Consider the following 124,580-nt stretch of genomic DNA (forward strand, 5'->3'; position numbering starts at 1 on the left):
GTGTTATGTTCTGATTGACATGAAAAGGAACACCATGCAAGTGACTGTTGCGATTATTTATTCTGAAATCTTCAGCTCAAGGCAAGCGGGACGTCTACAGTCAGTAACATGTCGCAGCAAACATTTCTCTAATTTCAGAAGTTGCCCTTCCTCAGCGTGGTGTGACATCTGTCTCTGTAGTACAAAATGGCAACTTTTTTTAAAACAAAAATGTTTCTGTATGTATTTAGCCTCGGTATTGAGGTCAATAAACATGAATGTGAAAGCAGACGTCACTCCAAATTTGTATGTTTTCCTTGCTGTTTTTTTGGGGGGGTTTTCAAATCTCTTTAGCTATATTCCCTCTAAATCTTTTGAATCAGTGAGATTATGAGTTACTGGCTGTGACACAAACCATGTCTCACAATACGAGAAGATACTGCAGCTCTGGTTCAGAAGCACCAACTGTACAAACACTAGTGAACCATGTGATATCAACAGGAGAAGACTCCTAAGCACCTATGCACCTAACGCCACACCAAGCACAAAAGGGAGCACACACAAACACATCAGGATCTGGTGCAGCTTGGCCTTGTGCATAACCCAGGGTGCAGTACATGTTTTGTCTCCTTATTTAAGCCTGGCGCTCTCGCTATTCCTGGCTCAGCACTGGGAGATGGACACCCAGAAGCCCGCCTACCAGCAGGTCCAGGAGAGACCCGACGGCATAGGCTTCATCGCGGCGTCCTGACCGTCTGAGTCCGGGGCTGGGAGCGCCTGGCCTCGTTACCTTCGTTACAGCTCCTCCAGCCGTGTTATTGAGCACATCCACCTCAAGGGTCAAGGCCTGCTCCTACACTCCTCTGGTGCCTGAAATGCGGTTCGAGCTGCCCCTCCCTCCACTCTGCACTGCCATCTTTGTGAAGAACTGGCCCTTTAAACTAAAACAATAGACGGGGTTGATTCTTTTAGGAATGAAACAGACTTAAACTAAAAAAAATGAACTAAAGAGACGTTTCAGTGTGGCTTGACTCTGATTTAATCATCTTTTTATCTCACTCTGCAACTCACAGCTGGCAGCCCACTCAAGCTCAGCAGGTGTGAGCCTGGTCAGTACCTGGATGGGAGACCTCCTGGGAAAAGCTAAGGTTGCTGCTGGAAGAGGTGTTAGTGGGGCCAGCAGGGGGCGCTCACCCTGCAGTCTGTGTGGGTCCTAATGCCCCAGTATAGTGATGGGGTCACTATACTAGGAAAAAGGTGCCGTCCTTCAGATGAGATGTTAAACCGAGGTCCTGACTCTCTGTGGTCATTAAAAACCCAAGGGCATTACTCGAAAAGAGTAGGGGTGTTACCCCAGTGTCCTGGCTAAATTTCCCCTTGGACTTTACCAATCATGGCCTCCTAATAATCCCCATTTCTGAACTGGCGTCATCACTCTGTTCTCCTCCCCACTGAGAGCTGGTGTGTGGGGAGAGTACTGGCGCACTATAGCTGCCGTCACATCATCCAGGTGGGGCTGCACACTGGTGGTGGTGGAGGGGATCCCCATTACCTGTAAAGCGCTTTGAGTGGAGTGTCCAGAAAAGCGCTATTTAAGTGTAAGCAATTTTTTTTCTAAAGAAGAGCTGAAAGCCATGTTTCAGAAACGTTAGTAACCTTTGCACGGTGTTCCCACACGTTCTCCAAATAAAAAATGCAGTAATCATTTACACAAAAGTCATATTCCTAATTAAAACCTATAGGCGGATAATTCATAAAGTTTGATTATAAATCTACAAACATCAATTAATTTGTTATTATGGTTTGCTAAAAAGGTCTATGTTCCTTGTTTTTGTATTACTTCAAAGTTGATTTGCTCAGTAACTGGATTTTTATAGACGGCTGGAAACTGTTCAGTCCGTGCCAACAGGGAAAGCTAGACTTCTCTGGCCTCGACTATTCAGGTCTAATATCAGCAACAAGACATAATTTTTTTTATTGGTATTGATTAATCAGGTCTAGATTTCGGGGCGCACTAACCAGGGGGCGGGGAAGAAGTGTGATTGACATCGAGATCACCCATTTAGCAACTCCTATTGTGTCTCCCCCGAAGACTAAGTGACCAATCGTGGGCGCGCTAGGAGGGATCACGTCCATTGAGGGGGATAGGTTGGGCAGTGACAGTGGAATCACACGTGAATAAACAGAAAAGCAAGAGCGGAGTTATATACGTGCTTTTAATTTCTTTAGTATTATCTTTTGTTTATCTCTAGTATAACGATAGGCTTGTCGAGCCTACAACAGCAAGAAGAGAATCACCCGTCGCCGGACGCTAGCCGTAACAATGAAGTGAGTAGTTCTGAAGTCTCTCGCCGCAGCTGAAGGGTCGGGTAACTTGAGAGTCGGGGGCGCTAAGTTTTCATCTTCTTGTTTTTGCAGGCTGAATATTGATGGCTTGCTGGTCTACTTCCCCTATGACTATATCTACCCGGAGCAGTACTCCTACATGCTGGAGCTGAAGAGAACCCTCGACGCCAAGGTACGCTCTCCTCCTGTACCTGCAGCGCGGACGCAGCTGTGCTCCCCGGCCGAGTCGCCGCGCACAACCGCGAAGCGTCGCCCCCGGTCTTCCTCGTCTCTCCGCTGTCTTTGGTCGCGTCCGGCTGCTTCAGCTTTTGCGTGTTGGGTTGTAGGAGGCGGTGAGGGTGTTGGGAGATCGGCGCTCTGTAATGCCCCCCCCCCCCGCGTCCGTCAATCTGGTTCACTCGAGCGGTATTTAATAGTTATTTTCATAAACCGAAACGGACCCGATGGAGTCACTGTCTTGAAAGAAAAAGCACCAACCGGAATACCTCGCGTCTGTACGTGGAATGCACGGCTTGTGTCGGCTTTAGTTAGGATCCGCTGCTCTCTGGCGTGTGAGTGTGGAGACTGCCCTTGCAGTGCAGCTGGGATCGGTTTGCCTTGGCGGCCAGGACGGGTGACAGCAGTGTCCATGTTCGTGTTTGCCCTCGTGTCTCTGTAGGGCCACGGGGTGCTGGAGATGCCCTCGGGCACTGGCAAGACCATCTCCCTGCTGTCGCTGATCGTCGCCTACCAGCAGGTGAGTGTCTCCCCTCTCCTGGGAGCGCGGCACCAGGGCTGTCCTGTTGGGCCCCGATCCCTGGCGGATGGGTTCTTGTGTGCCGCTTGTGTTAACTGTGTTGGTTTGTGGTCGACACGCCTGTGTGTGTGATCCCTCTTCCTGCTCCTCAGACCTATCCCCTGGAGGTCTCCAAGCTGATCTACTGCTCCCGCACTGTGCCCGAGATCGAGAAGGTGAGTCGGAGTGGATTCAGATTTTTTGGAAACGGCCGCCCGGTTTTAGGCTGCACTTTTCCCCACCCTGTGCTCTCCCCGTGTCTCAGGTGGTGGAGGAGCTGAGGAAGCTGATGGAGTTCTACGCGAAGGAGACGGGCAAACAGAGCAACTTCCTGGCCTTGGCCCTGTCTTCCCGCAAGAACCTCTGCGTGCACCCTGAGGTCAGGACGCCTGCCCCTGCCCCTCGCTGCCCCTGCCCCTGCCCCTCCTGGGCCCGTCCCGCTCGCCTGACTCTCCCCCTCCCTGTCCCGCGCAGGTGAGCTCGCTGCGGTTCGGGAAGGAGGTGGACGGGAAGTGCCACAGCCTGACGGCCTCGTACATCCGCGCCCAGCGCCACGGCAACCCCTCCCTGCCTTCCTGCCGCTTCTACGAGGTGAGTGGGCTGGGGGGGGGGCTCAGGCTCGGGTGGGTAGAAGCAGAGAACAGTACTGAGCTGGGGGGGGGGGGGGCTCTGGTTTATTTTCGACGGGTTTGTTAACAGGAAGTAGAAGATCTCTCCTGGTCTCAAGGGGACGCAGGGCTGAACTACGCGTCTGGGCTACGGCAGCTGGCCTTTCCCGTTCACCCTGCAGGAATCCAGGGAAGGCACTTGACGCAGGTGGTGGTTTGTTTAAATGCCTGAAGGCCGCACGCATCTTGTGATGGCAACAAATGCCCAAGGAGGGCGAAGCAGCCTCCACGGTTTCTCCACAGTTGGCCACAGAGCCGGTTTGTGCAGCAGTTGACAATATCGCAGCAAAGGAACAAGTCAGAGGTTTATTCCTGTGCTGAAAAAAAGAAGAAAAAAAAACGCAACGTTTCGGCCGTGGAGCCTTCTTCAGGTGTGAGCGTGTGAGCAGCTGACCGTGAAGGAAGAGAGAAAAGAAAAACTCCCAGTTCTCGGCGTCCCGGGCCCAGTGATCGTCCCCCTTCAGGATCTGGGTTTGTGGGACATCAATTGTTTAATGTTCCACAAGCCCAGGTGTCCTGGGTCCGCCATCTTGGCCTTAGCTCCCCAGTTTGATGTTGGGCAGGAAGTGCATGCTTGGTGTGGCACAGTTAATTCAACAATGAGAAAGACGAGAACTACGCACAGCTCCCAGCATATTGTTATATAGTGCTTTTTTTTTTGCATGTAGCGTCAGGATCTGGGCTCTCAGGTGAACGGGAGTGAAAATGATGTAAAATGAGTGCCCAAGCTAAACCTGAAAGTTCAGTACTAATTGCTGCCGTGGACTGCTCAAGAATTGCTCAGCCCAATTCTGTGCGCAGGTGGTGGTGTACTCTTTAGTTTGATGTTTCATGTCTCAGATTAGGAAACTAGGGTTGAAGGAGAAGACTGAAGGAGGAAATTGCACTTGGATGGTGGAGGGCAGGATCCCAGCCTCACAGGGCTGGCTTGGCACTCTCTGGAAGTTCATCCCTGCTGGTGCACGGGGAGATCCGGATCGAAATACGGACAGATATCTGTCCCACTGGGATAGGGATATAGAGGGTGTTGGAGGATTCTCCATGCTTGCATTCACCCACTGACCTTAGGAAGCAAAGAGTGCTAGCTGCAAAAGTTCTGAATACTGCTGCATATTGCTGTCGGACAATAACTGTGATTCTGGTAGGTTCAATTCCGGACCTGGGGTGCTATCTCCATGGAGTTTGTATGTGTGCGTTTGGGTTTCTTTCAGGCACTCCAGCTTTCTCCCACAGTCCAAAGGCATGCTGGCTTCCTCGGATTCTAGGAACTCTGGCGTTCACCCTTCACCCCCTGTTTCCATAAAGTAATGTCCCTGTTCCCAGATCACCCAAATGCCGCTGTCCCTGCACTCTGACGGCCCAGGAAGTCGGTGACTGAGACTGAAAAGGGGGACAGTCAGGTTGAGTTAGAATGCAAGAGGGTACTAACGTCCTGCCTCCCTTCTGTGCGTCCTCAGGAGTTTGATGCCCTTGGCCGACAGGTGCCCATTCCCGCCGGCATCTATAACCTGGATGACCTGAAGGCCTTTGGGCGCAGGAAGGGCTGGTGCCCCTACTACCTGGCCCGATACTCGGTGAGTGCCCCCTGCAGGGCTCTCGATTCCTGGCGCGTGCCGGCTCTCTGGTGATGATGACGTTGCTTTCCTTGAACTTCAAATGTAGGTTCAATTGAAATTTAAGTTCGAAGCATTTTAAAGACTTTTTTCCCCCCATTTCCCTGGCTGTGCCCTCTCCTTTTTTCCCCTTTAATGTTAAATTGTTACGTGAGTGGCGCATGAGTGGCGCTTTGAATCCTTGAGAACAATCAGGCTATTTCCCAGTTTCTACCTGTTAGTAGAATACGCTTATGCAAGATGAAGCGTTTATCTAGGGTAAAACTCACGGTGTCAGGTAGAAGGGACAATCCTGCTGCTTAGACTGAGACTATTCATTTTTTTTTTGCTTAGTCCTTGTTGACCTTTTACCGTGCCTCCTCTCACCCCCACCCACCGTCTGCCTCCCCGTCCTGCGCTGCAGATTCTCCATGCCAACATCGTGGTGTACAGTTATCACTACCTGCTGGACCCAAAGATTGCCGACCTGGTGTCCAAGGAGCTGGCCAAGAAGTCCGTTGTGGTCTTCGATGAGGCGCACAACATCGGTGAGGCACTGGGTTCGCCCTTCAACTGCTTCTGTACAGAAAGGGCTGGGAAAGGGTTTATCGTTAGTTATTCATGTGTTTGACTGCTGCTTTTAGCCATAGTGGCTCCCGGTTGCCTGTTCTTTGCAGACGTACTTTGGTAGTTATTTACACGGTGGGGTTTTGCTGGGGGGAAGCTGGGTCAAGAGCCTTACTCCTGGGTACAGCAATGGTGAACCTGCTTGGAATCTGAGCTCGCAATCCCTTTGGTCAGAAGCTCAGAGCCTAAAGGTCCAGGTTGAAGCTGAATGTGGGTTTTCTAATTGTGACATGCATCTTTTTAAAGGTTAACGCATGTCGGTCTAAAAATGCGTGATGTGAATAGCGCATACCTGGCGCTGCTGTGTGTACGGCAGCAAGAAACTCAGAAATACAGGGTAACCTCAAGGTGAGGGTGACATGGTGGCACAGCACTGGATTCAATCCCTGGGGTGCTCCCTCCATAGAGTCCAGGTAGTTAATTGGCTTCTGGGAAAACTGGCGCTGGTGTGAGTGTGTGTCTGCGTCTGTGTGTGCTTTGCAATAGACTGGTGTGCAGGGTGTACCCTGGCGTGCGCCCATTGCTTGCCGAAATACAGGCTCCAGTTCCCCCATGACGCTGTACTTGATAGAGCGGACAGAAAACGGGTGGTGGAGCTGCACCAGTAAGCTGCTGTCACACGCCCAGGCCAGTTCCCACCGTGGGCACCCGGGCGTGTGCTGGGATGGCAGCCCAGCGCGCCTCGTGCCCTGTGCCGAGGCGTTGTCACTGACCTTGCGCCCTGTGGCTCTCTCCCAGACAACGTGTGCATCGACTCCATGAGCGTGAACATCAACCGGAGAATCCTGGACCGCAGCCAGGCCAACGTGGAGACGCTGCAGAGCACCATTCACAAGTGAGAGCCTAGTGCGCGCAGCCCTGCTGCCCGGAAGGTTAATGGAGTAGCTTACGGCTGCTACATGAAAAAGTCATTCTTTGCTGTTGCTAAACTTTTGTTTATGTGAAGTTGCAGGCCATAAATATCTGCAACCCAAATCTCCAGCAATGATTTTTTAAAATTCCTTTTTTAACTAAAAGTAATACTTTACTTGTAAACTATACTTTTTTGATAATTTTATCAATATATTTTTTTGCAGTTTTGTAAGCTTTGCTATGAGTAAATAATCTGAAGACACGGGGTGTGAATGTTTCACACGTCCTTAGACATCTGCTAGAATGGAGCAACGCAGCAGGAGACTTATTTCTACAGAATTGTCAAAACTACAGATTCTTCTCGATGCCTGCACGCTTTTTCAGGATAAAGGAAACCGATGCTGCCAAGCTCAAGGAAGAGTATAGGCGATTGGTGGAGGGGCTGAAAGAGGCCAACGTTGCCCGGGAAACTGATGTCTACCTAGCCAATCCTGTGCTGCCTGATGAGATCCTCCAAGGTTAGGCCCCTCCTCTCCCGTAGCCCTCAAGACACGGAGTGTCTGATTCAACACAGCACCAACAGGAGGCGCTGTCCCTTTCTTGTCTGCCTTAATGTGTTCTTCCTTTTTTCAATAGGAGAGGATCATTGAAAGCTCATCTGTGCACATCTTTAACGAGGCACAGTGTAGATGCGGGAGAGAGGAAAAGTATAGTTACTGTGCTCGTTACAGCTTCTGTTCAGAAAATTACATTTGAGTTTATCTGGTTTTGCAAAAGGCACTGAAGGAAGAGACAATCATTTCTGTACTGTGTGCTGTGCAAAAAAAAAATTGTTTAGCTTTTGTTAGAAACAAAGTTGTAATTAGAAAAAGCTGAATTATTTTTAATGCAGTTTTCAGCCTGCTTCTTATTTGTCCAGGCCAGTATGAGATCACGGTGTGCTATTGAGAGATCCATTGTGCTGCTCGAGGTCCCGCGATGACATCGCAGTTCAGTAGTGAGGTAACGGGTGGCTTCTTGCTCCTGTCCTTGTTCCTGCCCCCCTCCCCCCTTGGCAGAGGCCATCCCTGGTAGTATCCGGACGGCCGAGCACTTCGTGGGCTTTCTGAAGCGGTTCCTGGAATACCTCAAGTCCCGCCTGCGCATCCAGCACATGGTGCAGGAGAGCCCCCCGCAGTTCCTGAAGGACATCTTCGACAAGGTCTGCATCGACCGCAAGCCCCTCAGGTGAGACCCAGGCGGCGGGCGCAGGAAGCCGTTGGCTCCAGCTGCTGCTGCCCGAGGAGCTCCAGCGACTCGCTCAGGGTAGTACATAGAAAAAGTCAGTGACGGGAGGTGTGCACTCGAAGGGAAGCAAGTATAACTCTAAAGCTTTGCTATGACTGAGCCCTCTCGTCACAAGGCCAGCACTCTTAACCCTTCACGCTTCCAGCCCAGTTCTATGGACACGGTCTGTGGTCCACCTTGCATATGTAATTGGGTCCCTCGGTGTAGGAACTTCAGAAATGGACTAATCCTGACCTCTTTCATCAGTGAGGCTGTGCTTGACTCCTTGAGTCTGACTGTGATGTAATACCCCAACAAACATGGAGGCCATAGCTTTGCAAACAGTCAAGACCTTGGGGAGAGTGTGTAAAAGAGGGAAAAAAAGTGCTGGATTTCATGTGGTTTTGCCTGAAAATATAGAAAGCCTGATTTTCCAGACAATACATGACTAGTCGATTTCCGACTAAACTAGACACAAATATTCACCATAGGAGCACCCAATGTCCTGGAGAGCACAGAGCTGTGTTGAATAACCTCACTGAGGTCACCAGTTAGTGGCTTCTTGGCCCACTGGCGTACTGATGCACCTCCTTCCCCTGGTTCTCTCTTCCCCCCTGTGGCTCCTCTCCCCTGCAGGTTCTGTGCAGAGCGGCTGCGCTCTCTGCTGCGGACGCTGGAGATCGCCGACATCGCCGACTTCTCTGCCATCACTCTCATCTCCCACTTCGCCACTCTGGTCAGCACGTACAGCAAAGGTACCTCTCCTTCCGGTCGTGTCCTGTGGAGGTTTGCAGAAGCAGTGTTTTCCTAACCCGGCACGATGCACGTGTCTTGATATTGTGATATTGTGTGCTCCGCAAATTTCCACCTGAAGTGTTTTTTTGCCATGGAGAAGACTTCGCTCCCCAGTCTCTCAAAGCCCAGAGGAGCAGACTGGGTTAGTTGAAGTGCTGCGCAGCTCAGGCACTTGGAGATCATCCAGAAGCTGGAATCGGGAGTCTGACTGCAGTTGTATCTGAGGCATGGGTTGAGAGTATTCATGTGATCTGTTAATGCTCACTGTGTCCATTGTGTCAGGATGGTTTTTTATGAGATGGTTAATGTCCAGAGTGAGTCCATCCAGATGTGCAGAGTGCACAGTTATGTTTGCCAATTGGTTTGGACCAAAACGTGCAGTTTTGTCCTTTACAAGTTTTTTAAGTACAGAACATAAGTGGTAAATTGAAGTCCTTTGACAACCCATCTGTAATAAAGAGCCGTCTGTGTGTTGTCGCACCTTCCAGGCTTCACCATCATCATTGAGCCCTTTGAAGACAGAACTCCCACGATTGCCAACCCTGTGCTGCACTTCAGGTAAGAAGGATTTTCCTTCCAAATTAGTTGCATTACTTATCAGATCATGGAACTCTCTTCTAAACAACATCCAGGCCTCTGCACCTTTGTCCATTTTTATTTTGACAGGTTTTTTGTTTGATAAATAATACATATAAAAGCCGAAAAGGAGGTGCAGGGCTCTAATTAATAGTGTCCAACTCTCTCCTTCAGCTGTATGGACTCCTCCATCGCCATCAAGCCTGTGTTTGAGCGCTTCCAGTCCGTCGTTATCACATCTGGGGTAATCTCTCCCCCCTTCCTTCGTTTTTTGGGGGTCTGCTACCTGTGCTTTAGTCCAGCATTTACTACAACAGCAGCTTGGTTCAAATTCCAGAAGGTCAGAAGAGCCTGACTTGGTAAAGGTCACATTGAGGCCTATATAAGTGTGGTAAAGACGGGGAGTCCTTCTCCTTTCCCAGACACACCTGACTACATAGTTGACATTGCTAAAGCTCTTGCAGTCCTTTGCTTTGCAATTCATTGGCAACAGCAGGCCTGCTTCCTCAGTCTAGTTCTGTTCTCCTCACCATGTCCAGTGACCTGTGTTGGAGAAAAAGACAGGTGTTGTGGGGAGGGGGGTAACTGCAGAGCAGAAAAGAGCTTTGAAAATTGCCCTCACTGACGTCCACCCTCCTGTTGCCCAGACTCTCTCTCCTCTGGACATCTACCCCCGAATCTTGGATTTTCGGCCAGTCACCATGGCATCCTTCACTATGACACTGGCTCGTACATGCCTGTGCCCTTTGGTGAGTCAAGAATAATTATTCCAAGAATGAGCATCGCGCTTCTCAAATCAGCCTGAAACTGTGTTACATATGTAGGAAATTACATAAACATTTCTTGGCCTAGACAACACATATTTGTGTAAAATCTGCATAGACAGACAATAAGATGCATTCAGGAACATAAGCAAAACTGAGAAGAAACCATTTGGACAGTCTGGTTTAGGAGTTAGTAGTTATTTGACCCAAGGTTGCCTTCTTGCAGTTTTGTTAAAGAAACCAGGATATCGCCCTGTTCCGTACTCCTTTGGGTAAACAAGTGTCTCCTGTACTTGGTTTTTAACGCACTTTCCTGTATTTTGCTGTGCCCTCTGGTTCATGAAGAAATATGAGAGTAACGCACTGAGTGGAATAATACCAGGCGTGTATCTTTCCCAGATTGTGGGCCGAGGGAATGACCAGGTGGCTATCAGCTCCAAATTTGAGACACGTGAGGATTTTGGTGAGTCGTGGCTTCTGTTTCGCCAAGTCATTGTTACCCACATAGAAGACAAATCTCACACAAAAAATACACCTTTAAAACTGTTTTATCTGCTGGGTGCACTACAAAGAAAATACCCTTAAAAGGGTGAAATGCAAGTAAATATTTTACAACATATTTTTAGTTACATTTATTTTAGGCCCTCCAACAAAGTAGTGTACATGTTCAGTAAATTTTAAAAGAGAAACTATTGACAAATCAAGAAAAATTGAAATCGTGATGAATGGTGCCAAGTGCATGAGTGGAGAATCAGATTTTTTTTCCCCCAATGAATTCAGTTTTTATACGTCTATATAGTCAGTTTTCTTTGTTATGGGAAATGAAAAGGCGGGCACACTGTGGTTGCATGCTTGTTGAGAAATGCACCTGTCCGGTTGTGTGAAATCGGCCTCTCCCCTCAGCCGTCATCCGGAACTACGGCAACCTGCTGCTGGAGATGTCGGCCATCGTGCCCGACGGCATCGTGGCGTTCTTCACCAGCTACCAGTACATGGAGAACATCGTTGCGTCCTGGTACGAGCAGGTGGGTACCAGGGTCCTGCTGGCGGGACACAGACTCATTTTTATATGTAATAATGTAATAAGAAACACTGGTTATTTAGCTTCTGGCATTATAGCCTGATCCATGATCCATTATTGCCTGATGATGTGTAATTGTAATTCCAATCTTTGTAGGCAATGCAGTCTTAGGGGGAGGGTTATTTGAGGGTAGATGCAACTCTCTTACTTGTATACTGAAACCCAAGAGCCACAATGCCAATAAGGAAACATGTCCCAACCTAAGGAATAGGCTCTTGTTATTTGCATTGTGAAATCAGCTCAGTAGTGGAAGTATATCTGTGCTTTGGTGCTACCCTGCACCTCTGTTGCAACTCCTGTCATGTGTTCGTCATGTCTCCTTCTCGTCCTCCGCCCGGCCACCGCAGGGGATCCTGGAGAACGTCCAGAGGAACAAGCTGATCTTCATCGAGACTCAGGACGCGGCCGAGACGAGCATGGCGCTGGAGAAGTACCAGGAGGTCAGGAGAGGGGGAGTGGGATTATTTAAACAGCACTCGGGTACAGAGCCACCCCCTGGTCAGGAGGGAACAGCTGTTCATGAAGCAACTGGAGCAAGTCGACAGCAGACATTGGGGTGTCAGAGTTATAGAAAATTCATAGAGTATGTCCAAACTAAAAGACGCATGTTCTAGGCTATGGTCCAGTGATGGTATAGGAGATGCAGTTTTCCCGTTTTTGCTTCCTACCAGTTCTGGGTTAAAGAGAAAAACCTGTTCAGTCTTAGTCTCAGAGACTGTGGCCACAAATGGCCTGTCTGTCCACTGACATTTGATTTATTTGTTGAACGTTTCCTGAGAAGGAATATGTAAATATTGTAAAGTGCAAATGCAGTCGACTGAAGGACTGTGGTGTGAAAATGAGCACCCATCCGAGCTAAAGGCCATCATCTGATTTTCAGCAGGACTTCTGCAGACGCAAAGCATGGGCTTCCTGCTTGAGCACACTTTTAGGCCCTGCATCATGCACAAGGCCAATCTAGACTAGACAGATCAGATCACTTTATTAGCCCTATACAATTTCTTGCAATAGGAATTTCTTTTCGCAGACCCCAGCTTGCTCTCCATGAGACACACAGACAGGGAGAGAAGCTGGGGGTCAGAGTGCAGGGTCAGCCATTTACACAGCGCCCCTGGAGCAGCTGGGGTGAAGGAGTAGGATTTCTCTGCTGGCTGCGGGATTTGAACCAGCAACCTTCCAGCCACAGGTGCAGATCCTTGGCCACAGTGCCACCACTCCGCCCAGACGCTGGTGTGTTTTTTGGCTTTGATGGAGCAGGGGTCTCTGGATGCTCTGTTGCTCTCCTGCTCTCTCAATTGCGGGTCTCCTCACGGGTCTCTCTCTTTGTAGGCGTGTGAAAATGGGCGGGGAGCCATCCTGCTGTCCGTGGCCAGGGGGAAGGTGTCGGAAGGCATTGACTTTGGTGAGCAGAGGGGGCATTAGGGAGTCACTGATGCAGTTCTGCTACCAGTGTTAAAACAGACCACAGGGGAGGAGGAGGAGGAGGCTGTTTTCAAAGAGGGGGGGGGCTCAATAAGCAACAATTACTCCAGGTACTGGGGTGCTTCCTCCTTGCAGGGGTGATGGAAGTCCACATTGGCCTATGACCTGGAAAAACTTAATCTAAGTCAATAGTGCATTTGGGTCCAGACAGCCCTGCACTGCGGCACCTGTTATATGTGTAGTGTTGATGTATTCCTTGTGGATGAAAAAGGCGCAGGGCACCCTGGTTCGGCAAAGCACTGGAGGCACAGCTCACAGCTCTCGTCTTCTCCTCTCTTTCCCCCAGTGCATCACTACGGCCGCGCCGTGATCATGTTCGGCGTTCCCTACGTCTACACACAGAGCCGCATCCTCAAGGTACGGGGGGGCCCCTCACCTCGTCACTCCTTGTCCCCGCTCTCCCTTTACCACCGCTGCCCCACTTTCTAGAACACCTCCTCTCCTTCGGTAGCCTCTTTCTCTCTCCCCCTAGCCATTGTTTCTTCAGTCTTTTTCCCCCCCCCGTCCTATTGCTTGAGGATTCAGATCACGCGTCAAAGCTCTGATTATACTGGAAACCCTGCCAAGTCGCCCCGGTTGCAAGATGTAAGCGTCACAGCGTACAAGCCCTGCCCTGTTCTAAAGGAGCAACCCTGATGGTTGCTCTGGCAAGCCTCCATGTGCAAATGAGAGCAGATGCACAGCACACATGAGGGTCAGGCAGGGTTGGCTTGTCCACCGAGCAGGGCCTGATGCAGATGCTCGTGCATTTGTACCACAGGTGTGGCAGTGCCCTGGGAGAGCTTGCTGGCTTAGGGAGTGCTCCACCGTAAAACCTCCCTTTGCCTTCTTCCTCCTCTCTCTCTTCTGTCTCTCCGCTGTCTTCTCCTCTCTCCCTCTCTCCCAGGCGCGGTTGGAGTACCTGCGCGACCAGTTCCAGATCCGAGAGAACGACTTCCTGACGTTTGACGCCATGCGGCACGCGGCGCAGTGCGTGGGCAGGGCCATCCGGGGCAAGACGGACTACGGGCTCATGATCTTCGCGGACAAGGTGAGGGCGGCGCTTCTGGGGGAAGCGGCCGGCCGGCGGCCGTGAAGGCTGCAGCTGACCGTTCCCAGCTCCGGCCGAGCCCACGAGCCATGTGCAGGGTCTCACCGCGGCAGGTCGCGCATACGTAGGAACGTAGAGGTAGCAGAGTGATGAAGATGGAAAACCCCCCCAGAGATTCAGTTCTGGTAACCCGTCGCTGCGAGGCCTGGGAACATGGCAGTGGCTCTCCAGCTCTTTCCTTATCCCCCTCTCCGGCAGCGCTACGCTCGCGCGGACAAGCGAGGGAAGCTCCCGCGCTGGATCCAGGAGCACATCCTGGACAGCAGCCTCAACCTGACCATCGACGAGACCGTGCAGCTGTCCAAGCACTTCCTGCGGGACATGGCGCAGCCCTTCCGGAAGGTGAGGCTGCCGGTCCGCTGCGGTTCCCGCTGGCCGGACGAGCTAGGCGAAACCCGTGGAGCCGACGGCGTCAATGTGCTTCACGTTGTCCTTCTCTTCTCTTTCTCTCCTTCTCCAACCCCCCCTCCCCTCCTCATCGATCTCCGTTTCCACCCCGCCATCACTCTGACCCTCTCTCTCTCCCCCTCCCTCGCTCGTCTTCAGGAGGACCAGCTGGGCCTGTCGCTGCTCACGCTGGACCAGCTGCAGTCGGAGGAGATGCTGAAGAAGATCGCTCAGATCGCGCACCAGGTGTGACGCCCCAGGGGCCCGGGGAGCAGGAGAGAAGAGGCCCCAGCAGGACTGAGAGCAGAGGCTTGTTTTGGCAGGCCTGGACACTGACGGCACAGCCTGTAGATCACAGAATGTGCTTGTGGAAAAGGGCAAGCATGCTGGACTGGCGGCTTTCATTCCTGCTGCTACCGTTACAGCTGCTCTCAGACGCTAAGCAGCCTCTGGCCAGGGCGACGGTGTTCATCCTGCTTGGCCCTGGGTCAGGGCAACAGTGTCTCCAAAGCAGCAGGGATCTGTGTGCCATTTTGATGACCTTTTTCCACAAAGACTTCCGGGGTCACCCGACAGTACTAAAAACCGAAAAAACAGAACTTAAACCTCTATGGGAGACGCCATAGAGATGTTCCCTCACGCTTCGTTTTCAGCATTCCCGATTTCTCTAAACAGTCTTCCAGAGAGCTGGAGCCAGGTGCTTTGACCCCAAAGAAAGAGCCGGGCGTCGGCAGGAGAGGTGTGAGGGTGCGTTCTTCAGGACCGAACCTAAATTTGTGTTGACGGGCTGGCGAAGACGAGGGTCCCAGGAACGCCGTCACTGCTGGAAAAGTTTTTTTTTTTACTGTGATTTTCTTCTACCCTTAGGCTGGTGAAATCACCTGGCCCGCCTTGTGGGCCGTAATGTCAAACATCAGAAAAGCACAATAAAAGCACCTTTGCTGCCTGTCACTGGTGCAGGAGCTCAAGACTGCTGATCTTTCAGCTTGGATAAATAGTTCAGGTCAGGTTAAGGCCTAGGGTGTCTCTACTGGTCATCTTTGTATTGTAAATTTAGTTTTACGTTCAGTACACTCCAGTTCCTGCCTGGTATGATGTCCCCTTTACCATTCTGTAATACTTTTGCGAGTATAGACGGTAGAGGCCTGGTTCAGGGCTTAAACTGAAGCCTGTTAACGCTTAATGCTCTTGCTTTGCATGAGTAAATCGCAAATTAAAAGCAGAAAATACCAAGGGTCGTAGCGGACTTGAATTAATCCCAGTGTTTAGAGTTTATAACGTTTTGTGTGTTAGCCGGGCAGTTTCACAGTATTACTCGGTGGGGCGTCTGTAAAGACCGGGCTGAAGCGACTTAAATCGCGTCGGACTTCTCTCCGTAAGGTCCCGGTGCTTCATCAACGTGTCTCACCGGCGATAACGAGTCCCGTTCGTACAACAAAATACAACGGGATCTCGTCGAAATAGCATTTGGTGATCGTTATTATAGTCGGTGTAAAGAAAGTGCTGCCTCATGGTTTGGGTTTATCATGGTTAACGGGTGGAGCACGGCGGGACATTTATGCAGGGCAACGTTTCTGAATGGAAATGAATAAGACGAATTAAAAAAAAACGTCCAAATGCAATATCGTTACAGCAGCCTACTGCTCCCTCTAGCGTAGAAGCAGCGACAACACAGCTTCCACACTTTCCTCCGACTTATACATGGTCATGACGATATAGGAAAAAGAAAAGACTGCCCTTAAAAAACGACAACGGAAAACATTCATTCAGACACATTTGTGATGTATGGGTCGACTTCGCTCAATTTGTAATTACTTGGTACGAAGCGGTATTAAAGATTTTAAAACGTAAATCATGTTTCTATGTTCGGATGAGAGTCGCAACGCTTACGGTTACAAAATAAGGCTTAATTTCACACAAATGTAAAGAAAACACTAAAAGGTTATTTTCTTAAGGGAAAACGTTTTTTTCCCCCCCCAAAGAGGAACCAATAACGTCACAGGACTTACCGCGTATTACTTCATACTTTTACTTTTAATAATAATTGCTTACACTTATATAGTGCTTTTCTGGACACTCCACTCAAAGCGCTTTACAGGTAATGGGGATCCCCTCCACCACCACCACCACCAGTGTGCAGCCCAGCCTGGGTGATGCGACAGCAGCCATAGTGCACCAGTCCTCTCCCCACACACCAGCTGTCAGTGGGGAGGAGAGCAGAGTGATGAAGCCAATTCAGAGATGGGGATTATTAGGAGGCCATGATTGGTGAGGGCCAATGGGAAATTTACTCTTTTCGAGAAACGTCCTGGGATTTTTTTTTAATGACCACAGAGAGTCAGGACCTTAGTTTTACATCTCATCCGAAGGACGGCACCTGTTTACAGTCTAGTGTCCTCGTCACTACACTGGGGCATTAGGACCCACATGGACCGCAGGGTGAGCACCCCCTGCTGGCCCCACTAACACCTCTTCCAGCACCAACCTTAGTTTTTCCCAGGAGGTCGCCCATCCAGGTACTGACCAGGCTCATACCTGCTCAGTATTTCTCTTTTACGTGTAAATCACAGGAAAACGTAGACAGTTAGCAGACTTTGTCATCCGGCACCTGAGGAATGAGGAATGGAGGGGGACACCTGGAGGGCGGAGTCGCTCTCTGGAATCAACCAATCACTAGCGATATAAATTAAATAACATATAGCAATATAAAATTAATTATTTATTATAATAATAAACTACTTGGTGAGTTTCAACACTTCTCAAATTAGCCACACGGGGGAGCGCTCCTCCACTTTTTAACATACTGTACTTGCTCTCCTCTTTTTACAAAATGTCATTGTTTTCAAAGACCTTACCACTACCATTGTATTACATCACCATGATCAAGACCATTGTCTAAGAAAGATGTCGTGCAGACCAGTGGAAATACTTTGTGTGTCGCTTGAGCTCAAATGAATACTCATTTGGTCTTGCTGGTTTGCAAGTATGTTGCTCGACAGGTTTGTTCGCAAGTCAGAAGTGACATAATTGAAATATAATATCTAAGCAGTTATATTATGACTAAAAGGAGAAACTGGTAATCCTCAGAGGTTCCATGTTCTATTGGGACACACAGAGTCCACCGAGTTAAACACAGAGGGGGTGGCTCAGACACAAAAGAGCTCTGCTTTAGAAAAATACCTCTGTGAGTGACATGACACGAGAGCGCGCCACTCCTCCAGTTGGCATGAACTCTCCTGTCAGGTGTTATGGAGTTTGCAGTGTGACCTTGCAGAAGGCGAATGGCTCTAAGGGTTGGGTATGTCAACAGAGTTTAACATTATCAGGAGCTGTTGCATGAGCGTTGAGCCCAATTCTATATCAGGAGACAGATTTATCAATTTTTTAGTTGAAGGGATGGCGATGCTGGCTCCGACAGACCAGATGTGGCTGATGTATGTTTTTTTTCCAATCTGGCTCTCACAGCTAAACTAAGACCGAACTGGCCTTATTCAGTTCGGATGAGACGGCTGTTTTGCAGCCTGTGGCTCCGGTCTGAACCCTCTCATGCAGACCCAGCGCAGGAGGAGGAGGAGGAGGACACAGGAGGCCCTGGAATCTTCCTCTTCCTGCTCCACATTGACTCTTCGCCGTCCAGCTGCTGTGCTCCTAAGACTGGGGCTCTGGGTCCAGTCCGGTCGCCCCAGACTTGAGGACCACGACGAGAGGGCGAAGTGCCGGTCAGGACCGCAGAGCCGCAGGCAGGCCGGCGGACACGGGAGGGATGTGTGTGTGTGTGTGTTAGGCTCACAGGAAGCCCCCGGATGTTGTCCTGTAGGACTGGGGCAGCGACCGGCAGTTCTGCAGTCTGTCAGGGCTGCCCTAAGAATCACAGCCTTGTAGAGCTGCATTCAGTCGCACAACAAGCTGAGCACATCGCGTTACCCTTCGTCCACGCACAGGATTGAGACAAATTACCATCAGCTTCACAGCATAGCCAGGAAACGGTTAAAATAAAATCCATGTTGGCTTTATGGGGCAAATATACATACCTCCACCATCTCCCACTTTATCAGGTGGATAAACCCGGGCTTGGGCACGCTCAGCCATGACCTGGCTCCCTGTGTCCTGTCCTCTACTGAAATCAATCCCTCCGTGTTCAGGCGCAGACTAGCTGCTATTTTTAGATTATTTTTTATTTCCCTCCCCCGCCAAATCCGAGACCGAGGAACATTTATCACAGACACTTCCCCCTCCCCCCCCCCCACTCAGACTAACAGCCCTGTTGTCATGGCAACCCCCTCCAGCCTAGTTATGCAGGGCTCAGTTCTGATGAGGTAATTGACTGGGAGCCTCATCTCTCCTCCCCTCCTCTGACTCCTGTCGGGGGGGGGGCATCTGGGGCCAGCTGTAATGAAACCTGGCGCTCACAAAGTGGGAGCCAGGATAGTATTGGGGGAGGGTGGTCTTTGAATTTATTCATGCCTTGTATGACTGGAATAAAGGTGGTGCATCTCCCATTGTGCAGAAGGTATGCTGGAATGTTTCTAAATTCAGCCTGAGACTGAATCACTGCACAGAACACATCGCATTCAGCTCTGATGGGCTGAATGGCTCATTTTAGTCATAAAAGTCTCATTCTCATTTCTACAGTAACGTTTTTAAAGCATCTGGCTACATCATTTCATTTACTATCGACACCTGCTGAACGTGGGGAGAGGGAGTTGTTTTACTGCCGTGACCCTTGCCACCTGCACACACACACACACTCACACACACATTCACAGTCATTCACACACACACTCACTCACACACACCGCTCACACTCACTCACACTCATTCACACACACATTCACAGTCATTCACACACACACTCACTCACACACACCGCTCACACTCATTCACACACACACTCACACACTCATTCACACACACACTCACTCACACACACCGCTCACATTCACTCACACACACACTCACACATTCACAGTCATTCACACACACACACACTCACTCACACTCACACACACCGCTCACACTCACTCAGACACACATGCTCGAAATCACACTCACACTCACACTCACACCCACACCCACACCCACACCCACACTCACACTCACACTCACACTCACACCCACACCCACACTCACACTCACACTCACACCCACACCCACACCCACACCCACACCCACACCCACACTCACACCCACACTCACACTCACACCCACACTCACACCCACACCCGGCCACTCTGGACCCCCCCCGTCAACTCTTTTTCCCTCCTCAGCTGAAAAGGGAGCTGCAAGTAAAAGTGGGATCATTTCACCACCTTACTGGAAATTATTTTTCTTTTTTTCCTCGACAGTCCCATCAAAAATGAGTAAGGCGACGCCGTCCCAGAAGCAAAGTTAGCCAGCCTGCCTGCCCCTCTCCGAAACAGCGGGTTGTCTGGTAATCCAGCACTCGATTGCCTGCAGCTGGGAAATTTCTTAGCAATGTCACCTGCAGCGCATGATTTCCTTCTCATCTAAGAGACACTTCTTCTGGAGAACACGGCCTCTAATTGGAGGTACAAAATGAAGATCATCACAATGGAAGCAGAATGTTAAGTACACCCGTTTCTGGTACTCGTGCACGACAACATTAAAGCCTCACGCTAAGATTTCCCCGTTAAGGTTTCTGCTCCTGAATTCACTGTTGCTATTTGTGTCTCCTAGAGATGCACTCCAAAGCAAACGACTGTGCACCCTACGTAGATGTGGCATGATCTGAAATTAAATGGAGACAGGTTATAATCATGAAAAGTCAAGGAGAAGTATGAGCAAAGAAAAAATGACCCTGCCCTCACCCCCCACCCCCCCCCCCCACACACACAAGAGTCCAGGTACAGGAGTAACAACTTTTATTTCTTTTTAAAATGGAAAGAACCCCCTCCCCCCCAAAAAAAACAAAAAAAAGTTGAAAGCCCCCCCCCCTAAAAATGAATTCATGAATTTACATTTGATGAAGAGAATTATTTTAAAGCATTCCCAAATTCAGGACCAAGAAGAAGAAAAAAAAACAACCAAAGAAGAGATCTGATCTCTTGGAAAAACCGATAAAAAAAAATCTTCACTTCATTTTCCAACGCACAGAGTTACTGAAAAAGGGAAAAAGAAACACGCACACGCACGGGTCATAAAAATTTAAAGGTGCAAGCAAAGAATCACAGCACAGTAATATACAAGACCAGCCCTGGCTCACTGGAGCTCCTTGCTGGAGCTAAGGTGCTTGATGGGACACTCCCTGTTGTTCCTGTCCAGCTCTGCGCTCCAGCTGCCCAGGCAGACCTGGCGGCAGAGGGAGAGCTGGGAATGAGGGCCTGTCCCAGTCCCAGCACAGGAGGAACTGAATGGGATGAGGGAGCGATTGAGGAACGGCAGTCTCTGCTTCAAGATCTGTCTAGAACAGCTGCTATCAGTAGGCGTGACAGCTGCGCGTCCACACTCAGAACGCCCAACTGCACAACGTCATCCCCAGCGGAACCCCAGCTACGAGCCCCTCAGATCTCTCCTGGAGAAAGAAATACTAATAAACACATGCTTTTTTGCATGTTTGTTTGCACAGTTATGTGCACAGAAGATTATTAAATAAGGGCTTTATATTCCCTCTCGTTTGCATTTGTTCTCTAGCCTACTAGAGTGCGAATGCAAAAGAAAAAACAAAACTCTAGCAAGTTATTTAGAGAGTCCAAGCTGAATCAGTAGAAATACAAAGGGAAGACAATCAGCATCGCACATAACACTATAGTTCAGTAACCTCCTTCCAGGGGGTAACCTTTGAGGAATTTTACAGGAGGGGTTCATTTGATTTGAGAGGGGGTGTAGGCGCAGAAAGACGTTGCTCTGTTTCCTTCATCATCAGTGGGAGAATGATACAACAGAAAGACAATACTGTAATATTGTAAGGTACGAGGACGGTCCTTTTATTAAAAATGCGCCAAGCAATGCTGAACAAGGCAGTGCAGAAGGAAGGGATCTATTGCCATCTGCTGGTGAGAAACAGAGACACGCCAAGCTCGTACAGTAGGACTAGGCTCCCCAACCCTGGTCCAAAAGAACCACTTCTGGATTTCCTTTCCATGCGGAATGCTGTCAGGGCACCAGTGGGGATGTGCTCTCTACCTGGCATACCCAGGGCAGTGAATATACATCTGGGGTCCTCTATCCCAGTCCTGGAAGGACAGTGAGCCTAGCGGTTTATAGGCCGGCTGGGTTCTTAAGACTGAAATCAACTCATTGTGGGCTGAGCTTCACCAGTTTAACAGTTTCTCCCAGCTTTCCAGATCCTGCTGATTTAAAGACACTTAGAAATCCTGCAGACACATTGGATCTCTGGGACCAGGATCGGAGACCCCAGGACAAATCACTCCAGCCCAGCTCCCAGTAATTTAATTGAACAGACTGTTTGTACAATCAGCAGTGCATTCTCGGACTGACAACGTGCACAAACCCGCAGGAATGGGACTCCCAGTGACCGCTGCCTCACAGGCGGGCTTGGCCATTTTGAAACGGCCCTGACGTGATGACTTGAATCCCAATTACTTGGCTATCCTCAGAGGAAATTCATTACATTATGGTCTAAACCTCCAACCCTGTTCCAGTAATACTGAATGCATATAACTGTTTTTTTTTTATTTACTTGAGCTGAATATTTTCACACAGAAAACCATTCAGCAGACCTGTCTGTTACAAGAAGACGAGGTTTAAAACTAATAACCCCTGGCTAAAAAAACATATCTGTGGTACGACTCGATAATATACAAAGAAAAAAGCAGATCCCCCGCTTGATTTTTGAATTATTACTGTTCACGGGCTATTTGAGACAGATCGACAGTGGAAGATCGATTTTTAAAGGAACAGATTATGTCACGTATTTTCCACCCATTCGTCTTTCATTGCTGTTGCCTCTCCCCTACTATGTGTTTGAGCAGTATTCTCTGCTGCCACTTCTGCCTTAACAGCGGCTCTCGCTGAGCCCAGGCAACAAACCACAGCTTCTGAAATCAATATTCTGGGAGCTGCATGGAAAGAAATGAAAAGGGGATATATATGACATATGTCAGTGATGCACAGGCCAGAGTGCAGAGCACACCCACACTGTCTTCTTGCTTCTGATCAGTACAATTTCCGCCACTGCATTCAAGAGATCATTTCAGAAGCCTTTTTTTAGAAGCTTTTTTTTTTAACCAAGAAGTCAAATTTGGATTTTAATAGTTTCTTTCCACAGATGGAAGATGACTAGAGCTGGGATAGGGATAAAAATACTTAAGTTTCGAAGTTTGTTGAAGTGAATTGAGCAAAGGCTGGAGACCTTATCTCTACAGCAGACTGGTTTTGTGGTGACCCCTTGAAACCAGCAGATAGCCTCCCGTACACATACACACACATAGCGACTGCAGTGCACTCCAGAAATACTGGGACATCTCTGTGTAGAGAAGGAACAAAGAGGCAAAGAAGAATGTCAAAGTTGCTGTAAAACACAATTTATACGGGAAGGTACGACCATGAAAAACTGGAAGGGTTGTGCAGTGAGGCATCCTTAGAGCAGACATACCGTATACATTAAAACACTAACAATTCCCTTGCAGGTTTAAAGTGCCAGCATGACTGAAACTGTCTCTCCACCTCCGTGGGGTAAACTAAACATTCAAATGCTGCTTCACCTACTTTCGTGCAGGAAAGGACAGCCCAGTTTAGATTTCAGGCCCTGCGGGTGTCTGGCCAGACACAGGGAGGCACTGCTGAGTGATCAGGCAAGGGGTCTGTTCACAAGCTCCGGGCAGAAGCTGGCTACTCCGCTTGGCACTGTACTACTCCACAGCGTGTGATTCACAGCTCTATGGCTGGACCAGGGTTAAAGGCTTATACTGTTCTGGTGGTGGGGATAATAAAGTAAAGTCCATACTCCATCACACAGGGGATCATCCTGCTAGTTCTGTCGCATCTGGAAGTGCTGTAGCATCTCCATGACCTCCAGGCAAAAGTTCTCACCCTGCCCCACATACACACACACATGCATACTGTATACATTCTGTCTTTATCAGGAATTCTACAGTTGTATGGCACAAGCAATGGAAACAAAGCATATATGCAACAAGCACAAAGAACCTAGCAACAAGTTCATAAAGGAGATTCATCTGGCAATGCAAAGCACAACATTTTTTTCCCCCCAAATGCTCTCCATTTACATTTTTACAATGTACACTGAAAAGGTCCTAGATTGACATCTGATATTGTGGACACTGAAAGCTTTATGGCACAACAGTGAGGTGTCGTAGCTAACCTCAGCCTTCACAGCCGATAGAAGCTGATATCTGGCCCCTGTGGTTCTTTAAGAAAAGTCTGGACAGGACAGGTGGATCGATTAGATGCACATGAGAAACTGCTCACCTACAGGAGCAAGGTGGGTGAATGGCCTCCCCTAGGTATTAACCCTTCTTATGTCTCCAGTCTTGAAGTTTCTGGTTTGATCTGCTCTGACTCTACAGCACCAGTGCTCAGGCTGTGCTGCAGTTGCGTTTTGTTTCCCAGGTTTTGTATTTTGTTTTAAACAGTCGTGTCAAACAGCCAACATCTGCAAGGCCGCAAACAAGAGGAGATCATTCACCCCATCAAGCTCAATTTGTTCCATTTCTCTGTTGAGAAGTAATGGCTGTACTAGAAAAGTACAGCACTTTAAACCCCACAGAAATACTCAGAGTAGCCTAAGGAGCTTAACCTTCTGGGGGGTTGGGAGGAAACCAGAGTACCCAGAGAAAAGGCCACACAGACCCGCTGGTCAAGCTGGGAGTGAACTCAGGAGTATGAAGCTGTAACACAGGAGTGTTGACCCCCCATTTAGCCACGTTAGTGGCTCAGCTCACTCGGGAATCGGCAGAGCTCAGCAGGAAGAAGCCGTTTCAGCAGGGGACAACGCCGTGGAGCATCTTTTGAATAAGGAGCTCTAATAATCGATACGCTTATCAGCAGCAGTGGCGTCCATTCAGTTTCCATGTGGTAAACTCTGAACTGTCATTCACAGTGAACCCAGAGAAAATGTCCTAGGAATTCTGGAATGCACTTTTTAAAGTCCGCTTTTTCCAGGTTTCTACTACCATGGAGTTCCTCTGCAAAGCCTTCAAAGTACAAACGACTCTTAATAAGATGATGAAGCAGTAGGGGGAGCATCAAGTCGTATAATGCAAACAACAGGTACACTTATACACATTTTGGGAAGAATAATACTTCAGAAACCAAAGAACACACCCCTGGCATGGTAGAAAGCAATCCGAAATAAAAAAATAAACCTGAAAACCCGCACATCTGTGTAACACTGGATCCAATGGTGAACGCCCTAAATGGGAGAGGTGTGACTCTGAGTTTCCACGTGGCTCAGAAGACTTTCAGAATCTGAGGGCACTCAGGACAGAGGCTGAGAAACACAGGTTAGCAACAAGGATTTCAAATATACGCCATAAAAAACCTCTTATCTAAATGGCTTTGGATTATAAAACAGATTCAGAGAGCGTTTTAACGCAAGCTTGCAAAACACACAGCCATACTTGTTCTAAATTAGTATTTTTCTAGCACACAAAGCGCAGTCAAGCATACGGTAAAGAGCCCATTCTAAGTATTTAAAATGTGTTCACAGGCCTGCAAGGTTAAATGCATAAGCTGGCTTAAATTTCGACACCACTGGGAATTTTAAAAAATAAGATTTTAGAAATTAATAAATAAATATTTGTCTTTTGCCTTTTTAAAAAACGTATTTCAATATAATTCTCACAGATTTGATGATAACGCATCGAATTCAATCAGAAAAAATAAATTATTTAAACCTCTGGGAGGGGGGAGTGTTACAACCAAGTTATTGCGAATTAAGTGTGCTTTTTCTGCTCTTTTCTTCCAAATGTTTTTTTAAATTAACAACATGCAAAAAACGATAAAAAGTACAGCCACCATTTTTAAAATGGCAGCTGAGTATACCCACATACACACACACATCAACAGCACAACAAATTCCATCCACTTCTCAGCAATTCAATATTGGCTATATAAACAAGCTGGCTTGGAACACTGTCTAGCGTGGAGTTCTGTAATACTGCTCAGAGATACTGCACAAGGCCCTCTTGACAATACAAAAATCCTTCTCCCCTTCTAGCTGTTACTGATTGCCTATGAAGCTATACAATTCTGCACTCTGTGGGTTCCTGACACATTCCGATATATACTGTATATATTTTTAGCATTCAAAGAAGCAATTTTTAAAAATGACTATTTTATGCGATTAAAATCCTCAGTCCCTCGTACAAGAGGGATACCAAGAAGAGGGATGATGATGACAAATGCCATTATCATTGGCCGCAAACTCCAGACCCGATGACGCATTTCCATCAGATTTGACAAAGTCAGTGCTGCATGAGCTATCACTCTGGAACATCACCAAACAGAGGGACACCCACAGCCCTGGCGACTGCGAAACGCTTTCCCTACTTTTCTCAGCAAACGCATGGCCTTGTGGGCAGTCATATCCAGCAGGCTTCTTCTCCTTTCCTACAGAGTCACAACCACAAGCCGGGTTCCCTCCTGCCCCCCGCTCTCCTGTGACTCCATTCGAACTATTACTCATTTATTTGGCTTATGTTTTTATTCAAAGTGACTTACATTCTGTACCCATAGCTTTGCTGTGTATCTTGCTGAAAGAAGCCAGGTGAAGTATCTCGCTCAACAGTATAAGAGCACTGTCTCACCAGGGATACAGACCCACAACCTTCCAGTCACAAGTCCTGAACCCAGACCACTGCTGCACAGATGACTGCTGAGCACTATATCCTGTAACATTAACTGCTCTATTTCCTTGTTAGCAATCATATACCAGCTGTCTGCTGTGCCACCTTTTGCAGCTCAATTTTTAAAGATTAGGGAATATTAAAGGATAAAACTTGATAGGTTGCAATACATTTTGAATGCCATCACTCCCTTATAAGCCACCTAAGATAACAGTTTACTAACAGGCAACCAATCAGTACAGTGCTACTGTAAAAAAAATATATAAATTGACACTAGCCATTATTAAAAAAGAATTTTAAAAAATAGAGGTGTGCACAAAATTAATAAATTACTTGCAAAATATGAAAGATAATCCAAGTGATATTATTATAGGCGGGTAGAGACGCACAATAATGTTCACATGAGAGCTACACACTGTTCTATCTAGATCTACAAATTCATCGACTGATACTGCAGCCCAGAATAAGCATAATAAGTGCTTACTGCAGCCATACTAATTTCAGGTTTCCTGGATGGGAATTTAAACAGGAATCACAACAGAGAATAACTCAGAGCAAATGTCATGGATTTGCAATGAATGATAAACAAAGGCAGAAATCCCTCCTATTGATTAATCATTTGTTCTGTGTTACCAGCAGGGGCAGGAAGGCAATTCAGACTTATGTTTTAATGGAAAAATAAAACATTGAGCTAAAAACTAGATTGAAAGAGACACTCTGATGTAGGTCATCTGGAATCTTGCAGGAACGATTAAAAACTCAGATTTATCCTGCAAGACTCAATACATAAGATGCAATTATCGAGAAGACAGGAAGCACTATTTAGAAAAACAAGAAAAGTTTGGAACATCCATAATTTCCATAACCCTGCAAAAGCCACAGACCAGTTTTGCTGAGAAAAATAGCCTATGTTGACCATATGTACATACTGTAGCATTTTGTTACAGTGAATGTTTGTCAGCATTTCAATTCTTTTCCTCTTCAATGTGGAATGATTTTTCCTCTCCTGCTTTTCTTCAAGCTGGAACTGTGTAACAGATGGCCATGTGGTTAAATAATTTTAAGGTGATGCTAAAACATGAGAGGAATTAATCAAAAACTCAGTGGAAATAAGGACGGCTTTCACACAACTCTGGGTCCTATAAGGTCTGGATCACTACTCCTTTTGAACCGTTCAGGAGTTAGTGAACAGGATACACTACAGAAAGGAGACTTGTGAAACAATCTCGCACACATACTGCACAATTCCAAAGTCTTTTAAAGGTAGGATTCAGAAAAAACACAGGGCAGTCCAGTACACACCTCAGTCAGTTCTCAGAAATGTAACATACGACAACCTGACAAAAACCTCAGCTGCGATCTTGTTCTTATTAAGGCTGATTCTGTCGAAGTTGCTAGTGTGCAAGACGCCTGTCTGTCTTTCGGGGTTTTCATGACAGTGTCTGAGGAGGAAGCAAGGGAAATTAAGCCAAATCGGTACCAGCTATACTGATCTGGATTACAGGAGAGGCATCTATATGGGACACAAAATAATTGGAATTTTTGACACCGATAACGGCAACTAATCAGCATGCCTGCCACCACAAAGGCACATAAGAATGAGGGACTCTCTGGGGAGTCTGGCATCCTGAATGTCACCTTTGTTCATTTCACATTATCGTGCTTTCTGGAGACAAGACGCACCCTTTAAACTGAGAGCCTTTCCATGTCGCTCTTCCTCGCAGAAAGCTCTACGTGTTGCTCCTGTCCTGTGTTTTGCAGAAACCATACCATGCAGTCACCAGTCAGCCTCTGCTTTTACAAATAGGGCCCTTTTTATCCCACAACAGAACTACAAAGCTTCTGCCCCAGTGCTAAAATTAGTGCAACACAAAAACAGCCAAGCTCAGCGTATAGCATACTCAGTGGCAGGTCTGGCCATCAGCACAGGACTTGAGGACACTTTGGTTTAGGCGAATCAACTAGCTGAGTGACTTTATGTCATTCCTTTAGAAGGAAAATATTTTCTCTTCCACTTGCGACATTGCTGCAAGTGTGTTTCCAAGTCCAAATGACTTTGGGAGTTGTACTACTGAACTCCAAGTATTTTATCTTTACTGTACCTGCTCTGCAGGAAGAGATGCACACCTATAGCCTGTGATGAAAATGCTCTTTGGATAGAAAGATAATGCGTGCTTCTTTTGTTTTGCTGTACCTTTCCTGTGCAACCACAGCTCACAACAAAAGACTTTTCTTAAGACTTTTTTCTTAAGCAAAAAAAAAGTTCTGTTCATAGGCAGACTTGCTTATTCCTGTGCGCCCGCTCAGAGAAAAACCATCACAGTGCAATTTCAGTTGTGGATCAGAACCCAGAATTTTGGTTTCAGTCTACAGAACCTGCCAGAGGCTCATCTATATCTTGGTTTAGATCAAAACAAAAACACTAAAAAGCTAAAATCTCTGGATTTTTCCCTTGGGCAGAGAAGATGTAAAAGGAAAGTGGGTCAGATAAGGAACATTATGAAAACACCTGGCCGCTGTGTGTCATACTTCATAGTTGTGGGTTGTTAACACTGGGGCACAAGCTGAATTAAGATAGTGTGTCTGTTTGCTCTGTTGGAATGTGTAGAACCTGCAGGAGATTTGGAGTTTCTTCATTGGCTGAGAGACGGAGAAGGGGGTGTGGCCTTGGGCTTCGGAGTAGGTGTGGCCTGGGGATTTCAGGGCACAGGGCGGGGCTTAGGTGAGGGTGATGTAAGCTGATGCCTTCTCCTTCAGTTGTCTCAGACACAGGTGGCAACTCCAGCTCCCTGTAAAGACAGCCGAGGCATTTATTTTATTTTGTTCTTCAGCAATGCTCAAGAAGAAGCACTCAACAGAACCTTCAGAATTTCGGAATTCAGATTTGTTTTTAACGTCAACCCTAGATCTCCTTGTGTCACAATACAGCAAAAGAAGGGTTGACCACATTACTACACAGGATAAAGAGACTTATTCATGTTTAGATAACACAATCTCGTGGATGAGGTTCTGGACTCAACTGTTGTCCCTTGAGTGAAGTACTTTGTCCAGATTGCTTCAGGCTAAACAGGTGTGTAAGGAACACCAGCATCACTAGGGTTAACCCTGTAATAAACTCAAACAGATGGTAGGGAAGCATCACTCTTCCAGTACACTCCATTATATAACTTTGATCCAACCGGTGCTTCAATTGCACAATTGACATTTAATTTAGTGATTGAACCCTTCTGCCAGTAATTGCTTTAACACTTAAGGATCAGCAGGAGCGAAGATCTGCAATGATAGAGCTATGGTTGATGAACTCTGGAGCTCTCAGGGGAGAGTCATAAACTGCAAGTCCCCCTGACATGACAGAAAGCGAGATGCACTCCAGCCACCAGGCTCTTCACTATGCTTGTGTTACTTACCCTCTGGGGGTTCTGCCATGGGGGGGCTCAGACAGTACATGTGGTATCCTCTGTCACAGTCATCGCAGAACAGCAGCTGATCCTGCCCAGAGTGGAAGGTAGAGACAGGGAGATTCTGAGAGCTGCAGGTCGTGTCCTACCACTACCGGAGCGAGCTTCTCCAACATCAAATCACAACATCTGCCATGTTTGGATTTATGCCAGCATTATGACATCTACCCTGTTTGGATGATGCTGGCATACTTAACACTGCCTCATACAAGTGACTGTATACCAGAGTTCAGATGGATCAAACCGATGCAGACAATTTCAAACACCAAACTCAGACATCTGGTAAAAACAGTGCAACTGAAACCTGAGACTACAACAGTGGAAGACTACAACTTTGGCCAAGACAACAGGTTCCTCAAAAGCAAGTTTACACAAGACAGCTACTGTTACCAGCTCTGAGCTGTAGCTATTGCGCTGTTCTAAATTGATAAACCACTTCCTTGATACACAGGTCCTAAGATGACCATGTGATCTAGTGAAAAATAGATTGGCTTTCAGGAGGTGAAAACTGTGCTTAACGTATTGTGTGCTTTTACTGAATCATCTTGTGCCCCACCTTGTGCTCCGGATGAGACATCAGAGTCCTGATACCACTGACTGGCCAAAATATTAGACTCTCCAAGTCAAAATAATTCACTTTCTTAGGGGGCAGACAGTTTGCAGCTGGGCTTGTGAAGCACGAAACTGATTTCCATCACCTTCTCTGGATGGAACAATAACCGGAGCTCAATCTCAGCTCAGCCTCATACCCCATTATCCATAATACAAGCTCAGACGAAGGCAATCCTACTGCAGGAATGCGATGGGATAGGGCTTCAGATATTTCAAAAATCAGGAAAAGAACGCATCCATTAGAAAACGTTTGTTTCAAACTTCTGTGGAACAAGTGCTCGCTCTTTTCAGAGACCGCAACATGTTATTCAATGTTGGTTCTTAATATTTTAGCCACTCAGAACGTAACAGCGCAGCAGCAGCTCATGATGTCTAGTTTAAAGTAATATGCTAAATGAAAAATATGATTATAACGGCGTGCAGCATTCAGAATCTTTTTTTCTACTATGATAAGCTCATATGCTAAATACCAATCTGATCAGAGCCTTCGGAGCAGAAAGATGCTTCTCATTATGGTTATTACTGCTACTCACGTCGTTCTCTGAGGTTCCACACAGGCTGCAGGACTTGCACTCAATGCACTGCCAGCGGTAGGTCCGCACAGCGGCAGTCATGTTCACTGTGAACTGCAGGCAGGAGGGGTGACCTGGCAGAGAGAGAGGCACGGTCACTACAGCTGGCAGGTCCCTGCTTGTTCAGACATGTGTTGCTCATGTTTCTGGGGGACATTCAGCCCTGTCGCTCCCGAACGGCGCAGTGCTTCCCTGAGCCGGAGACTCAGGATGTACCTGGCAGTTTTTTAAAACACGTTTCAGAAACAGACTACAGTTTTCTAATGGATGCTTTATTTCCTGATCCTTGCATTCCATTTCTTTTATGCTTAGGTTTATTCTGCATTCGTGGTCTTGATATACCCTTCCAATGTACAAACCATCGGGATACTTTGCATGAATACCATTGTAATTACTGTTATAATCTTGATTATTAATAACTGTGTTTTTTTAGTTTGCTAAAAATTTCACCATCACCCGTTTACACTTAGCTTGTTTCATATATATATATTTTCCATGATTTTCCTAGACACTGACTAGTAATTAGGTATCACCATGCTTTCCCTCTGCTTGACTCCACTATAACAGCACCATTATACATAATGAAGCTTTACAGGCCTGTTCTGCACGAGGAGCAATCCCCGAAATCTTTAGGGGCCAGGTTCACAGCCCTCTTCCTCAAAAGGCGACAACGTGTCAACCAGCACTAAAAGACGTCTTTCGTCTTCGGGATAATTTGAGTTCCAGCTTGCTGCAGGGGGTCGTTGCGATTTTGCTGCTGCTGTTTCTGCCTGATCTGGTACTTGTGGCTTGCGAAGCAGCTCAGAAGCAAATGGTGGAAGAGGGGTCCAGGGGCCCCTTGGCTGAAAGGCATTGATTCAGCACTGGGCCACGACACACATTCACACACTCCTCTTGGCCCCTTCAGGAACTGCTGCAGTTGAGCGTGGTCGATTATGCAAAGCATGCAATTAGAAACGTGGCGATTAAAAAATTCAATCACAGGCCGCAACACCCAAATGAAGTGTCGTCTCCTGGCTGTTTCCCCTGTACTGAACACCTACTGCCAGCAGAGTGTTTCAGTCACTGCACGGTTAATATTGCTTGTCAACAGGCATGATCTTGAAAGTGTACCTCTGTAATTAGCCACCTGTCTTCTACTCCTTTTATATAACGTGTTTAGAAAGACAGCTTGTCAGAAGAAGAGTTAAAAGAGCACAATTAACAACCTACACCAGAAAGATGCGAATGTTAACAGCAGCACAACCCATTTTAGGACAAAACTGTGGAGTTCTCACACAGCCATAAAGAGTTCCCTTAGGACTGCCACAGGATCTGCATCTTGATAATTTGTTACTATTCAGACTTAGCTGGTGCATTTATTTCAGACTTTACTGATGGAGCTTATTTTGTTCCTAACAGGAAGAGTCTTTGTTACTTCAATTTTTAAATATTTATCAGTGTTGACTCCACAGTCCCTGCTATACCCACATGGACGTTTGGAAGGATGTTATACATATCAGTCTAGAGTGAAACAGATATATAACCAACACACACCATTTTGTTATATTGGGTTCTGGGAAAGTCTCCACCTAAGAAGTACAGCACAGGCAGCTGAAGCTCCATCTGTCGATCCACCCGCAGAGCAGGGAGAGAACAAGTGGCCACACTGTGCTCTTCCCTGCACCTCCTGCCTGCCAGCCTGCCTGGGTCTGTGCCACACTCACCTGTAGGCCTTAAATCTGTCCTAAAACATGCTATACTGTATATTGAAACAAAATGTAAGTGGCTTTGATTCCTTGCCTCTCATCTCTAGCCTGGCCACAAATGTGGGAGGCGCGCAGGTGGGTGAGGGTGTGTGTGGCCGATGGGATGGGTTCAGGCTTACCTGATCGCCCACAGTCAGCACAGGAAATCAGATCCTCCGGGCAGCCTGTCTTCTTAGAGCCGCCCAAGCAGAAATCACAATAGCCGTTGGGAATGACTGATCCATCAGGGGCTTTCTTGGCTGGAAAAGAATTTCGGGCAACTCTGAACAATCAAGGAGAGCAACGAGATCTCGTGAAAGAGGGACTTTTCAAGGGACCAATTCATAGATTTAAGCCTCCTACTGACAATGACAAAAAGGGAAGAAATCACCTTCTGTACTTGTGATGCAATTGCAGATCTTTCATTTCCCATTTGAGCTCTATGAATTGTCAACAGATTGCTGCTGCAACCCAAGCTCCCCACCCAAGGAGAAAGGAAGCCGTGTTACATAAAGTCATTGCATTCTACCCCTTTGGACCTCTCGTTATAGTGCAGGGTGGATGTAATGCATTCCACTGAATATTCTCTATCAGTGTAGCTTACCTATGGGACATCACGACTAGCTTTTTACATACAGCAGATTATGTCAACCTGGTCCTGGAGACCCTGCAGGGTTTTCTGTTTCATATTCCAGCTGAGTTCATAATTACTTAATTGGACCACTTGTTATCTTAATTCGTACAAGTTAACAGGTATTGGCTGCTTAGTTGGAAATTTAAAGAAAAAAAAACGTGCAGTTCTGTTACACCTGCTACACAGGAATACGACTGGACTACCTGATTCACTTCAGAGACAGCTGGTATAAAAACAGAGTGCAAAACTGAACTCTTTGCCCTAGGATCTTCCAAACAGTGGGGAGAGAGATAATATCAGATTATCTCCAGCCAGATTCAAAACCAGATCACAGCACAAGTAAATCCCTTCCCGTGTTCGTGTTTTGGTAAAATTAAGAACATGTAATAAAAGAGAATCCTGCACTAAATAAAACAGCAGCAACAGAATCAATCAATCAATCCCTATACCAATACCAACTTCACCCAGTCATCTTGCTGCAGGATCCTGGCACTTCTGCCTAGTTAACTGGCCATTTACTGACAAATGACATTAATTATATAATTAAATGATTGGATATAATTAAGGGCTGTAAAAAAGGGTCTGAAAAGGCTGGTATTTGACTTGCCTTGTGCTTGGCTATATTAGTACAGATTGCAGAGTTGACAAGCAGGGTGATAATGACCGTGATGGTTTAGCTATTGTATTTATCAAGCAAAATGAATCTATCTCAGATCTTCTGGGATAAATGTCTCAATGTACACATGAAAGACTTGAACTACATACAGAACAGCATGGAGTTAGATTTTGGCATGTGCCCAGGAGTTGCATAGTTTTGAGCTGTTTGCCACATGTTGTGTAAATGTATTTAACTCTTCCCAGGGATGTAGCTGCTGCTCTTTTTATAATAATAATAGGCATTTCGCTGAGTATTTCTTAGTGGTCCTGCAACACAATTTCTGATTGCATATCTGTCATTTTTTCTTTTTAGACGTTTTTCATAAAATGAGTCAGCAGCCAAGCTGAATGCAGAGGTCTTTTCAAATCCTGGTGCCAGGTGGCGAGGAGGGAAAGAATTAAGCACTGCACCAATCATTCATATTGATCTATTAATGATTTTTTTTTTGTAAATGGTGCCACATAGTTTCTAAATTATTTATGACGTATTAGCTAAGGATGACCCTGTACTGTAAGTGCTTAGCAAGCTATTAACACTCAGGTAAAATTAACTGCTTATTTACATGCAATTAATCATTAGCATAGGTCAGCTTCTACCAGGCTATTAACACTCTATTAACGAGTGACGGGTCACAGAGAATTTGTAATTGGAACATGCCACCCCTAATCTGGAGTATTACCCTTCCAGTACACAGACTGGAAAGACAGGTGGTTACCACACAGTTGAGGGGCCCTGTCACCTGTACAAATGTAGTTGAATGCCCTGGTTGTCAGTACGAAACGCAAGCCACACCTACCTGGAGAAACATCAGGTGGCATGCTTTCATATTCTGTTTCTCTGTTTCTCACAGTTATACATCGCATTTGCCATGCAGCTGCCAACATTACTGACCGTCACTGATGTCTGTGGACTTGTTTACGCATAACAGCAATTATGTATCACACAGCACAGTGCAAAAGTGCCTGGAAACGCAGGGAACTATGGAAGACACAGCAAAACCAAACTTCAGCTACAACGCAGTCACTTTGTGGTTGATCACACACACACACACACACACACACACACACACACCTTACATGTGTCAAGACAGTAACCCATCAGAAAACGCCACACTAATCCGTGGATATCCTGCTGCTCAGTAATCTGGTCTATAATTTGTCATGGTGCGACGCTGCTCTAATGTCAGTTTCTAATCCCCAACTTGCTTTGTGGATTGCTGTGGGGTGCGTCTGTGGGTGAGAGTAGCAGTTCTCCAGATGCCCAGTTGATAATCCCTTGAAAAACCGAGCAGCCTGCTCCTTTTGTCCAGGGGTTTCAAAATCAGTTCCCGGAAGACATCAAGGTCCTTCCACTCTCTATGCCTCTTTAACCTTTGCCTGATTACAGGGTTTCACATTTTTTTCTATTTTCCAACTCAATCCCTCTCTTTTAACGGTAATTAACAGCTAGTGAGATCCAATATTATTAGAAACTATTTATCTCTGTGTTCATCTTTCTTTAATTATTAACCGTAATGACTTTGAACATATTGTATTTTTGTGCTGTTGAGAAGAGCAATTGCATTGTTAATCGACTGGCAAAAATAAATGCACGGCCATATACAGACATGAAAGAATTCGAGGCTGAACTGGAGAACTGCAGGTATGAAATGCAGGTGGCTTCTGGGATTAAACATCAGCATCACCTGTGAATTGAGGGACTGAAAAGATAGAACACTCAGCTGCTGAGATCTTCAGAATGAGGAAACTGTTGTTTTCGCTTATTCGGCTTGTTTAATTATTAGTGGGGCTTTAGGGCTTTTAAGTGGGAAAGAATTGCTTTTGGTATCTTTAAAAGGACACTGCATGGCCAAAAATAAATGAAAAACAGAGAATCCTGTTTACTTCGGACATTCCACTTTCGGAATAGACCTTGAACAGGTATAATATTCCAGTTACTATAGACTTATAGTAGAGAATCATTTAGACCCTTCTTATTTTTTCTTGTTCTTATTGAATAGTTTCACTATCACCATTATCACCACAGATACTGTACTTGACATGGTTAAAACGTTAGAAGAAAGCATCATAAAAACATATTTTTTATTAATGTTTTATAATGCACAACCTAGGCCAGAAACACTCCAAGGGTGTGAGCTACACAATCCAAAAGCTGTTTTGCTTTTCTCTTTGTCGTGTTTATCATGTTGAGTGTGAGACTTGCACTTGCGTGTTTTCTATAAGCATCTAGCCTGCCCCAGTGTGCCATACAAGAGAGCAAACTACCTTGAGAAATCCCTCCCTATTTCTTATTTTTTTAATTTAGTCTGATCCCAGTGAGTTGCTGTGCTTTCGTTTATCCCTCTGGGGATAAAGCGCACACACACACATTTTTAATCAGAAGCTCAAGGTGGAGAATTGTGTTTTGCGTTAATCTTTTTCTGTGCTGGCAGCACAACTGCTCAGAGCAGTTGATCACTTTTCATGCAAACACTTCAATAATAAAAATAATTGAAAAAGAGTTCTGGAGAAATGCCAAATTCAGACTACTTTTGTTGCTGTATGCAGGGGGAAACTTGCCATTGTGAGCTCTGAATTACTCCATTTAGCTGTTTGCTTAGCTGTTCATGAGGGGGAATAAGAAAGGGTTTCAAGGTAGTTAAATATGGCCACTGTCCATAGAAAGGGAGATCATGTACAGCCAGGTCAGGTAGAGGACCTTTGGCAATAACAGGTACAATGACACCCCCTGTTCAATGCTACCCTTTATCCTTGTCTCCCTCTCCCCCTCTTTCCACCCATCCAATTACTGGGAGAATCCAGAGCCGAAATTCCACACCTCACTGCTTCCTAAGCCATCGGTGTTTGCAAAAGAGGCACACTTCACTTATCTTTCCCCTGAACGAGACTCCTTCTCCCCACTTTTAAGTTAACAGCTTAAAATTAATCCAAAAAACGATACATTCCACCATGGGGGCAATGTCCTACGATGGTTAATTATTTTTTGCAATCATGAGATGTAGACGACACAACGTTAAAAACCAGGCTCCGCGGACGCCAACACCACAGAGGTGGCTGGCTATGGGAATGGCAAATTCCTGAAGCTATTGTTGGCTCGTCTTTCTCAGCACAATTAACTGCACATTGTTGGGGTAATGAGTGGTGTATCCCTGGAATCTGCACTAGGGCCACTGCTAGTTTTTATCAATGATCTTCATTCCCGTATAGTTAGTAAACTAATCAAACCGGCAGATTATCTCAAATTAGGACGATTTAGAAACACTAAAAAGCAGCAAATGAATTTCAACCACATTTAGACAAAATTGAAGACTGGGTGAACTGTCAGATGTTCAATGTAGACGTGTGCAGGGTTCTGCACGCAAGTTGTGAAAAAACTAAATATAACTGGGGCTGACAGAGCTAGAGGAGGCTACTTATGAAAAAGACAAAGGTGTTTATGCTGACACATTATTTACACCTTCTAGATGTGTATAATCAATAAAAACTGCTAAAAAATGTTAAGATCTACAGATAAAAATGTAGAATTCTAATCAAGACATGTTATGTTGAAATTCTACAATTCAGAAGTATAAGAGAAAGTAGTAATATTCATTTAGAATATTGTTTACCTTTTAAGAGCAGAAAACATTGCTGCTCTCAAATCGGTCTAGAGTTGAGCAACCAGATACATTCTGGGACTTAAAGGAATTTCCTACCCTGACAGGCAGAAAGAATCAAACCTTTTTAGCCTTGATCTTAGTCTTCATGAATCCTTGCATTTGCTGTTCAGAGAGTAACTGTGCCGCCTTCACTAAGCACTAAGCTAATCTTGAGAATTCAAGAGCTGACCCCAAAATTATACAAATCTGCTGCAATCCGGGTTTATGTTGTGACTGAAAAAGCAGTTCAAAGGCGACGTGACCTCAATATAAAAAACAGCAGCCATGGCACCGATTTCAAGCCTTGATATTACTGTTCTGTGAATCCAAATTTCAGACCTTCTTCAGATTTGCTTTTAATTTTCTGTTTGCAGCAATGTGTTATATTACAAAACGTTCATCAGCAAAATCAGATACCCCAAACCCTAGTCACAGTTCACACTAGGGGCTGAAATGTCTGTGGCAGGGGTTATTAGAGTCTTTGGTTGAGGATACAATGCAACAGCATAATTATATTTGTGCTCAATTGCTGGTTGTCATTGGACAAAAAAAAGCACTGAAAAAAGATGGCTTTTCTTCATGCACTGCCTTTGTCACTTGAATACAGGCAGAAACATGGAACTCTAGTAGTTTTCAGAGTTCCGGACAACATAGTGAAGGGTCTTGGGTTCAAAACCAGGGTGGGACACTAGCTTGTACTGTTCTGCAGGGTTCTTCATTCAAATGGCTCCAGGAAAATGCCCTGCTATATAAATTGGTCACCAGATACTCGTTGTAAATGAGAACTTGGTTTTAATTGACTTACCTCATTAAAAGAAAGGGATGTTCTAAAACAAGCCATTCGCAACGGGCTAATCTAAATGGTGTTGTTTTGCCTCCACTTACGTTTAGAGCATGTGTCTTTTGGACATAGGGTTCATTTTAAATAAGGTCTAAGATAAGATCATCTCCTTTTATGACAAACCCGAATTACAAAACTAATGATGATCACATGAAGATCAGCCCCAATTCCCCGAATTTATTAAGATGAGGTGCAATGAAAACCATGTGATCCTGCATCCTGGAAATAATATGCATTGTTCCATAGTACAACCATAACGAAAACTATTGTGTCACATAAAGATTCTAAACTTATGGGTGTCAGACCACAGCAGGGATTCTGCTACTCTTCAACTGAGCAGAACAGCAGACAGAAAAACCGCATGACTGCGAGGTGCGGCTTGTATACGACAGGTTAAGGTTACTGCCCACAGAACATCTGAACAGTTCCAGATGAGAGCCAGCTCATTAGGTTTATGATTTATTGACATTCCTACTGCCACAGCTCGTAAAAAAACACTGGAAGAAACAATATTTTATATAGGACCCCCTTCAAAACCCACCATCTCAGAGCACTGCCCTTTGATGGAAAGGTAAGACCTAGAGCAGCAAATCAGTCCTAACCCGCGTAGCTTTAGGGGGAAACCCAAGTGCTCGACGGAAACCCACACCACTGGGTAAATAATCCATCTGAACCCCGAAACTGACAGGCGCCTTAAGTTAGAATCGGACTCGGAGCCCAGTTCCTCGAAGTCAACATGCCCCATTCAAACTCGTTGTGCATTTCTGAAACAAACTGCAAGGGTGACACACTCACACCTACAATTTAGAGTTTCAAGAAACATAAAATGAATCCACACCGCAGGATTTCAAAAAATGTCTTTCTGTTATTCAATGAATGATATTTAAGATTTTTGTATATAAAGAATGCTAAGGATTGAATCTCATTTCAGCTGTAATGAATTTCAGTGTGGTAGTATTGATAAGATTGTTCTTATACTGGAAAATTAAAATATTCGATCTAATGCTTTAATAAAACCAATTCCCCAAAAGTATGATTCAAACTGAGGTGTTAATTGATAAAATTTTATAATTACTTGGCCACTGTGGTACCATTTTTCTTCCATCATATTCTTGCTGTCTTCAACTGTTTTCGATTGCATTTGGATATTTAAGTAGGACTGTCAAGTGCACACCCCCATTTGAATAAAAATCATCTGTTTTAGCGAGCAAACTGCCTGGTCATGTTTAATTCACTGATTCACCAGGATCTTTCAAATAACGCTCTGGGAAGGATGGAGTCCACATCTTAGTGGACATCTGGCCAGTGAGACGAGACAACTGACATCCTTCTCTTTTGCTATGCGGAGAGACAAGCTCATCAAAATGAGGTCCCCAGACTGTCCAAAGTCCTGTCTGACGTTGCTGTATACAGAACCTCTTTTGCCTCAAATGAGAGACGCAGATGTGCAGCAATGCTACAATGTCTGCCCTTTACAATACATAAATAGCTAAAAAAAATACATTACTAAATGAGAAAGTGTCTGGCAGTCTGTCAAAGCAGTAGAGTGTGAAAATATCCACTCGGCAATTCTGTCACCTTACTGTTTAATGAGCAGAGAAAGGCGCAAACAGGAAAGATTTATAGCCGAGAGAGCTTTGCATAATAACTTTTGCAGGCTGCCTAACACCACCCCCCCTCTACCAATTTCACCCTATCCCCTTACCTTGGCAAATGCACAGCACACAGCCCTGAGTCCTGCTATGGATATTGCAGCTTCAGTCCACTGGGACACACACACAGAAACACAGACGTACAGTACAAAGGGAAGCACATGATACACACACACTAACACAGACAGGAAAAAGCAGGCGAAAACTCCGTTAATCAGGCGAAAGCTGGCACAGGCAAAGAAAGACAAGAAACGCAGACATGCAGACAGAAATACATGGTCTTTCTCATCACACACACACACATAAATATAAATAATGTAGAAATAACTTGTTCTAAAAGCTTCTCATTTGATCATCTTCCACCAGAAGCAGCACGTGTTCTCTCATTTGGGTAATCACCTGCATCTGCACGGGGCCACACATTGTACCGAAACAAAGAACACGTATTTCTAGAACCAAGGTCATCTCATTCTCCACGCAGTATGTACTGTAAAACTGCATTCTGAACTGTCGCTTGTTTCATCTGATAAACACTGATGCAATAAAAATGACCCCAAGCACTGAGCCGTGTGTAATTAAATCTGGACATTACATTAAGCACGGCAAGCAGGTGAAGAGCATATACTTCTACACGAATACTCTTAGAGATATAACAACTACTGCTTTGCTGTAACTTAAGGTAGTTAATTCACAAAAAAGGTGCGTTTTCCTGCAAGTAGGATTCTTTGAGGCTTTACTTAAACGAGTTGGATTTAGCGATTAAGCAAGAGGAGAGGAGTTACCCACGCCCATGGTAGAGCATCTCACCTGCCTCTCGTTGGGATTAATGAGGGTCCAAATTGCTTAAGTGATGACCAAACCTGTAAGTGATGAGTGACTCTTCTAAAAATCAACACAAAACACTTCTAACATGAAATGGTATGGGACAGCAACACTTAAAATGGTTAAAAAAAATGGTATGGGGCACCAAAACTGAGTTCAATATATTTGATTTTGACTCATCTATGACTTCCCTTGCTTAGTATATAATGAATTTTGAAGATTTGCAGGACGCTAATCCCATATCAGAACAATTCTTTTGTTCACTGTCTAGTGAAAAGCATAAGAGAGAAAACACATTAACATAGAAAGAAGAGTCTATTAAATAGGCATTATATCTGTGTATTTGCACAGGATTTTTGGCAGACCCGTGCTTTATTATAATGCCTAGAGTGGGGGGATGGAAGTCTGCAATCTGTAGATGGCAAAACGACTTTCTGAAGCTGATCCTCGCTGGGCTGGCTGTTTTTAATACCAAATATCAAATGGTACAGACAGGGATATCACTCATCTGGTCCTCTCACTGACTGGGTAATTGAAATGGTAAATCAAACAGTGATTTTTTTTAACTCATTCTCTTTGCCTCTCTCTCCTGCCTTTAATGAACACTCCCCCACACACATACTTTTTTTTTTCCCCCAGCCCCACTCAATGTACACAACAACATATTCTTTAGGATAAAGATGGCTTGTTGTCATGGCAACGACATTGCTAGGCAACAGAGGTCCTGCTTTGTTGCCGAGCAGCAGCAGTGTACTTAGCAGTATCTTAGCATGCCTGGAAGAGGCCTAGTCTTGGTACATTGGAAATGAACCACCAGCAGGCACAGTCTGGGTATTTGTGAATTGGGGAGTGCCAGCAGAAAGGAATTCTTAAAAGGCTCAAAGGAGAATCTGATATCATCTGGGAATTTAATTTATCATGTGCCGTGTGTGCCATTATGAATCTTCTGTGATTCTCTCTGCTGCTGTTTATTAGACCAGGGATGGACAACTCCTGCCCTCATAGGACAGAATCCTGCAGAGTTTACTTTTCTACCAGAAAATGATTAAGATCTAAAATATAAACTGGAGATAATTCTTCCTATTAAAATCACTTGTGCAATTCATGGCTGGAATGAAAACGGAGAACAAAGACTGCATCTGCCCATCTGTGGTCCAGATCCTGGTCATGCAATCTGACCAGAAAAGCATTACTTTCTTGTTGAGATTCAAATTTCACAACCACAGTTTCTGGAGGTATCTGCCTCAGCTGTCTGAAGACACGTTAAGTGCCTGGTGTCTGAAAAGAAACTATTTCAATCAGTTCCTGGGCTCAGGGGACAGTAGGACAGCAAAACTCCCAGAATCCCCACTTTCTCACTCCAGGATTTGTGACTGTACCTAAGCTATGTCTGCTGAGAGGATCCATTAGTCCTAATTTAAGAACTGACAGGTGCAAATGAAGCCGAGAAACATGGCTGGACAAAAAAAGATCCTATTTTTTTGGTGTCTCAGGCAGATACCAGCACCGCCTAATGACGATGCAGGATGCCTCATTCCTCCCCTGGCTCTGCAGTTACAGGGTGCTTGACTGGGTCCCTTGAGGCTTTATGGGTTTTGCTTCAACCATCACCAGCATCAGAGAACGGGAGTCAAGGGGAAATCTTCCAAACTTAACAAATAATTTGTTTTAGCAGGCCGGCAGGAAGATCCCCTGCAGACCCCTAGCACTCTCAGTGTCTGATACACTGCTCCCCTAGCCTGGATCTGTCACTCATACACTCACTGAGCTCCTGCTCCGATCAGGCCATTTACCAAATTCCAAATTTCAGACATAGGTGGTGGTGCAGGGAGGTGGGATAACACTGACCTCGGCTCGGACCCCCGTCTCATTTTCAAAGGCGCTGCGCAAAGCCAGTTTTTGTGCATGCGTGTGTGCATGCATTTCACATCAGTGACCTCAAAAAAAGCAAATACCCCGGCCTCTGGCTCCTACCCATCCCCTCCCCCTCGACCTTAAAAAAAAAATGCAATGAATTTTAATAAGCTGCTCGTTTTAACCACCAGCTATTCCAGAAGAAAATAATAATAAAAAAAAAATACAATACAAAGCCATCCGCTAGAAAACTCATCTTCAGGCAAAATAATCTGTGTCATTTACCAAACAGATTGGAAAAAAAAATGAGAGAGAAAAGCACATTAGAATTCCATCAAGCTCTTCTGCAATCCGGTGCCCTGCAATCAGAGATGTCGAGCTGCAGAGAAAGTCTGTCTAGACACAAGGAAACAGGGAACACAGCTTTATACATTCAGCTGTCAGTCTTGCTTTTTTAATAACTTATGAATTATGTATAGCTGTGTGTGATTTTTTTTATTATTTGCAGCATGAAATATATTCAACTGCCTCCACTGTGTTTTCAAGCAGGCTGTCTGCGCTTTGGTGATCAGAACATTAACAGTGCAGGGATATTGCTTTTTTCTGAGGCTCTGTTCTCATTTCAGGAGGCAGGATGAGTTCTGTGACACCCTTTGCCTTCCAGAAAGTCTGAAGAGAGGAACAAGCAGATGCACCCAAGAGTGCCACCTGAATATTCCTTGCCCTTCTCCTTTGTTTATTTTCCAGGGCTGGTGAAAGGAGAGATTGCATGCCATATCACAGTCACAAGCCGTACCATATAATATATGCATGAAGCAGGGGTATCTAACACAGAGGTTATTTTATTTTTTAATTTCTCCTTAAACTACAGTTTTCAAGGTGTGAATATTACATATGTTACACAGCATGATGCCCCTCTGACTTTCGAGTCAGACGCTTCCCTTCCCCAGATTTTTAGATGCCTCTTCTGGATTGCTAATTTGCTCATTTGGCTGGGATAGCCAAGCAATGGTAAATCCCCACTCCAGCAAAAACAGCAGCAGGGAGTCGCACAGAACACACAGAATGGCATGAGCAATGGGCGCGCAGGACATAACAATAGATTCATACTCCTTTGATTCCAGCTTCTGATCTCAAACCAGAGCTTCTTTGTTAGGGGTCCTGATGCCCCCTGATATCCGTACAGATACTCTGAGGAGGGCATCCCCACACTGAATAAAGAAAAATTCCAGCTAGAATCCTGTAGGATTTAGCACAAAAATCCCAGCAACTACCTTACGGAACTCAGAGTGGGAATTCCAGGGAAAGAGTCCTGAAGGAAAATAAAAGATTTTATGTGATTTTTCTTCTGGACGGGGGGCAGAAGAAGGTCCTGGACACCATTCCCCCCTCGCATGGCGAGCACAGTATGAAAGCCTTAATGCGACTCACTAATCGGTACAAATGTCTACAACGAAGGCATACTGATGGAGGACCTGTTGGCTGTTGCTTTACTCCAGATCTAAAAACCGAAAGGAAGCACACAATCCTTTCTCTGAAGCTGACCGATTTGCGTTGGACACAGTTACTACGTTGAAGAAGGGCTTGAGGGCAATGGTGCCGTTCTCAACCTGGTCACTCTTCACTCTGTTACTAATGTTGGGGTCACTCTCACGAAAGATCAGGACACCCCAAATAAAGCTCTGCACTGCAGCGGCTAGGCGACCTCAATCTTCAAGGATCACCGTCCAGCTGAGACGCTCAATTACCAGCCGCTCAACGCCCAGGGAAAAGGGTTAAATAGGTCTAATTAAGAATGAAGACAATGACAAGCTCAGCTGGAACTCGCTCCCAGCTGACCCGCGTCGGGGAACGGCAATGTGGGAGCAGCAGGTGTGAGCAGGGACTGCACACGGCGGAGCTGGGGGACTCACGTTTGTGGTTGTTCTTGCGCTGGAAGGGCAGAGTGTGGCGCTCCGAGTCCTCCTCCCCCTCCTCGTCGGCCAGGTGCGTGTGGGTGTAGTGGTAGCTGAGCCCGGGGCGGTTCTTGTAGCGCTTGCCGCAGACTGCACGGGGGCGAGGGGGTGAGGGGAGAGAGCAGCGTCACTCAGGAGGCGGGCAGAGGGAGGCAGCAGAACGGCGCAGCACCTATCTGCCTAGACTGCTCCCCAGACTCATTTGGATCACAGAAAAGCCCCCCAGACTTATTTGGGTCACAGAAAAGGCGGCACGAGACTTTAGAGCTTGAATTTCCAGAGCGCATGTATAGTGGTGTCGGTGCACTACTCGTTCCTCTGTGCCAGGGGTTCCCAGGCCTGCTCCTAGAGGAGCACGTGTGTGCTGGCTTTCATTTCAGCCCAGGTTCAACTGAACTAAAGAGAGGCCTGATTGGAATACCTGCAACTGGGATTTCATCTTACTTCTGAAATACATTCTTTAAAAGGTAACATCAAACCATTTTAAGAGCTGAAGACAGTCAAACAGTTCCTATTATGCCTCTCCTTAAGTCAATTAATACTTCAGTTTTGGAACTGGACAAAAACACAGCAGCTGTGTGGGCCTCTGGAGCCAGAACTGGGACTCCATGCTCTGTGCCCTTCAATTAAAAGTTAAAATGTTCCACTAAGCCACTGAGTTTTTTTTGTATAGTCTGCAATACTGTAGGTTTCACTTAAATTATCTAGTTTTTAGGCTTATTTTGCAACAGCTACGATATAGGAGTAGAACCAAACAGTGGACTTTAGTAGGACATTAGTTTTGTGAAGTCTCAGATCTGAAAGCAATCCGAGACCATTTTTCTATAGATCAGTCTGGATGCGTATGCTAACATCACGTCTCAGGGCATCCCATGTTAATATGGATGTGCACCTTGCCTGCCATGTATTTAAATTATTTGCAGAGACAATTGGTAAACGTCTTGCCCCCCGATGAAGAGTTTTTAAAACATGCAGATATAAGAGTTGAAGCTCCTCTAAAGGCGCGATACCCAATCAGCACACAGACTTGCTGAGACTTACTGTCACACACGTAGGGCTTGTCCCTGTCCTCCAGCGAGGCAGGCTCTTGCCTTTTCCTCATTCCTCCAATGCCATAGGCCTGCAGAGGAGACACATGCAATTAGCTCAGGACAAGGAAACATGCACCAGGGAAGCACTAACACCAAACAGCAGCAACACCCACACCCCATCTTGGAGAGCGATGCTCTTGCAGGATTAATATGCAAACTGAAAAGCCTGCATCTGTACAACCTCAAAGCATCAAAGATCCACAGAGCATTAAAACGGGAGGGAATCTACCAACAGCACAGTTTCCCCTGGTCACCATGTTAGGTCGGGATCTCTGTTCCCGAAGGAAAAATGTTTAGTAGCCAGAAGCTGCCTGAATTCCTTCGAATTCCTCCTCTAGCCAGCTACCAGGCCCAAGATCATATAGCTCCTGAAATCTGACAAGATAAAGCTTCAAGATGGCAAAGCTGCTGGCAAACGCACTCCTAACAGAAACTTGTTCTTTACATTTTCTTCTTATGGTTGGAGACATGCCTTCTATCTGATCCTTGATGGCAGATTTTACTTGGATTGCGATGTGGGGCTGCTGTTGGGCGCTGCAAACAGAGGTACAGTAATCGGGGTGGGAGAGCGCACTGCGCTGGTGTTGGGTCAGTTTCACACACTCGGGGCTGCACTGGCAGACGGCAGGGAGCTGGCATGACAGCGACTCTTACCCGGCCCTTGGTGCGGTTCTTGCGTTTGGGCACATCGTCCTCCAGCTCCTCCACCTCCAGCTCATGAGGAAAGTCTCCCACCAGCAGCTTCTGCACAAGCCCAGAGAGCACGGAGTCAAGAGGGGCCGTGGGTCTGACGGGCGGCCGTCCACGTTACGCTTGACACGGCTAACCTGCCTCCCCCTCCACCCCTTCCATATGTTGCACGAATTGACAATCTGGCACAGCCATGTAGCCCATCTGAGCGCCGTTCTTCTGCTCTCGCTTGAGGGGCACCAAAAAAAATCAACCTGGAGCTTTCAATCTGTAAACAGGAAGCAGAATCAGCCCAGCTTTACTGCAAACTGGGGCTCTTGCTGGCACACGACACCAGGCTGCCGAACATCACCAGCGTACCTGGCAGCCCGGAGGATTACCCAGTGTCAGCTATCAGGAGGGAGGAGATCAGAGTAATGAAGCCAATTCATAGATGGGGATTATTAGGAGGCCATGATTGGTAAAAGCCAGGGAGAAATTTGGGCAGGACACCGGGGTAACACCCCTACTGTTTTAGAGAAACGCCCTGGGATTTTTAATGACCACAGAGAGTCAGGACCTCGGTTTTATGCCTCATCTGAAGGACGGCGCCTTTTTACAGTATAGTGTCCCCGTCACTATACTGGGGCATTAGGACCCAAACGGACCGCAGGATGAGCGCCCCCTGCTGGCCCCACTAACACCTCTTCCAGCAGCAGCCTTAGTTTTTCCCAGGAGTCTCCCATCCAGGTACTGGCCAGGCTCACACCTGCTGAGCTTCACTGGGGTGCCAGTTGTGAGTTGCAGGGTGACATGGTTGCTGGCTGTAAGTCTCACAGCCTGGATCGGAGAGATCCATAGACCGCAGACATGCACAGGTCTTCAGCCGTACAAGCCTCGTGTGTGACCCCAGGCCACCCCTTCAGAGTGCGTGTTAAAAGTAAAGCAGCAAAGCAATTTACATCTCATATACATCTCTCTATTATATTTTCCAGAGATGCTCCAGTTTAAAATTTAACTTCAAGATATGCATCTTTGTATTTCTTTGTTGGAGACGGTGAGCATGCATGCCTTGGTTCTCAAGGAAAAAGTCTCTGAGTGCAGTTAATTGCAAGTAGTGCCATCACATTGAGGCATTCAAAAAGGAAAACACATGAATCACCCTCTCAAAGCCTGTCATCTCGTGATTGCACTACTGTATATATGAAATGATTTAAGATTTCTTAAACTTACAACTTTTTTTGTATTTGATTCCTCTAAATCTTTTTTTTTTTTGACACGCCAAACAACTGTCCTCAAACAGCATTGCTTTGGAAGAAACATAACAAACACGATTATGAATTCTGGTTTGCTAAATAAAATCTGTTTAATTAATAAGCCCAAGCATCGCTCAATTAATTAAAATTGGGAGAAAAGGAACTTGCAGACCATTCAGTCCTGCAGTGCCGATGGGAGAAGAGAAGTGTGTGCTGGGGTGGGGGGGGGGAGAAAACTGGAGAAAAAAGGAGGGAGGGAGGGAGGTGATGACAAGCCTGTTTTACAGCACAGCTGTGCACAGGATTCCCACTTCGTTTATGTTCAACTGTATAAGTGAGATTTCAAAAAAGGAGGAAGATAAAGCCACCCGTCCATTATCAGTAAGCGGCTTATCCAGGGTGCAGTCACGGCAAACTGGCTGCTTATCCCAGAAGCACAGGGAGCAGGGCGGGACTGAGAGCACGCGTCTTCCCACCCCTCTAGTCAGGATGCCACTTCAGTGAAGGGCCGCAGAAAAGAGGGCAATGCAGGAGAGCCGAGGAAACCCAGCCAGTATGGCACTGGGAGCTAGGAGGACCGTGCAAACTCCACAAGCCGAGTTAACTGGGGGCGAGGTGGAATGAAACCACTTGAGTCTGGGGTTATGGGGTAGAGTGGTATACTTGCGATCTCTCTCAAGGGCTGAAAATCTCTATGTAATGTCGGCTATCTCTGTCTTTGATCTCAGACAGCCTCTCTCTGGTTGTGTATTGCTGTGCTGGAGTGTCACAATGTTCGCCTGCCTTCTCTGTGAGTGTTCTGTGCCTGTTATGACGCACAGCCTCACTGTGTGCAGGAAGCATCGCTCCCTGCTGGCGTGTCAGTGCCGTCTCCATGTCGGCACAGCTCTGTCAACACAGCGGCCTTCTCCGCGAGCGCAGCGCGACGGCTTTGCGTGCTGCGCCCTCGATATCGAGACAGCAGCGGCATCTGTCCACGTCTGACCTGGCACTCGCTCATGGTCTCCTCATCCTTGGTCTCTACTTTCTTGTCGAGAGTCTCGGCGCTCAGCAGCGATTCAAGGACTGGGCCCTCCGGCACTCCGCCTTCCTTTTTCAGAGCCGCCTCGCAATCTGAAGGGCATGGACAGGAGGCGCGAGTTCAGCACTTGTTCTTAAACCGTTCTTTTGGCCGAAGACTGGGCCTTACAAGATAAGATCAGTTCACTTTATTGGCCACATACAATTTCTTGCATTAGGAACTTGTCTTTTCGCAGACCCCAGCTTGCTCTCCATGAGACACACAGACAGGGAGAGAAGCTGGGGGTCAGAGCGCAGGGTCAGCCATTGTACAGCGCCCCTGGAGCAGCTGGGGTTAAGGGCCTTGCTTAGGGGCCCAGTGGAGTAGGATACGAACCGGCAACCTCCCAGCTACAGGTGCAGATCCTCAGCCACAGAGCCACCGCTCCACCCTTATACTACTGCAGCTACGCCCCAGTTTAAAGGGCAAGGAACGAGATGCTGAAAACTACCGCATTACACTCCAATGGTTCATAGTAAAAAAATAAGCACCGGACGTGATTCTTAAAGAGCTGTGGCTGCCCGTGGGGGGGAGTGAAACACAGTACTGACTGGGACCTCGGCTTGAAGCCTTGGGGTGGAGCATTCAGACCTGACTTGTGTTTCTGGGGCGGGGGGCTTGCAGGCCTCTTACCCATCTTGAACTCGCAGGGCCTGAGCCGCGGGTCCTCCAGGATGTTCAGCCGCCTCTTCTTGCGCCAGCAGCGGGCCGGGTAAGTGTAGATCTGCCCGGGGGCCAGCCCTGCGCCAAAGAGCAAAGCGCCGTCAGCACGGAGATGGTCCCCGACGCGCAAGAACACGCGCGGGCAGACAGGGGTTAGGCCAGCTGCAGGCCCGCTAAAAGAAAAAGACCTGCTTATTTCAGGCACGCTTTTCTTAACCTTCGCTTCAGAAACGCAGAACCTCAGGCCGCCTGCCATGACGGAAAGGCACTTTCTAAAGACCAGTGAACTTCGACAGCCGGCTGGAGCAAGGGGGGCTAAGCGCGACCCATCCTAAGGAGCAAGAAAAGCAGCAGCCGAGAGAGCGGTCACCTGGCCCCCGGTGGGTCTTCTCCATCCAAATGTAGCAGTTGCTCTGGGCGACGCCGGTCTGCGAATCGAGGAAAGGCAGTCTCATAGAGCGCTCCGCACAGAGTCGGGCATTGTAGCTGCGGCAGTGCTCGATGGCCTCGCGGTAAAACTCCTCTCCCAGGCTGGGGGCATAGGTCAGTCAGTTCAGTCAGCCCGTGCAGTTTATTGTCATGCGCACAAGTGCAACGCGAGGCGCGTGTGCATGTATGCTCCAATGCAAAGAATACAAAGACATTAAGGAAACACCAAAAACAGAAACATCAACAACAAGTTAAATAACATACATCTTAGGAAAAAAAAAAACCCCAACACATCAGTGTGAGCCAGTGCGTGCCTTTATGCTCCTATAATGCTCCCCACCTGAGGGAAGGGGGGAGACAAATGAGAAACCAGGATGACTGGTATCCCTTGCAATATTCCCAGCCTCCCTGAGACAGCGAGTTGTGCAAATGTCTGAAATAGAGGGGAGCTGTACTCCAGTGATGGACTGGGCTGACCTGATCACCTGCTGTAACGCCTTCCGGTCAGGCAACGGGCTGCTGCCAAACCACACTGTAATCCCACACAGGAGCACAGGAGCAATAGCACACCTGTAAAATGCGCTATTGCGAGCGTGCTCACATGTGGTATTACAGTGTGGTTTGGCAGCAGCTTGGTGTCTGACTGGAAGGCATAAGGAATGGTTATAAATGGAAACACATCCTCGGAGCCCTTTCCCCGTCCAGTATCTTCAAGTCATGCACTTTCGCCAGGCACTGGATATCTCCCACATGGTCTCGTTTAGGGTCGGTCTGCACGGATATTTTGCGGACGGCAACGCAAGTGCAGCGTTTGCTCCTTCCTTCTTTGTTTCAGTCTGTCATAAACCCTGCCGCTCGTCACAGCTGGAATGAATGACACTGATACGCAACGCGAGTCCCATACCAAACAAAGCAAATCAGACGCACTAAAGTTTTTCTTTCTGTCAAATCAAATCAAGGACGAGCTGCGGTAGAACAAGTACTTTATCTGCACCCTAACTGTTAGGCTGTTATGACCAGCGGTAAGATAATATTTGGGGGTTGCCATCCAAAACAGATGCTTAATTGTAAAGATAAGCTTAGCTCAGACCCTTGTAAGCTTTGTACACCCCAGGATAAAAACATAACGCATGTCTGTGCTGCTGTGGCCTGCAGGACCCCTCCAATGAGGAACATAAAAGCAAACTGCAATGTGAAAGCCCAATAAGTGGCATTTTTATCATCAGATATTGAAAGGGAACCACAGGTCAGCCCTCTCACAGTTAAGATTATTAGCAGCAGTTCTATTGATTAAAAGCACCATTCAACATCAAGAAGGACTGTAGGGCTTTTACCTACAGAGGAATTACGGAGAGGAAAAACAACAGTCGTTCTGTTCAGGAGACGCCCCCAAACAGCCTCTCAGAGGCCCGGCTTGTGAATGAGAACCTGCAGACTGGACGGCAGCGGTCCCCTATTCCCAAGCAGGGCGAAGCACCACCCAATAGCCCAAATCTCTTTTTCCCCGATGCTGCCAGATTACAAGAGAGAAGACAAGATCTGTTTGTTTGCTTCTGCGAAGAACGTGGCTGCCCCCTGCCAAACGGCTAACGCTCACCCCATCACCGGCCAGCGCACGTCATCACTTGCCAACAAGGCCAAACCGCAGCTTGTTTCCGGGGATGCTGGGTTTTTTTTTAAATTTCATTCACAGGGATTTTCCAAAGGACACTTACCTGTTTTTAATCACCGTTCCACTGGATTGCCTGAAAAACACAAAGAGAGATACAGATGATTAACCCTACAGACATCTACAAAGTGGCAGACATACGTAAAACCCAACCTCTCCTTTTAGATGAAATAAGTCACTGAAGAAGAGCTACCACTACCCACAGGGGTGGAAAAGTGCCCTCAGCAGACTAGTACCCCTTCTCAGAATAGCATTAGCCAGCCACTGGCTGTGTTAGATACAGGCTGGATATGCCTGCAAGAAGTTCTGCAAGAGCGCGTCCACTTGCTCCCTTCTCCACCAATTGGTATTTTATAGATCAGGACCTGACATCACCATCCGGACAAATAACAAACAATAACGATAATCTACTGTTGCGTTTCTCAAGCTTGTGGCGACTCTACTTGACAGCCCATGATTTTGCTATCCTCTTCAGCTTCCCCCCCAACCCCCACCATAAGATATGCTGAAGGATGCCGAGTGAAGCAGTTCAGGTGGAGCCGGGACCGAGAACGGGAGGCACTACCTGACACAAAGCCGTGCAGGGATCTGGAACACGCTAACCAGCCAATCCGTCAAACATCTCACTCACTGGGGACCCGCATGGCTGGGTGCCGTTTTCTGCACAGTCAGCTGATTGCAGCCAAACAAGCAAGATGGTCTTAACAGACTCCTCCATTTCCTCCCCATCTTAACTTCTAATATTTCCTAGCAAAATATGCCGCCGCTGTCTCCTTAAAACCCTAGTCCACTCACTGAGCACAGACGGCAGTACCCTAGAGAATCCCTTCCTGCTTTCATCAGAAGAAAAAAAAATCAAATCATTAAAATTTAGCCGTTGTGGAATCAAAAGGATATATTTTTAATATTTAATCTTTTCCTCATGAAAATGTGGTGGGAAGCTTTTGAAACAGGGCAAAGGATCTAAGTGGGGCAGCCTTAGGCAATCTGGTCAGCGTCACTCGTCTGGAACAAGCGTTAAACTAGTAAAAGAGTCTTGTGTGAAAAGGCACACTGGATCATCCATGCACCTCACAAACAAAGGATGGTCTTCAAGGGGTTTGGAGAACCTTGGCTTTGGAGTCAAAGCGTCTTTTTTTCTGTCAGCAAATAATTGTTTTAGGAAGCTACTCCAATGCTGTTGTGAGCAGATGTGAAAATTGTTGCCGTTGTGAGTGGCACATGACACAACAGCTACAGCACGCCACTGATGAAAGACAGGAGAAGAAGCCTGAGAGACTTGCTACCTTCGTTTTCAAAAAGCTTTTTAAATTCAAAATCTGTCAGTGCTTAAAGTGCAAATACATTTTTAAAATGGTATGGGTGGGCTCATTTTGCATCTTGAGAGACATTTTTGAAGTCATTAGATTTTTCTTTTATACTCTACACATGTCAACGGGCTTACCTAAAGAGACAGCAGTTTAGTTATGATTTAAAAAAAAAAAGACTTCATAGGTCCCCAAAACCCCAGCGATGTCCAGTGATATCATGGCATCTGGACAACCAGAGCAGCCCTTCCACTCTCAGTTTATGAAGAGGGATGCACCTCAGTGGCAGAATAACACTGCCATCAATTCCCCCAAACAGGCGGACACACACAAACACACACACAAACTCCACACACGTACACCGATACAATCAGCTTTTGAAATATTATGTGTAGGCGATGTATTAATACACTACAGCTTAAAAGCCACAGAGGTCCTGCAAGCTGGAGGAGGGGTCCAGGCTGAGAGACAGCACTCACAATGGAGAGCAGACAATCCCTAATCTCACCCCCTCCCCCACACGCACAGCCATGGGGATGTAGCGGGTCCCTCAGTGATAAGTAAATAAATAATAGCAAGAAGGCAGGAAAATGGGCTACTTTCATGTTTAGTTACATCTCCACGCTGACAGCTCCCATCACCAGTGTCCTTGAAAAGATTAAATAAATAAACAGGGGCCAGTGTTTGAGGTTGGGTATGCAAGAGATCTGTGTGTTGGTTACAATATCTGTCCGACGAAGTTAGTTGAACAATATGTCTGATATTATTTAGCACACTGGTTGTGATTACAGGGACAAGACTCCCACCTCACAGCAGTGAGGTGAACTGCTCTCTGCGGTCAGTCCCAAGTGCTGGATATTTCTCTGCTCTCCTCCCCACTGAGAGCTGGTGTGTGGGGAGTGTTCTGGCGCACTATGGCTGCTGTCGCATCATCCAGGTGGGGCTGCACACCGGTGGTGGTGGAGGGGATCCCCATTACCTGTAAAGTGCTTTGAGTGGAGTATATATTGCTTAAACTATATAAGTGTAAGCAATTATTATTATTATTATTATTATATTTCAATCTTCTGAGATTTGCAAAGGCAGATGTATGAATCTGAAATATTACGCACTGTTTTTCTGCTTGAAGCCTACTTTTGATAAAACCTGAAACCGGCGTTAAAAATGCCGCTCTGCACGCCCAGCTCTGGCTCTCCCCACTTGACTCCCTGCTCTTTGTGCTTCTGCTTGGTGCTGTTATCTGTCATTATAAATACAGCAGCTTCATCAATAAAATCCCAGAAGTAAGACGGCAAGGCACCGTGGTGGAGTTGGCAGCTTGGTGTCACACCGGTCTCTCTGATCCAAGCAGCAGCACGCTGGACGATCGGTCACAGTGACTGGTGTTCCCCATATACGCTTCTTCCCAGTCAGATTTTCGTTAAGGCCATGCTTTTGAGGAAAGAATAATCTGAGCTGGTTCTCAACTGGCAGGCAGTAAAAGCATTCTTTTCCACTGCAGAATGTGTTCGATGATCTGGACTCAGACTTCATGCGTCTGGTCCTGAGATGCATCCCTGGCAGACTGTGACTGCTGACTCGGTGCCAGCGGGAATGGGCGTTAGTCGGCCGGGTTCCCTCAGCTTCCAACGAAACAGCAACAGCCGAGATTTCCAGGGTCCTGCAGGCTCGCAGCTCTGTCTGCAAAGCCTGCAGCTCGCCTCCAGCTGGCACTGAAGTCACCATAACGCTCGCAGTGTCGCAAAAGATGAATGGCTCAGAGGTCAGAGACGCCTGTCTGCGTGTACTCATTCCTCAAGGTTGTAAGAGGGCCGAGATGTAAAGGTACAACTGGTGTTACCCCAAACTGAGTAAAAGATATTTTGTGATTCTAAATGCATGAAAACAATCGGAGCCAGGAGTGGGCAACCCTGGTCTTCAAGAGACAAAATTTATGGAACACACATTTTTAAAGATTTAAAGATTTCTTACGAATCAATTATAATAATAAAGTTATTTAGTTGAAACTTTTATCTGAAGCCATCCACAGAGACTAAGGTGTAAATGATGCACTTCTATGCTCTGCTGAAGAGCCATGGACCTGGCCTGATGTTTCATCTGAATTAGCATGAGCTGGTTCTTAAGTAACCAACACACAGGGGCACAGAGCGAGAGCCCACTGCACTTACAATAGGAGACAAAACAGCAGGGGGAATGAACTGCAAGCTGTTGATTTGACAACAAGCAGACAGGCAGGAGCAGCTATTAGCTTTTCTCTAAAATCGACTCCATTGCAATGGCTATTTCAATCTTGTTTACACAAGGGAAGTGTTGAACACTCGTTCAAAAAAATGGCGTTAAAGCTGGAAGGGCCAAGTCTGTTCCTTCTGAGCCACTCGGCAAAGCAAACCCACTTTCAGATACACTGAAGCAAAATGTGGGCCGTTGAGGACCACCTGGCTCCAGGCTGTCTTTCACTGAGGCGCACCTACGGAAATCTCCCGAAATCTTGCCTGTGTCCTGTGTAATTATTTCCTTTTTTTACTACAGAAGGATATGCACATTTCAGTGCCAATCTTAACATATCTATTGAAATCTAAGCTGAAGGGGAAAGCACAGTAAATCAGTCAAAATCTGGGCTTGATAAACAAGCCATACAGAGTCTGATAGCCAATTTCAGATTTTTTTTACCCAAAGACACAAGATCTTGTGTCTAGCTGTTAGCTGCGGCACAGTGATACAGAGCATTCGTACATGCAGCACTGTGACTTCATACTCACATACAGCACATTAATGTAGACTACATTTCGACAGATGGACCTGCAATCCTGGACGCTTTAAAAGAATGGGACACACGCCGCTTCAGTGCTGCGAACAAAGATTCAATCTGCTGCGGATCTACCCGTACTGCTGGTCCAACAAGTTGTGTGTCCATGCACACATTTCAACACTGCCCGATTTCCACAGATCCAGAATTTTGATATTAGAAGTTACAGGCTCTCCTATCAAAATCTGCAGGATAAAATGAATTAGCACGGCGCTGCCCAGCAGTGCAGTACTTCCTGCAGATTTCAACAGAACACTGGAGGTCAGACAGGTGTAGATTTCTACACTGCGATGTAACCTAACATTATGCAGAGAGATGCATGACATTCCTGCAGATTTTGAAAGCAAATATAAACGCCAATAGATTCATATGAAATCCTATACACTTCTTGCACATGCCTGCAGAGGAATATTCATAGTGCTGTATGTTGCTTCACCGATGACAGAACATTCTCATTGTAATAATCCCAATTGGATATTCTGACAGCTTCCATTGTGCCTTTTTTACCTGCCTTATAAAAGCTATAATTTGAATTGTTAAACTCCTCAAATAACATCATTGCTATCTCACAATGGTGATACTCGGTTTAATCTTTTTCTAGGTGTATGCAGTATAAGCCCAGTGAAAACGTGATTGCATTACTCTTATTGCAAGGATGGCGAGATCACCACACAATATTCGTTTTAAGACTAATGCTAATGTCTGGAGACACACCTTGTTAAGCTTAACAAGCAACATGAATGGAGAAACAGCTGGGAGGAATAATTAGCATATTCCACTTAAAAGGGATGCTATTGAAATTCCAACGCACCTGTCGGAGCAGTGAAGTAATCAGTTGGCGTGACGCTTCTTTTCCCCTCTGCACAGAGCGGAAAGAGTCTCAATAAAGCCAGTATCCCTATTAATCAATGTGTTTAGCTGAGCCAAGAGACACTTGATGGCAAGCCGTTTGGATAGGAGAAAGCAGGCTGCCCTAACGACACGACTCTAAACAGTGCCGCTCGAGATCTGTGCACCTGCCCCATGACCCCCGCTACACACAAAATAATTCACGCTCTGGATTGAGGAGGAACCTTGGGAACCTTTAGGAAACAACGCTGACTACTTTGTCCTAAAGGCCGGGAGGGTTTTAGGAATCATCGATGTCTCTTTTGTCCTGAGTGGGGCCCAGATTCAGCCACAGCGGGGCGTGTGTCCCGAGTGCCTGCCGTTCTCCCAGCCTGCCCCTGCCTGCTCCTGTGCGGATTGTCCACTGTGCGTTTCTCCCCTCTGTGCGGGTCTGCCCCTCTCCCTCACTGTCCGCCTCAGTGCGGCAGTCCCCCTCGTTGCTGCAATCGGATATTTAGCTGAGCCCGTCTCCTACAATACAAACATATTCTCCATCTTACTCGCCTGCGAAACATTTGCAGGGCTCACCTCCAGAGACGGATTGCTCCTGCAACTGAGCCACGAATGACAGGCTTAATCAAACCGGATGGATCGTCCACATTATGAAATGACCAACACGCCACTTCAAAGGCCATCTTGTCTGCACAACGCATAGCAAAACTTGCACCACCTTAAATTAGCCAAATGGCAGCATATCACTCATTGAACACGCTCATATGCAGAATGAAATCTTCCCCAAGACCTGCTAGTGAGCTACAGCAAACAGGTATGGTGGCACTTGATTTCTAATTACAAGGTGCCTGATTTGCAATCACATTTAAAACAGGAGGTGCTCCTTCTCCTGCTCTGAAAGCATTATTGTTTGTCATCTAGGCTGTAGTTCTTTGGCACATCATTTTGTATTGGTTGCATATTCTTTAATACATCTGCAGTGCGATTCTGCGCACAGAATATCACTCCACACATGCTAAAAAAAATATCACTTCTGAAAAAAAATACTGTAAGCGGGACCGCAGAGGATAAGTCGAATTGAATTGAACTACACCTGCTGCAAATCTGAACGACTCTTCCACATTCCCTGGATACTTACAATATAGGCCAAAATTAAGAATAAAAATGAAGCTTCAATTAATTACCATCACTTCGGTGCACCTATTTGGAATTGCTCAGTAGCAAGGAGGGGTCTTTTTCTAATGTAACATTTTTTTTTTAATCAGGCCAAAATGACTGACCATAATTTTCATAACCTCAAGTATGAAATCATACCATGCCTGCACTTGTTCTTACTTAGGTTCAGCATGCTGCTGGAAGTGCCTAGGATCTGTCTGTATCCCAGCTAAGAGCTCACCTGATCCATGTCTGTACCCCCACCTAGCCAGCTATGAGCTCACCTGTTCCATGTCTGTACCCCCACCTAGCCAGCTATGAGCTCACCTGATCCATGTCTGTACCCCCACCTAGCCAGCTATGAGCTCACCTGTTCCATGTCTGTACCCCCACCTAGACAGCTCAGAGCTCACCTGATCCATGTCTGTACCCCCACCTAGCCAGCTCAGAGCTCACCTGATCCATGTCTGTACCCCCACCTAGTCAGCTAAGAGCTCACCTGATCCATGTCTGTACCCCCACCTAGCCAGCTCGGAGCTCACCTGATCCATGTCTGTACCCCCACCTAGTCAGCTAAGAGCCTACCCGGCCCATCTGTACTCCCTGCACTGTCCTAAAAGAACCAGAGACAGACAGGTACATCCTCTGAGACTTCTGCTCATGGAATACATTCTCAGTATGCAAAACCACCCAGGTGGATGTGTTTTTTGTGGGGGAACTCATGAAATTCAGCAATCGTGGAAACCACACGGCAGATGTGGTACACAGAGCATGATATAAACTAAATCCACCGCAAGAACTGTGCGGTCAAAGTGCTTTCAGCAGTCTTGACAGAAGAATAAAGTGACATTAGGAGGAAGGCAGTCTCGTCCTGCTTGTGGGGTGTAAAAACTGACAGACACACTCAGAATGATTAAAAAACTTTTCACACTTTTGATCAAGACATTAAAAAAGCATGATCACATTCCCCTAGGCAGCGCTTTGGTCTTATTACTATTAACAACTATTTCTACTATAAAAGCTCCTGAAGAGGAGTATCACTGCTGTGCAGTAATCATCCTCCTGGCTCTAACCCTGCCTCAGCCCAAGAGCCACAGGGCCAGAGCTGTATGACATTCTGGCCTTTAGAGAAGCCCGATCCTGGCAGATACACCATCACCCCAGAACGGCTAACAGAGTGAAAGAGAGGACACCCCTCTGGACGGAGCTGGTCAGCCCTGGACTATGAGGGAGACAGTCCAGCAGATCGTGAGAAATCACCGCCCGATGTGCTCCAGACAGAAAAGTTCAGAAAGTAATCAGCTTGAATACTTAAATAAGAGCTCAATGGCATGAAAATTGAAAGGTCCTATGGCAGTGGGAGGGAGGGACACCACTACACACAGCCAGGAAAGGACAGACAGACGAGCTGTCTGAGAGAAACGAGACACTTAGTTGTGCTGTAAGTACCCGTCAGTCAGGGAGAGCTGGGGAAGGGAAGTATGGTTTCACGTGCAGGTCGCACACCAAGTGTTTCTTTCTCCCAAATTGCCTTCCTTCTTCAAAACCGAGCAGAAACCTACAGGAAAAAGAAAAATCTAGAACGCAGCCAGCAGACGCTACAGAGCACTGCAGCACTGCATAAACCGCGCTGAGCGAATGGAATTATAGAGAATTCATTTATTTCAAATCACTGAAGCAAGACAGAATAACTATCAGATCCGTCAGCACACAGCGCCCTGTTATAAATGGAGTGGCTGAGGGAGAGAGGGGGGGGGAGGGATTAGATGAGGGGAGGGGGGGAATCTTGTGGAAAAGGTTAAGGAATACTCCGTGGGATTTGGGGGGGGGGGGGACTCGTCTCAAGAGGCTGACAGTGAGGCCCCTCGAAGTGTTGGCAAACAGCGCAGCACAACGTCTTGGAGAAACCGGGTCCGTTTAGGTCTCCCGCACGTTATTTGGGTCCGAGGGGCAGGGGGGAGAGGGGGGAGGGGGGTGGAATTGTACAGAGGAAAGAACTGAATTAAAAAGAGAAGGCGGGCCATTTCAGAGAGGGAGATCTGCCCTGCTCGTTTCTAGGGCATCTGCAGAGCATGCCACCTCTGTACTCGCGTTCACCTGCTTTCCCTAGCCTTGCCCCAGGGCAGACTGCGTTTCTCCAGCTCAGCTCCCTCCACAGACCGCCGGTGGGATGTCAGGCTGCATCGTGCCTGCTGTTTCACCGGGTGCACAGAAACAGGACGGGTCTGCCCCCCCAGTCCCCACCCATGCACAGGCTTGTGTCTGGAGTAAACCCCGCCGACACTCCATCAGCAGCAGTAGTTCGGCTGCCTTTGGGGAGATGAGGTGCTTCATTCACTGCCACCATTAAAACATCATGAGGCTGGGAGGATAGCAGCGTCCAGAAATAGGCAGCAACCGTGTACTTTGCAGGCGATACCTCCTGACGTTCAATGAGAACAGTCTCAGCGATCGGTAGAAAAGCAATTCTCAAGTTCACAGTGAGTCTGCCTCTATTCATCACCAAACACGGCCGACTCCAGCTCACACTGCCGGCCCTGAGGTGGGGAGTGTCGTGAACCCCCGCTCGTGTGGGACCCACGAGGACAGCGAGGGTCCCCCACTGTCCCGGCCGTTGCGCTAGAGGGGGTCGTCCGGCGCGCATCGCCCTCCTCCTCGCACCCCTTCCCGGGCACCACGGAACAACCAGAAGAACAACGTTTTACAAGTTCAAACCTTAAATTAGGCTAAATAAAATTAATAGACCCCCCCCCCGCACCCCCAGTTTCCGAACTCTACTGCTCATTTACTGCATTTTGTACCTCGGAGCAGTTCAGTTGCTCCCCTTTTAAATGTGATCAGTCCATGATCCTTTCAGTGACCGTATTTAAAAAAAAAACCACACACACACATCCCAGGCATCTGCCCTTACAGTCAGTCTGCCCCCGCGCTCCGAGACGCTGAGAGGAGTTAAACTGAGTTCGGCAGGCAGGTAACATCTGACTCCTGCGTGGGCTGAGACCAGACTTCCTTTGTTACAGGTAGACAGACGTTCGGAGCAAGCACGCCGTTAAAAGCGCAGCAGGGCACGGCCAAACCCATGGTAAGAAATGAGAACGGTCCACTCCTCCGGCAGGTAGCGGTGGGCAATAGCGAAGCCACCTATAGGCTGGTCTGCGCGCGGCTGAGCTGTGCTCTCGTGCTGCTGTGCACAAAGGATTCGGACATGAACTTGACGGGATTCTCTCTGTCTGCGCCAGCCGGCACGCTATCGCCCAGGCACTTATGATTATCACCGAAGGGGTGTGTGGATCTGGCCTCGACAGACATTTTCAGCAACCATTTTCGCACAGGGTGAATTGCACATACTGTATATATATATATTAATAGCCCCGATCCCCTGGAAAAAAAAAAAGACGCGCGCGCGCATACACACACACACACGAATAACTCAGCGCTGACATTATAAGGACTTTTGCTTCAATGAAGACCGACAGAACACATTCATTCCGTGTGCATTACAAACGAGGAGGAATTCGTTAGTAGCACAGGCTTGTGGCTAGTGGGATGTCGTGGTGCTGTACCTGAATCTTGTTCCTAATACGGTTCATTTTGCACAGGTGCTTAAGTGAAATGAAAAATGACCCCCCCCGCAATCCCCAGTGTAGGTAACACAAACACATGAAAGTACATGACATTTCACAGGCATGCAAGTCCTGAAATCATTATTAATATAAAACGTCCGGTCTACCGGTCTGCTCTGCTAACATTCCACCATAGACCGCATCTGTGCACACAAGCGCAAAAAGCAGGTTCACACTTCAGCACCGCGTTTTCAGCACTAAATCAAGATCACGCAAAAGGACGAATTGTCACTTTCCACCCTTATTTGCTCAGAATTAATTAAATCACCCTGCCTATGTTACTGGCACTTTTCAGACGAAGAAATAAAATTGTCAAGTGTTTCCTCACAAAATAGAAGAACTGACAGCAACCGCCAGGTTTAGAAATACTGCCAAGAAACGACCATAGAAAATGTCTTTACTTACGATTTCAGTGGGGTTTGCACGACTGTGGCCATTTTGATATAGTATAATACAATGTAACACTGCAGATCCCGGTATTGTACATGTAATATACCAGCAATTTTCAATTTCATTCATTCTCTGGGGCTGCGGCTGGGGAAAGCGACCAATCACCGTGGCCTTGCTTCTAGGTCATCCATGGGAATTGTAGTTTTGCGTGTCATCGGCGTAAAAAGACGAAAAGGGGGAAGCGGACTACGATCCCCACAGTGCATTGCTCTTAACAGTATAACGGTCCCGCCTTGGAAATGTACGGATTAAGCCAAAAATCTACTGTAATGTCACGGTTGGACCACAGAGCTGTCGGTCAAAACAGACCTCCCTTTCTTCCAGCCACAATAATAGGCAAAAGCAGTTTTTTTTTCCTTTTCGTTCTGGTGTATATTATTTGGACTGTGTTTTAGGGCGAGGTTTTCAGTAATGTCTGCAACTCCATTTTAAATACGGTTTTCTCCCGAACTGCTTACAATTGACAGGAGTTATTAATCACATTTCCCCTAATATTCCACAATTCTCGCACCTTAAGGATTCACGAACTGTTGATACATTAACAAAGCTACAGGTAATTCTTTAAAGCAACACGCATATGGTTGTACCTTCGGGTCGCTCCAGCATTATTGAATAAATACGACATGAAGAACTCTTGCCTGCTGCCTCCAGAAAGCGTTAATGATGAAAGCTGCAGATGACAAATTTCAGTAAGCACCTCCTAATTCAGTTAGAGAGCATTGTGCCCAACTCCTGTCCTTGAAGGCTGCTGTCCAGCAGGTCTGTAGTCCCTTTAAAACTCCTGCCTCTCAAGAAGAAGGGGTTTCAACTTGTCCAATTAAGCTAATAATGAGATCAATTAAGTAATTAAGAAAACCAGAATCCTTCTAATCCTTTAGGACCACAATTACAGTATGTGCCACTAGTCAGAGCCTTGAAAATTTGCAAGCCAAGTTATTAAATTATTTCACTTAGCTGATCTGAAAGACAAATGTATTTTTCTTTCTGCCTGTTCTATAAAATATATTTTGCACAGAATCACTCACTTTGAACGGATTGCTGAAAAGGTGTACCCCAGTGCCTGCTACACTAAATGTATTAAAAATGAACAAGTGGAGAGAGTCACTGAAGTAACAACTGCTGGGTCACATGACCAGTGGGCTCTCTCAACAGGGGTTGTGATGTAAAGTGTGGTAGAATGAACTGCACACAAAATACCAGTTGTATATCATAATAATAATAATAATAATAATAATTGCTTATTATATATAAGCTTATATAGCGCTTTTCTGGACACTCCACTCAAAGCGCTTTACAGGTAATGGGGACTCCCCTCCACCACCACCAGTGTGTACCCCCACCTGGATGATGTGACGGCAGCCATAGTGCACCAGTACTCTCCCCACACACCAGCTCTCAGTGGGGAGGAGAGCAGAGTGATGAAGCCAGTTCAGAGAGGGAGATTATTAGGAGGCCATGATTGGTGAGGGCCAATGGGAAATTTGACCAGGACACCAGGGTAACACCCCTACTCTTTTCAAGAAACTCCCTGGGATTTTTAATGACCACAGAGAGTCAGGACCTCGGTTTACGTCTCATCCGAAGGACGGCGCCTGTTTACAGTACAGTGTCCCCGTCACTATACTGGGGGATTAGGACCCACATGGACCGCAGGGTGAGCGCTCCCTGCTGACCCTACTAACACCTCTTCCAGCAGCAACCTTAGTTTTTCCCAAGAGCTCTCCCATCCAGGTACTGACCAGGCTCACACCTGCTGAGCTTCAGTGGGCTACCAGTTGTGAGCTGCAGAGTGATATGGCTGCTGGCTATATATGCTAAAGAAGTATAAAATGCATAAAAACAAACCAAATCCGTTTTCTGCCTTCCACATTAGTTTCACTGTGAACAGCATGTAACAATACAGCACATAGACCAGGTGGTAACAACTGCCAGCTCCCTGAAATTACTAATGTACATAGTAATGAAAGTGCATTACTTGAGACTTTACAAAATGATCTCCAGCATACAAGCATCATAGTGCAGGATGGTAATGTACTGTGTATTCATATAGCATCTTTTCAGAATAACCATGATTGCAGAGCATTTCAACACTAAAGGTACAGCTGACCCAACCACCATACCACACGTCCATCATCTGCAGGATGCAATTGCGATCCAACTCATACAATATGGGTTTGAGAAGCACTACTGGAGGGGAACTGTGCCCATGGGACACTGTGGTAAGCACTCCCACCACAATAGCTGCAAAATGGCAAGACCCTGAAAGTGGAATGGGTCATGCAAATCACCCAAATTAAACAAGGGGAAGGTTTGAGTTTCTTCATCTTTTCAAGTGTCCTATCGCAAGGAAACTCACAAGTTGTCTTCAGGAAAGTGAGATGATCCATTTCAGGCTTTACTAAAACAGCCACGATCTTGAACTTCATACTGTATGTCAGGCCTGTTACCTCATCTCGAGGCAGTCTGCATAGGCATCAGCTGGGGTGTAATTAACCCTAATTTTCACTGTAGCTTCATCGGTACAATTTCAGCAACAGCTGGGAGCCTGTAAAACCCGAACCGGATCGCAGTGCTGTGCAATGAGTATCTGATCCATTTCCCTGTCATCCAGGACTGACTGGCTGACAGAGCTGGCCTGGCCTTGCTAAGCTTCTGACAAAACATGGCTCCAGGAAACAACTCCCACCCAGCTAAGAAAACAGAATCTTGCCAAAGCACAATGAACCACAATGAGACGTACCATTTTTTTGTTATGGTGCTAGAATCTCACTCACCCCCCCTGCTGCTGTGCTACTATTATGGAGCCAGGCAGTGACAAAGGCTATTTATAGAACACTCCTTACAAATATTTCATGAACATGATATGGAATAATTTTTCAGAGCAAAGCAGCTCTGTGGACCAGTGAAAGAAAGAGCAAGGCCTGCAATAGTTGACATTTTTTCACTGTGTTTCATTTTTAAAAACCTATTTTTTTAATAACAATAACTCTAATGTTATATAATCAAACAGAAAGATGGAATGCTGTGCAGAAGATAGAGAAATTAGTTGGCAGTGCTGTGCATTCAGTTAATTAATTAACCCTCTTTCTTTTAGCTTAAAATAAGGATTTGCAAAATATTTTGCCATTTATACCCAGGCTATTCAACCTAAATAACTACTGGTTCTCAATAAAGCACGCTCAGAGAAATTCAATGACATCTGCATTCCCCGTTTGATTTGGCTGCTCATAATTAAGTTCAGCGCTGGTCTGGCACCCTGCTTTTAAATATCTTATCTTGATAGGAGCATTGTAAATATCGTATTCAAATATGGTTTTATGATAATTTTTTTCAAATTGAATTTACCAATCAAAAGAGGAGCTCGACAAAGGTTACTTTTACAGCTACAAGACTATTTCACAGAGGGAATGGAAATAACTCTGACGCTTATTGAGCATATGCTGAAAGAAGGACCGGCATTCAATAGTAAGATCCTCATGCTATCACAGTAGTGCAGGTTTCTGTGCTTTGCAGAGCTCCACTTAGCAAATGACGAGATTTGCAAAATCAGCATTTTAATTATTGCGATCTGAAGTGACAGTGCCCATGAACATTTTTAATCATGTCTTGTTAAGCTGTCATGACTGGTCCTTTTTAGTGCTGCTTGGCAGGTCTCCCAAACCTTCCCTGTTCAGTGGGATTTTTTTAGAGGATACAGCAGGCTATTAGGTGGGCCTATTGGGTGGCAGAGTGGCTCCAGGCTTCAGAGTTCTGGGTTCAGTTCTGGCCTTGTGTGCCTGTGTGGGAGGAGTTTAAATGCTCTCCCTGTGTTTGCATGCAGTGTTTGCCAGTTACACCAATTTCCTCCCTAACAACACTAACACTAACACTAACTCATTGCCTGACCTTAGCAGCTCACAGATGGTAAGCATGGCTGGGCCAGGACAGTACTGGAAATGGGAGACCTCTAAGGAAAAGCAGGCTGCTGCTGTAAGTGGACAGATATATATGTACTTATTTTCATTTATTTATTTTATTTTATATTTATTTTGTATTACTGTACGTATTCTAATTCTTCGTCTATTCTGATGTCTGTTTTTGCTGTTGTTTTCTTTTTTGCTTGTCTTAGGCTGGACTGCTGTAACACATCAATTTCCCTTCGGGATCAATAAAGTCTTATCTTATCTTATATATGGTGACTGTGGACACTGTAGGAGGCTGCACTGTTTGGAAGAGATGTTAAACCGAATCATGAATTTTCCTGGAAAGTAAGGTGACACACAGCTTGAGAAAACACACTTGCTGGTACCCAATTCACGATTCAATGACAAACAACAAACCCCATCGACCGTGATTAGTCACAGGATGGACAGACCTGTGCTTCTGAATTGTTACACAAGCAGCACACAGCTGTTAATGGGGCGGAGCTGTGGCTCTGCGCCTGTGGCTGGAAGGTTGCTGGTTCAAATCCCGCGGCCGGCAGAGGAATCCTACTCCGTTGGGCCCCTGAGCGAGGCCCTTAACCTCAGCTGCTCCAGGGGCGCTGTATAAATGGCTGACCCTGCGCTCTGACGCCCAGCTACTCTCCCTGTCTGTGTGTCTCATGGAGAGCAAGCTGAGGTCTGTGAAAAGACAAATTCCTAATGCAAGAAATTGTAGAGGGCAAATAAAGTGATCTTATCTTAATGGACCCTACAATGCTTAGCGTCCCACACAGGGGACCACAGAACGTTCATGGAAAATTTAAAACTACTGCCCCCTGACACCTGGACAGCTGTTTGTAACAGCCACTCCCTCACCTCAGTGCTGCCTGTGCTGTTGACATAGGTGTGTATACAGTAAGTATTGATTAATTCTACAGTTGTCAGCTTTCGTTCTTGCTCTTCACTTAATGTATTGAGGCTAATTTCAGCCCTCAAAAAAAACCAATAAGGGATAGTTATTGGTGCATTTCAAAAATGGAAAGCAAGCTAGAATATCCTTAAACCATACTGGCAGCATAACTTAGGGTACACCTGCAAAAAATATTCAGAAAAATAGTCATGACTGGATCAGAAAATGTTAAGCGGGAAGAAAAACGTTATTAAAACCAAATAGATGAATAAACTTATTTGACCAATAATGCTTTAATAAGTTAAAGCATTTTCCCACGTGTTCTGAGGCAGCCAAAAACACAAAAACTGAAATGATGCGATACTGATATATTTCATTCAGAAAACGCTAATTTTCTTCACACACTAATAAAAAAGTAAAAAGGACTGTTGACTTCTTTAGAAATTGTGGACTCGGATAACAAGGTGAAATTCACCTGGGACAACAGAAGACACGTACCTGAAGCACAACTGAACTCAAGCAGGGATGAATTAGTCGAAGTATCGACCTGTACTTTTCCAGAAATTCCAGAAACCTCTCTTCTTTTGCCAAGTGGACTTCGGGCACATTTTGTGCAAGCAGAGTTGGGTTAAAAATGACCATTTCGGAGAATTGTTTTCACGCTCCCCTCCGCAATACCTGCAATACCTCCGGCTCGCCACACGGTGGCGACACGGCCCTCCTCCACGCTGAGTTTGTTTCTGTTTGGTCACGCAGAGGGGGCATTGTGGGAAATGAGCATGGAAGCTGGGTTCGGAAGCTATTGTTGTTGTTATTGTTGATGTTGTCGTTATCGCCGTCGAGTGTCACGGCGGCCGCGTCAGACCCGGAGCAGAGAAGATGAAGTGACGGTCGGGACCATGTCGAACCTGCTGCTGGTAGAAATGGACGAGATGTCGCTCGACGGCCGGCCGAGCAAGGCAGAGGAGAGCTCGCCAGGCGGCAGGAGTTTCCTCTTGGTGGACGACCGAGAAAATCTGCAGGTAAAAGTTCGACTCTGACCTGAACTGCAGAAATGAAACTACAACCATGAACGTTTTAAAATATAAAACTATAAAACGACACCGGCTGTCACAGGTGTGCCTTTCCTGTCGGTTCTGGATGCGCGTGTAAAAAGTGTATTTCGGGTTTGTTCTGAGGTTCTGTAATAAACATGATCGTGGTAGTAGCATGAAGAGGGGGCTACAGAGCTCAGCACATCGCAACGACGTGTTTGTTTTTTTTTTCTTGAAATGTCTCGTTTTCAATAACATTATGTTGAAAGAGCGCAGTGAAACCATTATTGAGTTTTCGCAACAAAAAATGACATTAGCATGTTCATATGTTCACGTGTTAAACGCTGATGGGGGAAATTCCACTCTTTCACACGTAATTTGGGGCTGACATCGCCTTTGTGTGACAGGAACACGTCATGAGGCTGACAGCGACTAAATGCGTCATGTCGTATGTATAGGTGCAATAGCGCGTCCTGTAACAGGCTGTTCACTTGGAAGTCAGAATCCTCAGGGGGAAATCACTTTTAAGGTTTACATTCAATAGTGTAGAAAGCTGTTAGATTTCTGGTTCATAGTGTTAATTAACGATTACTTTCCCTCTCCAACAAAGGATTGTAACATTTGTAATCGCCATTGATGTCAAATATGAATGGGTAATATGTCTGTGGAAATTTCACTAGTCACGATGAAAATGTATTATGAATTCAAACTAAAATAAATCTATGGTTGACAAAAATAAGTCTATTTAAAAATAGTTTAAAAATAGCAGATACTTTTTCACGGCACTGTATTACGCTAAATGATTCTGTCTTTTTGTTCTGAAAAGCCCAGCGTGTCAGACCCGGGGAGATTGTGCGAAAGTATGATTTGGGCCAGCTGGTGGTTGTGTGTCCAGTTTCTCCAGTATGGCGGGCTTTGTACTGCGGAGAGTTCAGCCAGTGTTTGTCTGGAGCACTGCAGCGGCCTGTCGGCCAGTGCCGGTCCTGTGATGGGAGGGCCGTGCACGAAGCTCCACAGTCCAAGCTGAGCCTGATGGTATTGAAAAGGCAGCCCTTCAGGCAGCCTGCCACGGGTTTGACGTCTCCGGTGGACCTGGCCGCTCCTCGTTGGAGAAGGCAGTAAGCTCCCCGTCTTCTTCTCCCTCCCTCCCACCAGGTCCACAGTGAGGCAGAGTTCCTGGACAAGCTGGGCTGCCAGGGCGTGCAGAGTGTCAAGGTGGTCTCCATCTTTGGCAACACGGGCGACGGCAAGTCCCACACGCTGAACCACGTCCTCTTCCGGGGGGAGGAGGTCTTCCGCACCTCGGCCCTGCAGGACTCCTGCACCGTGGGGGTGTGGGCGGCTTTCGACCCCCAGCTGGGGCTGGTGGCGCTGGACACCGAGGGGCTGCTGGGCGCCGCCGCCAACCAGAACCAGAGGATGCGGCTGCTGCTGAAGGTGCTGGCCGTGTCCGACGTGGTGGTGTACCGCACGCGGGCCGAGCGGCTGCACAACGACATGTTCCAGTTCCTGGGCAGCGCCTCGGGGGCCTACCTACGCCACTTCGCCCGCGAGCTGCGCGCCCTGTCCAGCCGCTGCGGCCTGGAGGTGCCCCTGTCCAGCCTGGGCCCCGCCGTCGTCGTCTTCCAGGAGACCTCGCGCACCAAGCTCCTGGGCTGCGGTATGGGCCCCCAGGTCGTCCCCCTGAGGGGGATTCGGCAGAAGGGCACCGATTATGGTCTTTAAAATAAAAAGGTCGACTTTCTGTTCCCTGAAGGACTGCAGCGATCACATACGCCAGCCAGTCAGCTTACTCCCCATAGTGGCCCAGAATTGTCGATCTGTGTGTTTTAGTAGTTTTCAGTTGTCGTAAATATTATTTTTGACGTTATGACAATTACAATTTTGACATCAGACTGTCGGGACGTTAAACTGAGATCCCAATTATTTGATCGTTAAAAGAGCCCATCACACTTCCTATCAAAGTGAGGGTGTTGACTATTCTTTGTGTAAAGATGCCCTGGGATTGAAAGTATGATGTGAAATGCAATGAATTATGATGAAGGTAAAGGAAACAGGAGACCGATGTAATATCAGCAGTTGTCCTGTCATTCCTGTCGTTGCTGCAGAGAGTAGTGTCTCTGGGCAGGCGGACACACTGCTGCAGAAGAGGTTCCACGATCTGGGGCTGACAACAGAGGCCTTCAGCTCGGTGCAGTACGTGGGCACGCAGACCGTCTGCCCCCCAACGGACTATTCCGGCCTGCAGGACACCATCAGACAGCAAGTAAAAAACACAGCGACGCGCTCCCCGAGACACCCTGCCATAGTCTACAGTGCTTTGCAGGTGAGCGAGCTTCCCATTTGAGCATAGAGCTTCTTCAGTGTCACTTTTGGGATGGAGTGTGGCACATTTTAGAGTGAATGTTAGATACAGTTATAAAGTAAGAGAGAAGCGGCGGAGAAGTTAAGCTATAAGATGAAGTCTGCTGTTTTGATGAGTAACTTCATTGGCTAAATCAGACCTGGAGAGAATTTAAATTGACCCAATTAAGGCAATTACTGAGTTAACCAAGTAATTAAGAGTCGAGGTTGGATAGGGTCAATACAGAGGATCACAGTCCCAGGATCACACCAAAAAAACCAAACTAAGTTCCTCCCGATCCCCTGCGTTCCTCCCTCACTTTCAGGCCCTGAGCGAGAGGTTCTGTGGAGAGATCTCTGATGACAAGATCAGCCTGTACTCTTTCTTCCCTGATGAGTACTTCACCTGCCCCTCACTCTGCCTCAGCTGCAGGTAAGGCACGAGTTGGTCTGGGGGCTCAGTGCCAAAGCTGCATGGTTCTGCCAGCAGGAAGTCGTGCAGGCGTTGCCTCTCGAATAAGAAAGGGCAGGGACTGACTTTTACAGCTTCATTGACCCAGGAAGCTCCTATAGATTCAGGGTCTGGACATCTTCCATTTCTTTTGTAACAGCAAGCGATCGACCTTGCTGGTACTCTATGACCTCAAATGATTTTTGTCTTTAAAAAGAACAGTGGCTTGGCTAGAAGTAAGTGCTGCCTAGTTTCCGCTCACCATGAAATAGGAACACGCGTGCTCCCTGTCCGCAGTGTGCGCTGCAAGAACGGCATGAACCACCTCAAAGACAGCATTCCGCACATGGCCGATGGGTTGTGCCAGTACGCCCACCAGTTCAACAACAAGGTCCTCATCTGTAAGGTAAACTCCCTTTGGAAGGCTCACAGCAGGGCCATTAGGTGACGCCGCCATGTCAGTTGTGTGATATTTCCAGATTGCGTGTCAAGCCTTGCGTTCCTTATCCCATCGGTCTGGGCAGTCTGTCCCAAGGTTTCATCAACCGTGCACCAGAATATTTCTGCGTCTGATGTCACTACATTTTCATTCATGATAGACCATGAAACTGCCACGCTTTCTAATCTGGAGGGACACGCTGGGGAAAACACACCTTTCAGTACAGGGGTACTTGATAGCATCTGTTGGGGGGAAAAAAATATTGTTACAGTTAACAAAATGAAACTGCTGTGTTGAATAGTTCAGGGCTTATTCACCCCTGGTGTAATGTACAATCACATCAAATTGCTGCATCTCATTTAATGAAAAGGATTGGTCTCTGAATCTTAAGGCTAGAGGAGTCACCCTTCATTCTGAGATCTGAACTTGAACAATTGTATGTCATCTTCCTCAGAAATGCTATGAGGGTGGCAGGGAGGTGATTGTTATCCCCAAGACGTCGGCCTCCTCTGATAACCCCTGGATCGGTCTGGCGAAGTACGCCTGGTCAGGGTGAGTGGTCCAGTGCTCTTGGCCAGGACGACCTTGCAGCTGTTGCCAACACTGCGGTGACAGCAGCGCTGATCTGGCGTGCGGCCCCCGGTGTGCACTGCTGACCCACTTGCTGGTCCCTGTCCCCCTCCAGGTATGTCCTGGAGTGTGCCAGCTGCGGAATCATCTACCGCAGCCGACAGTACTGGATGGGGAACCAGGACCCAGAGAGCAGCGTGGTGCGGCCGGAGATCAAGCACGTCTGGCCGGGGGTAAGTCCTCCTCACCCATCCTCCTCTTCCACATCAGCACATGCAGGCTCGCACACGTCGGCAGGTTCATGACAGTCCTCCCCAGCACAGCAAACATACACTCAAGATATTTAGAAGAACTAGCACAGACAGCACTTTCTGTCAGTACAAAGACAAGGCGATCGACCAGTGGTACACACTAGAAAAAAAATGGAAAATAGTCCTTTATTCTTTTATTATACGCACGAGGCTATTTGGGAATCTCCAGATTTATTTTTTTTTAAACGCCACTCTCTAGCGATATTTCCTGTACCTGCCTGGCAGCAAACAAGGGATGCGGCCACACATCTCGGATATATCCCTGTGTCGGAGACTGGAGAAACAGAGTGTTTCTCACAGATGTCAGAGGAGTTGAAGTGTGCTGGAAAGCTAGCATGAACCTTCGTCAGTCTAGCATTGTCTAGGCAGCTGTGCTGCAATCTTTAAACGTTTTGGAGAGCTCTACAGAAAACCAAGCCCAGTCGGTAAGATCATTCTCACCCTTGACTCTCTCCCTTTTTGTGTCCAGAATGAGGTGTTCCTGGCAGACCACCAGAACGCAGCACAGCGTGTGCTGGATGGGGTGAACTTCGTCATCCAGTCCGTATCGGAGTACAGCACTGGGCCAACCAAGGCCGTCACAGCCTGGTTGACAGATCAGGTGGCTCCACCCTACTGGAGGCCGAATGCAGAAATCACTGTGAGCTTGGCTGTTTACCCTCATTTCTTCTCATAGAAATCAGTGGAAAGGAAAATGAAAAGGGTTACACTCCCATGCGATAGCAGATATGTTTTCTACCTTTCATGGTCTTCTGTTGATCACAAAGAAATGCGCTTTGAATTACATCTGTTTGAATATTTACCCGGATAAAGGTAACAGCAGCTGTTGATTTATGAACAAGGTTCTGCAACTCAGGCAAGAATTGGTTTACAGTGAGAATATTGCCTCCATCCCTGAATCTGATGTACCATCCAAGGTTTTCTGAGCTCTTATTTTTGTACGGCCCATTATTTCAGTTCTTTGCAACTCTTTTTTGTTCCTTCACACTTTATTGCTTGCCATGCTGATGAGCTTTTTCTGTAGGCTGTGTGTCAGATACAGGACAGGGCTATCCTCATTATAATTTAACATGCAGTGAAAGCATGGTAAAACCATACAGAAATCTCTCAAGAAACAGGGTGAATGTTTTTATTTCTCAGTGGTTATTCAGTAGTATTTTAGTTCAAATGTCCTTAAAGCACAGTCAGGTTTGCTTTACTGTGGCTTTAGTCTATAAGAGCCCACCGTGGAGTGGTGGCTCTGTGGCTCAGGATCTGCGCCTGTGGCTGGGAGGTTGCTGGTTCGTGTCCCGTGGCTGGCAGAGGAATCCTACTCTGTTGGGCCCCTGAGCAAGGCCCTTAACCCCAGCTGCTCCAAGGGCACCGTATAAATGGCTGACCCTGCGCTCTGACCCCCAGCTTCTCTCCCTGTCTGTGTGTCTCATGGAGAGCAAGCTGGGGTCTGTGAAAAGTCAAATTCCTCATACAAGAAATTGTATATGGCCAATAAAGCGATCTTGATCTTAGTAAGGGCCCTTCATTATCTAGGCTAGGAAACATGCAGTATCTCTTCCCTCGGTTGTGCAGGCGTGCCACGGCTGTAAGAAGGCCTTCGAGGAGGCGGAGAGGAAGCACCACTGCCGCTCCTGCGGGGAGGGCTTCTGCCAGAGCTGCTCCACACACGCCATGCCCGTGCCGGAGAGGGGTTGGGGGTCAGCACCCGTGCGGGTCTGCGACACCTGCTACGGCCGGGGAGGGAGCGCCGCCTCTGGCCAGGGTGAGAGCTGCCTCATTCCTCGCGCCAGGGTGGAGACGAGGACGGATTGCCTGTCTGTCTTCGCGTTTTGGTGGAGGGCCGATCCGAGGTACTGTGAATGGGGGAAGTGCATAGACCAGATGCAATGTTGGCTTCCTCTCTTGTCTGTCTCACAGGGTCTGAGGCGGAGCCCAGGGGTCTGATCGCTCGGCGGGTGACAGAGGTGGCCCAGAGCACACTGAATCTCGTGACAACAGCAGTGGACTACCCATTAGGTAAAGCAGAGAGTTTTTCTCATCATTCACGCTGCCTTACTGAGTGAGACGGGAAGACGGGCAGATTTCATCTGGAGAAAATGCATTTTGGGAGACCCTTGATTTTACATTTATAGTTAATCCGACTACATCCTCAGGAGTTAATCCGTTTCCAAATCTGCTTTTTTTAGGTTAATCTTTCCAAATCGCTCATAAATGCTAATGTACAATACAAAAGGAGAAGTGACACCAATAGCAGTATAGTCTTCTATTCATTTTTCCATCACAAATCAGAGGTGAAAGTGTAAAGACTTTGAACCGTTTGACATTTGACAGTGTTTGTAAGTGTCATATTTGCTTTTTATTGCTTTACCACTAAAAATCTAAAATGTGTCCCGAAAAGAGAGGCAGCAGAAATACAATTCCAAATAAAAACAGATCGATTGCGCACCGGGCGGAAGAAATGTTTCACGGTCATCTCTTACCTGGCAGGTTTTGTGAAGAATGTCGCGCGGCCGGACTACTGGGTTCCTGACCATGAGATCGTGCAGTGCCACCAGTGCAGCAAGGCCTTCACGCCCAGCATGTCCAAGCACCACTGCAGGGCCTGCGGCCAGGGAGTGTGTAGCTCCTGCTCCGAACAGCGCCGCCCCGTGCCCTGGCGCGGGTGGGACCACCCTGTGCGGGTCTGCAACGCCTGCGCCGACAAGACGGGCAGCCGCTAGGCACGGGAAGTGGGGCAACATGGGAAGGAAGACCTTGACACTTTCCTGGAGTTTTCTGTGGTGTCCTTTGCGAAGGACTGTAAATATTCCTGTCAGAGCTGAACCTGCAGCAGTAAGGTTTGGGTGTGGCTCCTGCAGTTTTCAGCGGGTAGGCACTGATTCCTGAGTGCTGTCAAACCTCCAGCGTAAAGAAGACCGCACAGCCTGGAATGCAGCCACATAGGACTGGGTCTCCCATGTGCAAATCAACAGCACAAGAAAGAATTTCAGCTTTGGGTGTCACTAGTTGATCATTGCTTTGAAGTCTTCATCACGGCCTCAAGTACTGTACCTGTGGGCAGGCTGGCTGCTGGGCTCAGAGGTCAGGACACAGCGTTATGGGATGAATTCTTGGAATCAAAAGCCTACTGTCGGTACAGGCAGCCTCTAGAAATAACAATTGTTTAAACTTATTTTCTTAGAAAACAACTTACCTTTGTCCCAGTTGCTTTAGCCATATGCATTGTCTGAGAAAAACATCTCTGCTCCCAAAGCTCCGTCATTTAAAAATGAGGCTTCATTTATCCATTTATTTAAAGCAGAAAATACTGCAATACTTGTGTATAACTACTAATATACACTATCCTGTTTTAAAGTGCAACTTTAAAACCAATATTAATATTAAAGCTAGAAAGGTCTGTATCTGTTTTTTAAAAGAAGTCCAGAGAATGAAAATCAATATGCAATGCTAAAGCAATACAAAATGTCAGTAATGTGTCATTGAGCATATAATCAAATTCCATTATCCTGTTAAGTTATGTTAATGATCAATTAAATACTATATAATGCGACCTGTTTGTCCAGGGGAAAATAATTCCTTCATAAACAACATCATTTTCAGAAGCTTCCTGTTCTGTCTCCTGTAATGCATTATGAGGGCAAGTCATTCTAAACCAGATCCAGTCAAATACAGAGAAGACCATAGTCTCACCAACTTCATCTCACTTAGGGGTTTTATTCTCAGTGGTACTGCCACCAGACTGAGCCGAGCAAACTCTCTGAAGCTCAGCTGAAGAAGGCCAGGGTCCCTGCAGGCTGGTTGTCATTTGGATTGCTGGTCAGCCAGGCCCCGGCCAGGGAGAAGGGAAATTAACAGAACACTGATGTTGAGAAGTCAGATTCACATCTGAAGGAGAAGGACATGCTGCTGGTTCCTTGGTGACAGTTTATCAAATGTTGTAACAACAGCTTATCCAGTAGTGCCGCTACTCATAATTTAGACAAGTAGTGTCTCATTTTGTAAGAGACGACTGCTGGTCAGCTAACCCTCATTTGCAATGAATGTTCAAGGTGTGTCAAAAGGACTGTTAATGGGATTGTTTGCTGTTAAAATCAGTGTTTCTTGTTACTCCGTTGCATTTGTTGCTTTTTCTCCGCAGTTATTATTTCCCATGGAGTTTAGAACATATTGGTGCTGCATTATGTGCTCGAAGAGACACCCCCTGGGTGTTGTTCCATGGGGAAAGCATCTTAGGTTTTCAAACACTCTGAAAATTCAAGATACAAGAACAAGGGTCTGGGTATTCAGGTTCCGGGTTCTGCTCCTCTTGGCAGAAGATGAGATGATATAATGGGTGGCTGTATCTGCAATGCACAGAGTGTGGCATCAATGGAGTTAGAAGACGGGTGTGTTAATAATTTGAATCCTCAGCATTGACCTTTTAACCAATAGAAAATCACTTGTGTAAAACACAAAATGGTTACGAATGGGAGAATGTGGGTAGGATATTCTAATCCATATCAGTAACCCACATCTTTATCTCCATGTAGGTAGCATGAATCGTAATTGTTTCCTAGTCTGCTGGACATTCCTGTTTTTCATGCAGTTAATTTGGTATAGAGTATATTTTGCACTTAATTATGGACTACTCTTAAAGGGAAGAATCCATTTCAATATCACTTTTAATTTGTGTTTAATTTTGATGGAGTAATGTTAGAATGAGAAAGATGTATGCTGAATCTGTGCATTTTTCCATCTTTATATGCACTTTATTACAGAGTGAAAACAGAGTGTGTTTTCCAGTTTAGGGAATATTAAACTTGTTTGTCTTCTGTATGGCTTTAGCTTAATGATTAAAGCAAATGTTTTAAATATGATTTTGGCATTAGACAATCTTGTCTTTTAAGGAGATGTTCTGATTAAACACTTGGAAATCATGTGTGCCTTGCTTCTTTCTGTCTGTGTTTTACAAGGAAGATTAAAATCCTGAAACAGTACAGCCGCAGATCAGCCCGAGGTCACATCTAAAATCCTTCTTCGTGGCATTTAGCTATCTGCAACATCTCACTAATTAGACAGTAATAGCTTATGAAATCTGCTTGCCAATAAACACAGCTTTATTTGTATTGATTACACAGTCTGCTTTCTTAACTACCACAGTCTAGCTGACGTACGTGCACGGATGTAGTTTATATGAGCAGGGGCTCCCTCCCCAGTAATACAGGATAACTCGGAACCAGGATAAAACTGGTCGAGGTTGTATGCTGCACAGTCGTTAAGCCTGGGGCAGGAATTGCAGCTGCAGTAGATCCCACAATGGCTCATCTGAAGGCCACTGTTGAGTCAGGTTAAAGGCAGTGAGAAAGTGACTCTTTGGCATGCCCCCTCTTTGAGTCTGGCAGCTGGCTGGATGCCTGTCTGACCGGGTGATGCCAGCAGACAGCAGATTCTGTTCCCACTGGCAGCACAGCCAGAACGGGCACTTGGACACAGGAAGCTAATTGTCTTTGACTCCTGCAAGTCGGCATGGGGGTCTTGCGGTGAGATCAGATGGCTCCCACTCGTCTTATTCCAGGTCAGTCAGCGGCTATTTGAGGGAAATAACTGGCGCTTTAAGATCTGCGTCGTCGTGAAATCATTATTGAATGAGGAACAATATGGGGAGGGGAAAGCCACCGTGCTCTCTTCCCTATTCTGTTCAGCAGCTTCTAAGCCACCAGAAGTCCCCTGAACTACGGACTGCCAGCAGCATGCGTCAGGGAAGTGGATGACCCTCTGCGAAACTCTCGCAGTGCAGGAAGTGACACTGCAGCTTCTGAGCTGACCTGAAACAGTCAAGGTGATTAATCTCACCTGCATTCAGACACACCGGTCTGTACTGGACCTTCTCAGGCAGCAGCGCGTGAGGGAATCTAAATAAAAGTGACTATTTATACGCATAAAATTTCTAATTATTATTGACAGTCATTCCTCTTTGTACTACTCCTTTTATAATAACATCCCAGTATTTTCAGTCCTTTCACATGAATATATGACATGTATATGGTAAGCAGACCATATTATTATATGATTGAGGTTTAATATGAATTACGCTTGAGGATCTCACACATGGTCCTGATACTCTTTTCTTTTGGGGTTTTACTCCGAATTATTTCTAATGAATTAGGATGATTTAGGGACAATTGTTGAGACCGGCTTGATTCTTGCTCAGAGGGCCTGGTAAGTCACAGGAGCAAAGATCCAGGCCTGAGGTCTCTAGAGCTCTTTAAAAAGCATCAACAGCTGGAGACCTTTGCAACACAGAAATATAGTGCTTTTCTGGACACTCCACTCAAAGCACTTTACAGGTAGTGGGGACTGCCCTCCACTACCACCAATGTGCACCTCAATTAATCAGGTCAATCACCAAATCGATTATCTCAAGTTAGATTATTAAGATCAAAGGTGAAATGAACAACCTGTCCACATTGTGGTCCTCTTGTATTGGAGTTGTGCAGCACTGGAATAGGCCAGTGTCCAGGACCTGAACTTGATCTTCCCATCTACATTAATTTTTCCAACAGTACCAAAAATACTGTGGTTTTACTGGTAAAACTTACTGGGTAAAAATAATTTCCTTGCTGATTAAGCAAGGTTTGGTCTGTGATACATTGTATATTGTACAGGACTTGAAAGCACCCGGTAACCGAATTCCACATCCAGTCTTGCAAAGAGCCTATGAGAGTAATTTTCCTCGACGAAGCCCAAGATATGCAGTTGAGGAGAGAGGGCGCTAGAGGGAGACATGGGGCGATTTTTAAAAATAGTTTTTCTCTTCGTCTAGGTGAATTAGTCCGCAGACATCAGCAGATTATGTTGGTTAGAAAAAAGAACGTATTTGTTTCTTTTTAAAGAAAATATCAGAACACTGTGTTACCCAAGTTTCTTTAAATACATTTGTAGGTCAGAATATTTCAGTTCTGTACTTTATTATGATTTGTAGAGATAACCTTCTACACAAGAGAAAGAAACTCTCTGAATTAAACCTGATGTATTAATTTAAAGTATTACAGCCCTTTTAGCTAAAATATGTGTATTCAAATGAAAAACTTCAACCATGTAATTATTTAAGAAAGGGTATTACAATTATTATTAAAACATTTGATAAGCTATTTCTAACAGCATTTGAACTTATTTTGATGGTTTGAATTTGAAAAGTACATTTCACCTTTGCTTTAATTTTTAATATTTTAATATTTAAGTTCAATATTTTAAGACCTGTCCATTTCTGGTCATTTAACTTTGAAGTGTTTTACATGTTTTTCATATTCTTATTATCTTTATTCATGGATACGAAATTGAGGCTGTTAAGTGGGCACAGTGGTTAACACTGCCTCTGTGCAGCTGTGGGGTCCTGGGGTCAATTCCAAACTTGGGGTGCTATCTGTGTGGCGTTCTTTCTTCTCCCCATATTCATGTGGTTTTCCTCCAGGTAGTCCAGCTTTCAACAAAGACATACAAGTAGTTTAATTGATTCCTAGGAAAAACTGGCCCTGGCATTAGTGTGTGTGTGTCGGCCTGTGTGTGCCTGTGATAGTGTACCCTGCCTTGCGCCCCTTGCATGCTGGGACAGGCTCCTGCTCCCCCACAACCCTGTACTGGATAACGCAGTTAGAGGATGGATGGAAGGGGTCTGAAACTGCAATGTGCTGAATGTTGCCTGGAATTGCAGTCAGCCTGATTTAGTTGTACTTTGCACATGAAGGCTGAGGGACTAAAGTGTTTGCTCTCCTGCAATGAAACATTATTTAAAAGGGAGCCCTTGCTTCAACCTACAGGCGCATAAACAGGTCAGAATGTATCCTGACATGCACAGCATTAAGCAGAATGAGAGGGTGTGACCCTCCCTGATGCTAATTTAACTTGGGATTACCCCTGCCAATGCCGGTCGGTATCCCTACGTACAGTTGGGTGGACCAGAGCGACCTGAATCCATAATTTTTTCTATTGCACTGTATTGCTCCCTATTGAAATTTTTTTTCAGAGGATTTAGCCAGGACACTGCAGAAAACATTTCTACTCCTACTAACTCCTTCTGTCATAGGATATTTAATCACCAAGTAACCAGGTGCTCAGTTTAATTAATAAATAATTCCTTACTTTTATATAGTGCTTTTCTGGACACTCCACTCAAAAACGCTTTACAGGTAATGGGGATCCCCTCCACCCCCACCAGTGTGCAGCCCCACCTGGATGATGCAATGGCAGCCATAGTGCACCAGTCCGCTCCTCACACACCAGCTCTCAGTGGGGAGGAGAGCAGAGTAATGAAGCCAGTTCAGAGAGGGGGATTATTAGGAGGCCATCTTTATAGGATAGTGTCCTCATCACTATACTGGGTTTTAACATCTTATCCAAAAGTTGGCACCTCTTAAAGCACACCGTAATGGGGGCATTGTTTTGTCCAGAGTCCAGAGGGAAGAGAGCCAACTGCTGGTCACCCAGCACCACGTACAGCAGCAGACCAGACTTCCTTACATCTCTCCCACCCCACTCACTGTCGTACTGACCAGGTACCAGCAATGATTTGGTGAGCAATTAATATCCTTTTATTCAATTGCATCACTGCGCACAAACTGCATTTGTTAGGGCTTTTCCAGGTTTTTCTTAACTGGATCTTGAAAAAGTTATTCGGGGGGGATTCAAGATACAGAAATACGACGTCAAAGTCAAATATATCACACCCCGACCCTGCAGTGCGAGTACCCAACATCTGAGCAGGAAGACTTTGACGAAACACTTATATTTACTTTTAAGATCAGCCAAAACTAAACTGACATCCATCTCTTTGGCATGTACCCGCCTGAAGTGAAAAACGAGCTCTGGAAAGTTAAGGTGCAAAAAAGGGGTAGAGAAGGGGTCTTGTGGCGTGTCGGGGGAAACTCGGGTGCTGGTGGAATCTGGCGTACATGGCGTTCCCTGCGGACATCTCCTGCGCCATGCAAGACTGCTCATTAGAGGCGGCTGGATAATTAATAGATCCCTGACTAAAAGGCTCCCCTCTTTCTCTTACTTGTCTGGGAGCAGAGTCTCAGGTGGGTAAGCCAATCAAAGGGCGGGGTGTCACAACATGTAAGATCTCCTCTGCTAATGCTATATCTCGACATCGTGATGATCTCGAATAAACTCTCTCTTCACACTGGTGTCGAAGAGGAACTTATTACACACCAGTCATGAGCATTCTTTGCAACGAGACTTGAACTGCCACGGTGTCTTGATCATCAGTGTGTTTCGGACACGCTGGGCGGCCTAGTGCCTTGAACTCGTCTGGAGTGAAAGCCAGATATTCAACCAGACAGTGAGTGTGGAGCTCAGCCATTTGTAGACTTGAAACTGTGCATACAGGTGTTAACGGCTGTTTTTGCCTCTGTGGTGTTTTACGGTTAACATGCATTCTGTGAAACAAGCATTATTTAATTACTATTAACTCAGCCCAGAGGTACTGTGATAACGGAAATAAAGAATGACGTTGACATCCCGAGAACTTCGCCATTTGAAAATCTCTGTTAAGACTGTTTTGCACATCTTGTGCATCATGTACAAGTGCAGGGTAAACAATAGACAGTTTATGATATTACTCGTTTAAAAAAGTGCCAACAGACACCGTATCACTATTATCTCTTAAACCACGGCAATTCACGAACTCATATGTTTCTAAAAAGTTTTAACTCGGGTGGGAAACGCGTTTTATTTTTAATTATTAGACGCGAGCTCGGTGGACCGAATGTTAGTTTCGAGAACAGGACACCCGCCTTAAAAAGAAACGTCCTTCGCGTTCAACAGAAAAATAAAATCCAGTTTTACCTCTTGTCTGCGCGGCATTCAAACGATCCGAATTGGAATAGGCTGGGTTTTTTAACCAGTTAACTTTCTTTTTTTGGTTCCTGACATTTAATTTCTACGTACTGTTCAACTCCGTCTCCCACAAGGAGCTATTCGGACGTATTTGAATTACCCACTCGCTCCCGTTTCCTTGACGACCGAAGCAGCTCATCTTGCAGGCCAGACGCTGGCTCTTATGATCGTGTGTTATATGTAAAAAACAATAACAGAAACAGTGCGCTATTAAACTGGCTTGGCTTCTGCTGAATGGGTCTGTTTTCGGAGGGAGTGGTGTCACTAGATGACACGAATGAAAGAGCCGTTGTTGTAGCTCGTTTCCGACTACATTTATAAACTACGAATTCAGTTTTTTTTCCTTACGGGGGAAGCGGGAAATGTAAACATTTTTTTAAAAACCGTATTTTTATGAATAAGGTCACTACCGGTAAAAGAAGAGAACGGTTAGATTTCACATGTATACATTTAAAATTAAATGTGGGAGAGGTGGCGGGACAAAGTTTTATACAGTACTAGCTATACACAGGCCTGCATACAGACTCTGCTGGTCGCTCTTTCCTGTTGACAACTTCCTTGAGGCCCTGAGGCCACTGTTGTCACACAGTTGTCAGAGTACAATGCTGAGGATTTGCTGAGGAAGTGCAGACAACGGGGGGTGTAAGACTTGATATCTGTTTTCAACAGGATTGAGTGCTGGGGATTGTGCTGGTCAGGGAATGGCGATGGAAGTCTGTCTCTTCCTGTAGCCTGCCATGCATTGCCTACCAGCAAGTCGAGGGACTTTCTTCGTTTCATTGGAGGGGAGGGTATCTAATATTTTGGCCAGTGAGTGCAGAATGGACAAATTGTCTGGCAGTCGCTTACGTAGAGACAGAAACAGACGATCCAGTACAGAGCAATACGCCAGGAAAAAAATCATAACCCCATTTTTAACATTATATTATTTATTTATCTTTGTACAATGTAATTATAATACAAATATGTAGGTTTAGATACAAAAATCTGTAAATAAAGATTAAAAATAAGCTTCAACTGGCTTGTTACCACTACACTACAGTTTACAATCAAGTTTATGAGGTAATTTAGTTTTTTCTTCTTCTTTAACATAATGACCTACAAATCCAGAGGTGGTGGTGGATTGGGGGAGGTTTTCAATATGACATTAAATACTTTCTCGATTCGCAAAAGAGGAAGGAACTAGGGGCAAAGACAGCTTGTATGAGTAAACCGTTTACACACCCAACACCCTGCTCTTTATACAACGTACCTTGTACTCAAACAGATTAAATTTGGCCTTGGTTCATGATGCAGGACCACAAACAGAGGACAGCCTTTCTTGTATTGTGAAAACTACATAATTATGGGTCAGCCTTGCCAATACATATGATCCTGATGCAAAGACAAATTAAAGGTTATTATAAATAAACTCTGAGAAAAGTATATGCAATATTAGACCAGAGGTGGATCACTGTTGGTAACCATTAATCAGTGTCAGTGGGTAGGTTTGACTTGGCACTTACTGCCAGCAGATGGTAACACAATTACATGTAAACACTCTTGGTACTGCAACCATTATTTAAAGCCATCGTCTTTTTCTGCCAAATCCATGAAATTGGGAAAAAAAAAATCAGCAGATCCTATATTTTCAGTAAAAAAAACTTGGACGGAAACTTGGAAATGCGTTTAGCGGTCGGAAGAGTTACTGGGATTAAACGGGCGAGGGGAGACGACGGGTACTGCCGGCGGCAAATGTGAAGTGCGAACCCAGTGACCCCAATTAGCTTTTGTGCTTCACCCCTTGCAGAATCCGAGACAGAGTGTGAACGTGTCCCACGATTGCCTGGTTACAACAGTCTAATTCTACAGCAATTGATTTTCCTCTGATGCGTGGTATTCTGGCAATGTTTAACGGGAAAAGAAAAGCAACATGCACTAAGCGTGGATTGAAGCATGTGTCCAGCACAACACCCGATGGAAATGGGACATGGGATTTGGCGTGACTGGAATGTGGAGAGGAATGTAAAACCCGTGCACGGTGTTTTCAATTAAATTGCACTACTTCAAAAAAAAATCTAAGGGGAAAAATGAGAAATCGTTATTTCAAATGCATCGTGCACGTGGGTCTGTCGAGGGTTTTAATAGTAAAACGCAGTTTCCAGCCACACTATAACAGTCAAAGATGCCTTGCTTGACACCCTTTGAACAGCAAAGGCTGTTGAGCTAGAATGTTGGTATTCATGGATGTTTTTGCAGAAAAAACAAAAACAGCTGGTGTGAAAAGTTCCCTTTTTCCATTTTTATTTTAGGAAAATTATGAGGATCAGAAGGATCATTAAGTTCTCATTCAACCTCTAAACGTGCAGTTTTAGATCTTAAATGGACATTAATTGAGAAGAACTGTACCTGTAAAACCTGCAGAACCCTAGGTCTTAAGGATAGCCATAAGCCAATACTTAAAGATGTTATCCCCTACACAGCTTCAGTCCTGTGTACTTGTGTATGCTTAGAAAACAAATCTGAAAATGCAGTTATTTACTGTCCAGCATACGTCCTTAGACTGTACAACCAAAAAATAACTGATCCCCTTCTCCACACTGTTCAGAACGTAGACTAGGCCATTTCAATCTCTTGCTTCACAAAATACAGATTTGAGACAATTTCAGTTTCATTGCAGCTCTGTTGGTTTTTGTTACATCCAGCACTTCTGCGCTCACCTTAAAATCGGCTTTATCTTAAGAAAAAAACAAAAGCATTCATTCCCGTATGTTTTTGACTCCCAATTCCTTTAACTGATAAAAGCAACACCAAGGTCATGTTTGTCTGGACCAACCCTCCTTCCCATTAGATTAGACATCCCAATCCTGTACATACTTGGGGTCTCCAGTGCTGGACATGGAGATCCCCAATCCAGAATGTTTCAGAGGTTACAAATGACATGTTCCTAAAGACCGGGAACTGAGCAAGTAACTGGATAATATATGTCTTGTTAAGGGAGGTCTGGTCCTTAATGGTGAACTGTTTTTGTTTCTGCAATTTACCTGAAAAATACCGTCTTTAAATTGGTCCAAAGCTTTGGAAATTTGAGGATTGCATTGATTCGTCCTGTCTACGCTCTCATGAAAGATCCCTGGCACCATTCGGAAGTATTCATCCCGGTGTCCTGGCTGACTTCCCATCGGGGCCTGAGCAAGCGTGCCTCCGTACGGTTCCCCCTTTATTCCAGCTGCCGTGCAGGGGTGGGGGACAGGGGTCCCCTCCTGTCTGTGGAGCAGTTTGGGATCCTTTGGGATGAGAAGCGCTATATAGATGCATGGAATTATTAATAAGCTATAAAACGTACAGGACTGGGGCTCGGGTTCTCAACCGATGGGGCGCACCACCCCCTAGGGGGGCATGTAAGTATCCAAAGGGGGATGCAGGAGCTTTTAATATACAGCTAATCCGAAATCCGTACCACATTTTTCCGACTATAAGGCAGTTTTTTACAGCACTTTATAAGCAGAAAAGTAAGATTCGCCTTCTAATCAAGCTTCCATGTGTCTCCGACGCGTATTTGCTGCTAAACAGGAAATTCTCTGAAGCAAAATTTGAGTTAGCAAAACCACAAAGTCTGATCCATCAACAGTCATTTAATTATAAAAAATGTTAATTAAACCTTTGAATTGCCCGAGACATCTTCTGTCAGTTGACTTGGGAGAAGCTTTGGTTGAAATACTTTCCTGCCTACATAAAGTTCTATACATCCTTGTCCCATTTTCAGCCACCGATCTGTGCAAGGATGGATTTTCTGCACCTTCGATGATCAAAACTAGGCGCTCGACAGACTAGATGGCGAAAGTGCATAATGCTCCTTCTTCCACAGAGCCGAGAATTTCAAAATCTCTGGCAAATATTTAGCATGAAAGCTCACTTTCATCATTTTTCAGGCAAATTCTTAAATGAACAGAAGTTGAAGTGTGAATTCAGATCACACTGCCTTCAATCTGTTTGACTATTTTTAAAGTTAAAACTATTTTTTTCATTGAAATGAGATCAAATGCACAAATGGCAATTAAAATTAATTTATTTTCTAAGAAAAGTTTAAATAAAATAATAAATAAATAAAAACAATAGGGGCCCTGTGGTTTTGTGTAAACAGAAATGAGGGCATTCTGTTTCACAGGTTGAGAATGATTGGTTTAAGGGATTAAAATCTCTTCCGTCTGGAACAGAAGACTGAATGGAGATGTGGCCTGGGTACATAAAATCCTTAGAGATACTGATGGCTCAACTCGGGGGAGAATTTCACACTCAATAGTGGAACTAAGACACAGACTCTCAGTTGAAAGCTAAAACACAAAATAGGGAACACTTCTTTACACAAAGAGTTGTTGATGTCTTAAACAGGCTTCCCAGCCAGGAGGTTCGGGCCTAAACTCTGAGCTCTGTGAAGGGACACCTGGTCAAATCTTAATAGTCACTTAGCTAGAACACTACCAAAAAGAGGCGAGATATGTCCTTTTCTCACTTTTTTTTACAGTGCTATATACGTGTAAGCAATATTTATTATTATTACTTCATTCCCTCATAGCCTCCCTTTCTGGGCTCCCACAGAGGGAGCCTTTCTGGCTCCCTTTCTGGGGGAGGCTCCCTCTGTGGATATAGAAGTCCACCTCTTGGGGTGGGGATGTCCAATGTTGTCCCTGTCTGTCCCTGGGCCTCCCCACCTGCCACTGCAGCAGCTGCTCTCCGCCTCCTGTCCTGATCGGAACTACCAACACACCGGTCCTCCTGCTCTCCTCTCGCTTTGTGCGCTTTTCGCAAAAATACGCAAAAGTGAGACTTGTTTGCAGTCAACCTCCAAGTCGCCCTTCCACAAGCCTTCCTCAGTGTGATTGTTCAACTGGCCGATGAACACATTCCCCTTTCTCTCTGGCTGTCCTTTAACCAGCGTGGGTCCTCATCTGTGCCCAGTTCTCTGTATGGAAGCCATCTCTTGCTCAGCTTCTCCTAAGAGATTTGGTCATCTTTTATCAATGCACAATTTTTAAAGTGCCCTGAAGTACCTGTATGTCCTGTACCCATAGCTTGACAGCCTTGTTTAACTTACATTTATATTATTAACATTATTATTCTTTTTTGGTTTAAGCTGAATTTCAATTGTACCTTCCCTAAATGTCTTCTTCACCACAGGCCTTGTTAGCAGGACTTTTTTTTAACTCGCATCTTAATGCTCAGTGGTATAAGGCAACAAGCAAATTGTTTTTATTTAGTGAAGAAAGTTAGCCTGTTAACAGCAGAGCTTCACAACATGAACACCTGTCCAGCGACCTGCGTGACGTTAAGGAAGGATTATTAGGCAAATTAAGGGAGAAGAGGGGCAGGTACACAGAGACTGTGATTGTGCAGAATGGAAAAGTGCTCTCAGAAACAGGAAACAATATGTGTGCACGTTTCTACTCCTCTCTCTTTCACTTCCTTACTTTTCAGCCTTCTCTAAACTTGCCTGAAACAGTCCAACCTCACATTCCTCACTTTCCTCCAGGTAACAGTTTGAAATCCACACCCAACACCAGCGCGCCCCATCACCCACAACTTCAAAATACCATCCAAAGAACACATCTGAGCTCCCCGCTACACCAAGCAGACGTCCCCTGAGTTAAGCCCCACCTTTCTACATTCAAAAGTTCACTAGATCTTCAAACTTTATGACGGGATGTACAGTAGAGGATCTAGGGAGAATATGATGTAAAAGGCTACAGGTGGACCATGTGCTTGAGTTTGAAATAAAGTGTTTTGGGGACTGAACTGAAATCTTTGTAAAGTGTAAGAACATATGTGCAAACAAGCTGACCTACAGTAAAAGCAGACGAGATATCCAAGATGAAGAGAAGAGTCAAGGGTTTTAAAAAATGAAATCGTAAACTACTACAGAGCTAGATTATAAGGCTGAAAAATGGAACCCCATCTTGGGTCTCGCAGAGTCCAAGAGTGTTTTTTTCTTCTGAGTCGATGTTTAGCTGTACTTGCCATCCACATTGGTCAATAATTAATTACCAGAGATCCTTCTAATCAGTAACAATCAATTTAATGGCAGCAATACTGGTGTACTTTTGTAGTGATTCAAGACTTTGTTCTTATTTAACTGGTATAAGTCGCAGGTTAATCTGTTTCTCCACTTGGCCTTTAGATGAATCACCGAAGAGCAGAGAGCAGGCCTTTTAAACCAGAAGAAGATGATAGTGGTTGTAACGTTGTGGAGGCCGTTGAAACCATTAACCTCCTTTGGTTGCTTATAACTAAATGATCCAAGGATTTCATCCAGCCACTCTTTTGAAGGATAGCATTCAACAACAGGGCTGGTGGGCTTGCCACCAGACACCCACAACCCTTTGTGTACAGAAGCACCTTCTATTCTTAGCATTAAATCCATGTCCCCTTAGTTCCCTATTATTTCCTCTGGCTCAGGTTTCACTGTTGATCTGATGAGTTTATTGGGCTGACATAGTTAACACTTCTGATTCAGGTCTACTCATTGTCACCACTGTTCAAGATTGAAAAAATATATTTTTTTAACCCTGACATTCCTTCTGCCTTGTCATGTACCTTTCAGAAAAATATAGATACCAATGGCCTGCCCAGCACCCTCTCCCAATATTACCAGCAGTATCACTCATTATGCCGAAAGTAAACCCACACACATGGGGTGCATTTTGAGTAGGATGTATAACAGTTTTTCCTAGTATCTTTCTGATAAGAGCTATGTGCATTAATTTTTATGTTTCCTTAATCAACCATTAAATAAAGATTGTACAGAAATAAATAAACAGAAGGGTTGATTCCCTTTCAGAGTGCTAGTTAGCTATGATGTGCATGGTCCCAGGACACACAGGGTGCATTTTGCTTAATAGGTATGCAGTATGTCCGTTACTTATTTTAATCCTAGTTGTACTACACTTTTCTTTTAAAAAGAATTACATGTCTTCTTCCCCCTTAAATGTCAACTACTGACATTGCTGAATCATACTCACACAGGACCTGAAGGATATTTCCTTAATAAAGTGTTTAAAGTGTTTTGACACCGAGATGATTTTACTGTCCAAGCCACTGGACTTGACAGCACATTTGTTAATATCTTTTGTCACTCCTCTCGTGTGGTAGGCTGTCTAACATTTGGTACCAAGAACTAAACATTCAATTCAATTCATAGCGAAACCGTGCATGTGCAGAAGAGGGGATTGGTCCGTCTGAGTCCTTCTTGTGACAGCTGATGGGCTAAGATGCAATAACAGGGTGAGAAGCACCGAGCCTCAGGTCCTCATCGTTTTTGTCCATCGGTAAACTTGTTAGGCTCAGCACCATTACCTCCAGTGCTGCAGTCCTTCACTAGAGACACGCCACTCACTTACAGTGCCTTTGGCACCGAAACCATTGATATACACTAGTAAGATCACCAGCAGAGGAAAAGATAACAAAGACTAGTCACCTAAAACACTGAACTAAACAACCAGCTAAGTGCATACCAACACTGGCTGACATGGGATCTATCCAGGGATGAAAGACTACGGTGCACCATTCCAAATTCTAGTCCCCAGGACACCTGGATGCATCACAGTGCTCGCTGGAGCACGAGCCCGAGGGTAATCCCTGATTTCAGAGGTGTAAACGTTTCAAGTGATATACAGCAAATGGATGTAAAGTTTTCCAACGAATTCGATCTGATGTCAAATAAATAGTACTTAAATAAAGGACCGAGCGCATCTGACTTCATTCTTTCCCTGCGAAATGTTTCACAAAACTGGCCTTTGGAAATGTTCTAAATAAAGGAAATCGGGAACCAGGGCCTTCAGTTCTGTATTTTCCCATTTCAAACCAACTGGGCATTTACCGTATATTAAAACTTGCATGGTTTTTCTCGCCAAATACACTAACCTGTCCCCATTTATTTATTAGTGCATGAAGTAGGCATATTTTATATCTCGCATACAACAATGTAGATGGAGAAAATAATGATCAGGAGCTCTTTGGAAACGGAAGCCACAAATTAAAAAAGCCATTTTAAAAAGCATCGTAAGTGCACGCAGGGCAATGCCTTGCTCACAAAGCAGGATGGATCCTGTTTTTCAGCCTCCGAGGTCACAAGGTCTGAAGGGCTAAGCTGAGCTAACAGGTCAAACTCTTAACTGTACAGCAGATTGAACACCTGACTTTGTTTTACAAGCCACAGGTACTGCTACAAATCGTTCAGCTGAAGCAGAAAAGAAAACTGATTTATTAACTAGCACTTCTGTCAGCGCACGTTTACCCCAGACTTAACTAACTTACTCCAGATGAAACAGCTTGCAGCCAGTGGCTGGTAAAACATGAAACGCATCAAAGCTGATGAACAGTGGGAATCTGGTCCAGTTGACTCGGCAAAGCTCTCTGTACATCCGATTCAGACTGCAGTCTAGAAAGAGGCAATTGTGTCTTGGCAAGGGCATGTAAATTGAGTGACATTTCCAATTATAATACAGATAGGGAAGGTTAAATGCTCATTTTAAATAAAAAAAAAACAGAAAATTTATCTAGTCCTCTTTCATGCACATACACACATACTTACAATGATACAATACTGAGGAGTCCTTCAGCTGATGGGCTTGTGTCACTCATTAGGACACTGAAGTACATCATTACAGATGATCTGAACTGCCTGTACATCTCTTGACCTGCAGGGGTCAGTGTGGATACTTCTTTTCAGGCTTATGGAACAGGTGAAACTCTGGTTGTGATGTTGAGCTCTAGATGCTGCCTACACAGTTAAAGAGGCCTGGGCTGCTTGGGTATTTGTATACAACTACCAGCATCTATGCGGAAGAAAATGAATCAGAACGTGGAGCTTGAGTTCATACAACACAACAGGCACCCACTCCTTCGGACACTGTGGGACAGCTTGTCCTGGACAGAACAGAAGCTGAAGCAGAGGTTACGCTCGCTGGGTTTTCCTTTGAGAAGAGACAAGAAACCGTGCAGGAAGGTGGATTTTCAGCGGCAGGGGAGGTGGACATGTTTTTGAGACCCCCTTAAAACCCGCACACATCAGAGCCCTGGGCCAGCCTGCACAGAACTTCACCCTGCGATGAAGAGTGCTCTCGGTGTCCCAGATAATCCTTCCGGACATCCTCTTCTGCCAACCAATATGAGCTGCAATGCGTGAAGAAAAGAACGTCACATGTTTCGACTCATGTCTTCTTCAGCCTAAGAAGTCAAGATCATCTTCCTCCTCTCCTTGACTTGCGAAGAAAGAGAAAGCAAAAGACACAAAGAAAGGTCAACTTTGGACCGTATGTTTTGGAATTAAGTGTTTATACTTTCAATTTTCTGCATTCTAAGAGAGGAGTTAAATGAGTATATTTCTAAAAAAGGGCTGTTTTTTCCACGGTTTGGCCATGGACTTGGAAAAAGGAATATTGGAGGTTTAATAGCTCTGCACTGCTCATCCACTGAAACGAGAGACGAAGCGTACTGAGAAAACAACTAGGAACCATCGTGTTTGCATGGAGAGGACAGGGCAGGCCGACAGAGGTGGGGATGGGGGGGGGGCCTGATTCATCCAGATAAGATAAAATAAAGAAGAAATAAAGAAGAGTGGTTCAGGTTTGATTGTGGCATGTCTGCGTTACAGTTAATACCCCAGGGCTCAGTTAAAGCTCGATCTCGAAAGTCTTCTGCAGGTCGTTGGAGAAGGGGTTGGGCGCCTTCTGCTGAGACTTGGACTCCAGCGCCGCCCACTGGGCCTCGAACCGCTCGGCCTCCTGGGCATCCCCAGGCGCCGTTAGCCGGGCGTCTGTCGGCCAGCCTGTGCCGTTGGCGGTGCCATTCTGGCTGCCAACGCTAGTAGAGATGGGCGCTTGCGGGGCGGGTGGGATGCCATTCATTGCCGCGGGGCTGGAGAACGGCGCCACCGCGAAGCCGGTGGTGGCAAAGCTGTGCCCACCGACACCCCCGGCCTTGCCCGCTGTAGTCGCTCCCGAGCTGGCCGCGGTGCAGAAGACGTTGGCCACCATCTGGGAGGGGGTGATGCCCACCACCGGGACGCTGGCGCTGGGGTAGGTCATGCTGTTGGCCAGGGTGGGCATGTAAGCCGGCATGGGCATGAAGGCGGGCTGAAGGGGCGGGGGAGCGTACATGCCCACAGCGGCGGGCGTGGGGTCGAAGGCCATCGGGAAGGGCTGCATGGCAGTGGGGAGAGAGACAGGTGCCCCCGGCATGGTGGGCACCGCCTGCGGCTGCGGCTGCTGCTGCTGCTGCTGCTGCTGCTGGGCTTTGACGGCCTTGGCCACTTCCTCCAGCCAGCGCTCCGCCTCCGAAGGGGTCCGCTTGTGCCCACCCTGGAAGGGGGGCGACGACTGGGCAGGGGCCTCACCCTGCGTCCACACTGTCGTCCCTGTAGGGATGAAAGAGGGGGGGAAAAATCATCAGATGTTTGCTGGTTTCTAGGAAACCCCTTAGTTACAAACAGGAGTGTTTCAAGAACTCTTTCACACCTGTCTCGCTGAAATGTTGTGTCTCTCTTCTTTTCCTTTCAGCAAGGAATAAACCCGGATCTGTTCGTTTGCAGCCTACGCATGCTGACACAGCTCCCTGCTCAGAACTCTTTCCGGGATAGAACATGTTCGCACCCCAATTTTCCTGTTGTCGTTTTCCAGCTTCCACAGCCTACAACGTGACCTGATTCTCTGATTTTTATGTACATACAGTACACATATAGCTCACATATACACCCCATTCATATGAACAATCATTTTGTTGTATATTATGGTTAAAAGAAAAGCTAAATGTATTGCAGTCCCATATAATAATGCTCAATTTAAGGATAAAGCCTTAGTGTTAGCCTTAGACTGAATCCTTTACTTCCAGTTGACAGCTGACTGGTAGAATTGATTTGAAAATGTAAGCAAAAAAAAAAGAATGGACTTCTTTTGACAAACCATGAAGAAAACGTCCTTGAGCATGACAGAAGAGCTGCTGACCAGAGTGCGGGATCAGCACAGCCTCTCAGTCTGTAGTTACACACTCAGGGTTTTAACACACTATAACCTGGTATCGTCACCCTCTCCGTTTGCAGAAGCTGAAATGATCCAAGCGTGCACAGATCTGCAGGAGGTGTGGAAAGTTGAGCGTTGTCCTTCTCCGGCCTACCTTGAGGTGGGGCGGGCGGCGGGGGGATGGCCGGGGCGGCGCCGGGCGCGGGGAGGCCGTTAGCCGTCGCCGTGGCGAAGGGGTCCTCCGAGGGCTTGGCGAAAGAGGTGTTGATCTGGCTGCACAGCGCGGTGATGCCGTCGCCCTCCCCCGGCGGCACAGACGCGGCCGACTCCATCTCGGCCACTGCGGCGGAGAGGAAAAGCGGGGCGCACAAGTTTAGCGGGACCCCCAGGGTTTGCGGACAGCTCTTCCTCTTTTCCAGCTGCTTTTCAGCAACCCGTTTTATGTCCCATATTTACAACCACCATGGGGCCCTGTCAAAACGCCCCTGTCTTATGCAAGATCCCCAGACATCGCTCTGAATATAACCTGATTCTGGGGTACCCCTCAAATGTGATTGCAAATCTACAGCGTCCCAACACAAAGGAGAGTCCTTGCTTTTGGAAAAACATCTACATCTCCGCAGCAATACAAGAGCAGTAGAGACATGTTTGGCTTCAGCTGACTCATTAGTATGACAGTGGCTTAGATGCTACAAGCCTGCTATGGATTTTATTTAAATGGCTCCTTTTAAGAATCATACTATTACAAAACAAATACATGTCTTTTTTGTTTCTGATATCTTGATTATATCATTGCATCTTCTACTACTCACAATCTTAGTGTGCGCAGTCATTTATTTATTTAAGTGTGTCTGCATGTAGGTGAGCTAATTTGTCAATTAACCTGTACAAGGGCTGCACAGATGTGTGTTACCCAGGTGCTCCTGAGGTACCTAAGTTACCCAAGTATTTACCGAGCAACACCGAAGACAATCAAAACCAGTTTGGGCTTGTTTGAGTTTGGGATTGCTTTCTTTTTGGTGTCTCCTGCCAGTGGACAGCAACAACGTATTCACCAAAGCTGCAACCACAGCTGGGCAGGGGAGGACTTGAAGAAACACCAGAACCCCTGCCAATCTGAGCTTCCATGGCGACAGACATCAGCAGGAACTCAAGCGTTTCTTTTAAAAAAAGACTGGCAACTTGTGATGGTGTGTGGAAGCCTTTGTCCTAAGATTTGATAAAAAAAATCATATTGTCCACTAAGGTCTCATTTGAATGAATGCATAATCAAGAAAGGTCCTTTTCTTGTTTGCAATCTTTGCATTATTCTTGTTCATGTATTTTTTCTGATGCTTTCACTGAGCCACCTTAACACCAGTTTCCTAATGCAGCTATAAGATAACACGGAGTTACATGGCAGACAGCAGTGCTCTCTCACAGTTCCTTTGGACTGGGGCTGCCTCCTCTGTGTGGAGTTTGCATGTTCTCCCCATGCTTGCACGAGGTACCTCAGTTGCCCCCGTAGCCCTGTGTGTGTTTTTGTGTCTGCCTAAAGATGGGCTGGCATAGTGTTGATCCGTGCCTCCTGGGCTAGGACCCAGTGGGGAGTGACTTTCTGATAATGGATGGATAGGCAATACAGCTGTGGTGTGGTTTAACTTTAAAGCACACAAGCACACAAATGGAGGAAAATTCCCAGAAGGCAGGCATCTCCCTTTCTCAGAGATCTATTGGCTCAGCTGTGGGTGTGGCATCCCCTCCCCCTAATATGAGAAAGCACACTGAGCTGTTTTCTGTCACTGGAGCTCTGCTGGGGTGGCAGGAGTAAGAGTCGCTCGTTCTCTGCAGCGCTCGAGTCAGACAGCTGATCAGAGGGCCTTGCTCAATAAAGCCATTGTGTCATCTGAGCTTCAGGAAGTTCGGCGCGAACAGTAAAAGAACGGCTCCACTGCGCCGCCGCTGTGATGTCCTGTCGGATGGACAGCAGCCAGGACGCTGCGCCCCGCTGTACAGCACCTGTCACAGACGCCTACCCCAGAACTGGCCACCGATGAGTCAGGCAGCATTAGCTCAAGTGTCAGGCCAGATCTTGTGGGAGCCACTTTTAAATGAAAAGGTGCAAACCCCTGCAGCCACAATATTGAAAATCAAAATACCTGCCTTCACAGACACATTTCTTTGTGAACCTTCTCCATTCCACACAAGGTCAGGCGGCACTCTGTCTCCTCACAGGCTACTGGGTGTAGTGCACCATCCCGTTCTTTTACAATAACTTTACTGCTGTTGTTTTTTTCTCAGGGCTAACAAAGAAGGAAAATTCTTTTTCAGACATAGCTGAAAGTTCACCATTTGGGAGAGGCAGGCACTTCTAAAATCAAACGACCATGGCCCCCTGCTCCAGAGAATTTCCATAGTGTGAAGCAAAAAGAGAGCATTTGTCCCCCCCGAATGGGATGCCAGTCCATCGCAGAGCCTACCCCCAGCAAACACTCGCTCCCATTCATTCACCTGGCTGGGCTGGAGCTCCTGGGAGTCAAGAACCTCTCTCACAACCCATCCGTTTGAGTCCAGCCACCTGGCCACTAAACTGCACTCGCTACCACTGGGAAGGAATCAGAATTCTCGGATTCTCAGAAACGTATGTCAGAAAGCAAAAAGCTGTGCAAGAGCTTGCCCCTTTATTTTTCAGGCGAGTGTATAACTCTCCATGGACAGCCATCTCTTTGTTTGTATTAAAAAGTGCTAAATAGGAGTGTGTGTGCACGCTCAGGAGTGTAGCAGGAGTGTGTGTTTGTGCTCAGGAGTGTAGCAGGAGAAGTGTGTGTGCTCAGGAGTGTGTGTGTGCTCAGGAGTGTAGTAGCAGGAGTGTGTGTGTGCTCAGGAGTGTAGCAGGAGGAGTGCGTGTGTGCTCAGGAGTGTAGCAGGAGGAGTGCATGTGCTCAGGAGTGTGCTCAGGAGGGGTGTGTGTGCTCAGGAGTGTAGCAGGAGGAGTGAGTGTGCTCAGGAGTGTAGCAGGAGGAGTGCGAGTGTGCTCAGGAGGGGTGTGTGTGCTCAGGAGTGTAGCAGGAGGAGTGAGTGTGCTCAGGAGTGTAGCAGGAGGAGTGCGAGTGTGCTCAGGAGGGGTGTGTGTGCTCAGGAGTGTAGCAGGAGGAGTGAGTGTGCTCAGGAGTGTAGCAGGAGGAGTGCGAGTGTGCTCAGGAGGGGTGTGTGTGCTCAGGAGTGTAGCAGGAGGAGTGCGAGTGTGCTCAGGAGGGGTGTGTGTGCTCAGGAGTGTAGCAGGAGGAGTGCGAGTGTGCTCAGGAGGGGTGTGTGTGCTCAGGAGTGTAGCAGGAGGAGTGAGTGTGCTCAGGAGTGTAGCAGGAGGAGTGCGAGTGTGCTCAGGAGTGTAGCAGGAGGAGTGCGAGTGTGCTCAGGAGGGGTGTGTGTGCTCAGGAGTGTAGCAGGAGGAGTGCGAGTGTGCTCAGGAGGGGTGTGTGTGCTCAGGAGTGTAGCAGGAGGAGTGCGAGTGCTCACCTGGATTCCTGCTCTGGAAGTCTGTCTTGCGCTGCAGGGTGGAAGGCAGGTCGTTGAGGCGCAGGGAGAGCTGCCGCTTGAAGGGGGAGTTCTTCTGGCTCAGGGCGGGGAAGCCGCGGAAAGAGCCCTGGCGCACCAGCTGCTCGATGGGCGCGTGGCGGCGGGGGATGGCATGCTGCCCCCCGGGCTCAGCCTTCTCCACGGGGGAGGCGGCCCCCTCAGGCGGAGAGGCAGCTCCAGGAGGCACTGCGGCAGGGGCAGCCGAGGCAGCCTCCGCTGTGAGCAACCAGAGAGGCACACAGACGATGAAATACCAATTGTATTTGTGGTTGCAGGACAATTTAGTCATCCTGATTATAAAACAACTAATATGTAAATATTAGAAGAATCAACCTATGATCTTAAATGAGCCTCATTAAGCTTGCTAGAAATCTATACAACTTGATGTGGATGATCCACTAGAAGGAGCCCAGTTTCAGAAAAGGAAGTACAGCAATGCCTTGCTTATTGCTGAGGATGGGGTCCACAGAAAGCAGCACTGTGGGAGCCACCTCTAGCAGAGACAATTATACCCCGGGCTCAGTGGGGATGTGTCCCCAGGAGCGATATTTCTTACCCATGAGCAACATGAGGGCTTCACTGGAGTATCAGTAATGGCATTACCGGTATTTTACCACCAAACAAAATTAAAACCCAGTTGAATACGGAAGAGAACGTGTTTTTAAACACGGATATGTACAGTTCGGCTGCACCGGCACGTTCAGTCAGGCAGGCCGATCACCAGACTCCGCCATCACTCCTCCTGCCCGCAGCGGCGGGGGACTGATGGGAGGAACTGCAGCTGCCAGGACGGGCTGGGCTGTGGCTCCAGGCTTCTTTTCAACAAGCGATGACGAACGGCTCTGGCTGTACAGCATCATGCCACACTCTCCCGTTGACCGAGAGCCTGTGTGTGCATTTTCACTGCATTTTGAGGAGCCACCTTTGCTATATATAAGGTGCTATATAAAATAGTTTATTATTATATTATTTTTTTTGCTATTAGAACAAACAGCAGCAGGAGCATCTCTACAGCCTGCGCTGACTGCGGCGACAACTGTCCTGCATCTGCCATCACAGATATACACGTGCTCTTATACAGCTGAATTTAGTGTGATTAAAAAACAGCCAATTCAAACAAGAGCTAACGGAAGCAGCAGGAATGGTGGTATGATACCGCCCTGCATTATTCCAACATAAGAGTGAGAAAGTATTTCTCAGACCAAGTGGAAGCTGGTATTCAAATAGTCACGAGAAAATGCCAATAATCCAACCAGGGCACAGGGCTGCAGCTGCTCCTCCCGGCCCACAGGGGGCAGTACCTTTCTTCTTGTCCTGCGGCTGCTTGGCGGCCTCCTCGCGCTCGGCCTGCTGGCCGGCGGAGGTGACCCGGAAGGAGCCCTCGCGGACGAAGGAGGTGCGGCTGGCGTCGAAGGAGGCCGTCACCCCGCACTCCTTCTCCCGCCGCTGCTTCCTCTCCAGGCAGGCGGCGAAGGCGCAGCCCACGGCGTGGCTCAGCCGCTCCCCCTGGTGGACAGCACAGGCACAGCCCCGCGTCAGAGTCTGCAGCCTCGGGCGCCCGGACGGCACGCAGCGAGCCTCCTCTCTCCCGCGCGTTTGGACCGCTCACGCCGAGGGGCCAGCTTGTCTACAGGCATTACTCCCTAGCTCCCCTTTCAGTCTGTCAATTCTGTGTTTGTGTGACCAGAATCCGCTCTTAAACAACAGCACTTCTTTAATGAATCTATGAATCTAATCTCCGAACTGGCTTCATCACTCTGCTCTCCTCCCCACTGAGAGCTGGTGTGTGGGGAGAGTACTGGCGCACTATGGCTGCCGTCTCATCATCCAGGTTGGGGTACACACTGGTGGTGGTGGAGGGGATCCCCATTACGTGTAAAGCGCTATGAGTGGAGTGTCCAGAAAAGCGCTATATAAGTGTAAGGAATTATTATTATTGTTATTTAAAATTGCGTGCGATCAATTTATTTGCTGAGGCACTTTTAAGAAGGAAGCCAAAGCTTCAAAGAGCACCACTGGTTCTACTGCAAACTTAAAGTGGATGCATACTGGTTGTAAAGCATGAGGAAGGCCTGTCACATTCACAGTTCTTCAAAACTAGCGGAAAACCACATTAAAAGTAAAAAAAAAAATATTGGGGTAAATTTACCACCCACTATCCATGCCCTCTCTAAAATCTGAGGCGCCACTGTGGACCCCCGGCGGACCGGACCCCACTCACCGAATCCTTGAGGGCCATGAAACAGTGGCAGATCCAGCGGCGCGTGGTGCCGTCCCGGCAGATGTAGGAGAAGGCCTTGTCGTAGTTGCGGTCGGGCGCGCAGAAGGACACCTTCTCGATGGTCTGGTCGACGATGAGGTCCTGCAGCGAGAGAGCCTGCGGTGAGCTGAGCGAAGGGCCCGTCTCTCCGGGCGGCGCTCAGAACGACACCGCCTGGGGCTAGTCTCGCCAGACCCCCGACACATTAACTACAGCCGTACGGGAGGAAACGAGCGAAACCGATTCGCCTGGCGAGAGAGAGCAAACGAATTCTTCAAACATGCCGTCGTTAGGGGCAGAATGGTGGCTCTGTGGCTCAGGATCTGCGTCTGTAGCTGGAAGGTTGCTGGTTCAAATCCCGTGGCTGGCAGAGGAATCCTACTCCGTTGGGCCCCTGAGCAAGGCCCTTAACCCCAGCTGCTCCAGGGGGCGCTGTACAATGGCTGACCCTGCGCTCTGACCCCCAGCTTCTCTCCCTGTCTATGTGTCTCATGGAGAGCGAGCTGGGGTCTGTGAAAAGACACATTCCTAGTGCAAGAAATTGTATAGGGCCAATAAAGTGATGTTATGTTCTGTTCAGTTTTTTTGTTGTTGATCCTATATCAACAGGCAAAGCATGTACTGCTTGTTTGAATCAGGAGCAACATCTCCAGCAAAACTGGATTCATGTTCACAAATCCTACTCGAACGATGGAGTGTGTCAGGGCTAAGCTTTATTTTTGTGTGGCTACACAGGCCCTGTCGCACTCAGCAGGCCTGGGGACAATCTATTGACTATTGTGGGGATCTGGTCATGTCAATTCCACAACAACACTGCCTTCTTCAACGTCTTGCAATGACACCATAGAACTCGCTGCATGGAGGGCTTGTTCCTCTGCAGGACAAGGGGTGCTTAAGCACAAAATGAAAAACCTTTTTTGAAACCACTTCATTAGAGTGGGTCGGTCCACTAATCCCACTGAAAAGCTCTATTTGTAAAACACAAGGAAGGGTCAGTTCGACGAGAGGGCTATCAGACACTCTAGTGCCCTCGCTTTTTAATCAGATAATCTGTCTGATGCTGTTTAAGGCAGAGGAATGAGGAATATTACGTTAACATACCAAAAAATGTGAATTTACAAAAACAGGGGAAGTGCAAGAGGGACAACTTTACACTGAAGGGTGTAGGGGTCTGGAACATACTGCCCAGTCACGATGTTAAAAATGACACTCTTCCTTCAAGAAACGGCTGGATGAGATCTTCTGTGCAGACTCCTACTGCCAACCCAACAGCCTGGCTGTACTGAAGAGGCATCTTCTCATCGGCAACCTGTCTTGTGTTCTGTATTAATACCGGTCCCAGAGCTGTGGCTGTTTCATTTCCAAGACATTCCAAAGGGCTGAAGGGATTCCAGGGAGCAGAAAGGAGGGATACCCTTCACTGTGAAGCCTCTGCACAATTACGGTACCGTTGTATCCTCCACGCTACAGTACGTGCAAGTTCTCCGTCTTCCGTTTTTGTTTTTGGGTCCCTTTTGTCACAGCATTCAGGCAGCAGGGGGGCGATCAACGCGAAGCCATGTGGGCCGAGATCCGCCCACACCGCAATTGTTCCCTTCCTTCCCGTAAGAAAAGGACAGAATACCTCCTTTCATTAAACCCAATTACCTCATTAAACGAGTCGTTAGAAGGCGCAGGCGGCGGAGGAGGATGGAGGCAGGCCGTGGGCGAAGAGTGTCAGACCGCACACCGAGTGTGAAAAGGCTGCCTCTTCAGCAGCCTGCGCTCCGCCTAGCGAGAGGGGGAGCGCAGACGCTGCTGCACCCTGCGAATATTCCGGGAAGGCCCATCCTGAGGTCGGCGAGGCAGGGAGCAGAGAGGAGGCGGGCGGGGGCAGGCTGCTGGAGACTGCTGATTCAGTTCTGGTAGCGACAGAACGGAGGGGGGGGGGGGGGGTCTGGAACAGCAACGTTTGTGTGTAACTGCACACAAAAAGCCTGCTTGTGTCTGAAAAGAAACTCCCATAATTGCCTCATTATGTCTGCCTGATGGGAGGCCCACGGGTCTGCTGAATGGCCGCGTTTTGAAAACCGGCGGACTTTTTTCTTCTTTTCCCATTGTCCAGAGTGAAGACTCAGCACTCCCGGCTCCCGAGTGGACCGCGCGGCTGAGCTGAGAAAGCCTCCCTCCGGATGGCGGGGAGGGGTCTGTGCAGCCCCAAGAAGGGAGATCAGCTGCTGAGGTCAGGGATCCAGGTTTTGGGGTTTGACTTCCAAGTGCTGCAGGAGCCGGGACCGGTGACCAAGGCGGGGAGGTTGCAGTGTGCTGTCCTGCCAGTGCTGTCCCATCCTCGCACACGCCAGCTGCTTCCTTTCCAATTCATGAATAGAAATAAGTCCAGCTTCCGCCCCCCCCCCCCCACTTTGGCCCCACAAATAAGTCACCTTATTTCTACCCACATTACAAAATAAACTGTGCAGGAACACACTTTCAGCTGGATACAGTCTGCAGGGGTTGGTTTCCCCTTGTCTGTGTGCAGATCGGCTCTGCGGTATTGATAAAAAAGGTGCAGATTTCATCCTTCACTGCGCTGGTCTGGGCCCAGCTGGGCTGGCAGGGGCACAGTCTTACCTTTGTCTTGTCGTCCACCACTCTCAGGCCGTCTGCGGACACCCACAGCACCGCCTTCACCGACTTCTTCCCGCTCTGAAAGACAACAGCAGCACTGACGGCCTGCAGGTCCCCGCGCTCGGCATTCCCAGCCTGCCCTGCTGTGTGCGGTCCTCTCACGGCCTCCACCAGGCGACAGCTGTTCGTGTACTGTGTTCGTGTTAGTGCTACCCCCCGAGCACACTGTGTGGTCGCTCCTGGATGGTGCGCCTTTACTGGCCAGCTTCACCCAGTGCCGGATTGCCATCCGCGGCCGAGAAGACCCACAAGACTCCCCCCAAAAACCGTAATCCTTGCTGGAAAAGCAGGGACAGGGAAGAGGCGATGGCCTGCGGCTATCTCCTCTGCTTATCTCCCTCTAGCAAAAACCAACTCTCCGAATGATGTATAAATGAACACACAGTAATTAAAAGTGAACTTGAAAACAACAAAAACAGCTTAGAGGTGTCGGACACCACCTCAACAAAGTTTTATTTTTTGCTGATTATGGAAAAATATATCAGGGTGCACAGCAAAAGAAAAGAGCAGTTTGAAAGGTCTGAGTCTGTGTGTGTGATCTCGCTGCTCCTGGTTATTCCACTGCAGTTGTTGGAGCCAGCCCTCAAAAGGGGGGAACCACTATGACACTGGAGGAGAGGCAGGGAGACGTTTTTCTACTTACAACTTTGAGCTTCTTGACAGCCTCTTCACAGACATGCATGCCCCTGGACTCGTCCACTTCCACGTGGCCCAGATACTGGAAGAGAGAGCAGGTGGAGTCAGAGGACAGTGATTCCTGCACAGGCCTCTCACTGTGAAGCAGAGATCACCAAGAGTTGGACTGTTCACCCAGTCACGAAGAACGGGAGCTGGGTTCAGGCCAGAGGGAGACGGGTAAGTTTTACCCTGCTGGTCATGTGCTGCAGCAGCAGTGATCCCGCCCGGCATGAGAGGAACTGCAGGCTCAGGCATTTGGTGCCTTTGCTCGGCAGAGGAGCCAGTGGTGCGAAGCTCCCTTTGTGTGGTACTCTCACAAAAGAAGGAAAACGACTTAACCCACTGTAAAAAAAAAACTGGTAGATCACTGTGCTTTTGTCTGTTCTGCCTGGGGGCTGCACACCACAATTCCTGGATCCTAACAAAGGATTCCATGAGATATTTTGGCTTTTAGGGCCTCCAGTGAGCTCAGGGCTCACCCACTCTGGAGAGTGCTGGTATAGTTTCTCAGCCACCCTGAATGAGCCACGCAGACCAAAGCTCCACCAAAGTTCATGCGATAAAAACGTCTGGAACTTCTTCAGTGTTAACTGGATGAACCGGTCAGCTGTCCAGTTTGGTGCCATTTGTACAAAGCCTTGTGGAACAAAATCCCTTCTTTAATGCGATTAACTTACATTGAAGCCATCTAATTTTCTTAATGCTGTGAATGCAGTGAGAGGTTTGAATCATGCCCTGCTCAGGCAAGTCCTGGAGTTGAAAGTAAATCTGAGTGGCAGTTCTTCAGTTTTACTGTATTTAATGCAGCTGTTACCATGGTGAGCCATAGTAAACCTTTAGAAGCCCCATCTCATTGCTTGGGCAGTCGGAAACTTTAACAGTGTGATGCAAAACACAGAGGAAAACGAACATCTGACAGCCGGCGCACATAATGGATTTTGCACGGCTCCAGGCTGGGAAATCAGCAAACCTCTGCAGGTTTATTCCTAATGCTTTCTCAGTCCCAGCACCAGCACTGGTGCTGCTGGTCAGACACTGTGCTGCCTTTCCTGGTTTTCTAGACATGTAAATTCCCTAATGTCTGAGGTGGAGACCAAAACGGGATACTATCATTTTAAAAAGGACATTTCCATTGGCCATACTATAAACATGGAAATAGGACTAAAATCTGCACTCTAACATCAGTAACTTGTTAACATCTCCTCTTTGCAAAATGACAGGTGCTCACTATTCTTACAAAATCATTGCAGCTTTATTGTCAGACATGCTGCCTGTCCTCCCTCCACCCCTCTCTGCAAGACCTCAAACACAGTCACACCTTCAAGCCTGTGCGCATAAAAATGGATGTCTGCTCACACACATTTGTTAAAGACACATGCCCGAGGACACACATTCACAGACACTCAGGCCTTCTGGACTGCTGTGCGCAAGTTACTGTACAATCTGTGCAGTGACAACAACAGAAAAGTCTTTTATGATTGGAAAATAATATAATAGGAGAAAAGATGTCAGAAGCTCAAGAACACACACAATAAACATATGACAAATGATAAAACTGCAATCAGAAGGATGTGAAGGTGAGACCCATGACCTGTTTTACTTTTATGATGTTAAGTAAGAGTTAATCAAGGATAAAGACTCTCTGACAGCTTTAAATGTGTGGAATTCAAATTCAGCTCAGGAACTGAAAAACAAGAGTCACAGACTGAGAAAGCTGGACAGGTCAGGGAGTCTCATTCTACTGTGAAGAGAAGACCAACATAATCATAATTCCTTATACTTATATAGCACTTTTCTAGACACTCCACTCATAGACTTTACAGCCAATGGGGAATCCCCTCCATCACCACCAGTGTGCAGCCCCACCTGGATGATGCGACAGCAGCCATAGTGCACCAGTACTCTCCCCGCACACCAGCTCTCAGTGGGGAGGAGAGCAGAGTGAGGAAGCCAGTTCAGAGAGGGGGATTATTAGGAGGCCATGACTGGTAAAGGTGTCAGGAGATGGTCTTACCCGCACAGAGAAGTTACATTTGCCCTTGCGCACGGCCTCCTCATCCGCTTGCCACTGGTGCGGCCGGCTGGCCTCGGGCACGTAGGAGGGCTTCTTTTTCCGCAGGCTCTGACGCAGCTTGTTCATCTCGGGGTCCCTGTCACTGAGGAGGGGGGAGAGAGAGAGAGAGACACTTGGTTCAGACAGCCAGGCAGTCAGCCCCCCCTGCCCCCCGAGAGAGAGGCGCGCATTTATCTACGTTCTCAGCTCGATGGCTTGCCCTTCCCGTGTACTCCTCCGTTTAGCCTCCGCATCGTCCGTCACGCTTGTACTGATGTGGCGCGCGGACGGTGGTGTTTTTACACGTTACCAGCTGGCGGATCTCTGGGCGGACGCGACTCAACCCCTGCCTTCCCTCGCCCCCGAGCCAGCGTCATCGCAAGGGCCGAGTGTTCGAGAATTCGTGGCGCATCATGCCCTCCCCGAATTCCAATTCTGCAGCACCCGTCTCGCAAATTCCCACTCCAGCTGGATTTTGCTTTGCCATGTTAAACCCCTACTGCTGTCCCGCTTCCCCAATTGTACTCGTGGTGCCACGCCACCCCAGCCTGGACAACCCACACGGCCATGCTACCCACCTCCAGCAGGAGACCATCTAACCCCCTGCTCAAGATATTCTTGCTTTAGAAAGAAACCTTAGGTTTTTGGAGCATCAAAATTGCTTTGCTTATTTTATGCCTTAGTCCGGCTTTTAAGGTTTTACAGTATAACTTGTTATCACACAGGGTCGCTCTTTAAAAAGCTTCGTATTGAAAAGATGGGGCCAATAAAAAAGAGTAATAATAACAGATGCAGATGCTCTGCCAGCACTTTGCTCATGCCCAAGCCATCTCTACGGTGACAGGAAAGGGCTGAGAATGCCAGGCTCTCATCTGAAGGCTCTCACAGTTTCCCCTCTTCCCATCTGCTCTCCAGAGTCCAGGCACGACAGCAGCTCTCCCTATTCCAGCGGGCAATGAAATCCAGCTGGAATCCAGATTGGAGTTCGGGACACCAAAGTGCAAAAGTGCCCCCCCCCCCCCCATCTCAATTTCCCCTGCTTCACACATTCCCTGATGAGCACCCTCCTTCTCCCTCCCCCCACCCCTTGTCTTGCAGAAAAGTGCCTCTCCGAATATCTTTGTTTCAGAACATCTGGAACACATTGAAGAGAAGTGTGTGTGTGAGAGAGAGAGAGAGCTGGGAGAGAGAGGCGAGCAGGTTTATGTCTGCTTTTTTTCTGGCAACAGAAAAGTTCTGCAAGCTCTGCCTAGTTTCCTGCCAGCCCCGTCTCAGACAGCAGCCGTCTGCGCACACTCCGTCTGCAGGACCTCTGCGAGCAGCAGCGGCAGGGAGGCAGCAGAGCCAGCCCTCGAGTTCAGCCACTTTTCACCCTCTTGTTATCTCCTTTCCTCCTTCACGTCCTACTGTGGGTTTTCCACGTCAAAACGGAAATAGGTCACAGACAAGAGGAGGCCGTTTGACCCATTTTGCTTGTTGGGTTGTTGGCAGGTTATTGATCCACAGATCAATATTAATTAGCTGTTTTCCAAAGGTTGCCACGGAATGGCACGGCTCGGCCTCATGTTCCAGACACCCACCATCCTTTGTGTAAAAAAGTGCCTCCTGTCCTCAGCACAAGCAACACCCCTTCGTATTGTCCAGTTCTGCCCTTGTATTCTTATACTGCTGCTAGGTGATTCACTGGGTTGACGTTATCAATAACTTCGGGGATTTCGAATGTGCTCTCCTCTGGTCAAGAGATTAAGTACCACTGAAATATCTGCGCATGGCATTTCCATGACAAGCAATGATCCTGGAAACTCTTCTTCGATCTCTTTCAGGGGCAGAAGAGTCCTTCCTATAGTGTGGTGACCAGAATGAATAATAGTTACTAACATTTATACAACAACACATCGAGTTCTGTACTGACCAGGCCCAGGCTTGCTGAACCTGAGATCTGACAACATCAGGCTGGTGCCACATAGAATTGTGCATAGTATTCCAAGACAGGGCAAACCAGTCAATCGTATAACTTTTAACTTTACTTCCTCAGGAGTTTTAAAGCTTTGGTTTCTTAGCCCTCGTGACCTTGTACTAGATAAAGAGGTTTAGAAAATAATGGCTGGGTGGTTTCTTAGCTTGCTGTGGCTAATGCTGATGGATATGAAATTCTTTTTCATACTGCAATTGGCTATGTCAGAGCTCATCATCAAACATGTTGGCTTAAAGCATCACTTGTGCTCTGTTCTGCATTATCACTGAGGGTCCTTGCTCAATGTGGAGAATGATTCTCAGTGTCTCCCATTCTCAGCTGGAGTGCTGAAGAGAGCTCTGCTGATGTCCCCTTGTTGCTTGTAGGTATGAAGCCAAAACACCATAAATATCTCTAGATCTTTTCCAAACTGCACACTAGAGCAGCATGTTGGAAAAGGAACATGAGGATCCTGCACCATGGCCATCCCCTCGAGCAACAGTTTTTCCACTACAAAGAGGGTGTGGGGAGGAAGTGTCAGTGCTTACTTTCCCTGTCTGTTGTGCAGCTAGAGAAGGATGAAACTGTACCTTTAAGGATCCGCCTGAAAGCAGCGCTAATTCCTTTCCTGGATGAGAGAGCCTTTTGCTGGAAATCAGGCAAGCTGTGAGTCACTCTGCCTTTACTGTAAATCTGCTGCAGAGCAAGGATCAGAGAACAAGTATCTGTGTGTGTTTGTGAATTTTAACCTAAACGCCCCTCTCTGGGCATGCGCTGCTGTGTGCGCTACGCGATATTGTGCTCGAGTAAGAGCGTGTGTGGGTGTCGGGGCCTGACGACCCCTCTCTCCCCCACCTCCCACTTACAGTACTATCCCTCCCAGCCTCACCCTTACTGCCCCTCTTTCAGCCAAACCCCTCTTCCTCTCTCTCCTTTCCCTGCCAGCAGAGAGCTGCGTTTACTAACAGTTTTATTGCAGTTTCATCCTTTTTTTCTCTGCTTTCTCAGAGCACAAATAACCCCCTAGGCTTATTTACAACAAAGGCAGGAGAGAGGATCTGTGAAGGCAGCCGAAAGAAAGAAGGAAAAGAAAAGCACAGACAGCCAAAGGAACAGAGAGAATAAAAGGTAAATCTGAACTTGGAAAGCTAACAAAACTGGGTAAAGTCACCTGGACTGAGTCTGCTGTGAAACTGTGTCTGCTGTGAGACACGTCAGATCTTCAGAAGACTAATCTTTTGTTACTAAACTGGGTCTTTTGAATGTTAAAACATCTTTCTTCGCCTGACCCCTTTCAAACAGGGCCTTATGTGTAGCAAAGGAGTGTTTTTGTTCAGAAATGACATTTCTACTTTGCACTGTGATTTAAATGAATTATTTTTTCATCTGTATTAATTTTGAAAATAAATCTTGTTCGTAAAGGAAAGGGGAACTCCAGGTATGCCAACTGCGGAGATTAGTTCAATTAATTTTACTACTTTTTTGGTTAGCCCTCATTCTCTCGGAAGCCCTGTACAGATGGACAAAAAGCAACTGGCACAGACCAGCAGAGACCCAGACCCTTCAAGTGCAACTTTGAAAAACGCCAGAAGCCGCAACACATCGTTCAAGGTAAACCATTCCCTCCCACAACCAAAATTTCTATGACGTCTTAGGGTTCATGCTAGATAGATAAGCTAATTTTGCCCAGTGGCCAAACTACAAGAAGCTCCCCACACAGCACAGCGCTTTCTGATAAAACAGGTTCACGTGGCCAACAAGACTGGGTACAAGGATGAGCAGGCTGGTGCGCTAGTTCCTACATGTGCAGAGACCTACAGTATGTGCAGTAGCAGCTGTGTTGACACAGGCCATGGCTGAGGGACTTTCAGTGCAGGCAGCAGAGGGAACGCTGACCGATTGAGAACTACCACAGAGACAGAGAACGCAAGTGTGGAAGTGCTTCCCAGCAGGATGGTTCATAAACTGGAATATGATGTTAAAGATCAGACTTCAACTGTTCGAATTTGTAATAAGACTCACCTACAATATCTACCTGGTAAAGAGCTCTTTCACAGAACAGCGACAGCCCTTGAAGATTTTACTCCAGATGTTGACGCAGATCTAAAAGAGTCAAGTCATATCTCTACTGCAGAATGCTTGTTTAAAAAACGTATTTTATACCCCGGCGTGCTCAGTGTGTTTCACTGTTGCTGTTCACTGCGGGGGGCGCTGCCGAGGAGACAATGTGCCACAGCTGACTCATCTGTATAAACACAAGCCCTTCCAGGAGAAATGTGCTGTGTTTGACTGGAGCACAGGGAGCCAGTGTGTGCGTGCTACTGTTGAGCACAGGAACGTGTGCTCTCAGAACAGCGAAGGCCTCTCTGTTTCGTTTGAAAATAAGGATCAGGCTGCTGTCTGGGGCTCCGCGTGTTTGTGTGTGTATACAGTACATCGCCAGGAACACCCTGACCCACTTCCTTTCACACAAACATTCTCCCACTGTGTCAGGCGCGTCCAACCGATACCGACGGGACCCAGCATGTTTTGCTTGGAAAGAATCAACATGGAAAGGTCAGCTATTTTTTCTGGGTTTTTTCAACTCTCAGGAACAGGGGGACCACAGGTAGCTAGGCACGCTGGAAAAGACCAGAGCCAACACTGAAGTCGAGAGCACGTGGAAGGTCACGATTGAGAGAAGAGCATTACCGTTTTTCTGTCTCGTCAGGATACAAACCACTGATGCAAGGCTGAATCCGATCCACTCTTCTCAAGCTCTATCTGGAGGAAGTCCAGGTGTCACCTTGGGCAACATGGACGGAGAGCCTGCTCCAGACTCTCTCCCCCTATGGGTAATCCAGTCGTAGTAGTAGGAGCCCAGACTCTGTCATCCTGCTCACTCAATCATTTGTGCAGCTCAATAATTCACAGTCACGGTAGGTTGTAGGCCGCTAACCATCTGTAACCTCTTTGTATTGCTGCTAATTAGAGCATTTCGGTCTTTTGGCCGTCAGCAAACCAAACATGCCCATGGAAATGTCACTTTGGTCAGCTCAGCCTGCCTTTCTCCTTCCCGACTTCCTTGTTAGTCATGAATAAATTCACAACCAAAGCCCCTAACTGGATTTCAAATATAACAATGGCATTTTTATCCAGTCTTAAAACAATTCCTCAATGCACTACACTATATCCCTATATATATTTAACTGGCCCACATACTTCATTCACTAGCATTCACCATGTCCTGTGAATAGAGCATTTGGGAAACCACAGGAGAAGGTCACCTGCGAATGACAACTCGCTCGATTAATGTGTAAGTACATTACTGAAACTGGCATCTCATTCAGATTTTTCCTGGACGATCCCAGGAAATCTGATTTAAATGCCTAGGTCTGTTAAGATGTTCCCCCCATTCCAGGCTTGATACGTGCTTCCCCAGTGGGATCCATCCCTGAGCCTGAAGTACCTGACTGGGCTGACCCTGTCAGTACCTTTTATTCATTTTAATTCTCATGTCAAGAGCTTTTATTATAGCAGGACATCTGACCCCAGAGCTGTTTTAAAGTCCTGCTGAGCAGCTGCTCCAAGTCTAGCATGCGGCACAAGAACCCAGATCCTCTGCGCTTTGGTAAAAAAAACCTGCTGCTTTGCCAAAACCTGCTTGCAGTGGGCTGCAGACAGGGGCTGTAGACAACGCTCATCACAAATCATTGCCTGGTTTTAATCCTCCAAGAGACTGTCTGTCCCCGACGCCTGGCCTTTTTAACCACACTGATGGACACAGGGATCAAAAGGCTTCAGTATCTGACACTCACACGGCTCCCTTTCAAGCCACATCAGATCAAGAAAGGCAGAGTCCTGCAGGAGTAATGTCAGCCTCCAAAAAAAGCTTTAAAGAGCACATGGATGGATTCCGATGCTCCAGACACAATGTTATAGATCCAGCAGGCACAGAAAACACCAGGAAGTCACCAATATAAATGTATGGCAGTGCAGGTTGGCTTACATATGGCAGAATTTCCTGGCCTTCCCTGGTCAGATCAATTCTCAGGTCTCTACCTAGTTGAAAACTGAAGTAACTGGTGCAACATGCAGCTCACTCCCTCACACTGTTACCACTCAACTGCTATGGGATGCGGATACTGCCAAATCCTGTTTAGCACACACCCACACTGCGTTCCAGCTGGTCTTGCTGTTCACAGAGGATCGGCGTGTGACTCGGCTGTAAGGTTCCCAATACTGTAGCCAGTGAGTGTACATCATCACGAAATTTCCTTCAGCAGTTTGAACCAACAGCTGGGGCCGTTTTAATCTTCCACATCCTGAGAAGTTTCCAGACCTCGAACACTTCAGGCCCATGCGCTCATTATCGCCGTCTCAGCTTTGTTGTACCGCCTGACGTCACAAGTCTGAGTCTTCCTCCAAAACCTCGATGCACCAGGACCACAGAGATATTTATTTCTTCAGCAGCTGCTAAGTGACGTCAGACATGCAGCGGCCTCAAAAACGCACTCCCGCTGAGGCCAAGCACAAGCGGCTGTGTCAAACTTCGCCAGCGTCTTGAAACCGGAGCGCAGGGTCATTCGGGAGTTAGTCTCTGGACTCGGGATCGGAAGATGATGGGTTCGGATCCCAAGTACAGACGCTGCTGCCAAACCTCGGCCAAGGTGGCTTACCCAGACTGCTCCTGCAAACCCAGGGCACTAAAATTCACATCCAAACCTCTCTGTGAGTCATGTGATGAAAGACCAAACACATTAGTAACTGTTTTGAGGCACACTACATAAACAGTTTTAGCAACCTCAGCAATAAGCTTTAGCACGCGGCGATGTACAATGCTGTGTTTTCACAAGCACAGACTTGACCTTTTCTCCTTATAGGGGTCATCTTCTGGCGAAGTTCTTCAGAATGGAAAAGCTTCTACACTTTCAGCTTTGAGATCATCAAAATAGAAAATCCTTGTGTTCATTAAGCCTGGTGAATAAACCATCAGCACGTTGTTTCAAGAGTTTCTGCTCTTCACTAGCAGAGACCCTGCAGCCTCTTACGTAGAAAACCATCTTTGTTAAGCTGTCACACGCATACTTCTATATTCCTACTAAAGGTATGCAACATCGCACTTTTTGGAAACTGCTATATCAGGGAAGATTTGTAGTATTACACTAACACAACCTTTAAACAAACCCCCTTCCCTTAAAACAAATAAATAACCCACCTCTTAAGAAAGGGAGGACTGAGACTTAATTTGCATTTCTTGCAAGCCTAAGTTCCAACGAGACACACTAAACCTACAGCCTCTTGAGGCAAAACCGTTCAATTTAATTGCTAAGGTGCAAACCCAGCCAGTCACACTGCACTTTTCTACCAATCGCCACTATTTCCAGAGTTTTTCTGCTGAATGTGAACAACTAACTGCCTGTGTTTGCTGTCAGAGAACCCAACTCTAATAAAAAAAACAGATGTTTTGGGGTATAAACAAGCCATAACTATGTCACTGAACACTACACGACTTTCTCTTACAGTTCATACCTTTGCTCAATGGCTTCCCCCATGTTGCTCTCAATGTATCTTCCAAAAAAAAAATCTTTGCTAATTGAAAGCCAGGAGTCCCTCAGGAAAACACCGGACCTGTGATAAATCCCGTAGTAAAGCAAGAAAAAACCCAGAGACTCTGCTCCTTCTCTGCAACCCTTTTAAAAACCTCAGCGATTCCGAGCACTTCTTCCACGTGTGGCTTTGTCAGCAGGCCTGCCCCCCGCCTCCTCCTCCGAGGCTCAGTCCCGGCTGTCCGGGAATCTCCGGAGGTGCGGGAATTCTGCCCGCCCCGAGGAGCAGCTGCGCCCGGCTGCCGCCCTGCACCCGGACCCCCGATTTCCCCGAGGCAGCACTCTGCAGCTTGGCCCTGTTGTGTAACTGTGGCGGATTAGGCCGGTGCTTCACAGTGAGCGTGTGGCTCTGTGTATCCTCGTTAAGCCTATTAACAGCGTCGCTAGAGCACAGGATGACCCCCCCTGCAGGCCAGGGGCTTAAGTATACAAGACCCAAGTTATGTAATGAATACTACAAGCCAATAAATAGCTCCTATTTCTCAATCAGATCTGAAAGCGTCCCCCGGATAGAAATGCACCCCTAGCCTCTCTAACAAGGAACCCCTTCCAAGGCCATGCTGTGTTTCAGGCACCAGCAGTCGCTGTGGCTTATGCATGTTACGTATCTCTTCCAATTCCACCTCTCTGCATTGTGAAATGGCAAGAGCTAACGCATATTCATTCCCACAGTTCATATATGCCTTTCCACCTACAGCAAACTGCACTGAGTGTGCAACAGTGCAAGGGTGCAACAGAGTGATCCCCATTTCCTGGCTTTTGAGATTGTCAACAAAGAGGCAAGTGTTCCTGTGTTTGACTGGATTACAAGGCCATGTGAAAACGCGATAAGGACAGGAAAGTGTAATGGCTTCTGAAGTTCTGTCTTGCTCTTCGAAGTTGATACCTGCTGTAGCCTGCTGTCCTATTCCCAGGTCCCATTCGTGTATTTTCAGCAGCCGCTCAGTCCAGTACAGGGTCGCAGTGAGCCACAGCCTGACTCGGCAGACAGTGGGCACGAGGCAGGACACCAGTCCAGTTCAGGGTGGGACACGTAACCTGGACAGGGAGGAGCGCCTGGAGAAAACCCACGCGAACATGGGACCAAGCGCTAACGTCCACGCTTTTACGCTGAGGCTCAGCGACACTCAGCCCATGTCTGTCTGCATCTTCAGACGCCCTGCTACAGGCCGGTCTGTCTACCTCCAGCAGACTGACTTCCTGTTGTGCCTTTCCTTGCGCCTCCCTGCCCGGTTTTCCCAGAATTCTCACAGTTCAGCCCAAGCCAACGCACGTGGGGAAAAAGCCACAGTACAGAGTCACAGCGGCAGCACCAGCACACGCGCTGACACAAACAGCCGCACCGCACACAGATATACCAAGACGACAACATGCAAGCAGACACAGACCTGGCCCCGTGCACGTGCCCCCACAGACAACCCCGCCAGCCCAACTGTTTTCACTGGTGTGCCCGAGCGCGCCCTCTAAAGAGCGTGTCGAGTCTGCCGGCCGAGAGGGCGATTAAGCATTCTGTGGCTCCCATTCGCAGCACACTCCCTGCGTGTCTGTCTCAGGCTCTGCCTCTTTCCCTCTCTCACACTCCCTCACTCCCCTCAGCTCCCTCCTGCTGCTTCTCTTCGTTCTCTCACACTGCTCCCCGTCCGTCCTTCCATCTCGTCTTCGCTGCATCTCTCCCCTCGGCTCCTTCTCACTGTGTCTCTCTCCACGCTGATCTGGCATGGAGGAACAGTACCGGGCTGTGCCGGACACGCAACCGCGCTTGGAAACAGAGTGACTTCAGACTGGGCCTCTGTGACGGCTCCGTCAGCTCAGGGGCCTGCTCGGACTGCGGGATGGGGCCCCGTGGCCCCGATGTCGCCATCGGCCCCGGTGTTACTCGTCAGCTCCGACCTGGATTCTCCCCGCGGGGACGCAGAGCTGACCGAGCACTGCCAGGGCGTGTCAACGCAGGGCCAGGAGCTCCCCGGCTTGCCTCGCAATAGCGTCCCCTGGGAGTGGCCGGGGGCCCCGCGGCCCCACAGTGAGGTCTCGCTGCCAATAACGTCCCACGAGGCCCCAAGGTGGAACTGCTGTCAAAGGCCGACTGGCCCCAGCAGGCCAGACAGGTCACAGGAGCTATAAAACAAGGCCGATTGGACACAGGTCCCAACCCTCCGTGTGAACAGGAGCTTGTGCTGTCTCAGTCCCCTTGAGGAAAGTCTGTGCTTCCTTTCAAAATCAAGCCCCAGTATTTCACTTTCCTCTCCTGCCTGTGGGGGTATGTCTAATTCAGCGCCTTGAGATGCTGTACCATCAAAGGCAATACATGAAAGTAAGGTTATTTTATTATTAAAGCAGCACGCTGACCTCCTTTGTGTCTGTGCTTTCCCACTTCCTCATCCTTGTCTCCGTTAAACAACCCTGTTCAAAAGTCACATCTCACAAGCACCTTTTCACTTTTACACGATGGCTTGCTCTTATCTGTAAGATAACTTCGTTTTCTAAAATCTCATCACTTTTGCTTAAACACCAGTCCTCAAGCAGTGCACACACATTAAAAATGCAGTATGTTTTTTTGCACCACTTATTAATTTTCTAATACACATGTTAAAATATGCATGCCCTGCTGCTTTGAAGTTTCTACATCATTTATTGATCAGTGATTTTCTTGTCAGGCCCTACTTACATGAGGGACTTTGAAGGCTGGGGTATTGACAACAGACAAGCAACCTGGAAAAAATTATTACTGAAATTGATGACATCTTCATCAGAAACTGAGCTGGCCAAAAACACTGATATATCTCATACACGCCCCAAATAACACCCTAACACAGCAAATAGTGATGTACTTCAAACAGGGTGAGCGCTCAATAGCTTTTTGTACTTACACATGATGCAGTTTAATGAGGCTCATTACGGAGTTCATAAGAGCACTTTGAAATGCACAAAAGGACAAGCAGGACTACAGGACCTATAGTATTTGCATGGAACACTAAGTATGGTGATTGATTATGTGTTTCATGTTAGCATGGGCTGTCCAGCATCTTCCAAAGTCTTGACACATCAGTCTAGAACTTTCTGAAATTCTGGTAGATGACCTGCAGATATTTCCTGTGGGATTAGCGCTTGCAGACGCATGAGCTGCGTTCCAACCAACACTGCCGGCGTGCCTCTGGGGTGCCTGCTGAGAGTACAGGCCCAGTGTGGCTCTATCACCTACAGAACCAGCAATGAGATACAGTACCAGGCAAGAGCACAGGCAATGCTGATGCCCCAAGATCTGGTGCACCAAGGGCTTTGAAAGTACTTTTGCTGTAGTCTGCTTATCATAACTTCACATTTTGGGCGATGATGTCATGGAGACACTAGAACAGCGAAGCTGTAAAAAATTCTCACCTTGCAGCAGAACACAGGCTAGGATCGGAGATCAGCCCCCCCCATCCCGCCGCAGAGTGGAACCCCCACTCAGAGGAACCCCCAGTCCTGTCTCCGTGGCTCGACTCTGCCCTGGCCTTCCTCAAACACGGCCGCAAGCCTCTGGCACTTCCTCAGGCGTCCCTCACCGTGCGTTCACAGCGATGGCAGAGAAGGGAAGGCCTGTGGTTAGCTCATCAAACATTACTCTCACACTGCACGAGACACTTCCACTGCGGGCTGGTTTTGGCAGGCAACCTCACGCGCTGTTAACTGGCTGTGAGCAGCTGGGGCACCGTTTTCTCTCCGCGCCTTGTACCGTGTCTCTGCATGCAAAACAAGGAAAGTAACTAAATACTGACCAGCAATCTCATCCACTCCAGATCTCCCAAGCTGCAAAACGCACTCCAAATTCACCTGAGGAAGCAGATGAATTTATACTGCATGTTCTTGTTCTGCCGATGCACAATACCTTAACAGAAGGGAACAAGCACAAAGCAGGCAGCGACTCGGAATGCATTATAAACACCACACGAAGGCTTGAGGTTTGTAAAATCTGAACTGGTTCAAACCTCTCCGACAGCCCCGGACAAAAACACATCACTCTTCTGCTGAGGGAATTGTGTCACTGGCTTGATTGACTTCATTGTGGAAGCCAAAACTCGGACAGAGGCACACTGATCAATTGCTGGCTGGCCCAGTTCAGAGGCTCTGTCTCTCAAACCCAGGCAGTGCAGGCTTCTTGCTCTGTGAGTGTGCACACAGAGATACAGACACGTGAGATGGTACCTCGGTAAGTTTCAAAAACCTATTACTTCACAAAATCAGCAAACAACCCTACTTAAAACACAGGATTCCAATTACTTTTGACTAGAACTGTAGCTTAGATCTATGTTCATCTTATTTGACTTGTGCGTTCTGGCTTTTAAACGTGCTTGCTTTTTTACTGATCCCCAGTACAGTATATATGATAACTGCCTGAACAGGATTCAACACTAATCACTGAATTTGCTGTATAGTCTGTCAATGTACCACATATACTGTATAATCATGTATAACACCTCAAGAAAAAAAAAAGTTAATCATTTAGCTTTCAAACAGACCAAGTTTACAACGCCACGCCTTATATATTACCTTGTAAATATCCTTTACAAGGCAATATTCTTTGGTAGTTGTTTCTGCAAAGACGATTTTATTTTTGCCATTCATCCAAGCAAGAATCCCATCCAGAGCTCCTCCAGGATTAATGCCTGGGTGTGATGGATGTGTTGAGATTAGTGTTGCAATATGGGCTTCCGAGCATCACATGACATGAATTCCCCCCAGCCACAACACCAGCACATAATCACAAATGATGATAATTCCTTACAGTTATATAGTGCCTTTCATTCCAAAGGGTGTTAAAATGCTTACTCCCTTTATCCAGCACTACAGCAGTCCCACTACAGTGCAGATCAGGGGAAGAAAGTCCTGTGAAATTCATGTCGACCTTTACTCTTAAGTGCCATGGCATCTTTAATTAGCAAGCAGTTGGGACCTTGACTTAATGTCTCATTAGCAAGGCAGTACCTCCTGCAGCACAGTGTCTGTGGTACTAATACTGAGCATTGCTTTGAAAGTTCAGGAGAAAGAGCACCACTAACTAGTCAACAAACACCACTTACAAAGCAGTCTAGTCTTTGCATTTCTCCCAGTATTCTCCCAGTATCGACCAGACCAAGCTTTCCTTAGTTTCTGATCCTACCAGGCTACGAGGCAGTAACGCTGCAGCCAAATCACTAGGAAGACAAATTGTTTCTCAGACATGCCCGGAATGCCAAAAAATAATGTCTAGGAACAAGGAATATACAGTAGGAAACGCTAAAAACATTCCTGAAACATACAGTAGATTTAAGCTGTAGATGCAATCGACTTACTCGCTCACAGAACAAGAGTCACGGTGCCTCACGCTTGTTCCACTCCACTGAGCAACCCAGCGGGGGGAAGCGGGACCACTGAGCTCCGCGTGTCCTGGATTGCCGCAGCCTTCGGGATATGCCTCAGCCATGCAGAGCGGCTCACTCTCCCGGCTGACCCTGCAGGCCATGACACTGCCTCTGTTGCTGTCACGTACCGGAGTCGCCGTTATTCCTGGGCTGCTCTCCCTCTGGTCACACTCACGCTAACTACAAATGATCAGCGCTTGCCAAACTGCACAGCCTAAGGGAACCCCAGTAACAGCCATCCTGCGTGAGACACGATGCCTGCAAGGTCGCCGGGTTTAAATCCATGCAGAACTGATGGCTTGGACAGTGCCTGCTAAGAATCAGATTAAGAAAAAAAATACTTCTTACAGACCAACAAGAGTATTGGTGGCTCTGGGGCTAAGGATCTGCGCCTGTGGCTGGAAGGTTGCAGGTTCAAATCCCGCAGCCGGCAGAGGAATCTGGCTCCTGAGCAAGGCCCTTAACCCCAACTGCTCCAGGGGTGCTGTATAAATGGCTGACCCTGTGCTCTGACCCCCAGTTTCTCTCCCTGTCTGTGTGCCTCATGGAGAGCAAGCTGGGGTCTGCGAAAAGACAAATTCCTAATGCAAGAAATTGCATAGGGCTAATAAAGTGATGTTATGTTGTTATGTTAATGTTATCCCTACAGAACAAAGAAATCGAGGTGCAAATCAAGCTCCCCAATCGGCACCCTCAGCTGAAATACTCGGAGGCAATGAACTTGAACAACGGAGAACTTATTCTCACTTCTACATGTTCCTGGACCTTCTGCATTCGACACTCAGAACCGAAGGGCGGTGCAACACGAGGCTGCCAGCACAGTGAGTGTGGGGTGCTGTGCTGTGCCTGACCACTCACTGCCAGCAGCCCACATGTGTGAAAAAACAGCGTGGCTCAGTTGAACAGAGACGTCGAGCACATTCAGATTAGCACCGTGGTTAAGGAAAGGGGATCCATACATTTAACATATTTGATGTGTAACATATGTGAGGGCTGCTGAAGTGTGGAATAAGATTCTCAACCTTGAAGGTGAAATTGACTACGCTTATGAACAGTGCCATGGCATCTTTAATTAGCAAGCCGTCAGGACCTTGACTTCACATCTCATTAGAAGGGCAGTACCTTCTGCAGTGCAGTGTCCCTGGTCCTGGTACTGGGGCGTTGCTTTAAATTCTGGATCAGAGGCAAGAGCACCACTTACAGAAGCAGTCTAGATTTGTGCATCAGTCTAGATGATCTAGAGTCAGTCTAGATTATCATTGAAGCCGATACCCTGGCTTCTTTCAACACACTCTAGATACTCAGGTCACTCACCTACCAACATTATGGGAACTGTGGGTTGACTGGTCTCCTCTTGGTTTTTAACATTCAATCAGCTCCTTTCATTTATTTTTTAGAGCAAGAGGGGAAGTCCTAAAAGTAGTATAGGAGGGACATAAATAGCAGATAAGCTATGGATATGGAGATAAAAGAAGACCCAAATGAGGGTCTATTATTAGTTATGATACAGAACCCATTAGTTCCGAAACCCATCTGTGAGTTCAGCTGAACAAAGCCTAAAACTCCCAGGAATCACCTCATTGACTATAGCATCCTGTGCTGTGAGGCCTCCAGCTCGGAGCTTTTTGCTTGGCTTTTAGGGGTCCACTGAACGGAGGGGGAGGCATGTCTCTTGTTGTTGTTTCTGCCAAGTTCCAGGATGGAATCGGCAAGGCAGAGGCTTGGTCATGCAAAAAGACTTCTTGCTTCCTGCCATCACTGGAGCTGATCCGCCTCCACGGCTGCCTAGCAACCGGCTCCCATAGCAACCGCTGCCAAGGATATAGTTGGGAGAGCAGTAGTGGTGGACGAGTGAGGTGGAGGGGGGGTGGATGCAAGCTGTGCACTGTAAAAAGTGCTTCACTGGCACATTGGATCACAGGAGTAGATCAGACCCACATTTGCTTGGTAATTCTTACATGCGACGTTCAGCCTTTGTACTCCATTTGATTGACCTCTCCTGTTTTAACCTTCGGTTTCTGAAAACCGAAGCTTCTGAAAGTACTTCTGAGTGAGACGAAGCGGACGGAAGGAAAGAACACAGAGAAGCGTCAATGCGCACTGACAGAGGTTCAAGTGCCTGGATCACAGGTTTATTCTCTCGTCGTCTGGCACATAGAGTCTTTTGAAGTGACCAGCTTTTGCAAATAGCATGCCCATAAAGAACATGATGCAGATGCTGATTCCCAGGGATTCATCAGACAATACTATTGGGACCCAGGGCTGTCAGAGATCTGGGCAAAACATGTGGACCAATTAGACATCTCTTAGTGTCTCTTAACCTTAAACCGTAATAATGAGCTTGTCATTAATACTAGCACTGTTGCCAATCCAGATTTGCCTCATAATCACCCTAGATTCCAATTGTCACCTCAATATCACATTTAAAAAGACAAACAGATTATAAGCAGTAATTTTGCCCTATTCTCTGGTCTGCTACAGCCAATGTCTGGTCACGCTGACAAGATCCTGTACTGTGTGGAGAGGGGGGATGATAGACACAACAGACACAAAGGTGCACCACTTCTTTTCACTTCGATTGAACCCACGAAGAAGTGAAATTACTCATTTAATTTACTGGATAATGATAAAGGTTAAACAACTTGTGGATTTAAAATGGGACTACAGATAAAAGTTACACATTCTGTAAATCAAGAGGATTTTGCACTATTTGCTGGAGCCTTGCATGTTCGGACGAACTGCACAAAGAAAAAGCGCAGTAAACACGAAAGACTGCAAAACGGCTCTGGTGAAACACCGTGTCCGGGGGTTAACTGCTAAACCAGATGTACAATCAGTTTAGAAGCAGCGCTGTGTTTACTTTTTGGAAAAAAAAATACACCCACGCTGCTCCAGAGGACCGCCCTCCTAGCAATCCTGTTGCCTGGAAGGAATCACAGCTGCTGACGGCGAGGTTCCATGACTGCTCTCCCCTTACAGCGACAGGCAGGGTATCCAACAAGCTTTCCTGCGAGCTTTCTTCAGCAAATGCACAGCGTTTAGACAGCAGTGTGGGGCAGTCGTGAGGTCTCTAGACTTGTAATCAGAAGGCTGCGGCTTCAAATTCTGCACTGGGGCCTAGATGTAGTTCTCTTATTTCTGGCACTTCACTGTTTCAGTAAAATATCCAGCTGTTTAAATGCATGCAAATGTAAGTCACGTCGGACAAAAGCATCAACCCATTTAATTTTAGGCCTAGTTTACTTAGAAGTTGGGAGAGCAGACTCTTGGCAATGAAGGCTGTTTAAAAATCACAAGAGATACTGCATTTCTACTGCTGTGGTCCCCCTCCTGACATCTGTCCCTCCCTGTGAATGTTTCATGTTGGCGCGGGTTCAAGTTGGAGGCAGGGGGCGGCGCCAACAGAAAAGCACAGAACCGGCTTTTGGAAAAGCACAGCATCAAGCTGGTACTGTGCTGCACCGCCACAGGTGAACAGAAGAGACTAGCTTGACTGGAAAATGGTAAGAGACTGGCTCTCCCTTCTGGTTTCGTCTTTATTTTCACATTTTGAAGCCAGTGGAAACAAATGAAACCTGCTTAAGTGCTCCTCTGCACCAGGGAGTTAAACCCAAATATTTGTCATGTTACAGATGGCTCTAGCTTTGTCATGCTAATTGTAGACAGTTGTTGGAGGTGGAACAAGGGTTAATGGAAGTGAAAATAATAATAATAATAATAATAATAATAATACACTTACACAGCACTTTTCTGCACACTCCACTCAAAGAGCTTAACAGTCAACGGGGAATCCCACTATCACCACCAATGTGCAGCCCCATCTGGATGATGCGACAGCAGCCAGAGTGCACCAGTACGCTCCCCACACACCAGCTATCAGTGAGGAGGAGAGCAGAGTGATGAAGCCAGTTCACAGATAAGATAAGATCACTTTATTGGCTATATACAATTTCTTGTAATAGAAATTTGAAATTTGTCTTTTCGCAGACCCCAACTTGCTCTTCATGAGACACACGGACAGGGAGAGAAGCTCGGGGTCAGAGCGCAGGGTCAACCATTTATACAGCGCCCCTGGAGCAGCTGGGGTTAAGGGCCTTGCTCAGGGGCCCAACGGAGTAGGATTCCTCTGCCGGCCACAGGATTTTAACCGGCAACCTTCCAGCCACAGGCGCGGATCCTTAGCCACAGAGCCAGTGCTCCGCCCCTGATGGGCGATTAAGATGTGGATTATTAGGATTATTAACCCCAGCCGATCTGGCACAAATCGACCTGTGCCCAAGAGCTGCAGATCTGCTATGACAAAGGCAGCAGCATCCTCTAGGAGGAGGAGGAGACACGGGGTGCAGCCCCCTTTCCTCACATGCTACTGGTGGTCACTAGCTGAGTTTCCGACCTGTCCCAGCAGGAGACCGCGGCTCAGAATCCCTGGGTGGCGTTGGATAAATGGCCGAGCAGCGCCAGGAATCAGGTGGGGGTCTCTGTCATGTCACACCAGCATCCGACACAGACTGGGCAACTGTGAGGACTGGCAGGAGCCAGCAGGAGCGGAGTGGCTGTCTTCCATTTGTTCCTGGAAGACTGGTCGGGCTTCAGAACCACCTGTGTCTTCTGCTCTTCCACCAGCTGAGCTCTCGTTTACTTGATCTGACCCTTAACCACACCCACCATTGGCTAAGAGGGACGTTTAGAATCCTTTTTAGCTCAGAAAACAAAAACGTTAGATTTCAAGTCACTCGTCTTTTTTTTGGGGTATCTTGGAATCCCAAAAAGTAAAATAACAGATGAGCTCTAATAACCAATAATATTCAATGCTTCAGTAATTCAATTAATCAATTAAATGGGATACTAGACTCACAAAGAGGAAGGATTGAGAAGCGTCTGAGAAAGAGACAAAGAGAAACCATTTTTGATTTCTGATCATTTTGATCATTTTTGACGCAATAGATTTTGGCCAAATTCAGATTCGCTGTACTTCATTCCTAGAAATGTACCGAACAGTTTTGGCACACACAGTTAAGACACTTTAAAAATGACTACTGTTCTTCCAAACATTCAGACTACATGTCCCTTTTGCAAAAAAAAACAGTCCTCAGTTTTCCGTCTTATCATGGGGAAAATAACTGTGGATTCATTCCAATCCGACTATATGTCCCCATTCAAAATCTGGACAAAAGGCACTGGCTATTATTTTACTAATTTTAGTCAACACAGGGGATGCAAAATATCTTTTTGACATACGCAGACACGTACCAGACGGAGAAAGTGCCGCGCCCCCCTTTATAAAAGCGAGATCTTTTAACGTTTTCAAACTTTTTTTAATCAGGAAAACAAAAGGACATAAAGGCCAAGTGTGTCCAGAGACGAAAAGGGGGAGGAGGTGTTGGGAAGGTGCTGGGGGGGGGAGACGTGGGAGATGAAGAGGATTAGAGTAACAAATCACAGATGGCAGTCGCATCGCGCATTCGCACCCCCCCCAGCCCGCAAATAATTAATAGAAACGACCCCGGTTTCCTTTGTGACCAGCGTGAGCCTGTCAAACACGAGCGTGTGTCGCACACAATAACAGCCCCACGCCGGCCTCCTCCCTCGCCCCCGAGTGTGAATAGCCAGGCACGAGCGACTTGTCACAATCGGAACAATGGGAGAAGGGGAGGTGGGGGGGGTGGGGGGGCAGCAGCCGGTCGCTTCGATCCCTACCCTCTGATGTTCCGAGGCCAGCCTCTTGGGTGTACTCCGGCCCCAGGCTTCCTTTGAACGGGTAGGCCTCGGAGCCGGATTGTCAGCGTTTAGCCACGCTCCGGTGTGACTGATTGGGCTATTGTCCCAGGAAGGGGGCTGGGGGTGCAATGGGGAAGGGGGGGGGGTTTGGTTTTAATCAGGGGAAAGAGGAAAGTCAAACTTTGGAACAGCTGGGCTGGGTCTGGGGGTGGTGGGGGCTGTGTGTGTGACACAAAAGCAGAAAAAAACAGACGAAGGCCAGGCTGGCTACCTTTCCAAAGACATCCCTGGGCTTGACAGGGGCCTTTTGTAGAGGCAGCTGGCGAGAGAGGAGTTAACACCAGCTGTGCTCCCCGCCACGCCCCCCCACCCGACTCCTTACCAAACAAACCCAGCTGCGGGCAGGAGAGAAAGAAGCCAGTGCAGATCTGGGAGAGGGGTTGACTTGAGGGGGGCAGCTGCTTGAGGAAAGGCCTTCCCCCATGTGTCTTTCCCCCCCCCAGCCAAAAACCGACTGTTTCTTCAGCTGCTGCCAGCTCTGAATCCTGGGCGTCCCCCCGCCCTCGACAACAGAGCACAGAACCAGGACACAAAGGCCGGGTCTCCACTTTCTGTCCTAGATTAATTTTTGGGGGACAACTGCAGTCGTGTTTGTACAGTTTTCTTACAGAGACTCGATGTCCCAGTGTATCGTTCTCCACCCCCCCGCGTCCCGCAAACAGGATCCGGCCACCATGTTTTGTGCTTGGTGTTGTGTCACTGGTAGACTGCCTTCACGGCAACTTTTCAATACGGCAGGGCTCGGACAGCACTCGGGAAACCGACGCAATATGGAATTTTACTCTAGAAATGAAATTTTCATATGAACACTTTTCCGTCTCTGCGTAGAATTTCCCACCTTAGATAAGAAACATTATGGAAAAAACAGGTTTGATGGCGGCCTGAGTCTTGAATCCTGATGACAACAGCACAGCCTCAGACTCCTGGGAGCCCGCGTTACACAATGCTTTGGCTGGGCTCCGGCTCCAGATCGGGGAGGCTTTGTGAAAAACATGCTGAGCGATCTCTGGCTGAGAGAACCCCTGACAAAGGCCATTGCAAAATGAGAAACTCTGTTGCAGGAAAAAAAAAGAAAATTAAAAAAGGCAATACTCTGTGTGCGGAGGTATCCCGGACCTTCCCTGATGGCTTCAGCTCTTATTGCTTTCCCAAGTTATTGTGTGGGATCTTTGCGTTCTTCCATTGTCTCTGTGTAGATCGGATTGCACTGATCTTATTAACTAAGCCGTAACAAATACACCTCCATTAAAACCAGCCCTGCAAAGTGGGATGTTTCCTCACGGTTTGTCCCCAATTCTACAGAACAAATCTCATCCCTTCACACAACTGTCCGTACCCTGTCGCACTGATAAGATTGGTCAACATATTAGACACTGCTGTGTTTGTGCCTGTACCGTTCTGGGCCGAGTCCTGCATTAGTTTTAGTCTCTCTCTGTCAGATCTCCTTATTTTGAAAATGCTGGGACTCTGGAACTCCAAGATCCATTAAAAGCCATACAGAAACCAAGAGGGGGAAGACTTTTGCATCTCTACCTCACTGAATCACTGAAAGATAGTGTTTCAAAAACTGAAATGCTCCACAACTATAAAGCGAGACAAATCCCATCAGTCTATTACTTTCATTACACAAATAGAATACATGCACAGACACTAAACTCGCATTGAAAAGATTGTTTAATCTTACAGACATGAAGGAGCAGGGGGAACCATGACAGGCTCAGCTGTCTGAAACCAACTAAAATACATTTGTTTAATAAATCACTGTTGTGTTCTGAAGACGGTACAGCTGTACTCCCACAGAGCACAAAAATGAGTCCCATAGTCCAAGGATCGTGGTTTCTAACCAGATACACAGGGTGTCTTCATCTTGAGCAGTGACTAGATATCAGACTGACAGTCTGATCGCGCTGAGCACTGCCTTCACCTCTCCCAGACCAGAGAGACGCAGAGGTAAGCAAAGCTGATTGGAAACCTTTTGGATGTTTCCAAAATTTGGGCGTAAAACACACGAAGCATACAAAATACAAAGCACTGAAATACCCTAGTGCTGGTCTGCTCTTCACTTCAGCATTGAGCAAAAACCACCCTCCTTAATCTAATGCACATCATTGTTACACTCCACATTTACTGCATTCTCTGGCTCACAGTTTCTTCTGATTGCAGCTGCACACTTCTATCCCATTTTACTTGTGGTAGCAAATTGTATTTCTGAACATCATTCATTGTAATTTGCCTCCATCCTATCCTGTGTTCTGTCAATGTCTGTCCTGCATGCTTTTTCCCCCCAGTGACGGTCTCTGCTCTTGCAAGATGTGACATTTTGAGTTCCGCGAGGTCTGATG

The 124,580-nt window shown here is 46.9% G+C and overlaps 5 protein-coding genes across 6 annotated transcripts in view; 3 read left to right on the plus strand and 2 right to left on the minus strand.

Moving 5' to 3' along the window:
* Nucleotides 1-270, plus strand: part of LOC148838676 (cdc42 effector protein 2) — a 10,346-nt gene extending 10,076 nt beyond the window's left edge. For both annotated transcript variants that reach the window (XM_088912245.1, XM_088912244.1), the window contains one exon: nt 1-270. This exon is cut by the window's left edge. The gene's annotated coding sequence lies outside the window, so the exon portion shown is untranslated.
* A 1,817-nt stretch (nt 271-2,087) lies between these two features.
* On the plus strand, nt 2,088-16,132 carry ercc2 (excision repair cross-complementation group 2). The gene is made up of 23 exons (XM_088911776.1): nt 2,088-2,307; nt 2,398-2,497; nt 2,984-3,061; nt 3,214-3,276; nt 3,366-3,479; nt 3,575-3,691; nt 5,226-5,342; nt 5,785-5,908; nt 6,726-6,822; nt 7,224-7,357; nt 7,898-8,066; nt 8,742-8,860; nt 9,389-9,458; nt 9,651-9,720; nt 10,124-10,225; nt 10,640-10,703; nt 11,144-11,265; nt 11,669-11,761; nt 12,651-12,723; nt 13,090-13,160; nt 13,690-13,833; nt 14,092-14,235; nt 14,440-16,132. Exons 1-23 carry the CDS (start codon nt 2,303-2,305, stop codon nt 14,530-14,532), a joined length of 2,283 nt encoding a protein of 760 aa, XP_088767902.1. The 5' UTR covers nt 2,088-2,302; the 3' UTR covers nt 14,533-16,132.
* An 11,179-nt stretch (nt 16,133-27,311) lies between these two features.
* Nucleotides 27,312-61,511, minus strand: dpf1 (double PHD fingers 1). The gene is made up of 12 exons (XM_088911752.1): nt 61,465-61,511; nt 51,375-51,404; nt 49,601-49,761; nt 49,201-49,308; nt 48,493-48,620; nt 46,237-46,326; nt 45,533-45,611; nt 44,450-44,581; nt 32,579-32,698; nt 30,673-30,785; nt 29,477-29,558; nt 27,312-28,858 (listed from the first exon to the last, which is right to left on the minus strand). The coding sequence occupies exons 1-12, from the start codon at nt 61,494-61,496 to the stop codon at nt 28,788-28,790; spliced, it is 1,146 nt and encodes a 381-aa protein (XP_088767878.1). The 5' UTR covers nt 61,497-61,511; the 3' UTR covers nt 27,312-28,787.
* A 5,556-nt stretch (nt 61,512-67,067) lies between these two features.
* LOC148838679 (zinc finger FYVE domain-containing protein 1) lies at nt 67,068-76,380 on the plus strand. Its single transcript, XM_088910550.1, has 11 exons — nt 67,068-67,343; nt 68,511-69,015; nt 69,464-69,681; nt 70,025-70,131; nt 70,447-70,555; nt 71,043-71,140; nt 71,274-71,391; nt 71,939-72,109; nt 73,036-73,225; nt 73,381-73,479; nt 73,951-76,380. Exons 1-11 carry the CDS (start codon nt 67,221-67,223, stop codon nt 74,181-74,183), a joined length of 1,971 nt encoding a protein of 656 aa, XP_088766676.1. The 5' UTR covers nt 67,068-67,220; the 3' UTR covers nt 74,184-76,380.
* A 14,603-nt stretch (nt 76,381-90,983) lies between these two features.
* On the minus strand, nt 90,984-114,680 carry numbl (NUMB like endocytic adaptor protein). The gene is made up of 9 exons (XM_088911853.1): nt 114,625-114,680; nt 103,502-103,643; nt 101,453-101,527; nt 100,753-100,827; nt 98,104-98,244; nt 97,184-97,388; nt 95,823-96,098; nt 92,482-92,667; nt 90,984-91,726 (listed from the first exon to the last, which is right to left on the minus strand). Exons 1-9 carry the CDS (start codon nt 114,678-114,680, stop codon nt 90,984-90,986), a joined length of 1,899 nt encoding a protein of 632 aa, XP_088767979.1.
* Nucleotides 114,681-124,580: the final 9,900 nt, after the last annotated feature.

Source organism: Atractosteus spatula, chromosome 3, assembly GCF_055471065.1.
Source record: "Atractosteus spatula isolate fAtrSpa1 chromosome 3, fAtrSpa1.hap1, whole genome shotgun sequence".
Classification (NCBI taxonomy): Eukaryota; Metazoa; Chordata; class Actinopteri; order Semionotiformes; family Lepisosteidae; genus Atractosteus; species Atractosteus spatula.

Bases quoted from the DNA above. Each gene is read 5' to 3' on its own strand.
- ercc2 (XM_088911776.1), top strand. The intron at 8,067-8,741 runs GTGAGACCCAGG...TCTCCCCTGCAG, and splicing joins ATCGACCGCAAGCCCCTCAG to GTTCTGTGCAGAGCGGCTGC. The intron at 13,834-14,091 runs GTGAGGGCGGCG...CCTCTCCGGCAG, and splicing joins TCATGATCTTCGCGGACAAG to CGCTACGCTCGCGCGGACAA.
- dpf1 (XM_088911752.1), bottom strand. From the start codon at position 61,496: ATGGCCACAGTCGTGCAAACCCCACTGAAATC. The intron at 32,699-44,449 runs GTGAGTCCCCCA...ATTCTTTTCCAG, and splicing joins GCGCAAGAACAACCACAAAC to CCAAGAAAGCCCCTGATGGA. The intron at 30,786-32,578 runs GTAAGCCTGAAC...TCTCTCTGCCAG, and splicing joins TGCTGACTGTGGGCGATCAG to GTCACCCCTCCTGCCTGCAG.
- LOC148838679 (XM_088910550.1), top strand. From the start codon at position 67,221: ATGTCGAACCTGCTGCTGGTAGAAATGGACGAGATGTCGCTCGACGGC. The intron at 69,682-70,024 runs GTGAGCGAGCTT...CCTCACTTTCAG, and splicing joins TAGTCTACAGTGCTTTGCAG to GCCCTGAGCGAGAGGTTCTG. The intron at 73,226-73,380 runs GTGAGAGCTGCC...TCTGTCTCACAG, and splicing joins GAGCGCCGCCTCTGGCCAGG to GGTCTGAGGCGGAGCCCAGG.
- numbl (XM_088911853.1), bottom strand. From the start codon at position 114,680: ATGTTTGATGAGCTAACCACAGGCCTTCCCTTCTCTGCCATCGCTGTG. The intron at 103,644-114,624 runs GTGAGGGACGCC...CCCCCTCCTCAG, and splicing joins GCCATCGCTGTGAACGCACG to TGACAGGGACCCCGAGATGA. The intron at 100,828-101,452 runs GTAAGTAGAAAA...GTTGTCTTTCAG, and splicing joins CTGTCAAGAAGCTCAAAGTT to AGCGGGAAGAAGTCGGTGAA.